The sequence below is a fragment of the Pseudorasbora parva genome, chromosome 18, assembly GCF_024679245.1.
Source record: "Pseudorasbora parva isolate DD20220531a chromosome 18, ASM2467924v1, whole genome shotgun sequence".
Classification (NCBI taxonomy): Eukaryota; Metazoa; Chordata; class Actinopteri; order Cypriniformes; family Gobionidae; genus Pseudorasbora; species Pseudorasbora parva.
Genome location: NC_090189.1, coordinates 5,743,494 through 5,847,513, shown reverse-complemented (window position 1 = coordinate 5,847,513; position 104,020 = coordinate 5,743,494). Strand labels below are relative to the sequence as shown.

The window sequence follows — 104,020 nt, the reverse complement described above, 5'->3', positions numbered from 1 at the left end:
ATTATTACAGTTTAAAATAACTTTTCTATGTGAATATATGGTAAATGTAATGTATCCCTTGAGTTTTCAACATCATTACTCCAGTCTTCAGTGTCACATGATCCTTCAGAAATCATTCTGATATGAGGATTTGCTGCTCAAACAATATTTCTGAGTATTATAAATGCTTAAAGGGGTGAAACACTCAGTTTCAGTCAATCTCATGTCAATCTTGAGTACCTATAGAGTAGTATTGCATCCTTCATATCTCCGAAAAGTCTTTAGTTTTATTATATTTATAAAAAAAATATGGGCTGTACCAAGTCTTTCCGGGAAAAACTGAGCGCCTGGAGGCGTATCGTGTGAGCGGAGCTAAAGAATGACGAGTGCACACAAAGCGGTGACGTCCTCAAGCGTGGAGAAGCCCATCGCTATCACAGCTAATACATGATCTAGAATCATCCGGAGGCTGAAATAAATTGAACAGGAGAAACAACAGCAGCGGGACGTCCGTCTCTGTGGTATGGACTGTATTTAGTGGCCTGTCAACATTTGTGTGTGTTTACTCGCAGTTTATGAGGACATGATTCGGTTTATGGACTATTGTATGCGACTAAACCTTAGCAGTAGCAAGCGAAACGGTTTTGCACGTCAGACTAGTGTAACGTTATACAGAGAACAACAATGGAGTAACGTTAGCGCATTTGAATGACGAAGCACGCGATCGTGTCGTTTACTGATGTTTACTCACGAGACGATAGCCGACAGCAGAGACATCTGAAGCAGTTTTACTCACCGGCTGCTTCCAAAGCAGGACCGAACCTTTATCGCTGGGACCGCTCCGTCAAAAACACACTTCTTTGGTATGATTTGATGAAGTCCTGTGACAGCAGTGACCGTGGAGATCCACTTTGAGACGCGACTGAAGCGATGTTATGAAGCTTCCCGTCATTTCTGCGTTCAAATCGGTTCAAATGCAGCGCTGCCTTCCCGGAATGCTGTGCTGAAGCGTTGAAGTCGCTCGACGTCACCCATAGGAATAAAGTGGAGCGCGGCGCGACAGAAGTGTTCACGGGCGACTGGATCTGCAGCTGAGCGAGTGTTTATGGGCGTGCATTTCCTCTCTCACTCTAGTCACGCGCGCGCACCCTACTGGGAGAAGAGCCCGTACGGCCCATACAAGGACCTTACGCTCTATTTAACGTCAAGCCGACCCATACTCGAAAAAAACTCTCCGAAACTTGTGAGAAACCGGAAGGAGTATTTTTGACACAGAAATACTCCATCAAACATCCAACATTAGTTTTTGAAACTTTGTCTATGTTTAGGATGGGAATCCAAGTCTTTAACAGTGTAAAAAGCTCAGCCCCCTAAAAAGCCCCCTTTAATATTTTTGTGGAAACTGTGGCACATTTTTTCAGGATTCTTTGATGAATAAAGTTAAATTAAGCAGCATTTATTTATAACATTATCAATATCTTTACAGTCTCTTTTGACTAATTTAGTGCATCATTGCTGAATAAAATTATGAATTTCTTATGTGCCTATATTTGATGAGACTGCCAAGTTACAAAATGTATACATTTTTAGTTGAATTTAAAGTGTGACGATAAATAGATGCCACTCATTATCATATATATATATAGTTTAATTAAAGCTAGGGTGGGTAATGTTTTGCCAAAACACTTTTTTGTTAAACTGATTGAAACTCTCTTCACATCCTTATAGCAATCAATAACAGCTCATTATCTAATCAACCAATCACATGGCAGTTGCTTCAATGCATTTAGGGGTGGGGTCCTGGTCAAGACAATAGCTGTGTCTCATTTCGTTAAATTTCGAAGGCTGCGTCCTCCAGAGGACACGTCCTGTGTAAGATGCAGTATACGGAGTGTCCTCAATCAGAATTAAACGAGACGTCCTTCGTGGGACACAGGCAGGAAGTATCGCGTTGCTATGCCAACACGTTCAACCTCGTTGCGCTCTCACGCCAGTTATATGAATGAAAATTATTTATAACTTGAAAATGACTTTGAAATGTTTCTTGTCTTGACATCGATGTACTGTTCTAAACGTTTAAAACACCACACCTACGCTTGCATGTATATCTGACGGTGGTGCCGTTTTTTCATTTAATATATAAAAAAATATGATGGTTGTTAACAGTGACGCAAAGAATTGTGGGTTATCTCCAGCCGTGAAGGCTACACCTCATGCACACTCCGAATGAAAAGAAGGACGCATTCGAAGGTCGCATTTGGAGAGTCCTACTCACATTTTTGAAATGAGACGGCCTTATGACGTATGAAGCCTTCAAATGTGACCTCCGGAGGACGTAGCCTTCTGAAATGAGACAGCTAATGTTCTGGGCTCGTATTTATCAAGCATCTTAGAATTACTCACAAGAACGCTGCTAAGAATTAAAAAGTAGAAAATAAGAGTAACTTAATAACTTAAGAGTAAAAAATTCTTGGCTCAAAGCTGCGCTTAAAAGTTAGTTATCAAGCATCTCAATCATACTTTAAGTAAAGAGTAGGACTAAATCTTAAGTGTCAGTCTCAGAGTTGATTTACGACACTTTGCTTTGCCACAAACGGGATTTTGGATGATGTCATAGGCATGAACCAATCACTGAATAGATGTCCTTATTTAAGAATATTCTCAGATAAATTCACATTGAATGGTGAAGTTCCTAAGAGGAGTTTACATCCAACACACATTTGACAATAAAGAGTTTTCAAGACAATACATTATAATATACGCATTTGAAATGAAAGATAAACATGTTTTCATCCATGTCTTAATTAAAAGTTTTAAACTGGTGTGCTGTTAACTGACCTATAGCCTAGATTTTTTTAAATATAATCAGCCAGCATGGATTCCAAAAGAAAACCGAACTGGCGGAGGAAGAAGCGATCGCTACTGCTTGATAAATTACTCGAACAGTGTTTTTTTATATATTTATTATAAAACCCAACATTAACCAGCGCTGAAAAAGATGATGCCTGCTCTGTCCAAACGAAAACTGTTTCTCTCGGACACGTTCAATACTAAGGACAGACGAGCCGATGAGCAGAGCCTCTTCATAAACACGATGCTCTTCTCGACTTTCCGGCTACCGCTGCGCTCCCACGGGTCTTCAGCGCGAGACACAGCTAGCCGTCTAAAACAGGTGAATTTAAACCATGGCTAAGTGGCTAAACACATCTCGTTGTCGTGTGAGGGACCTGTTCATGTTGGACATTTTAATTGCATTTTGTGTCTGTCAAGAGGCACAAAGACACCCGTTACGTGTATGCCCCCAAAGCTGCCGTTTTAGCTGAGGGGGGCTCTGGGCATTAACTGTAATAACTCCGTGTTGCAAGCACCAATCTGGTTCGTTTTTCTTTTCTTTAGACAGTACTCACAAAGATATAACGATCAAGATAAACTTAAAAATTCGCCGGAGTTGTCCTTTAACTGGCTTTGGCAATTACACACTTTACAGCATATGTTCGACAAGAGCGTTCGAAAGGCTGTAAACTAAAGGAAAGGTTGTGCGGAAAGCCCTTATATGGAGATGGTTTGGGCGTGTTTTATGCAAATGACTACGCTTGTGCACGCGGATGTTGATTTAGAATACTCCAAATTCACTAACATTAGAATTAGCTTAAAAACATATTCATGTGCGATTGTGCGCACACGTTGTAAATTAGACAGAGATTTTTCGTGAGAATTTCTCCTGTGCGTACAAATATGAAGCAATTCACAGTTGTTAGTGAATGAGACCCACTGTTTATCATGGACAACTGCGCAACAGGTAGGAATTGGTTTGCGGCACGTCTCATTCATGTCTATGGTATCCCCAAACAGTGACTGACTGTCACACAACTCTGAATGAAATTCAGTGACGCGGCTTTGGGGAGCGCTTTGAAGCTTGCTCTTCGGACTTGCCTACCCTATAGCTTTAACTGGCAACTAGGATATTTGAGTTCTCTTAACAAGTTCAATCCGGGGTTATAATTTGAATCTAACACTAGAATTTCAATTGAAATAACTAATTGCAAACATCTTTTTTATACTATAGAAATGGAAGGTTGAATGCATTGCCCTGTGGGATACAGTAATCTGTATAAATCTGTACACTGCATAATTTGGGAACAGTGTATCAGGTCATCTGGGTACTGCATGCATACACTAAATTTTCATACTCTGCACAGTATGCACTGCATTATGCAAAAACATCACGGATGGTGGTATGCTATTCCAAACATAGCCATGGGCTGCTTCAAAATTACCATGTTAAGTTTGTCCAGGTTGAGTGGGTCAGTCAACCCTTTTAACCTCTATACAGCACATGTATTTTTCACACAATACAGTAAGTATACAAGATCTGGCTATTATAACCAGGAAATGAACTATCCTGTTTCTATGACAATGTGTGTGAGTGTGTGTGTTAACGGAGGTTGGCTAATCAGCTGATGAGGTGTTTACAGACCCCCGTCGCCTGGAGGGCCCCCAGTGAGCATGAGACATGACTTACAGTAACACACACACATACACACTCAAGACATGCAAGCATGACACAGGACTCACACACACAAGATGCTGCGCTCTCATTACCCTGACAGTCATTTGCAACGCTGCATGCAGAATTAGGCCTCAGTATAGAGAAACCGCTGTATAATGGCTGCTGCCTGCCGGATGGGCCACAATGCAGATAAAAGCATTCTGGGTAAAACCCATACGGGTAAGATGAATTACTGATGCAACAAGTGTATCACATGACTTTAGAAAAGCCTGAGCCGAGGTTAGCATGTTATGTTATGCTATAAAAAGCACATTTACAGTATACACACACAGCACTAGTTGTGCAAAAGATGCTGTAAAATTGCATCATATCAACTGCTCGCGTGGTTTGTGTGATTATGTATATTAATGGTAGAGTTTGTTAGCACTAGTCTATTTCCAGTTGCAGTCAGACAGTTAGACAAAGAAACAGCTCTATAAATGGCTGGCGTTTCCCACCGAGGTCATCCGAGAGGTCGCGCAGGCCCCGATTCCCACACCGACATCAGAATGAGAGGATGGAAAAGAGAAAGCATGAGAGAGGAACAGCCACCGTGTGCCCAGCCAATATTATCAGCCAACTCTCTGAAGTCCGACTACCAGGAAGTCCCGATGAGTCACGGTGGCGATAACCTCAACTCCTGCCTATCCAGTGCAGTATCAATGATACACACACTCATGCACTCAATCGTACACACACACACACACTTGCTGGTTTAGTGCACAAGAGAAAATGGAAAACGTACTTGGCACAAAAAAATCTACAGATATAGATAGATATGGAGAATAGTATGCATGTGTTTGTGTGTGTATAACATTTAAAAAGTGTTAAAATTAAATAATTCAAATAAAAAATATTTGATATTTGTCTTAAATAATTTAATAATAATAATTGTTATATCATGTTTATTGTAATATATAATTAATAGAAATTAAATAATATATATATATGGCATGACTCATTTAGTTATGCTATACATTATAAGTAGGCTTCAAGGCATTTATATTACATATTAATATCTTGTATACATTATAGGCTTTCCTGTAACTCAACCAGTAGAGCGTGGCGCTAGCAACGCCAAGGTCATAGGTTCGATTCCCAAAAATCGAAAGCAAGAACTGATAATAATGTAAAATGTGCACTTTGAATGCAATGCAAGTCGCTTTGGATAAAAGCATCTGCCAAATGCATAAATGTAAATATACAATATCAATATATACGTTGTCTATCAATGACATGAGGATAAATAAATGAGAATACATTTTTTCATCCAACAATAATGGAAAAGTAAATAAACCACAGCATCTTTTCTAAATGTGTTTTAAATGACTCCACAGCTTCTTCATGTTCTCCTAATGCTGCTGTCTGAGTATAACCTCCTGATCAAATCAGGGAGAATTCATTTGTTGGTTCTTGTTTGCGTTTTTAAACATAACCCCATTACTGAGAAAACAATAATTACAGTATTTTTTAGAGTGAAATTCAAAGAAGTGAGGTGGCAAAGCATTTATTTATATTTATCTTTGCCTTGTATGTTGCATATGAGCAAAAGGAAACTGGTTGCAAAGGTCTCCATTTGAGACCACAAATTACAAGCCTGCCTCTCAAAGAAACCAGAGCTCAAAACAAAAACGCAGGACAGTGGTCTCCTTTGAACATTAAAACCTGTTAAAATAAAACTGGCCGCAGTGGTGGCTGCACAGAAGGCCTAAAAACCCATAGCGGTTAAAAAGAGGCACAGGAAACCCCCGGTGTGAGGTGATCCTCCTTAACACAGCCGTTCAGGGACAGGAAGCTATTTTAAAGATTCACACCAAATCTCATGTATTACATGTATAAAGGAGTGTATTTGTGGTTAGTGTCATTGCATTAACCAACAAAATGTGCTTATCTTCCAGGAACTGTAAAATAAACAAAATATGATGAAAATCTAACATCATTCAAAATGCATTCAAGCTTTAGACTGTCATCTTAAACCTCTGGGACATTGATGATTCGGTTTCCTGCAAGATTTTGTGGTTGTGCATTAAAACATCAGGACTGACTTACTTCTAAACCTTTAGCATGCATACCAGCTGCTACTGTTCAAAAAGTTCAGTGCCATCATGAATTAAGTACCTTCATTTCTATCAGCTTGAGAGTCTGAAGAAAGCATGACAATATTTATGGTTTTCAATGGTTCATACCTAGCCTGACGTGGTCATACTCAATTCTAGTCTGAATATGAGTCTGAAACTGCTCCATTGGGCTGTGATTATGGGGCGTGTTTCAACCGAACCAGGAAAGACATCAATTGGACAGACCTACAACCAATCAGAGCAACTAAGCGACGCATTACGTTAGTTGTCAAATGTCAACAGAGCTCAACTACACTGTTACCTAGTCCGCGTTTTTGATGACGTTTTTCACGCCCCTTTGATGACGTGATGATTACGTTACTGTTGATCATCTGTCCGTCATCGTCTAAAGCCCGCCCTGATGATTTCATTGGTCCGAACAGTTTCTGTTCAGGCATAATCACTCCTCTATGGAGCGAGGCAAGACCGAACCACCCGACCTAAAAATGTTGTGGGCGGGGCTGAGTTCAGCTGGCATCCAGGCTAGTTCATAATGTGACAATACATCTTTATTCCCCATACTAGATCTGTTGTTTCACCATTACAAACTCTGTGAGGTTGTAGAAGGCAAGTAGAGCTGATCCAAATACAAACAGTCCTTAAAGGTGCAGTATGTAATATTCAGCTAGTGGCTGAAATCGGTGCTGCGGTCCAAATTCAAAATATTGGAGATTGGAGTTGTTTTCCCTGCCTCCCTTCCTCAGACTCAACACTCACGTGGGTTGCCAGATTTAGGACACGCAACTTGAACGAGTGCAATTGACTGCAAGTAAATGAGTTGATTTATCTCTGTTTTAATAGCCCTCTGCCTGGTCACTGACCTATTTAGATGGATGACGGGAATTTTTATGTTGGGTAAAATCTGCCATCCTAGTTCATTTGAAAGTTTCAATGGCTGCAAAATGCTGCTTTGTTCACCAACTGGCAACCCGGGGTGTCAAAAGTCAATTAGGTAAATTGACCGTGGGTGAAACAAAAATAGACATTCTGACCCGGACCACACACATTTAAAAGTAGATTATACCGTGGTCTGTCTGAATACTCGATTCTGATTGGAGGGAAAGTGTGCAATTAAACCGCTTAAATGCGCAGATAGTTCCAAGTCAGTTTAATCACCGTTTTATATTAATGTGTTGTTTTCATTTAAGCATAGACATACTTTACTCGCACACCGAAACATTCAGGACCACAGAAACATGATATCAATGCTCCCCCGCAAATTTAAGTAATTAAATATAGCTTAAAGGAATCGCTACATTATGTTTCTCAGAAACGAAGAGTTACAAAGCTACTTAAAGCAATTAAGAAGCTTTGTTGTTACACTCTAAAAAATGCTGGGTTGTTTTAACCCAATGTTGGGTCAAATTTGGACTAACCCAGCAATTGGGTTGTTTTAACCCAGCGTTTGGGTTGTTTTAACCATGTGGTTGGGTTAAATATTTGCTTAAGACAACCCAATCGCTGGGCTGAAACAACCCAATTGCTGGATTAGTCCATATTTTTACCCAACATTGGGTTGTTTTTTACCTAGAATTATTTAGAGTGTAATAGAGAGAGGCGCTAAACAGAAGATTTTGTGTGCATGTACAAAAACACTCATTCTGTCTTGGTTCATCAGTTATTCCTTACATAATATGTACAGTCTTGCTCAAAATAATAGCAGTACAATGTGACTAACCAGAATAATCAAGGTTTTTAGTATATTTTTTATCGCTACGTGGCAAACAAGTTACCAGTAGGTTCAGTAGATTGTCAGAAAACAAACAAGACCCAGCATTCATGATATGCACGCTCTTAAGGCTGTGCAATTGGGCAATTAGTTGAAAGGGGTGTGTTCAAAAAAATAGCAGTGTCTACCTTTGACTGTACAAACTCAAAACTATTTTGTACAAACATTTTTTTTTCTGGGATTTAGCAATCCTGTGAATCACTAAACTAATATTTAGTTGTATGACCACAGTTTTTTAAAACTGCTTGACATCTGTGTGGCATGGAGTCAACCAACTTGTGGCACCTCTCAGCTGTTATTCCACTCCATGATTCTTTAACAACATTCCACAATTCATTCACATTTCTTGGTTTTGCTTCAGAAACAGCATTTTTGATATCACCCCACAAGTTCTCAATTGGATTAAGGTCTGGAGATTGGGCTGGCCACTCCATAACATTAATTTTGTTGGTTTGGAACCAAGACTTTGCCCGTTTACTAGTGTGTTTTGGGTCATTGTCTTGTTGAAACAACCGTTTCAAGGGCATGTCCTCTTCAGCATAGGGCAACATGACCTCTTCAAGTATTTTAACATATGCAAACTGATCCATGATCCCTGGTATGCGATAAATAGGCCCAACACCATAGTAGGAGAAACATGCCCATATCATGATGCTTGCACCTCCATGCTTCACTGTCTTCACTGTGTACTGTGGCTTGAATTCAGAGTTTGGGGGTCGTCTCACAAACTGCCTGTGGCCCTTGGACCCAAAAAGAACAATTTTACTCTCATCAGTCCACAAAATGTTCCTCCATTTCTCTTTAGGCCAGTTGATGTGTTCTTTGGCAAATTGTAACCTCTTCTGCACATGCCTTTTTTTTAACAGAGGGACTTTGCGGGGGATTCTTGAAAATAGATTAGCTTCACACAGACGTCTTCTAACTGTCACAGTACTTACAGGTAACTCCAGACTGTCTTTGATCATCCTGGAGGTGATCATTGGCTGAGCCTTTGCCATTCTGGTTATTCTTCTATCCATTTTGATGGTTGTCTTCCGTTTTCTTCCACGTCTCTCTGGTTTTGCTCTCCATTTTAAGGCATTGGAGATCATTTTAGCTGAACAGCCTATCATTTTTTGCACCTCTTTATAGGTTTTCCCCTCTCTAATCAACTTTTTAATCAAAGTACGCTGTTCTTCTGAACAATGTCTTGAACGACCCATTTTCCTCAGCTTTCAAATGCATGTTCAACAAGTGTTGGCTTCATCCTTAAATAGGGGCCACCTGATTCACACCTGTTTCTTCACAAAGTTGATGACCTCAGTGATTGAATGCCACACTGCTATTTTTTTGAACACACCCCTTTCAACTAATTCAACTAATTGCCCAATTGCATATCATGAATGCTGGGTCTCATTTGTTTTCTGAGAATCTACTGAACCTACTGGTAACTTGTTTGCCACGTAGCAATAAAAACATATACGAAAAACCTTGATTATTCTGGTTAGTCACATTGTACTGCTATTATTTTGAACAAGACTGTACATGTAGTGAACTCTGCAAAATATTTGACCTTTTTGGCATGTTTAAAATGTTTTGTATCTGTACTATTCTTATAGTGCATTAAGGAAAACATCAGTGAAAAACTGTAAGCCTTGTTGTAACTGTAAGTGTTTCCTGTTTGAGAGATGGGTAGGTGAGGAGAACTGACATTATTTACTCACATGAGAGAAATATTACAACAGTGCACTATTTCATGCTGGGATTTCCCACAGTAAGGTCCTTTGTGTTTCGGTTTGCATGTTCAGTCTTTGATCAGGGTCAACTGTGCGGCTTTCAGAGTTCACGGTTCACGGTTCTGCCCCTAAAACTCCCTCCAGACCTGATACAAGAAGAGCGGAGGGGGCGATGACCTCTTTAGATTATCTTAACATCCTGAATGCTTCTCACATGAGCTTGTTTCACAAAGTCCCAAAATGTACTGTCATTGCATAACACCATGACACTTTTCATATTGCAGTTAAGTATATCCTTTTTTCTTCTTTTTTTTTTTAAATCTCAGATTTAAATATTTAGGCTGTTTTTTTGTTTGTTTGTTTTTTAAAGCTTGTCTCAATCATAGTATTTTGTCAGTTTCTCCTTCCTGACTGCGGTAAAGCAATCTGAGACTATCATCTTCAGGCTTCGGCCAGGTCTGAAGAACGGTCCCATGTTCCTTTCACAGATACAATCTGACCTGGTTACCGTGCCGACAGTGATGTCTGCGCCAAACGGCCGGTGATGAAGGGTTAGATGTGACCCCCCCCGCGGGTCTCTTTAATGACAGTGTTGAGGCTCACGCGGGGTTGTGTTTTTACCGTCACTGTCGCTCGGTTCAAAACAAAGACTCGGACGACAACCTACATTCACTGCAGCTCGCCTTTCATCTCAAATGCTGTAGGAAATCATAAAATGTGTCACTTTTTGATTTGAAACACTATCATCTGGCAAACTATGAAAGCTTGAGATGTTAAACTTCAAGATCAGTTGGACAAAAGTGAACATGAAAGCTTTCTTAACATTAAATGTTCCAATTAGAATCAAAAAGGGGTTTTAAATCCCAAATAACTTTAGCTTTTAACTTCAAATGGGAAAAAAAAATCTATATAAAACTGCATTTGTCAGTGAACACTGCATTACTTCTATAGTCAATGTTTTGAAATATTTTGACCTAGACACACAGAACCTTTAAATTAAACCCTTATAAAAAGCTGAATATATCACTTTTAAATTAACAGAATTCAAATTCTGTTACCATTTACTTGGCTTCATGCCCTCCAAACCAACATGTGAAAGACAAATGATCATTTTTTAAATATGCGTCAGTGTTTTTATTGGGTCCAAAGTCAATAGGCTCCAGTGCTGTTTGGATTCCTTTGTGTTCTGCAGGTTTGAAATGACATGAGGGGAGTAAACTGTGACACAATGTCCATTTTTGGGTGAACTATCAAAATAAGAAATGGTTATAAAACCGTTTCTTCTCGCTCAATGAACAATATTTACAGCATTTAATTTTGAAGGAAGCTCAAGCATGAGAACCAATGAGGTTCATTCTCGTGTTACGCATCACGTTTGAGCTTCAGTAAGAACCAATGAGGTTCATTCTCGTGTTACGCATCACGTTTGAGCTTCAGTAAGAACCAATGAGGTTCATTCTCGTGTTACGCATCACGTTTGAGCTTCAGTAAGAACCAATGAGGTTCATTCTCGTGTTACGCAGCACGTTTGAGCTTCAGCAAGAACCAATGAGGTTCATTCTCGTGTTACGCATCACGTTTGAGCTTCAGCAAGAACCAATGAGGTTCATTCTCGTGTTACGCATCACGTTTGAGCTTCAGTAAGAACCAATGAGGTTCATTCTCGTGTTACGCAGCACGTTTGAGCTTCAGCAAGAACCAATGAGGTTCATTCTCGTGTTACGCATCACGTTTGAGCTTCAGCAAGAACCAATGAGGTTCATTCTCATGTTACGCAGCACGTTTGAGCTTTAGCAAGAACCAATGAGGTTCATTCTCGTGTTACGCAGCACGTTTGAGCTTCAGCAAGAACCAATGAGGTTCATTCTCGTGTTACGCAGCACGTTTTGAGCTTCAGTGAGAACCAATGAGGTTCATTCTCGTGTTACGCAGCACGTTTGAGCTTCAGTAAGAACCAATGAGGTTCATTCTCGTGTTACGCAGCACGTTTGAGCTTCAGTAAGAACCAATGAGGTTCAGTCTCGTGTTACGCAGCACGTTTGAGCTTCAGTAAGAACCAATGAGGTTCATTCTCGTGTTACGCAGCACGTTTTGAGCTTCAGCAAGAACCAATGAGGTTCATTCTCGTGTTACGCAGCACGTTTGAGCTTCTGTTAATGTATGCTGATTAATGTTTAAATATGCATTTGGAACAACATGAGTAGTTGATGATATAATCCTGAATTAACCCTTTATGAGTATCTGTCCAAGAAGTACTAATATACATAATCATTAGCAATCCCATTCATCCCAATTAAAATGTCAAGGCAGTGCCTGGAAATACCTGGCCTGGTTGAATATTTGCAAAAACAAATGCAGCGTGACTGCGCAATCTAGGACGAGCACAAATACTGATTAAGCGCACTGAAACAAACAGTTGCAAAAACATAACTATAATGTTTTTAGTGATTTGCTGTATATGTTGCGTGCGAAAATGTTTTTGTCAGAATGCATGGCTCCTTTTCAGTGGTTGTCAATGGAGAAAGATGCTTTTTGCCCCTCTAATGTAGTTTCAGCACACACCAGCAGGGCCTAACTGACCCATACTAACCACACTAACCATAACCCTGAAACCTCTAGGGTTTTAAAGAACCCAGAAACCAATAAAGAGATGCAATGAACAATAGCCAACTTATCCATTCATCTAGACAACTCAACATCTCTATAAAGAAAATCTCACTATATGAACAGATGAGTCATTCACAGGCACAGCCTTGTGAAAAACAAATGTGCTTATTTGTATCAAATGAGCACTTGTGTACTACAAATCCATTTAAAAAATCTGTATTCACAAACAATATTAATAAAATAAAAGGTCACTTAAAGGAACACTCCAATTTTTTTTGAAAATAGGCTCATTTTCCAAGTCCCTCAGAGTTAAACAGTTGAGTTTCACCGTTTTTGAATCCATTCAGCCGATCTCTGTATCTGGCGGTAGCACTTTTAGCATAGCTTAGCACACATCATTGAATCGGATTAGACCATTAGCATGGCTCTCAAAAATGACCAAAGACTTTATTTTTTCAAAGATAATATTTTTCCAATTTAAAACATTATCGTGTACTAAGACCATCGGAAAATTAAAAGATTAGATTTTTAGACCGATTATAGACTATTCTCTCATTCCTGCGTAATAATCAGGGAGCTTTGCTGCCATTCTATGGGTGCAGCGGCGCGATGATATTACGCAGAAAATAGTTCTTAGCTATATCAGTCTAAAAAAATAGTGTGTTTTTCATTTTCCGTTGGTCTTAGTACACGATGTAACTACAGAAGAGTCAAGTTTTAAATAGGAAAATATAGTGAGTCTTTGGTCATCATTTTTGAGAGCGATGCTAATGGTCTAATCCGATTCAATGATGTATGCTAAGCTATGCTAAAAGTGCTACCGCCAGATACAGAGATCGGCTGAATGAATTCAAAAATTGTGAAACTCAACTGTTTAACTTTAAGGGACTTGAAAAATGAGCCTTTTTTCAAAAAAAAAGTGGAGTGTTCTTTTAATGGTACTTGAAGAGAGTAAATGTTCATTTAAAATGTTAAGAAAAACCACATTTTCAGTCATTATGTTAATGCTAATATGTTTCAGTCATTCAGTCATTATGATAATCTTGCATTAAAGAAGTACACTTATCTTGATGTGTTGACTAACATTAGTGTTGTAGTACTCGAGATCGGTCTTGGTCTCGAGACCGGTCTCGAGACCACTTTTTAAAGGTCTTGGTCTCGTCTCGGTATCGACCGCATTTTTACTCGGTCTCGTCTCGGTCTCGGGCGAAGATGACTCGGGATTTTGTCTCAAGACCGGTCAAGACCACAGCTGAAGGCAAATAAAGAGCAGAGAACTCCACCCTGCGCGCACTCTCTATGTCTTCAAAATAAGCAGATAAGCCAGATAAGCTCTCTCTCATACTTCACATATTAAGCTAAATCAAAAGTTCAGAAAACCGAATCCATGTTGAACGTTGCGCGTTCGGACAACTGTTTTGAAGTACCGCTCGGTGTGAATTGCGCTCAAAAAAACGTTTGACCAGCTAAACAGCTGACATAAATCATACATTAAATAAACAGGATACAATTTCTATCCAGTTATGAAGTGTTTTCTGTGTGACAAACCTTCCGCGATGTTCTGACAGCCGTGATTCACACACAACGGGTCTGCTAATGTCCGATTCACGACCAAATGACTCATTTGAACCGAATCATTTTAACGACGGTAATAAGAACTGATCTGTTCAACAATGAACTGAACGAATCAGTTTAATCATTTACTCAGAACACCTCCGAAATGAGAACGCAAGTGTGCTTACCCAATTTAGCAAGAGTGGGGAGTAAGAATTATTAGTTTTAACTATCCACAGTATTTTAGCTTATGTATGCTGAATGTGTATTAAAATAAATAGTCTAAAATCATTTAGTTTAGACTGGAGTGAGGTGAAAACAGAACAAAGTTGTTTGTTAGCTAGCTGATAGGGCTGGGCGATATGACGAAATATATCGTCTGGACGATAGAAAATGTCAATCGTTTTATATAAGGCTCTATCGCTTACGCCACGATAAGGCGTTTATGGCAGAATTTTACGCCAAGATGCACCTCACGCCACGGCATACCCATGCAATACATAAACGCGCTCCCTCTGTCTCTCTCTCGCTCTCTCACTCACACACACACACGCGCTGCAGCCTCCCTTCCACTCACGTCACTTTTTTAAAATCCCCCACAGCGCGAAACACGAGTCCCGCAAACGCGCCGCAGAGGAGCTTGTTTGTAATCAGAGGACAAATGGCTCCTTAGTTTCGAAATGGTTGGGGTACAAGGTGATCGGGTTGAAAATAAAGGCGTTTGTCCAGCCTTAGAAGCTCATTTGAATCATTGCCGCGGCTCATTTAAGAAAATGACAGCTCCGAAGAGACGCCGCTTTAGTTTGAGGTAACGTTACTGCTAACAATAATAAAGAAAGTCGATCAACACCTTATGTGTTACCACTGAAATGAAGATGTAGTATATTTCCAAATGTAATCCCATCTTAAGCGAAATGCACGCTTCATACTGTCGTCTGCTCTGGCTCTAACCTCGAGTGTTTACTTTTTGCAAACCTTGTGAGCGCGCAAACCCAAACGCTGTGACCTCGCGCCAAATGTTTTTATTGGTTTATTAAAGTACAAACAGGCGAGTTATGAAAAATTGAGTGCGAGGGATATGTTCAATCACACAAAAAGATTTTGGAATGAGACGGCCAACTGTAGTAGCGTTTAGTCCACTGTCTATAATAGCCTAATTTAGAGATCACTTTTTTATTTATTTTAACCGACAACTTTGATCGGTTAACGTTGATACGGGCAGCCATCGGTCAAACGTTCATCGGTAAACATCCCTAGGCAGGTGTTAACTTTACTAACAGTCTTGCTTTAAAAAAAGGTTCTAAATAAAATAAAAATGTAGTCCATACTACCTTTATTTGTTTTGTATATCATTTCAAACTGCATTTCCACATTGCAATTTTGTATAGACTATTCATAAACTGAATTAATAGAAAGGTTGCTATATCGTTATGTATATCGTTATCGGGATATCAAATGAGCTATATCGGGATATGAAATTTTGGCCATATCGCCCAGCCCTACTAGCTGATCATTTTATTAAATTGTATATGGCAGAAAATGTGGCTATTTGTAAACTGTTAATGCTATTTCTAATATTGACATGATTATATACCAAAACAATTCAACCTGTTGGAACAAAAGAAACATCAAGATAAGAGATCATGATATGAGATATAAACATAAGATAATAAAAAATGATTGTTTCGTTGCATTTTTTTTTTTAAATGGTGCGTGTGCGTGTGTGTGCGTGTGTGTGTGTGTGTGTGTGTGTGTGTGTGTGTGTGTAGGTCTGTCAGCCACCACCAAATACCATTTTTGACCCAGGAAAAACCCTGCACGTGAGATATTTGTTAAATCAAACTGTAGTTAATCAAAAAATGCAAGTACAGGGGTTCTTTTCCTTGTTGTTGCACAATAAAGCTGCACAATAACATTTTCAATTTGTAAATGAAAAATATGTACATATATAAAATAATTAGCTTAAGCAGCATACTAATGCATATCTGTATGATACATATTCCACCTCCTGTTATTCACATTCATTTAAGACATAATGGACTGTGTCTGAGATTAATACCTCATCCAGATTAGCATTCTTAGGTAACTTTAAGTTTAAAAATGGGAGTGAGCACTTTTCACAAAACAAAACACAAAACTCTGTCAGTTGGGTGTTTGTGTCCACCATAGACTGTAAACAATATGGACACGTCGTCTTCAGTGCCTCCCATTGATGAAAAGTTAAGTGTTATTAGAAGAAAAAGATTAATTCCCACAAAGCTGCAATGCCTTTTGATTATTTGATCAAAACTTCTCTCATGGTACACTTACACACCCACACATACGAGAGAAGTGCCAATCATATGCATATTCCACATTTTATCATAAGTGTGGGGACATGCACTGGTCTCGGTCTTGACTCGGTCTCGGCCTGTCTTGGTCTTGGTCTTGACTCGGTCTCGGCCCTTCAAAGTCTTGGTCTTGTCTTGGTCTCGGCCCTTCAAAGTCTTGGTCTAGGTGGTCTTGACTACAACACTAACTAACATAGTAAAGCACATTTATCTAGTGCAGCCTTTCTCAAAGTGGGTGCCGCGGCACACTGAGGTGCCCCCTGACTGTGCCAGGGGTGCCGCCAAAAAATTACGTAGGCTAAAAAATAAATTTAAAAAAATCTGAAATTTCATATATAAAATATATTTGAATTTACATAAATACATTCTTCTTCTTTTTAACCATATGAGCAGATTAATAAAATTTTAAATTAATTTTAGATAAATATATATATAAAATTAACCATAAAAATACGTCTCACATCAGTAACTGTCATGACGTCCCCACCGGGGTCGCGTGACTGTGCAGTTGGCTACAATGTTTTATAATTTAACCGCGAAAATACATTTGATTTTACAAAGAGCAAATAACAAGCAACAGCAGCATGGATCGTTTTTAAAAAAGAAAAGCCCCACAAGAACCGGACAGTTTTTACTGTGAAATGGAGTATTATGCTCTGTTCATTACTGTCCTGTCTAAGTAAACAGGACATTTGCATTTAAATTTGGGTTATGCAGTGTTTTTAAATTATATTTTAAACTGGGGTGCCTTGAAATTGTATGCACTTTTGAAAGGTGCCCTGACTGAAAAAAGTTTGAGAAAGGCTGATCTAGTGTGTCATTCGATATTACATTTCAAGCAAATATCATTTAAATGTACTAAATTGAAACTTCTTCATTGCAAATGTGTAATGACCACTATATTTAATCACCTGACGTCCAAGTTTCTATGGAAATAACATTAAAGTGGTTAACCGTAAAGGCTTGTCGGCAATTTACTTTAAACATAATACAATATATATATATAAACGTACAAGTTCAACAATAATACATTTTTATTTAAAGGGGGGGGGGTGAAATGCTGTTTCATGCATACTGAGCTTTTTACACTGTTAAAGACTTGGATTCCCATCCTAAACATAGACAAAGTTTCAAAAACTAATGTTGAACGTTTGATGGAGTATTTCTGTGTTAAAAATACTCCTTCCGGTTTCTCACAATTTTCGGCGAGTTTTTTTCGAGTATGGGTCGGCTTGACGTTAAATAGAGCGGAAGGTCCTTCTATGGGCTGTACGGGCTCTTCCCCCGGAAGGGTGCGCGCGCGCGTCACTAGAGGGAGAGAGGAAATGCACGCTGTAAACAGTCTCTCAGCTGCAAATCCAGTCGTCCGTGAACACTTATGTGGCGCGCCGTGCTCCACTTTATTCCTTCGGGTGACGTCGAGCGACTTCAGCGCTTCAGCACAGCATTCTGGGAAGGCAGCGCTGCATTTGAACCGATTTGAACGCAGAAATGACGGGAAGCTTCAAGGCATCGCTTCAGTCGCGTCGCAAAGTGGATTTCCACGGTCACTGCTGTCACAGGACTTCACCAAATCATACCAAAGAAGTGTGTTTTTGACAGAGCGGTCCTGCTTTGGAAGATGCCGGTGAGTAAATCAACTTCAAATGTCTCTGCTATTGGCTACCGTCGCATGAGTAAACATCAGTAAACGATACGATCACGTGCTTCGTCATTCAAATGCGCTAACGGACTCCATTGTTGTTCTGTATAACGTTACACTAGTCTGACTCTGACGTGCAAAACCGTTTTGCTTGCTACCTCTAAGGTCTAGTCACATACAATAGTCCATAAACCGAATCATGTCCTCATAAACTGCACACAAAGGCCACTAAATACAGTACATACCACAGAGATGGACATCCTGATGTTGCCGTTTCTCCTGTTCAATTTATTTCAGCCTCAGATTTGATTGTGGATCATTATCTGTATTAGCTGAGATAGATGGGTTTCTCCACGCTTGAGGACGTCACCGCTTTGCGCGCTCATCATTCTTTAGCTCCGCCCACACGATACGCCTCCAGGCGCTCGGTTTTTTCCGGAAAGACTCGGTACAGCCCATATTTCTTTTATAAATATGATAAAACTAAAGACTTTTCGGAGATATGAAGGATGCAATACTACTCTATAGGTACTCAAGATTGACATGAGATTGACTGAAACTGAGTGTTTCACCCCCCCTTTAATTGCAAATAACATGCGATTACATTTCTTTGTGTGTTCTTTTTAAAGTATATTTTTTTCCGTAATTAAAAGTGCTTTTTTTAAGATTTCTGTAGTGTACTTCTTTTTCACGAGGGCAATAAGACCCGAAAAATGTATTAAGAAAGTAAATGGACTCGATTTTGATTTCATATTGACTTTAAGAGAAACCAGCACTAGTTTTATGATGACATGAGCGTAGTGTTATATTGGGTCATGGCTTGCGCGTTCCTCAGTGACTGTGGGTAAACAAGGTTGTGGCATTGGTCATTATTGGCTTCGAAACAACACAGATATAGACTGAGAGAGAGCCAGCCAGAGACAGAAAGAGAAATGAAATGATATTGGTGGTCCCAGAGCATAGACTTTGCCTTTGGGCAGAGCAGACATGCCCTCAAACCCGAGCTGATTAGAGACTGTCACCACAGCAGGACTCACTAAACACACCTCTCTCTTCATCACTTACTGGGACCGGTGACAACACACACGCCAGTATATACGAGAGGCATGATGAGCTGCCGTCGCCTACAGGGAGGCCTTAGACATCTCGCAATCATGCCAAGAAATACTGTGTAGGATTACACTTCTCTGAATTGTAAGAAATATACTGATGACCTGACTGATTCGAGACACGACGGGCCTTATTCATGAATGAATTTGTAAATCCAATCATATGCAGATTGCCTCATTGGATTAAATGCAACATTTATGCAAGACGTGTGTGTGCGCAATTCCTTTCATTCGTTTCATTTAAGTCTCAATTTTGTTTCTCCAATACAAACAGACACTACCGGTCATCCATTAAGTGCTTTTAAATAAATCATCAGATCATTTGATTACAAATGTTTGAGATCACATTGAGATCTCTTGACCTTTGATTGAAAATACTTACATGTGTGTCTTTATAATGCCACAGGTAATGCTACTGCTCGTCGCTTGCTCTTTTATTGCTCACAAGACATAATTGACTTCTCATTTACTTCTCAACATTCAATTAAGTTTCTGAATTACATTCATGATTTCATAAATTGAAAAATGCGCTACAACTATTTAACTAGTCAACTATTAGTATACCTATAAATGTACTTGTATTATAGTATAGTAAAACGTAGTTGTAAAATAGTTGTGTACTCAAAGTTACTAATGTTACACTTAAAGTATAGGGTGACGTATAGGGTGAATTCAGGTTGTTTGGTACACCTTTTGCCATTGAGATGACTGGGAAAAAGTGTTAATAAAATATAAAAGGAAAAGGAACAAAAATATGTTCTATACACTAAAAGGTGGGCCTAAGTATTACTGAAATAGTGCACTTACAAGTATACTACTTCTATTTTTTTATTTCATTGAAAGGTGCCCTAGAATGAAAAATTGAATTAGCCTTGCCATAGTGAAATAATAAGAGTTCAGTACATGGACATCACATACTGTAAGTCTCAAACATCATTACCTCCCACTTATGTAAATCTCATAAATCAAAAACTCAACAGAAAAAAAGTGCTTCTCAATGTAAACCCAACCATGACGTAAGCGTTTATATGCACACCCACAACATTTGCATCTGTCCAACAAGCCGAATCTACTGATGGTAAACAAGACACTCGAAGATAGCAAAAACGGCTCTCGTGACACATGGTTGAGGTTTATTATAATCACATATTGTAACCACAGAAAATTGTTTGTTTGTTCGGCCCATTTCAAGCAAGCTTCACTCAGCGTCTTAAACTGAAGAAAGAGGCAACTATATTCCTGCAAGCAGTAAGTAATAATAATAATAATAATAATAATAATGTGTTCGATTTATATAGCGCTTTTCAAGGTACTCAAAGCGCTTTACATTGAAGGGGGGGAGTCTCCTCAACCACCACCAAAGTAATTTATACACTTATTGACTAGCTGTTTAAACAATTTCTGATTAAATTGAAAGTTTCTTAGAGAGACAGCATTGTCTAGATAAGGCAAGATTCTTACAGTAACAATAGGATACTCAAAGTACCATACAAAACTAAATAGTGTGTCTAATGACAAAGGTTAATATTATTTTGTATAACAAAATACAGCCGTAGATACTTTGGTTACAGATCGTTTACGCGATCCTTCTAGCAAACGTCACCTTTTCCACCATATAAGTTAAAACGATAGTCAATGGAGATTGATAAAATGCATCTTACTTATTTATTGGTGTTTTCAGATCGTCCGCTCGGGTGCATATGGTTGCCAGATTGGACATGTTTAGTTAAAAAACGGAGAGTATACGGGTTTCTTTACACAGAAAAGCTCTGTTTGGGGGTTGAATTACTGAAATCTGGCAACCGCACAAACACGAGCTCTTTCTCTAGCGCGTATGATCTGAAAACACCAATAAACAAGTAGGCTGCATTTTATCAATCTCCTTTTGAGATGTTCTGCTTAAAGTTTCATTTAGTCGGTCTGTGTTGTGTCAGGATGGTCAGGACTCACGAGCCGCTTCACTGAACTGCTGTGAGCTGCTGAAATAAGCCAATCAGAGCAGAGCTCGACATTAATATTAATGACTCTTCCACATAAGGCAAAAACAGAGGATTACATCTTAGGGACAATTTATAGGGTTGTAAATGGACCTGTAAAACTGTATCTATATCTTAATTTTTGCCCTTAAATAAGCCACATACCCTCTATGTAGATATCAGAGAACAATTTAACATATTGGGCCCTATTTTAACGATCTGAAACGCAAGTGTCAAAGCGCAGAGCGCAAGTAACTTTGTGGGCGGGTCTCGGTGCTGTTGCTATTTTCCCGGTGGGATAAATGGCTCTTGTGCCCGGCGCAAATCTAAAATGAGTTGGTCTGAAGTAGCTTCATTATTCATAGGTGTGGTTTGGGCGTAACGTGAATAAACCAATCAGAGCGTCATCCAACATCCCCTTTAAAAGCAGCTGTGCAAGCTCCATTATGGATTGCTATTATTATGGCATATTTACCAGGCGCACGCCAGCGGTTCACAGCTGAGGAGACTGATGTTCTTGTAAGAGCAGCCCTTACGAAACAAAAATATATTGCAGTATATTGGAAAATTTCATGCAATACATTAGGCAATATATTCACATATATGGGAATTAATATTTAGATTTTTCAATATATTGCAATATATTGAAAGCGGCAATCATTTGTATATTTTGCAATATATTACATGAATATATACTATATTTTATAATACCATCAATATATTATTCCATATAGTTACAATATATTAAAATGTATTTCAAGTAATATATTGGTAAATATATTTTCCTTTCATAAGGGAGTGAAAGACAGAGAAGTTTTGTTGTATGGGGATGGGAGAAACCCACCCAAAAATAGCGTCGGATAAAAAAAAAATTCAGTCGATTTTTTTTCCTGGTTCTTGACGGACAAACCAATTTGTCAGATGTCCTTATATACAGATATGTCTTGCCACTATTGGGCAAACAGGTCTGATCCTTAATTACTACATTATGCCTGAATCATTTGTAAGCTAGATTTATGCCTATTTTTTCACATCTTCATGGCACACCACAATGTGTTAATAATTTTTTAGTGTAACAATTTATGATTTGCAAAAATAACTGTTGCATCTGTGTAGATTACATGAGCAAAGTGTATGCGCGTTGTACACGCTATACATTATGGTCAAGCATGCGCCCTTAAAATAGCAGAATGAACAACGCCCAACGCGCCACTGACTTTAGACTAGGTTTTTTCTGGTCAGTGGCGCAACTGTTTAATGGAACAGCAAAATAGCACCAGGGATTGTTTGCGCCGGAACACGCCTCCTTTTTTGCGCTGAACCGCCCAGGGAGCGCAAGTTCATTCACTAGTTTAGCGACGGAAAAGGAAAAGCGCGCTTTGCGCGGGTGCAAAATAGGAATGACACATGCGTCGGTGTACAAAGTCAATTGCGCTGGGTGCAAGATAGGGCCCATTGTTTCAAATCATTCTAGGGCACCTTTAACCTTTATTTATCCAGATAAACTGTTTGAGAACTACTTCTCATTTACAAACACAACCTAGTACACTGATATTAGTATGTTTACTGCATAAATCATACTTAAAAATATACTTACACTTTACTTTAGAATTACTTTAAATTCACAGAATTGTAAATACATTATATGAACATTGTAATAATAATATTGAACCATTATAGTATTTATATAATAAACTGCAAAATTAACATTTGATTAAGATTTGTATATATATATGAAATGTATTTGATTTCAAATTGTGCTCTGTGAGATCTGATTCTGAGGGTGTGTTTGTGCATGCCAGCTCAGTATCAGTGCATGAGCAGCTGTGTATTGAATGTACATGTATTAATTACAGCTGCTCCGTTTTATGGTTTATAGGCGTGCACATTATCTGCTCATTACTGACGGAAGACCATCAGGCATCTCACCTCCACCAGCTAATCAGAGAAAACCTCACGTCAATCCGCAAACCTCCTCCACAATCGATGTACAGCATATGTAGACGTGCAGCTCAATTCACATTATAATGAAGTTATAATGCAGAGATGTATGTAAATCATGGCCTTTATACACAGGGGTCAAAAAACATCCTACTCTTTACACACACACCAATTAGAGTATACACTTTTCTTGTTATACTTAACTATAGAAATGGAAGCAGAAATTGGGTTCACTAGTATAAATGTACACTAGTGATTAAAAGTTTGGTGTCTGGAGAAGTTAAAAAAAAAAAGTCTCTTCTGCACACAAAGGCTGCATTTATTTGACAAAAAAAACAATGTAGTAAAAACAGTAATATTGTGAAATATTATTACAATTTGAAATAACTTTATGGTAATATATATTAATGCTTTTATCAAAGCTGAATTTATGCTCATTACTCCAGTCTGCAGTGTCACATGATCCTTCAGAAATCATTTTAATTTGTGGATTTGCTGCTCAAGAAACATTATCAATGTTGACATTAGTTTAATATTTTTGTGGAAACCATCTTTGATTAACAAAAAGTTTAAAAGCACAGACTTAATTTGAAATAGAAATCGTATTGACTGTCACTTTGGATCAATTTAATGCATCATTTCTAAGTAAAAACATGAATTTCTATTTGTAAAAAAAAACTAAATTATGAATGATAGTGTAGTTATCTACTTTTTTAATATCTGATCTGTCAGAAATGTCATGGGTTACACTTTACACATTCGACTAACTTTAAGTAACTTTCCAATTCCACGTCAACAAACTCTCATTAGAGTAACAGTAGACTGTTAGGGTCGGGTTCAGGTTAGGAGAATAAGTTTAAGTTTCTTACAGTCAGTAGAAAGTCTAAAGTGGACTGTCAGTCATATTTCCCCGTGAGAAATGCAGAATTCCCAACAATACACAAGTTGGACATTTCTGACACACGTCCACAGAAGGTGGGAAGCAAACATGCAGTCGGTCTGGTGAAGGTTTAATTTCAGCACTGTACTGTACTTGAAATCATTACATGCTGGAAGAAGGAAAAAAACACTGGAACTACCTCCCAGCCAGAAAAGAGGAAAAGACAGTAAGAGAAAGATAATTAGATATAATTAATTTCAAATCAATATATAAAAGCTAAGAGCAAAAAGAAAGGGGGAGCGAGATGAGGGCATCTGTATGGCGCACACAGTGGGTGGACGTGGTGCTGGTCAACAGCCGTTAGCTATAACTCACCAACACTAATCTAATCAAAACCTCACTAATGTTCATTACAGCTCTATTAAAAACACTGAGCAACATCAGAAAACCCACAGCTCAGAGCAAGTGTGAAAACACTTCATCCAGCCAATATATCAACAGATGAATCCAAAGGTAACCCCAGACCGGCTTCCTTATGTGACCATCATCACAGCGCAAAAACAGATCCTTTCTCAACCAGAACATTACATACTAACATGATCAATGTCATTTCATAACAACTCCAACAACCTTCATTCTCTTAGTCATTTCACTCATTGCATAAATATCAATATTAAATACATTATACAATTTGATATAAATATTAAAATACATTTAATGTTATATATTTTTTATCTCGGCAATTTCACTGCTTTTTAGGAGAATAATTATTAAACATAATATAACAATACCAGTAAATATATTAAATATAATGTTTAATATTAAAATTGCAGTAAATAGACTTTGTGACTACTTCAGCAACCATCTTCAGTACTTTCACTGTCCTAAGAGAAACATTATATCTAATATAATTTATAATACATGTGTCACATGCCTGTCCTGTTTTGTGTGCACATGTGGGTTTTGTCATGTCTCCGGTCTACTGTCAACCCCGCCCTTCTTGTTATCTGATTATTGGTTAATTTGCCCCACCTGTTCCCTCTTGATTTCTTCCCCTTATAAGCTCCTTGTGTTTGTCAGTCTGTGTTGGATCCTTGTGTAATGTCTGCGTCTTCCGTCCTCCCCGTGATTCTGTTGGTTTTTTAAGTTTGTATTTATATTATTCTATTATGTGTTTTTCCCCCTCGTGGGTTTTGTTTTGAGTTTATGTTTTGTTTTTGTAAATAAATCATCTTTTTTCTGCACTTGAGTCCTCGCACCCTTTTCCCTTGTCTGTGACGTGACAGAAGGATCCAACCATACTATGAGGACTCAGCAGAGAAGTTCTCCCTCGGTGCCAGTTCCGGGGGTCCCGAGTCCGGGAATCCCGAGTCCAGACATGGCCTGGAGGGCCGTAATGGGAGGGTTTGTGGTGGCAGTCCTGCATGCTTGGGAAAAGCACAGGGTGTCATCCACCACTCCGGTGGTCCCAGTTCCGGTGGATCGTGCGCCGGTGGTCCCTGTGCCGGTGGATCATGTTCCGGTGGTCCCTGTGCCGGTGGATCGTGCTCCGGTGGTCCCTGTGCCGGTGGATCGTGCTCCGGTGGTCCCTGTGCCGGTGGATCGTGTTCCGGTGGTCCCTGTGCCGGTGGATCGTGTTCCGGTGGTCCCTGTGCCGGTGGATCGTGTTCCGGTGGTCCCTGTGCCGGTGGATCGTGTTCCGGTGGTCCCTGTGCCGGTGGATCGTGTTCCGGTGGTCCCTGTGCCGGTGGATCGTGTTCCGGTGGTCCCTGTGCCGGTGGACTCCGTTCCGGTGGTCCCGAGTCCGGAAACGGCCTGGAGGGCTGTGATGGGATGCTTTGTGGTGGCAGTCCTGCATGCGTGGAAGGAGCACAGGGCTTTATCCGAAGCCCCGGAGGCAGTTCCGGTGGTCCCAGTTCCGGTGGATCGTGTGCCGGTGGTCTCAGTTCCGGTGGATCGTGTTCCGGTGGTCCCTGTGCCGGTGGATCGTGTTCCGGTGGTCCCAGTTCCGGCAGATCATGTTCCGGTGGTCCCAATGCCAGCAGATCGTATTCCGGTGGTCCCAGTGCCGGTGGATACTGCTGGACTGGAGAAGTTTCCCCAACGCCCTGCCTGCGCCGCTGAGGCGCCCTGCTCTCCCTGCGCCCCTGAGGCGCCCTGCTCTCCCTGCGCCCCTGAGGCGCCCAGCTCTCCCTGCGCCCCTGAGCAGTCCTGCTCTCCGTGCGCCGCTGAGGCGTCCTGCTCTCCGTGCGCCGTTGAGGCGTCCTGCTCTCCGTGCGCCGCTGAGGCGTCCTGCTCTCCGTGCGCCGCTGAGGCGTCCTGCTCTCCGTGCGCCCCTGAGGCGTCCTGCTCTCCGTGCGCCGCTGAGGCGTCCTGCTCTCCGTTCGCCGCTGAGGCGTCCTGCTCTCCTTGCGCCCCTGAGGCGTCCTGCTCTCCGTGCGCCGCTGAGGCGTCCTGCTCTCCGTGCGCCGCTGAGGCGTCCTGCTCTCCGTGCGGCGCTGAGGCGTCCTGCTCTCCGTGCGCCGCTGAGGCGTCCTGCTCTCCGTGCGCCGCTGAGGCGTCCTGCTCTCCGTGCGCCGCTGAGGCGTCCTGCTCTCCGTGCGCCGCTGAGGCGTCCTGCTCTCCGTGCGCCGCTGAGGCGTCCTGCTCTCCGTGCGCCGCTGAGGCGTCCTGCTCTCCGTGCGCCGCTGAGGCGTCCTGCTCTCCGTGCGCCGCTGAGGCGTCCTGCTCTCCGTGCGCCGCTGAGGCGTCCTGCTCTCCGTGCGCCGCTGAGGCGTCCTGCTCTCCGTGCGACTCTGAGGCGTCCTGCTCTCACCGCACCTCCCTGGCGCTCCCTGCACTGACCGCACCACCCAGGAGTCCTGCTCTCACCGCGCCTCCCTGGCGCCCTGCTCTACCCATGCCGCCCTGGCCGCCTGAACTCTGCGGGCCGCCCCGGCCACCTGAACTCGGTGGGCCTCCCGACTTCGGCGGGCCGCCCTGGTCATTCGAACTTTGTGTGCCACCATGGCCTCCTGAACTTTTTGTTTTCCTTGTCCCTCCCTTGTTTGCCCCTCCCTTGTCTGTTCCTTCCTTGTCTGTTTCCCCTGTCCCTCCCGTCCCACCCTGGTCTGTCCCTCCCGTCCCGCCCTGGTCTGTCCCTCCCGTGCCCCCCTGGTCAGTCCCTCCCGTGCCCCGCTGGTCAGTCCCTCCCGTCCCGCCCTGGTCAGTCCCTCCCGTCCCGCCCTGGTCAGTCCCTCCCGTCCCGCCCTGGTCAGTCCCTCCCGTCCCGCCCGGGTCGGCCCTTCCCGTCCCGCCCTGGTCTGTTTCTCCCATCCCTGTCCCTAGTGGAGCGTCTGGTAGCCGCTCCTTAAGGAGGGGGTAATGTCACATGCCTGTCCTGTTTTGTGTGCACATGTGGGTTTTGTCATGTCTCCGGTCTACTGTCAACCCCGCCCTTCTTGTTATCTGATTATTGGTTAATTTGCCCCACCTGTTCCCTCTTGATTTCTTCCCCTTATAAGCTCCTTGTGTTTGTCAGTCTGTGTTGGATCCTTGTGTAATGTCTGCGTCTTCCGTCCTCCCCGTGATTCTGTTGGTTTGTTTAAGTTTGTATTTATATTATTCTATTATGTGTTTTTCCCCCTCGTGGGTTTTGTTTTGAGTTTATGTTTTGTTTTTGTAAATAAATCATCTTTTTTCTGCACTTGAGTCCTCGCACCCTTTTCCCTTGTCTGTGACGTGACAACATGCAATAACACTAATAATTATTTAATAATAATAATGCCATATTAAAATATATTAATGGTAAATACATGTAATGACAACCATCCCCATGTGGGATAAACAATAAAAATAAAATGTTTTATAATATAATAATATATACTATTCTATTATATAAATATTTGTATGAAATAAATCCCATATATATAATATTAAAGTAGATTTCATGACAAGTCTTCAGTAGCTCTCAGTAATTTCACTGCTTTCTAGGAGAAACAATATGAATTAAATAATATTATACACTGAATATGATTAAATGTTAACTATTATTATATTCACATGTCAAGTGATTGTTTCTTACAGGAGCTCCTCTACAGATAGACGGTGTGTACTGCAGGCCCATATAGTGCGAGCGTTACTCAGATCTGGCCGTGGGGCGGCTGGTGTGGGAGGGTCCAGTTGTGTGTGTTGTATATTTAGGTGAATTGTGCCCGTGGGTTGGCGTGTTGTGGGAGGGTCTGATGGAGAAGCCCATCTGCAGGGCTGAATTGTAGGTTGCGCCTGAGCGCGGGGACTCGAACTTAGATAAATAATGAGAGTGAAGCCGACTGAAATAGCCTCCCCCGTCGCCTCTGCGGTTCTGTCCTGCTCAGGGCCCGTCCAGGCCCGACTGCCTCTGCCTCTCTGGTTAGCATCCTGGCTAAATTTGCTCGCTGCGCTCCTGTAATTAAGCTTAAGTGTGTGTGTGCGCCAGAGTCTCTGATACACGCTGGCAGCTGGCTTCACTTCACTACTCATTTCTTCCCTCAGGAGATTCACATCTATCACGTCTGATCACTTGCAAGGTGCTGGTTTACATGCCTTCATGTGGGCGTGTGTGTGTTATTAGCCCACAAAATCATTTGTTTTACAGTTAACTTACTCTGGCATTCAGTCAGACACACAGATGTACAATACGTACAGTAACACAAAGATGTTTTTAAGGAACTTCATGGGGGGGGGATTACACCAACTGCAAAAAGTTATGCCTCCCGCAAAGAAACAAGCGTGGATGTCATTGACCAAAACTATCTTTTGAGGTACATTTGCTTGTGTTTTTAATGTATGAAATGTTTGTAAGATAATAAAGCTTATTTATTATTATATTATGCATATTACTTTCAAATCTTATGAAGTATAAAATAACAGCTAGTAGTAAAACATAAAATAAATTATACTTTTAAATACAGATCATAACAATTGATCCCCCCCCCCCCCCCCCCACACACACACACCTAAACCTACCCCTTAAAAAAAAAAAAAACATTCACTGTAGTGATTCATAATTAAAATACTTTTAAACCTGATGAGAACAAACAGGATGACTATGGCGTCTGGTGATTTGTTGATGTGCTGTGACACGTGACTGGAAACTATTTCAAAGAAATGTTTTTAAACAGAAAGCGCTTTATGGGATTTTATTGTTTTGGTGAATGTCTGTCTCAGATCATAAATTTTTTTAGCCTCCCTATGAAAATGATATGCCCCCAATTAAGCGGAATAATTACTTTTATTATTAAAAAGGCTCAGATGTTATTAAAGGTGCACTATGTAGTATTTTTGCAGTAAAATATCCAAAAACCACTAGGCCAGTGTTATATATTTTGTTCAATTGAGTACTTACAATATCCCAGATGTTTTCAACTATTTGTAAATTGTGAGAAAATTGCTATTTTAACTAAGGACAGGGACGTTGCAGCATTGCATTTGACGGAGTCACCTGTCAATCGCGTCATATCTGCGCTACCCTCGGTTTCGGCTTTTATTTGGCAGGAGCGCTTTACTCTTAGCAGTGTGAACAAGTGAACGCACGGAGTAAAGTCATAACATCATTTTAAACACACTTAAATGTATCTAATATGATAAACAGAGCTCCATTACCTCAAAATCATAACCGGAAGAGCGGATCCGTGCAGGCGCCCGGTGACTGTGTCCCGTCCCGTCATAATAAAAGTCCCGGTATTCGAGAGGCGGGTATTTGTTTAACAATCGCTCCAGCAGCCGTGCTCAGGTCCACAACACTCGGTCCTGCTCTGCTTTACACTACAGTAATGTTAATAACCGCATCCATGAACGTGATTTCTGCCCGAGCCCTGCGCTCAAACTTGGCGTCATCAAACTACACATTTGTTTTGAATAGGCGCCCTCTAGTGGACGGAAAGTTGCATAGTGCACCTTTAAATAAATATATGCGCTCCATGTTTCAGGAGCACTGTGTTAATTTACACACAAACAACTCATGAATCAATATTCTCATTGAGTGAGTGGTAAAGTGGGTGAAAGTAAATGGTAAATGGACTGCATGGCCATCCAAACAGACCCTATGGCCATCCAAAGCACTTTACATTTTGCCTCACATTCACCCATTCATACACCGACGGTGATTGTGAGAAAATTGCTATTTTAACTAAGGACCGGGACGTTTCAGCATAGCGTTTGAGGGAGTCGCCTGTCAATCGTGTCATATCTGCGCTACCCTCGGTTTTGGGTTTTATTTGGCAGGAACGCTTTACTCTTAGCAGCATGAACAAGTGAACACACGGAATAACGTCATATCATTTTCAACGTAAGACGTTGAAACGTTACATCATTTCCATGAAAGGCGCCATCCAGCTAGTCGGGAGCACGGTTAGGTGTCTTGCTCATGGACACTTCGACACTTGGTCAGGTGGATTGAACCACCAAACTTTTGGTTTGTAGACAACCTACATGAACCACTGAGCCACTGCCGCCCCAGTAAGTGAATGTGTGTGAGAGTGAGTGTGTATGTGTGTGTAATGAGCCCTGCACACTGCGATTTTTCAAAATTCACACACAAAAAGTGTGTGTGTGTGTGTGTGTGAATAAGCCATGTCACACTAAGATCTCAGTTGTCATTAATGTCAGACTGTACAATAGTGAAGGCGCGCTAAAAACGGACGCACGCAAGAAAACTCGTCCGGAGTTTTATATCATTAATGAATGACTCGTTCGGTGACGGTGAGCTGCATCACACGTAGGACTGAAATGGTGGCTACAAAGAAATCTCTAGCTCTCGTTTTTGTCATAGTTTGTCTTGAATAGCCGAGATATTTGACGGTCGTCGTAGGAGAAGTCACACTGCAGGATTGAGCGCCAAATCTTCTGACACTGCCAGAATTTCATCTGAGGTAAAATTTGATCGCAGCGCGTTAATTAATCGGCTGCCGGTGAACATGTCAAACTAACGACCAAAGACGTCAGATTTTAGCCTAGGATCAGAGGAATCTTTTAGGATTTGCAAAATTTGTCCCAGACGGCCAAATCGTGGGTAAAATCGCACGGTGTGTACCTGGTTTAAGTGAGTGAGTGTATGAGTGAGAGTAAGTGAATGTGTGTGTGTAAGCGAGCGTGGGTGTGTGTCAGAGAGTGAATGTGTGAGGAAGTGTGCGTGTGTGTGTAAATATGTGTGCGTGAATGAGTAATTGAGTGGAGTGAGTGAGAGAGAGAGAGAGTGATCACCACTCCCCTCCGTCCGCCCAGGAGAGGGGCAAATCATAGCAACCACCCAAACTCCAGCGGCCTGCTCACACTTCTGATTCATGCATTACATAAGGTAAAAACACACACGCACCCACCCATGACACACAGATCAGATGTGCATTTTCAGACCTCCTCTCTAACGTTCCTCCTCATCTGAAAAATCACAGAGGAGGACGGTCTGTCACCTATTTGAGCTTCAGATGACAGAAATCTCTCACTCTTGAATATAAAGAACTTCAATAGTTCTTGGGCTACGCAGAAAAAGCTCTTAGAGGAGTGAAGCCCTTTTGAGGAATTGCAAAATATCCCATTAAATGGTGTGAAAAATTAAATTTTCATCCTGTGTTGATGCATTTCCTTTTCAAACAGCAAGTTAATTTTTGAATAGCCAGAAAGCCTTAGTTTGATGGTTATAAAGAGATAATTCACCTAAAAATTCACATTTCGTCATCATTTACTCACCCTTATGTAGTTCCAAACTCATGGCTTTCAGTTTTTCTTTTTCTTCTGTGAAACAAAAAAGAAGATAAATAACCTTTTATTACCATTAGAGATTCATTGCTACCAGACATGGACTAAATTTCACCAAATAAACCTACATTTTGACTTAATAGGGCCCTTGAAAGGGGTAAACGAAAATTACTAAAACACATCAGCATACTTCCCCAGTTAACTGATAACATTAAAAATTGCAAACATCTCAGTATTACTATTTTTTTTAAATGTTATGTTTAAATATGCATATAAAATACATTTAATCATCTGTATAACACATATATGTAAATACATTTTTAACAAAATATTCACAATACACATTGCATGGATGGTATTTATAATTGCTTTGATAGTAGCAGACAACAATACGCTCTGTAAATCTGGATAAAGATGTGGGTTATGAACATGCAATTTCCCTCTGGAGTCTAGACACACACACACACACACACACACACACACACACACACACACACACGGGTCTCCCATCTCTGACCCGATCTTCTGCAGGACGGCGGTCGGTTAAACGAGTGTTGCCAACGCAGCCGTGCCCTAGTGTCCAGCGAGCAGCCACACTGAAACAGGCTATTTTAACATCTCCCCACCAAAGACGGCCTTACCCATAATCCCTCAGCAACCAGCCACACCCTCCCGCCCCGCCAGGGTTCTGATAGCTAGCCGGAGTGATTACTAGTTTAACTTCCAGTGAACAGCATGTGGTCACCCGTGGACTAGTCTGAGTCTCAGACGGCACACGCCCACAGTCCGCTCGCTCACTGACCGTCTGACACAAAACTGGACAGAACCTGTGAAAGTCACAAACTCCAATCGGATCGACCCTCAGGAGTCACATTCACAGGTTAATCAGCTGGGAAACACTAAAGCAGGAGACACCCTAGGTGAATAGGGTAAAAACACGAACGGATCTCACCATCCTTTCCCCACATGATTAACCACAGCACACTAAGACATTTGTTTTGTATTACACGTTTGCTTAAAGGAACTGTATATAAAAATAAAAAAATATATTTTAATTAATCATAAAATGACTCTGATATGTCACTAGACATTAAGAAATCATGTTAATTTCAAATATCACAACAGTAGTCCGGCCAGGATTGTCATTTAACATATTGTAACATATTGGACATATTGTGTTGTGGCCTGAAGCTCCGCCCTCCACCTATCGACCAATCATGAAGTCAGTAGTGTTTGAGCATCCGGGTTGCCAGATCTGCTCTAGTTACCACAGCTGCAGCTGCAAACGTTCCTACTGATCCTGCAGCATATCTGGCAACCTCGAGTCAGGGGGAAGGGATACACCTGCAGTACCAGTTTTGGCCACAATCTCACATACACTTCCTTTAAATGTTATGTTAAAATATGCAAATGAGGCATTGTCTATTTAAGTAAGCACTCATTTACATAGTACCGGACAAAAGTGAAGTCCAGCCCAGGAAAATTGACATCTTTACTCTTTATTCATATATTATCATCATCATATTACATAGCTGTGCTTGGAGTCGATTGTTTTATTTGATTATAATGCACTGAAACATGATGAATTGTATGACAATTTTTGACCAGGCTGTCATAAAGAAATTATGAACTAAGAGAGAACCAATGGAAAATTAATAACTGATTATGTTGTGATTAATGCCTGGTTTTTCCTGTCAGCCTTTTGTTTTTATGCTTTTTTTTTTTTTTGCCAAATAATTTTGTCAGATACCAAGTTTAGTGTTTTGTTCTTCCCTCTTATTTAAAATATAAAGATATATTTCCCTCATATTTTGGTGGTCTAGACTCTAACCAAACTTTTAGGGTCACTGATAACAAAAATCCCCTCCGGACGTCACTCTTGCCTACTAATGTACATTTGCCTACTAATGAACATTTGCCTACTAATGAACATTTGCCTACTAATGAACATTTGCCTACTAATGAACATTTGCCTACTAATGAACATTTGCCTACTAATGTACATTTTCAGAGCAGAAACACTAGATTCAAAATGCTTTTGTTTTGTTTTGTTGACAAGATTTTTACAGAAGGGATTTTGAATCTCTTTTTTAATCACTACATAAACTGAAAATACATGTTCACATTATTTGTAAGAATAAATATAATCAGTCAAACAAACCCTTCAGAAAACAGATATAAACTGTAAAGTTTGGTGTATATAAAGTGGAGATTTCTGACTCACAGCATTTTAAGATATGGATTTTGATTGAAACCTACAGACAAGTATAGAAAGTCTAATACAATAAACACTTAAACGTGTATTGTGGGTGTTTTCTGTCCGCTAGTCTGAAAGAAGAAAAGCTGTTGAAGCGAAATAGCCCAAAATCTCAAATCTGACTAGTACCCAAAACCTTGATTCTTGCCTTATAAGATCAGAATGACTCTATGAGCAGTTTTGTGATATTTGTTTTCATAATAATTATGTAAATAAATCTTCACCTCATTACATTCGTGTTTTATCATCCTTATATCAATTATCATTAGTTTTGGTCAAAGCTGCTCATCTGAATGTGGAGAGGAGGATGTTATGGATGAACTCCAGAGTCAGTCTGGCTACAAAACTTCAGACTTCATGCTGTACACACCACATCAAGAGGATGAGAAAAAAAAAAGTATAAAGAAGTCGATAACCTTTATAAAACTACATCACACTTCCTGTCGTATAAATAACAGAAACTCAGATGTTTCTTGAAATGACAGGAGGAAATGATAATGTTCACACTGTAAGAATTAAAATGCTTTGCATTCAAGTGTGTGTGGATTTGACTGTAGCAAGTGGTCCAAAATTAACAAAATATGACTACAAAATTAGGTTTGAGTAGTACGGTCTACTTGATGATCTTTCCTTAATGAAAAATCTCTCATTTCTTTTTTTTTCTCATTTCTTTTCAAAATGGCCTTTTCTTAACAGTTTGCTACAAATGTTTGATAAAAGTTTGGCGCTCTTCTTTAAAGATGGTGAATTTGCTGCAATGATAATGAACCTAAAGTTGACAGGAAACGTGGGCTGACAACAATCACATTTCATTATTCATCGCAATGTCAGTTGTGAATGAAAAACAAAACATTTTTAAAAATCCAAGTTAAAGCAACAAAAACAAGAAACCTTTACATCTTCTGGAATACCCGTCACATTATTCATTTATATGCAATAACACTGACTCCAGCAATTTGCAAAATCACAATCACATGTTGAAGCTTTTGTGAACAGGTGCAGTGATGTGGCTGGACATTGATCTTATACACTATAAGATAAAGACTATCCCAATACATGATTTATGCGCATTTTTCTTGCACATCTGATTTGCAAGAAGAACATTTTTTGGTTTGCACCAAAATCTGATGAAGTAAAATATAAATTGTAGGGCTTGTGAGCTTTACTTTTGCCCAGTAAATCCCACCCCCATTGGCAGGTGTGGCAAAAATTTCATTTTTGTACTGCGTCTGTGGGAACACGTACCCAAACACTCGAATAAGAACACTAGCAACTCCAGCAGGCAGGTTTAGACATGAGAGAGTATGAGTTCACAGTGAGGGGTATAACTCGGCACAGCTCAACTAGACTAGACCCACCCACCCCGAGAGAGAGAGAGACAGAGAGAGAGAGAGAGAGAGAGAGAGAGAGAGAGAGAGAGAGAGAGAGAGAGAGAGAGAGAGAGAGAGAGAGAGAGAGAGAGAGAGAGAGAGAGAGAGAGAACGAGAGAACGAGAGAACGAGAGAACGAGAGAACGAGAGAACGAGAGAGAGAGAGAACGCGGGTAGAATGGAGAGGAGAGGGCCGTGTGTGTGTTTGTGTGTGTGTGAAAGTGTGTAGGAGAGGCTAAGAAAAACATTCCGACCTGGCAGCAATATCACGGGAGAGGGCGAGAAAGAGAGGGAGAGAGAGAGAGAGGGAGGGAGAAAGGACTGGAGGAGGGTGAGGTAATATATGAGTGTGTGGTTGGATTACATTCCTTGCCTTGTCCTCTCATGCAGTGGGTTGTGGGACCAGAGTGAGAGAGAGAGACAGAAGAGAGAAAGAGGGAGGGAGAGACAGAGGGATGGCTGCTGTGAACCAGTCGGACCACTCTAGGGGTGTAGTCGACACCGACAACCACTAAATACAGTATATTCCACTAGTACGTTTCTCAGAATTTATAGTACAACTACATACACACATATTTATCATTATAAATCATTATATTTTAATAATATACATTTTATAAATCATATTACATTTGTATTTATATTTATATAATCTATAGCAGAAATACATATGCATGAGTGTAAATCCTTTTAAACAAGATTGTAGAGACGCATAGAGAGTCGCTGTCGGGTGGAAACCTCGTATCTGCATATCTCCTCAAATCTCAATATTTCGTCTTCATTTATTTTGGTCAACCTTTACATCTGTCTATGGATTTTGCAAATATCTAACCAATGAAAAGCATTAAAGAGAGCTTGTCACTAAACCTCGTAACACCATTGGACGCTCAAACTGTCAAACCTCATAACTCCGCCCTCCTCCACTATGCCACAATACTCCATATAGTATTGAACCGTTCGGTACGGCATTCACGGTTCAATACGCGCTGGTGAATTGAGTTTTTTTCGGTTTTGCATTTAATTAATAAATTCTATTTCTCTCTGTTTGAAATATTTCTCTCAGTTTATTTCGGCTCTGTTTGAGTGTGCCTGTGAGTCTACGCGCTGATATGAGCAAATATCCAATCATATGCACTACAGTTAGGGGTGTATACCCGCGTTTTAAAGCCTTACCGGTTAAACATTTCATTTGCCAGCTATGCACTGTTTTGCATTGAGCGCGCGCACTAAACGTCTGTCAAACACGTGATTACTGGACAGTCTTACTGCGCTAATACTGTCGAATACACACAAGGTTAACATATAAACACAGTCGGTTATGTCTAAAGTGAAAGTAAAGTCGTGTGCGTCTGTATATGAGATGTGAGCAGGTCTTTGATTGACAGCAGCAGCCTAGTGAACGCTTGTCCTTAAAGGGACAGTTCACCTCTAAAATTATGTTAATAAAAAAACACCTTTAATACAGCAGCTTTTAATCAATGTTGTATATTGAAAACATTTATTCATTCGATTTCATACTTAAATGCTACTGTACATCTCTGAGCTGCCCCTGTAAATCTTTATATATTTTTATTTTATATTATACAATACACTGGGAATGTGTACAGGGTTTTTTTAGGTAAAGTTTTAAGTATAAGTAAGGGTTTATGTCTTTTAAGTGAAATAAAGAAAGAGTATTGCAATAAAAACATTTTCTCCTTAACCTTTTTCTGTTCCTGTCGCCTAAGAATAGAATAGCAAAAAAAAAAAAACCGAAAAACTGTGGTTAAAAATGTATTGAATCGTGGACTAACTGTATTGTTGCATCCCCCATATATATATATATATATATATATATATATATATATATATATATATATATATATATATATAATTGAGTTTGAAAATTTCAGAGAAAAGCATGCTTGAGATGGATTTTTATTGTGAATGCATTCCAGTCACCTATAGCCATGTCATGTTGTGCAAATAAAATGGAAAATGCTAATTTGTAATACTTGATACTATGAAATTATTGATAGAAAGGCAATTTATAATATGTACATTTTAAAAATATAAACAAATGTAATTTCCACCACAGATTAAACTCAATACAACATTCAGGATGTGGATTTAGATTAGTTTCGAAAGTTTTACGGGTTTGTAAAATTTAGATTAGTTTCATAAAAACAACAAAAAAAATTTATTTGAAATAAGTCCACACGGTCAAAAGGCCCCAGAGTTGAAGAAACTCCCCTGTATGTGTCACGAGGAGGGAGACATTTGCTACCCATGTACTGCTGAGGGAAACACACACACACACACACACACACACACACACACACACACACACACACACACACACACAGCACGAAAGGAAGTGGTTGATTTTTTGCAGTTTCAGCTGAAAAAGTGAGTCCTCATTTATAGGTCTGTTCTATTTCAAACAAATCAGTGATCATAAAACAGAAAGAGAAAGAGGCAGAAGAAAAACTAAACCATGTCATTCATGTTTCTGAAACACAATAAATCAATGAAAGAGATTTAAAGTGTAGCTTAAATACATCTTACAGCTAATGACATTAATATTTGTCAAATGTTTAAAATGAGATGAAGACTCTTGTCATGTTGGTGGTCCAGAAAAATGCTCATGAATTGATGATTTCTACAATGGCTTAATGTTTCCGTGTGATGCTGCATCCACACCGATATGTGTCAGTATTCAGAGATTAAGCCCACCGTTCATCTGCCAACGACACAAACAAATGCGACTGCTACGTTACTGAAAATCCAATAGGCGTTGTTGACATGTGAATGTGGGTAGTTATGCATTAACATACTCATCTGTCTGATGACGGGTTGCGGAAGTTCAGAACGAGTCATTTTAGTATCTTTGTTTCAATTATTCTTTTAACCTGAGGAAGAAGTTTGAGTTCTGAAAGTTACAGTATATTTTCATAGTCAAACTTCAAACTCTTTCATCTCAGAAGATCAAGGGAGATTACAATCCTCATGACGAGTCCTTTAAGAGAAATTTGTGTCTAATTTTGTCAATCGTGGGATGTTCAATGACCCTAGCACATACTCATCAGCTCATGCACTCTTAAGGCCTGTTCACACCAAGGACGATAAATATAACGATAAAGATAATAGTTTTAAAAATCCTTCTAAATGTAAAAGAATAGTAGCGTCCACACCACAACCATAACGATAACGGCACAGAGGAACAATGTCGTCGGAATCACTTTCACAACGATTTTTTTCCCAGATGAAGAACAATAAAAATATTGAGAGCCAATCAGAATCCATCCTGCTTTAAAGAAGCTTGAGCATTTAAAGCGACAGACGACAAACCTGAAGCCTGCTTATAACAAACAGAAAGATATAATGGATGCTAATTAGGGCCGGGCGATATGGCCCAAAAAAATGATCCCGATATCATTTTCCATATCAGTCGATATCGATAAATATCACGATAAATGTAAAATCTTTATTTCTTTAAAGTTAAACGGAATATTTTAGCTCCTGAGTGAAAGATGCAGAAAACAGACAGTTAACTGTGGTTTAAACTATCCTTTATGGTCAAAACATGACAAACACTTCCCAAACAGGCGAACAATTAAACTAAGGTAGACTTATTTATTAAAATCTTGATTGTGGTCAGCATTTTTTTTTTGAAAGTAGGAAAACACTAAAAATGCAAACGGCAAAAAAAAAAAAAAATTGGTCCACTGTGCATCTCTCTCTCTCTCTCTCTCTCTCTCTCTCTCTCACACACACACACACACACACACACACACACACACACACACACACACACACACACACACACACACACACACACACACACACACACACACACACACACACACACACACACACACACACACACACACAGGGCTGGTCACGAGGAGGGAGAGAGCAAAGTTCAGTATTTGTGGATCTCCAGTAAGGGCTGTCCAGTCTATTTTATTCATTTTAAACATCGGATGAAATTATTTATCTTTTGATACATGAGATGCTGAGTCATTAATACAAGTCTTATGTTTTAGTGATTATACTTTGGTAGCGTTAGCTTGTTGTAAGTCACCCACTGCAACTAACAAGGTAATAAGCCTGTGTGTGAATGTAGTTAATGTAGATTTACCGCTGTGCTGGGCTCAATGTTATATGGAAGAACTTTGAAGAAGCACGATAATTTAATAATTTAATTCCGTGTGGTGAACGTGAACCTATGGTATTGATAAGCATGCAGTCCACATACGTCGCTGTTTTATGTCTGATGGGATCACCAAAATATCTCAAAAGTTGAGCGAACTAACTTGTCAACGATATCCGTGTCCTCCGAGCTGGTCGTGAGCTCTGAGTTCTTCACTAGTGCTCATTTTTACCTCTCCACTTCACTCCGATCCTCCAAGCCTGTCAGTCACTGACTGTAAACAACAGCGCGTGCAACACTCAGAAGCCTGGTCTGCAATACGCACACGCAGCATTACGCATAACGCATACGCATTATATCGAGAATTTATCGAACGGTTGTCATCGTTGTATCGAGGAAAATTATATCGTGATAATTATCGTTATCATTTTATCGCCCAGCCGTAATGCTTAATGTAGTTATCAGTTATAGGTGTGAACGGGCTTTTCGGTTCATGGATTCAGGCACTCACAACTCTCAAGACCCCTATATAAGAAGAAATTTCTTTAAAGGTTTACTTCACCGCTTTTTCATTTTAAACTATGTTATTCCCTTAACTAAAACGAGTTGATACATCCCTCTCTCGTCTCAGTGCGTGCTCTTAATCTCTCTGACACGCGGTAATGATCTGATAGCATTTAGCTTAGCTCCCTAAGCCCAGTTCATTCACTATGGTACCAAACAGAGATCAATTTAGAAGTACCAAACACCTCCACGTTTCCCCTATTTAAATACAGTTACACGAGTAGTTGAACGATCAAGTATGGTGACAAAATAAAACGTGGTACTTCTCTAATCGGATTAAAAAGGAGAACTATGATTCATGGCGGATTAGCACTTCTGAGAGTACTTCGGCTCGGCGCAGTAAAAAGTCCCGGCCGAAACATCTTTCCTCACACCTCCCCCTCACTCTCTCATTTCTGTCAATAGGGGAGATGTGAGGTAAGATGTTTCAGCCGGGACTTTTTACTGCGCCGAGCCGAAGTACTCTCAGAAGGGCTATTCCGCCATTCATTATAGTTCTCCTTTTTAATCCGATTAGAAACGCGCCACGTTTTATTTTGTCACCATACTTGATCGTTCAACTACTCGTGTAACTGTATTTAAATAGGGGAAACGTGGAGGTGTTTGGTACTTCTAAATTGATCTCTGTTTGGTTCCATAGTGAATGAACTGGGCTTAGTGGGCTAAGCTAAATGCTATCAGATCATCACCGCGCGTCAGAGAGATTAAGAGCACGCACTGAGACGAGAGAGGGATGTATCAACTCGTTTAAGTTAAGGGAATAACATAGTTTAATATGAAAAGTCAGTGAAGTATCAATACCTTCAAGTTTAACTGGTTATTTCATTTTTTTGTTGTTGTGAAAAAGTATGTTTAATTCATAAAATTGTATCAAAATAAAAATTAAACTAAAATTAAATCCATAAAATGATCCAATGATGGAAACTCCTGACAGGTTCTAAATATGAAGCAGCTGTCGGAACCCTTTAAGGTTCCATTCAGTTCCTTTTCTTCAGTGACATCACTTGATGAACGATGCGCCACTAAATTCAAATCCACCTCCAGGTGTCAAAGTGCTTGAGAGTGATTTGAGCCGGGTAAACATGTATTAATCTTGATCTTTAAAAGATGCCGTTTGTGCAGCGTGAATGACACAGTAATGCATTTAGCGCTGTACACTTGATGCATTGTGTAATTATCTGCGCGGTGCACACCTGCATTCACAAACGCCTTACTCATGAGCCTCCGAAACAGGCCCGCTCCCTTCTTTAGGTGGGTATTAATGGAGCGGCCCACATATATCCAGCCCCTCCCTGAGTTTAATACGATAACAGCGCAGACACTGAATGCTGGGAACGCAGCCATGAGGAAAGCCAACACATATTTACACCTCACACCCATATACACGTCTTCTACGGGGGCTGCGATCAATGTATACAATAAATATGCTATATGAGTATTCACTTAGAAAAGAAGCATTATGGGATTATTCTTCACCTGGGACAACCATGAAAATAACAGTATATATGAATGATAATCACATATTACCATGGTATATTAGTAAAACTGCATACATATTGGATAAGTATTAATAAAATAATCAATAAATATTATTCAAGTAAAAATTGTGCATATTTATTAATCCAGTAAATTATAAATAAATAGATAAAATTCAATATTGTTTGTATGTATACTGATAATAATAATTAATATATTAATAATTAATGACCTGTCACAAGGCAAGGGAATTAATATCAGAATCAGAAAAAAATGATATAATATATCAATATTAAAATTCACTATATATAGGCTAACAAAAACTCCCCCACATATGTTTCTCTGACTTGTTTAATTCGTGTCATTAACATAAAATGTGTGTATTTGTTCAGAATGTGCAGTGTAAAATGTGGTTGTCAGGCAACTAACAATTAACATCTAAATTTACTGGTTATATTGCACTCATACTTTTTTTATATGACTAAATAATTTCATTGGATTTCACCAACAAAAGTCATTTCTAAGGGTCAGATCAAGTAGAACGAGCTCTCCAAGTTAACTTTTACTTATATACTTTATCAAAATAGCATCTGCTACCATCATTTGGCCACTTATTTATGTAGGTGCTAATAAATTAACTGAACAAAACATTTCTCATTAATTAAACATAAAATATGGTCATCTGACTTATATATAAAATATGGTCCAGGAAAATACAATACATTGATACATTAAAAAAAATACATAATATTTGTGTGTGTGTGCGCGCGTGCGTTTATGAGATTATCAGAATGTAAACATGTCGATGAGCATGTCGGTATTAGTGCAAAGCACACTATCAGTGTCTGCAGGTACGCTGGGAGGGTTTGTGCGCGGGGTTGTGTGTGTGTGTGTGTGTGCGTGTGAGGTGCATGTCAGGTGGACACGTGCGGCCGGTTGCCAACATACTTTTGGTTTGGAGGGAGGGCTGGGTGGGTGTGAACTTTTGTTTAGTATCTCCCTCTCTCTCCGTCTCTCTTTCTCTCTCCCTGATTCACGACACACCTTCTGTGCAAAACGCAACTCCTCTGCTTATCGCTCTCCCCCTGTCGCTCTCTCTCTCTCTCTCTCTCTCTCGTCTGTGTTCACTTTCACATGTTTGAATCGGAGGATAGCAGTCTGTTTCCTGACACGCAGCGACTTCTCTCCAAGAAGCAACTCCACCAGCAACACCTAAAGGTCAGCAAACACTACTGTCTGTCTCTCTATCTTTCGCTCGAAGTTTGTTTCTGTCAGTGCCTGTGTAACTGCTCCATCACTGTCTGTGGTGAAATGTAAGGGCTTTGTGATGGCATTTGTTCTTGTGCATCTGTCATGTAAAGTGCATTAGTTTCTGCGGGACCCCCCCACCCCCTCGTTCTCACTGTCTGTTTAATTAGAAAGTCTAATACAGTAAAATGAGATGACAGGTCAGGGACGGGGGACTGATGCTATCTCAGCATCACTCAGTGTATCACTCCTGCAAGAGAACAAATCCGGCTGAGAAGAACATTAGCGATTACGCCACTTAAATGCAACTTAAATGCATGAGAACAAAATTAAAATAGGGGGAAAGTTTACATAATAAGTCAGAAAATATCTGCATCATTGAATAATTCTTAAAAAAGAAAAAAACATTTGATTATATTTTAGACTTTCGTTATATGTCACTTGAATAGCATAATATTACAACAACAAAAAAGTTTTTTTGTAAGCGTTTCATTCTTCAAGTTGGTAATGTAACGTCAATAAAAGTAAAAAAATAAAAGAAAAAGAAAATCTTTAAAGAAAATCATGGCTGTTTTGTGAGGGATATATTTTGTATATTTATAGGGAACAATATAATATGGTATATCGTACATCAATTATTATTAACTTTCATATTAGTTTTAGAATGAATTTCAACATTTGTAACAAACTGTAACAATGTAACTGCTTGACCTGCGAGAGATTGGGATGTCAACGTCTTCCACTATTTCAAATTTCTTTCATTTTATTCTTTAAATGATTAAAAAAACTCCAATAATTCAAATTTACATGAACACTCTAAAGAAAAAATCTTTAAATTTGAGATTATATTTTATATATATTTTTAAAAAAATTATATATATATATATATATATATATATATATATATATATATATATATATATATATATATATATATATATATATATATATATATATATATATATATATATATATATATATATATATATATATATATATATGATCAGCATGTTTCCAGTATGTGCTATGAAACTTTACTTCACATATAATGAAACCGTGAGCAGCACTGGCCATGTCTGAGACAGAATACAGGAAACATCATTCATCTGCTCTCTTTGTGAACATAAGCCGAGACTATCATGAATCTGGGGGCTTAAATGCTGAAGTATTCAAACATGTACATTCAGTGCACTCGGGTAAACTGTGTGAATACAGTCTCCACACACACACACACACACACACACACACAGAGAGAGAGAGAGAGAGAGAGAGAGAGAGAGGGGGAGCTTTGTTCGGTGTGGTCAGGGACACCGTATATCAGGTGAATGGGCAGATGACCGCCAGTCTCAATTATTCATTCATTTTAATTGTGGCGGTGACGGGTACCAGATTTCCTTTCAATGCCAAGCAGCTGCTTTCAGATCCATCACGGCGTGTTCGAGCAGCCCTGATTAACCCGACATTAACAGGCCGTGATTACATAAAAACTCCTGCGGTGGGAGTCCAAACCTCACCGTCACTCTCAACAGAGCGAGAGAAGAAACGCAGAGCAGCGCGAGGGAGTGGGGTTATGCCGGGATACGCACCACGCCTTTGTCTGCCGAGTCACTAGGACAAGGTTTATCAAAGTTGAACCTGATCCGAAGCAGTCTTTTGTTACACGGCAGATACTTTTACACTGGCGTGTTCTCAAACATTCGAGAGTGTGGTGCGCTCCACGCGGGAGGGTGTGGGAACGAGGTAACCAGAACAATGATCGGGATCTCAGCGCGGTTCTAGATCACTGCTGGGAACGCCGCTGTATGCCCTACACACACACACACACACACACAGCTCAGAGCAACACTGAGGCTTTGGAACATCAGTGTTGTGAAAGAAGCTGTTACCTTAACTACTTCACCTATTCTACCTATATATACTGTTATAGAAGTCAAAATAGTGTGAAGGATGTATATACACTAACATTTTAAAGTTTGGCGCCATAAAAACAGTAATATGAATTATTACCATTCAAAATGACTGTTTTCTAGGTGATTCTATAGTAAAGTGTAATGTATTCCTGTGCTCAAAGCTGAATGTTCAGCATCATTACTCCAGTCTTCAGTGATCCTTCAGAAATCATTCTGATATGAGGATTTGCTGCTCAAGAAACATTTATGATTATTATCAATTTTGAAAACAGTTGAGCTGTGGAATATTTATGTCGACACTGTTTGTTTCAGGATTCTTTGATGAATAGAACAGCATTTATTTGAAGTTTGTAAAATTATTCATGTATTTACTGTCACTTTTGGTCAGTTAATTAATCGTTTTTTACCACCATTTTCCATCAACTTTATGGTAATCAGTCAGTACGGCCAAACAATGGCTTGTTTATATAATTAATAATATTGAAGATGAATGTGGTCTGACTGGCTGTCTGGAATAGAGACCGCATCTGAACATAAATACTGATGAGGGATTGTGATGCGAGCAGAAATACATAATAATTTACATATAGTGCTGCTATTGGCTGGGACACATGCATTGCTACTTTCTGGGTCCAAATGATTTTTGTTTAATAATAAAGAAATAAGAGTATTTTTTACTAGTATATAAAATACTTTTATCTACACTGTGTAACTTTTTTAGTTTATTCTTAGCTAAAAACACTTCTTTTTAAAAATATATGTGCTCATTAATGTAATTTACTTCTTTCAAGTAATAAAGTATTCTCGTAAGTTTATAATATGCCATTGAAAATACATACGGGTGAGGGGTTCGAATGCCGGTCGCCATGTTGCCCCTCCATCTTGAAAGTACATTAGCCAAAGAGGGACATACCCGTAAATTCAAGCTTCGCCTTTCATGTTTTAACACTCGATGGCACCGTGTCGAATGTGAAGAGGGGGATTGCCATGTTAATCTTGGACTAAATCGGCCACCGTAGGAGTTAAAACGAAATCAGAATTGAGAGGAACAGAAACTAATATTCACTGGATGGTCATATACCTTTACACCGCTAGATGGGGGAAAATATCACACAGTGTAGCTTTAAAATTTGGATTTGACGAAGAAGTGAAAAATCATTAAAAATTACAGATGAGCAAGGTGGGATTTTAGAATAAAGATTATCTGCGAAATATGGCCTGAAATTTTACTTGTGCTTTTGCATTCTTTACATAACATTTAATTGTGTTACACAGCTCTCTGGAATACTTGATTCTGATTGGTCACACGTGACAATATGCGGTGTGTGACGCTAAATGTAATAATTTGCCATTGTCCCAGGCAACCAATGTCCTACATATATGTGATAGTTTCATTATTGCAAAAGAAATGAGTGAAATTATTTAGTCAGATCTATTCACAAAATCTATCGGTGTTAGTTTCATTATCACAAAATAAACTCCCTCAGCGCGAGACAAACCCCTCACATCGTCCTCTCAGGGGTCATTTTGTGATAATTACCAGCTAATTATTTCTTTTCATTTTGTTTGACTTCATTTTGTGGCTTGTTTTAACTTAATAAAGACCCCAGCCTCGTCTATGAATGCGAAGCTATCTAATAAAGCGTGAGTTTGCCCATTTCATAACCCAAAGAGAAAGTTAGGGGATTCACATCCTCAGTGTTTCTGATGACACTGCCGCCCAACAGCACACTCAAACTGAGAGTCAAATAGTGCCTTTCTATATGCCATTTTCTTTCCTCTCTCTTCATCTTCAAAAGAGCACTTGTGGTGATTTAGGTAACGCTTATCTGTCAAACTGTGAGGACTGCCCTGACCTTACCTTTACACACAGAGAGAAAGAGACAGTTAAACTCCCTGACGTGACAAATTTGTTTTCTGCTGCATAAAACGGTTCCAGTCAATGTGTTTTCTGAGTTCTGCTCTGATAAACCAGCTATTCAATGCCTTGCTCAGATTAATTCAATAGTTAAAATGGTTAATACAAGTAGCTAATGCCGATATCATAGCATGTTTATTTTAATAGCAATTCACCAGGTCACATGGTCATGTAATTTCACTATCACTATGGTCACGGTGAGCTGATATTAATAAACTCTGAGCACTGCAATGGCTGAGATTATATTATATTTCTAGAAGAATTCAACAAGTGTTTTTCTTTAGAAGCTCCTACACATCAAAGGGTCACGTGACTACTGACTAATCACCCATAACAAACAGGAAATTAACCACAAATTTAGGTCAAAGTCTCCAGAAAGGTAAAACAAATGATATGCCTATACAGCTAATCTGTTTAACCATCTGTGACGGTTCATGTGTCGGTCAAAAATAACAGATTTTCTTTATTTCAATTAAACGATTGTACCATATTTTAGTTTGATAATATTTTTTATTTAATATTTTGTATTGTATAAGTATTTTATGGTTCTAAACTATATTTATAAAGTAACTATAGTCCATTTTTGTTTATTTTTTGAGCATCAAAACTTAAACTTAAACCGTCCTAAATCTTGAATGCTTTGGAGCACAGACTGAAGTTTGGTAGTCCTCTTTTTAAAGACGACACTTGGCAGATTATTGTTGAAGTAAAAAAAGAGAACTTGGATATTATTTTAACATTCATTGTTATTAAAAAAAGCACAAATATAGCATTTATTATTATTATTATTTTCCAAAACACGTTTTACTTTAAAACTGAGAAATCTAAGCAAGTTGTGCTCCAAATTTTAAGTTGATATCTCAAAAAATGAGCTTCCAGTAAAAATGTGTTTGTGTGCAGTACCAAACGCTTCCACTCATTTCCAATGTGCTCATTTTTGATGGTGAACAATACAAGTGTTACTGGGGGGTTTTCAGGACCATTTAACTGTTTCAAATCATGTCCATTATTTATTTATTTTTTTGAAAGTGCCAAAACCTTTACCAAGTTTCCTAGTATTCCGATTAAGTAAAAAAAAAAAATATATTAAAATAAATTATTATTATCAAAAGTTATTTTTTTCAGTCAAAAAACAACCAAACAGCACCAGAGGGTTAATATAAACTAAACTGATTAACCCAAACACGATCAGCCTTATAGAATCAAAATATGATTTAGATAGACACTTTACTGTTCTATAACTAGACTTTACAATAATATAATCAGACTTTATTAAACTTATAATAACATTTTACTGTTCCATCACTATACCATATTATAAATATATTTTACTCTAACCGTACCAAAACTGATCATACATTACTATACAATAATCTGTTCTATTTATAATCTATAACTGGACGATACTGTAACAAACTATTATTGAATGGGCTATAACTAAACTTCACACTATACTATAACCAAACCTGATCAGACTATACTTATAATCTGTTTAATATCTAATCAAAAATATAGACTATACTATAACACACTTTTATTAGACTTACTAAACTTTACTATTCTATCACTATCACTAGACTAGCTATACTTTTCATAAACCAAACCAGATTAGACTATACTATACTATAATCTATCAGTTCTATATCCAGACTTACAAAAACAAAAATTCATGCACTGGGGCATGAATAATTAATACGGTTGATTTTACGGTTTTCCAGCTGTATAATTTGTATCACTTGCTTTTGTTGTTAGGCTTAGTAACAGACAATTGGAGTTCATTTTCTACTCGAAATGACACATTCATACTCAAAAACGATCCTTTGACTGTTACCGTCAGTGTATTGTGTACCAAGTATTGAGGTCTCTGTGTTCACTTCTGTGGATATGGTTTCTAAACAACATCACTGTATTTTCTTAGATGTTTCTAAGTAAAGCATACACTTTAGCGTGGTTTAACTCCGTGTTATATTGTTTGAGTAAAAAGTATTGCAAACTTCAACCAATTAGAAATTACTCAACCTTTTACTGGCCAAGCTAAAGTTACTTATTTTCTTTGATTGTTTTACTTTACATTACTTAGTTAAGTAGAGTTTACTTAATTCCATACATGAAATTGACTTTAAAAAATATGTGCAAAAACTTGCAAAAGAAAAATGAAGTACATTTTACTTATTGTTTTTTTTTTGTGTGTGTTTGTGTACTTCAGCTATACTTCTTCTTGTACTGTAACAGTTTAATTTCTCTCAGATGACATCTTTCTTCTGGTTTAAGGCCGATCTGTTGAGATTCAGTTTTGGGCTGTGTGTTTTTGACTGATTTCCTCCAGTCTTCTATGAAAAGTGAGTGTGATGTGAGAGCAGCTGATTGGGGAACATCTAAACTCCTGTAGGTGTTTCCTGTGTGAGAAGAGTCACTGTAACCAGTGGCAACTCCCAGACTCTCTCCTCTCTCTGTTGCTCTGGGTAAATTACAGAAGCCCAAACACACACACACACACACACACACAACACACACTATTATTGAGGGCAACGCACCACAACACTAATTTACATAGAGAGACCGAGCTCAGTTAACCACACACACACTGAGGGAAAGCGGGACGTTTTGTAATGTTGCTGTAAGATTTTGGTTTTGAAACTGGGTCCACCCACTGGTGTGAGAAAAGAGGAGAGGCACAGAGGAGGGGTGTACAGAGAGAAAGACAGCGATAGAAATGAGTGTGTGGGCTATCACTCACTCACTCAGTTTAAAATAAGGACACATTGATCCACCCACCCCACATAACACACACACAGACTGGAGCAGATACCTCAGCAGAAGAGTTTAGGCATCACAGCGGGCCGCTTTCGTGCCTGATGGGCTGACAGTCAGGCTGTAATGTGTGACTGCAGGAAGTACACATGATTGAGGAATTATCTCAGCATTTGGTAGCTGATGGTTATAGGAGTGTCTGGATATTGTTTATGATAAATGTCTTAAACAGATTTCCAGTGGCCGATAGGATCTTCAAAGCAGTGCGGCCATTATACTTTTAATATGCAGTCAAAAACAACATTTTACATAAGCTGAATTCCAAAATATAGGGAAATGTTTACCATGTATTGCCTAAAATAGAGTCTTGGCCTGCACATGATGGGTGACCCAAATTGCCGGTAATTCAGGCTTGGGTCATTTCCTGATCACATTCATTTCAGTCACTATTAATCAAATTATAAATGTATTAATACATTTATAAACTATAAAATATACAAAATATTAAATTAATGTTTATTATTAATAGCATAAATTAAATACAAACATTTTAAATAAAAAATATTTAATATATAAACATAAATGTAAATAAAACATTGAATATATATTTCATACGTTACAGGACTTTACGGGATTCAGGAATGCCCAATAGATATATTTATATACTTTTTATTTATTAAAAAAAAATTATACGTTAATTTTGGAACACACTTTGAGGGGAAATCTATGACCCAAATAATTAATATGTAAAAAATATTATTTTTCCTGATAATGGTCTTGTTGTCCAGCCAATCAAATGCTAAAATTATAATAAAAATATATATAATATAGCATACATTAAATAAATATATAATATAAATAAAATAATAAAAAAAATGTATTATCTATATATATATATATATATATATATATATATATATATATATATATATATATATATTTTTTTTTTTTTTTTTTTTTTTTTTTTTTCCATGTTTTTTATAATATTAATAATTAATAATAATAATACATTTTAATGTATGTGGATTTTGGAACACACTTATAACCAAATTAATTAATATGTGAAATTAAGCACAATTATTTGTCGGGTTAATTGTCCTGTTAAATATGTCAATTGTTCTGTTAATGGTTTATAAAATAAATAAATAAATGTTTTACTTTTTTATTTCGGCTCATCACTACATATAACATGTTTTTTGAGGCAGAAAGCTCAATCAGACTGCTGAACATCCAGTGCCGTTATATATATATATAGATTTCAATGAACTGTGTGCGTGAGAACATGCGTGTGATATGCACTTGCATTTTTTAGCATGAAGCGACATATGTGCATACAGTTTGTGACTGATCACTATAAAAGCTTGCATCTTGTGTGTGTCTGTGTGTGGCTAAGTGTGTGTGTGTGTGAGTGAGCTTTGACAGACATCTGTCTCCTGTGCCCTGCAGCCTGGTTGGTTTTAATTAGGTAGAGCCAGAGGGCCTGAGGGCAGACAGGGGCTAGTCATAATCACTCACACACACACACACACACACACACACACGGGCCAGCCTCCTCCTCACAATCCTCCACAAAAATGTCCTTTCAGAAGGAGCATCTCAAAAAACACAGAAAACACACACCCTCACACACTCCATCTGTCGCAAACACGTGTGAGATCTGTGTTTTACATGCATGATTAGTTTGATTAACAGCATATTACGGGACGTACATTTTGGTTCATTTGAGCTTGAGCGCTCGGGTATCTGCCTTCAAGTTTGTCGCAATGACCGGATTCACATATGAACACCAGCACAATGCCAACAGGATACTCTGGTTTCCTTTAAGCTACAACTTTCTGGGTTGAAGACGTGTCAATTACAGAACAATTGCTGAAGTTAATTGGTTTCAATCATGATCATGTGTCATTCCCATAGCTTAAACAGCAGAGCGTGAGCATGGTGTTAGCAATGCCTATGAATGCATCAACTAATAAAAACTATACCTTCAATACAATAGCAAAACACGTCTGCCAAAAGCAGAAATGTCAAAGTTTAAATGTACAATTTAGCTTGTATGCATTTCGATAGGCTTGCACAATGAAGCTATATTTCCCATCATGCTTTGGAAACAATACACTGATGAAGCAATTAAAACTTAAATCATTATCGATATGTGATTCACACCAACGCACACAGACTCACAAGTCTGACCAAGACAAAAACACAGATAAAAACTCTTATCAGCAGTATTTCCAAAAATGATCACGGTTTCTCTGTTGTCTGCATATGTGTGTGTGTGTGTGTGTGTGTGTGTGTGTGTGTGTGTGTGTGTGTGTGAGATCCCAGATAAGGCAGATGAAGCCGACCAAAAGACACAACACGTCCAGTAAAAACAGGAGCTGATGTGTGGAGGGGTTCACAGATGACCTTGTTGCATATTTTGAGCTCTCTGTATGTGTGTGTGAGTGTGTGTGTCGTCCTTGGACAACTGTTTCCCACCCTAGTTGGTGGGTTTGTCTGTAAGTGGGCAGTGATGACAAATTTTTCCCACAAGGCCACACCCTTGAGCGCCAAAGCCCCCACTCCCACAATACATCTGTGCACGGCGTCCCAAATTGTAAATCCAAAGGCTTAGGATATAAAACTGATGAATTTATGCATTAGACACATGCGCAACAGAAATGCTTGACTAGCAAACTAGAAGGAAAGAAAAGAAAGACCTTACCTGAAATGAGGCATCACAGGGTCACTGAACACAAAGGTTTGTATGAGACGGATGTCAGCCGCGCTTCTGAATGTGTCTCCGTCTGACTGCTGCTGTAAACACAGTAACACATTAGATCTCAGTGCACTCACTGATGCTCAACAGGGTGATTATAGTCAAAACTGAAACCATTTGTCACTTGAAATAAAAGTTAACTGAAGCAAAAAATACTTATAGTCTAACATTATATGGTCAAAAAAAATAATAATTACAACTATTGTAATATGTGAATGTACAGAATGTCACATAATAATCCCCAAAGAACCTTTCAGTCATCAGTTCTTAAAATAACTTTTTTTTCTTATTTTATATTTAAAAAAAGGTTATTTTTTGCAACGTAAAAGTTCCGTAGATGTCTTTTATGGAAATAAAAAAAACAAGTGTTAGGAATCCAATTTCCATTTAATGCGTCATTGTGTTATGATTTTCAAAATGTGTCAAGCACAATTCATAAAACACCACAAGACACCTGTTGCATTCTTAGTGTTGTCACAAAATGCTTTTCAGGATAAAAAAAGGAACTTTTATTTTGTAGTTCTTAACAAAACCACCAATGATATTGTACCAAAACCCTTCATCATGCGTAACATATATTTATACACATACATACATACATACATATACATATATACATATACATATACATATATATATATATATATATATATATATATATATATATATATATATATATATATATATATATATATATATATATATATATATATAATTTTTATTTTTTATTTTAGCTAGATGCCAAAAAAAGCTTCTCATTTTCATTTAGTGTAACATGATGTACTACAATAAGGAACATTTAAACAATAAAAAGGAATAAAAACTATAAACAAAAGTGTCTAAAACTTTAAAATAAAAATAGAAAACATAACTAATTCAATAATAATAACCTATAATAATCTCAATTACACAAAAATTACACTAATGCAAAAGCCTTTTCAAGAGGGTGGCAGAACACAACAAGAAAACAAAGTGTTACCAATGTGTCATTGCGTTATGATTTTTAAGATGTGTCGATCACAATTAATAACCCAACACAAGCACCTGTTGCATTCTCAGTGTTGTCACAAATTGAAAGAAAAACTTTTATTTTGAAGTTCTTTAGAAAACCACCAATGTGCAAAAGAACTTAGAATGACTTTAGAAGTGAATGTAACACTGAGAATACAACAGGTGCTCGTGTTGTGTTATGAATTGTGCTTGACACATTTTGAAAAATCGTAACAAAAACTAAAGTACTTTTTCTGCGAGTATAAAACACTGTCTAATAACAGGAATCTGTTTTAAGAGACGTATAGAATCACCTGTCTGAGGTTTCTATGACAACTAACTGAGAAAACCTTCAAATAATGTTGTGTGAGTGTGTGTTATAACGAAATGCTAGACACACATCTCCATAATTCATTTGTCCATCTCTTAAATGATCACATCTCGCATTCGTCGTGTTCTCAGCAGTATAAAGTCCATCTAAATATCATTCTTTACACTGGCTTAAACTGTGGTATAAACTGTGCATGTTAAAAAGCAGGTCATGATGAATCTGTCATAAATTACATAACTAGGTGGATTCTTGATGTCATTTAGGAAATCCTGTCCGTGTTAAAAGCGTCAAGTCATGATTTAAAGAGACAGACACGGCTGGAAAATGTCACGGTGCCAAAAAACACAAACTAGAGTGTCTGTAATAGTTTATGGCTTTTGAAACAATAGATGTGAAGGAAACACACACACACACACTCTCTCTCTCTCTATCTCTCTCTCTATACACAAAGACATGCTCTATTTCTGAAAACGTAACTGTGTGTGTCTGTATCACATATTGTACATATCAGAAGGCGAATTTCACATTGAGTTTAGCTTGAGTTCTATTTTTACTATTATCTTTGACAAGAGAGATCATATGTTATCAAATAAATGAGATCTCATTGACATCACATTAAAATACCAATATAAACTAAATGAAACATTGACCGAGTGTAAATCAGCTGTGAGTGTATTATCTGAGATTGGTCTTCTCATTATCCAGCTGTAAAAACAGATAATAAAGATAATAAACTCATCAGACAGGTAAATGCAGGATATATACAAACGTCTACATACCCAGAGGTACGTCTAATAATCTAAAGCATTCAGAAGCACAGAATCAGTTTTGTGACACAAAGTACTGCACTTCTGCACTTTTCCCTTTAATTACATCCGTCTTGTTCTTTTTAAGAATATACAAATATTTAGTTTTACCTAGACAAAATGACTATAAATGGGCTTTAATTAAGAGCTTTTATGAAATATAAATGCTATTTCACACATTTAACTATACTACTACTAATAAAATATGATTAATACAATTATTAATATATTATCAATTATGGAAACAATACAATTCATAGAAATCAAAAAAGCAAACCTACAGTGTGTGTGTGCGCGTGTGTATATTATATATTTGCAATATAAATTATATAAAGAATATGTATATTAAAAATATTGTTTAAAAAAATTTAAGAAAATATACATTATTAATATATATATATATATATATATATATATATATATATATATATATATATATATATATATATATATATAAAAAATTATAATAAGTATTTATAAAGATATTATATATACGTATATAATTAAAATTTTATCAAGTATTTATACTACACACACGCACACACACACATATACATACATACATACATACATACATACATACATACATACATACATACATACATACATACATACATACATACATACATACATATATATATATAATTTGTATATATCTACTCTGTAGAGAGAGAGACTACAGATAAATATGTAGAAAACCACTAAACAGTATTTTTTTGCCCTTTACCACATTACAGTAAAAGTGCTGTTTGGATGAATTAATGTATTCTTCACACAGCTGTGAGTATAAGTTTACACGTTAACTAACTGATTAGCCGTCTACCTCTGGTTTCAGTTTCAGTGAAGGGAAATTGAACAGCCCTGTTGAGGAACACACAGTCTGAGGTGCAATATGGGTCAAAACGCACACATAAACGCATAAAACAACCAACTTCTAATTAACTAGAGTCGTAATGTCTCAATTCTGCCATTATATTAAGTGTCATTTAATTAAACTCACACACATGCAAAATATGAGCAGCAAATCTGACCCGTGCACCACATAGGAAACAATGGCAAACCTTGCAGAAACAGGAGACTAGCTCTTCTTTTGCTGCATTAAATGCCTGTTATGATTGTGCACAGCAGTATCGCAGTTATATTTAAGGCTTTTTTTGTATTTTTCATTGATTAGGTTTAGTTTTTAACAATGTATACAGTTTTAGATTTTAGTTGAAGTTTATTTAGTTGTAGGTATTTTAGTTCTTAACTTAAACTAAAATAAGAAATGTTGCATTGGCAATTAGCTTTTTGCAAATATTTTATTCAGAAATAAATAAATGGTTATATGGTTTTAGTTCATGACAATAGGTGCACAGTTAGTAATTTTTCCTGCATGTGTACAATATTTGCCAAAATGTGCAGTATACATAGAGTATCTGAACAATTGAGCTCTGGTTGTATACTATATCCCACAATGCATTGCGCTCTGTGTGTATACTACATTTCGACACATGTAACATGAAACATTAATTACAATCTCTTTCGTGTCTCATTATTACTCAAGTTGATTGCCAAATGATTTAGTAAAATACAATTTATCTAAAATTTTATCTAAGACTACACTTGGACACCACTAGCCGAATCAAATCCATTTAGGTCATGTGACAAATGTAAACAAATAAAAAATAAAAGACCATTTACAATGCATGTTGTCCAGTATTTACGGAGTAGTAAGCAAGAAGTTTGCTATTGTGAACTTCAGGATGTCTACCTTCGTCTAATTCATCTTCTGAAGTCAGCGCACATGCATATATAGAACTGGTACTTTTCTCTCTCTCTTCCTTCATTTGTGCCCAAGTTTGAGTTGCAAATCCTTCACGAATAAAACTAAAAATTCATTTTGTCTGACCCCAAATCAGAGGGTTTGTGCACCATGGGCTTTATTACATACTGAGCTTAAACTGTGTTGTGGAGGAGGATGGGTATTATTATCCTGAGCTTCCCACCCAGCTATAAAAACTACATCGCCGCTCTAGAGTAGATCCACCTCCTCTCTCTCTCTCTCTCTCTCTCTCTCTCTCTCTCTCCCTCTCTCCCTCTCTCCTCCTTCCTGTCAGCGTCCACACAAACCTCTCAGTCTGTCCGCGTGTGCCGTTGTTTTGGGCTTGTAGTGTGATGCTCGTCTGTGCTTTTTTGTGAATGGAGAGGAGACGCTCGAGCAGACAGGATGGACAGACGTCTTTGCGTCCCTCAGAGACGGAGATGAGACCGGCTCGGATCTGAGACGACACTTAGCCCTGGAATAAAATCACACATAGACTTAGACACACCTGAGGATCTGCACGGGTGAGTGCGCTACTGCTAACCTGATTTCAAGAGTTGAGCATGTGGGAAAGTCTGTCCCAGTGTGTGTTTGAGTCAGAATTCACACAATATTTGACAAGTGCGTTCGTACAAGCTGTTTATGTTTGTTTGCATGTGTCCTTCGGGTATGTTTGTGTGCATCTCAGGTATAGAACAGCATGTCTGTGGGCAGTCATTTGATGACTCACGTAATTGTTTGGGCCATTCTTTAGATGTCGTCTCCAGAAAATGAGCGTTGTGGAGTTTTGGCCGCGCTGTAAACGCAAACTAACACAAACAAGTAATGACACAGCAAATCGACAATTACACCAGACACCGCTGACTCTGATGTGTGTGACAGCAGCATGGCAAAGTCCTCAGTGATCGCAACAGGTTAAAATGACTACGTCTTTTACTTTGTTCACACTTTAAGACAACGAGCACTCATTTCTCATGATCTTTTAAATGTGGCCCACTGATCAACCCACGTTATTCATGTTCATCGTTACAAACTATTTTCATATCATCATTAAATATGCAGTTCTGGAAAAAGTTTAAGAAGGTTTTAATGTTTATGAAAGTAGTCTCTTAAATCTCACCAAGGCTGATAAAAAAATACAGTAAACATATTAATACTGTGAAATACCATTACAATTTAAATTTAAAAAATATAATGTATTCCTGTGATCAAAGCTGAGTTTTCAGCATCATTACTCCAGTCTTCAGTGTCACATGATCTTTCAGAAATCATTCTGATATGAGGATTTGCTGCTCAAGAAACATTTATGATTATTTTCCATGTTTAAAATAGTTAAAATAGTATTTTTATGAAAATTATTGATTTTTTCTTTGATTAATAGAAAGTTCAAAAATGTGCTATTACTGAATAAATGTATTTTTTTTTTCTTTTTTACTTAACCCAAACTTTTGAATGGCAATGTATCATGATTTCCACACCAACAAAAAAAGAACAAAAAAAATAATCATGTGACACTGAAGACTGGCGTAATGATGATGAAAATTTAGCTTTGATCACAGGAATAAATTACATTTTAAAATATATTAAAATATAAAACTGTTATTTTAAAATGTTAATAATATTTCACAATATTACAGTTTTTATTGTATTTAACTAAACAAATAAATGCTGCTTTGGTGAGCAGAGGAGACTTCTTTCAAAAACTTTAATGTTTCCAAACTTTTGACCAGCACTGTTTCATCACATTTTATATGAAATTATAAATTTTTGGCATAAATAAATAAATATGAAGCAAAACATTTTAACTGTGACTTGCTTAAAATCTGTAAATAAAAAATAAATTAAATGTATATTTTATATATATATATATATATATATATATATATATATATATATATATATATATATATATATATATATATATATATATATATATATATAAAATAAAAAATACATTTAAATAAATGTATATATTAATATATATTATATAATATATAACCGGCGGTGTATGAATGGGTAAATGTGAGGCAATATGTAAAGTGCTTTGGATGGTAGGGTCTGTTAAAAGCGTTATATAAATGCAGTCCATTTACCATTTACTATATACACACACACACACACGTCATTCATATAATGCAATTTATAAATTATACTTTCTGCAAAGGCAAAATCAAATATGAAACATTTGGAGTTGGAAGTAAAAAAAAAGAAAAGAAAAAAAGAAAGAAAAAAAATGACGTCACAATGCAACAATCAGATGTGTATCAGATTTGTTTCCACATAAAAGTTGCCCAGATCAGATTCGAAAATGTCAGACTGGAAATCGATTTGTTTTTTACCATTATCATCCAATAAAGGAAATCTAAGCTTTATATACTTTATACACAAAATGTCATTAGAATTACTAAAGTTTGGACAATCATTTGAATATCCTTGTTTTGAAGGTATTGAAAGGGTGTCATGAAGATGACGCGTGCGTGTGTGTGTGTGTGTGTGTGTGTGTGTGTGTGTGTGTGTGATTGAAGAGGGCTGAACACAGATTAAAAGCAGAGTAAATTACTGTTTGTAGCAGGTGAAGTGTGTGATGCAGGTGTCTGTATGGTCTTGCTTCATATATTTAGCAAACAGACGAATTACAGCAGACATTACACAATCACTGTGCGTAATCTTAAATCTCTTAAAGTGTCATTTATGTGTGTTCTCATCTGTCGGCTGGTGAAATCAGTCTATGGGTGAAAAGCAGTTCGTACATTTACAGCAGAATGTTACACAAACTCAGAGAGGGCCAAAAAACACGAGGCCAAACCTACACACCACACTTTATTGTTTTCTTGAACTTTGTTGAACAAGGTCTCGGCTTAAGTCTGTGGTCTGTCGCCAATTTGTATTAGGGTGGGAAAAAAAGTTCTATGAGATGTATGTGATTTTATATTATTTATTTATATATATATATATATATATATATATATATATATATATACACACACACATATATACATGTATGTAAATTACATATAAAACAATTAGTTGATTTTAAATCATTTAATAAATTGAGGCATGTAAAGAAATCAGAAATAGTTTTTTATATTGATTTTTACAGTATTTTTTTATTATTTTAAATAAATGCCATGATGAGAGATGTTTTGAAAGACATGGGTTTTTTTCCGTTTTTGTGTGTGTGTTTTTGTGACATATCAGGACTAAAATGTGTATAATGACATGTGTATGACATATGTATTACAGAAAAGGGTGAAATATGAGGACATTACCCCATGTCCCCACTTTTAAAAATGCTTATAAATCATACAGGATGAATTTTTTTGAAAAAGTAAAAATGCAGAATGTTTCCTGTCATGGGTAGGTTTAGGGGCAGGGGCAGTGTGTGTGTGTGTGTGTGTGTGTGTGTGTGTGTAATGGGTAGGTTTAGGGGCAGGGGTAGTGTAGGGGGATAGACAATACAGTTTGTACAGTATAAAAACCATTACGCCTATGGAATGTCCCCACAATTCACAAAAACAAACGTGTGTGTGTGTGTGTGTGTGTGTGTGTGTGTGTGTGTGTGTGTGTGTGTGTGTGTGTGTGTGTGTGTGTGTGTGTGTGTGTAAATAAATACAGACATTTCACATGATCACATGATGAAGCTGCTTTTAAATGATCTGTATCTGTAATTGCAATATAAATAAAGGTCACATGATTTAATATGTCAATGGGCATGTATAAAAAAAATACAAAGAATCAGAAAAAATGAAATTGTTTTTTTGCCTGACAACTTCTTGATGTCACTTCAGCTACCAATTAACGAAACTAATGCCAGCATTTCTCAGCGGCTCGAACTCAAAACTTCTGTTACTATTTAATGCAAATGTCAAAATTGAATTCCAAAACCACAAAAAGTAATTATTCAAGACTGTCAAAACATGCAAATGTCTGAAACGGAAATCAGGGTCACAGCAACCAAACCACCATTAAACCGTTTGCTGTGTATTATATGCAAATCACTCCAGCCGAGAGGAAGCGTATTCAAATCCACAGCCTTCTATTGGGCGATTGTCGTGCCGTTGCGAGAGCACACAGGAGGGAGGGAGGCAGTTCAGTCTGTAAACAGGGCCGTGAGTCTCAGCCAAGCGCTAATAGACTAAAACCTACAGGTGCCCCTGCAGGTGAGGCCCCTAAATGATCTCCCTCAGGACCCACGAACCCACGGCTGGATTTAGCCAATTTACCAGCAGTCTGAGTGTCCGTGAGTCTGAGCACCATGACACGCGCTCGCTCCTGTCTTAGACTCCAGCCCTGCCTCCCTAAAGAGGCCATGATGAAATATCTCTCACAAATGTGAACTGTTTTAACTTTTGGAGGAGATGTTGTAACTTTACCATATCAAGAGTTGGTCATCTTTGCATCACAAAGTGAGACGAGGCATCCGTCGTGCACCCAATGCATGCATTTAACCCCAAAAAACTTTTATCGACGAATAATCACAATATTAATTTTGAAGACAGAGTCTTTGTCCCAGTTAAGACAATCATCAAAGCTCGTGCTCGCCTGCATGTGCTTATGCATTTAGTTCAAACATCAAACATAGGTGTGTGTTATTTTGAACGATCAAAGGACTGAGGGGGTAGTTTGGGTTTTTACTCACAGTGTCATTTATGTTTTGAGATATGACACATTGTGATTGATGTTGAACTCAGAACTAGTAATGCATGAACATGCAAAGGTGAAAATAGGAAATATCTGCAAACAAGGTTATTATTGATTATACACTGCATGCATTTATTTCTACACCGGTTTTACTGACATTATAAATGACAATTTTTAGACCAATCAGACTAAAATCTGCTCAATTCACACCACTTCATTAATAGGTTTAAGCGATTCATTAAACCGGATGATTTTGTGAATCGAGAAGCACTGAAGCGCGCTCATTGCATTTTGATTTCCGCAAGTTAACAACAAGGACTACGACGCAATAATCAAAGAAACACATCTAGATTTTTTTGGTTTTTTTTGCAATGCTGCTCCTGAATAGCGGTGCAGGAAACACTGGTCCACACGCATGCATCTTTTTCTGTGCTGAAATGAGTGTGTGGTATTTTATCAGGCACTGTGAGGGTATTTTATGAGACGTTCATCTCTTTCCACAAACGGTGTAGATTGAGATAGACACCAGAACAAATGCTGAACATTTCAGATCCCTCACATGATCTCTGAACATCCTTTAACTTCACGCAGGGCATTCAATACAGCATGCAACTAATAAGGAAATGTATTTATTTTATATATAGTAATAATTACATTATTTAAAATTATTAAGAGGCCTCAGAAATTCTTCAAAGAAAGTTACTACTTTAAATATTTAAAAAAAATATATCACCAAATAAGCTATATGCTAATTTTAGTTTTTTAAACAACTGAATACGTTTTCTTAGGTTACACTATTCTGCACTTCTAATATTAGCAGTCAAACAAATGTAATTTACTGAAATGATAATATAATTCATTGTCAGCAGCATGAGAACATTACGATAGCTGGGAAAATGACGTCTTCTTTCCTTATCATTAGAAACATCACAAGCAAACCACAATGGCTACGTCTACAGAATAATCCTACTACACTCCAACCGAGTACAAATGATCAAATAATTTGACAAGAAAAAGTGCAAATGTGGATGTTCTGTCTGTCTGTCTGGTGCGGTCCGGTCGCAGATATCAATCTAAAGCATGCTCTTTCCTAGCAGTGCCCCATCAACAGTTTCGAAAGGATTTCAGATAGCATCTATCGCTGAGGTGTGTGTGTGTGTGGGTCAGCCAACACGGTGGGAACCAACAAGGACAACGGCTTAATAAACGTACTCAATGTGCAAAGATAAAAGCGCAAAAGATTGTCAGTGTTGAAAACAACAGAAAAGTTGCAGACAAAATTTCCCAAGAAGTGAGACCAAAAAGACCAAATGATTAAAAAAGGTACACTTAAGAAATTTTTGTTTTTCACTACTCATAGGATTGTAGAAAAAATATATACGTTTGTATTAAACATTTATGGAGCGACAGATTTTGTGTGAAAATAAATCATGTTTGAGGTGGCAAGGGGGGCAGCATTGGGCAAAAGGCACACAATTATTTATACAAATTCTTTAGCTTAAATAATACGTTTAATAATGTCTAAGTTAATACTTGTTCGAAACAATCACGTTAGCAAATGATTTATTATAAACTGTATGTCATATAGGCCTAACGGAGAAAAAAGACACTTCTCTAAAAATGTAAAACAATGAAATTCCATTTAATTTAAAACAAACATTATTACTTTAATGTTTTTTCTATTAAATCAACAGCAAAAAGGCTTTGATTTCTCACACAGAGTAAGTGCAGTTACTCAGCAAACACAATTGATAGATAAATAAAAAAACATTTTGTTCAATAAATATACTGTCATTAAAATGTTTATTATATATATATATATATATATATATATATATATATATATATATATATAAAAATAACAGAAACAAATGTGTAATGAGAATGAGATCCCATAATAATTTAATATAGCTTTAAAGTAGTAACAATAAATATGATCAATGGAAAATCTATAAGACCACCTTTGTCTCAAAATATTTTCAATAATTTTAGCGCTTCTCATCTGCTACTTAAATCTACAAAATAAAAAAAAAACATCAAATATTAGATCAGAATCAACTTTACGCATTAAGGATCAGCCAAATTTCCACGTGCATCTTGAAAAGCAAGGAAACTAAAATGAAATGTGCCTTTTACCCTGGTGCACCTTTAACCCTTTTAACCTGCTCAAAGTTTACAAAAATATATATAATGAGTGAGTACATCATGAATCCCTTTTCCAAACCGTGTTTTTGTCTTATCCTGAACTTTTGTCTTATCCTGAACTTAACCACTATGGTACACTTATAATAAGTGTTTATATTGGGACTATTTTAGTCCGGTTCAGGTCAGCACCGCAGCGGAGGAACGCAGAAACTGCATGCCTCGCCATAGACATAAACAGAGAGAAGTAGCTCCGGCTACAATGTTCTTCTGCAAGACGTGTGCAGTTCTGTTTGTTAACCGCTAGAGCGCCAAAAGTTAGTCTGTAGTATCTGTAGTATTACTAGTTCGCTTTATACGCAACCAGCAGAAGTCTCTGGTGTGTCTGCATGTAGCTAGTCGTACGCGTTCACTGTCAACACACACGTAGGAGTAAATTGCCACGGTTTGAAGGAGTTAGTCAGTGTTAAGCATGTGTGGAGGGGCCAGTCGGCCCTCAAACACGCACACTATAATTATGGGAGCGAGTGAGGAGGTGTGGAGGGCCGGACTGAGAAAAGAGGAGACGAGAAACGCATGTGCTCCCAGGGTGGGTGGGAGACCTCACTGTGTCTCTCGTCCTTCTTTTTTTCACTGTTGTTTTTAGCTCTGAACGCCTATTTAACTTGGCTGGATTTTCCAGGGTGGGGCACCGTTTTTTTTTTTCTTTTCTTAAGTTTTGCCCAACCTGTCAGGGAACTTCTGGGGACATGAGATCTCATCCTTCCCTCTTCCTCCGTCTCTCTTTTTTATCTTTATTTCTGCAATTAAACATATTAAAGTGTTAATTATTCACATGTGGTTTAAGGGATAGTTCACATTTGTGTCATCACTTACTCACCCTCAAGTTGTTCCAACATTTGGGTGAATGTCGGTAACCACACAGTTGACGGCACCCATCGACTTCCATAGTAGGAAAAAAAACAATGGAAGTCGATGGGTGCCGTCAACTGTGTGGTTACCGACATTCACCCAAATGTTGGAATAACTTGAGGGTGAGTAAGTGATGACAAACTGCTGAGTTAACTAACCCTTTAACATCATCAAAAGAATAAAATGTTATTTGTACTCAATTAGCAAAACCAATCAATTATAAACCATTTCAAAGCATATTATATAGGGATGCCACAATACTCAATATAATATTGAACCGTTCAGTACAGCATTCACGGTTCAAAACGCGCTGGTGAATTGAGTTTTTTTTAGGTTTTGCATTTAATTAATAATTTCCATTTCTCTCTGTTTGAAATATTTCTCTCAGTTTATTTCGGCTCTGTTTGAGTGTGCCTGTGAGTCTACGCGCTGATATGAGCAAATATCCAATCATATGCACTAAAGTTAAGGGCTGTATACCCGCGTTTTAAAGCCTTGCCGGTTAAACATTTCATGCATGCGAATTAAATGTTTAACCGGTAAGGCACGGACTGTTCAAAGCATGCACTTTTGCATTGAGTGCGCGCACTAAACATCTTTCTCAAACACGTGATTACTGGACAGTCTTACTGCGCTAATACTGTTGAATACACACACGGTTAACATATAAACACAGTCGGTTATGTCTAAAGTGAAAGTAAAATCGTGTGCGTCTGTATATGAGATGTGAGCAGGTCTTTGATTGACAGCGGCAGCCTAGTGAACACGCTGTCCTTAAAGTGATGTTAATAAAAAACACCTTAAATAAATGTTGTATATTGAAGACTACACTCTTAGAATAAAAGGTTCTATAATAGAACCTTAAAAGGTTCTATCGGCGCTACGTAGTTGGAACCCCTAAAAGGTTCACTGCAAAAAATGCTTTTCTTACTTAGTATTTTTCTTGCTTCTAGTCCGAACATCTAAACATTCTTAAAACAAGAAGTATTTACTAGACAAGCAAAAGTAATTGTCTTATTTTGGGGAAAAATAACTCAAAATTAAGATAAAAAATTATAATTTTTTTGCAGTGTTCTATATAGAGCCCTTTTTAAGTGCCAAAAGGGTTCTTTCTTGTCATTATAAAATATATATATATAACCTTTTAAGGTTTCCAAATACGTAGCGCCAATAGAACCTTTTCTTCTGAGAATGTATGTAGTTTTAATTTTAGCCTACATTTATTCATTGGATTTCATACTTAAATGCTACTGTACATCTCTGAGCTGCCACTGTAAATCTTTATATATATTTATTTTATATTATAGAATACACTGAGAATGTGTACGAGGGTTTTTTAGGTAAAGTTTTAAGTTTAAGTAAGGGGTTTCAATCCTTTTAAGTAAAAGAAAGAAAGAGTATTGCAATAAAAACATTTTCTCTATAACCTTTTTCTGTTCCTGTCGCCGAATAGAATAACAAAAAAAAAAACGAACCGAAAAACCGTAGTTAAAAACCGAGGTATGTATTGAACCGTGGACTAACTGTATTGTTGCATCCCTAATATATATATATATATATATATATATATATATATATATATATATATATATGTGATATTCTTCAAGATCTAGTTGCTCATATTTGCTTCTCCAATTTCATGTTGGTTCATTCACTCCAGTGCTGCATCTATATGTATATTTACCTGAAGGGTCACGTTGTTTAGAACACAAGGTTCTCAATTTAAAAGATACATTCCGTGACTATATGTTCAAACAGTAATTATAGCATCTGTCTCCTAGCAACAGCAAAAGGGACATTAAAATCCTGATTGGTAAGTGCTGGGCTCAATATTACAGAGAATAAAGACAGACAATGAACAAGAAAAAAAAAATCCCGAAAACACTAGTAGCTCATTTACTTTGGCTTAGAGGCCGTTTTTGGCCCACTGAACGCCAGTCGACAGCTTTCGGTTGTGGCGGGCCGTATGAAAGCCTCCATCCACATGCCTGCAGTGACCACGGGGACGAGACACACTGAGATTAAACTCTATTCATAGCCATGAATGAAGGACAATGCTGCCAAAACGCCTCTTAAAAAGTCACTGTAAACATTTCAGGGAATCCGCAGGTACAAGTCGGGCTCCATTCATGTAGGCCTGTAGTTTAAGAGCATCTGAACGGAGATCCGCTGTCCGAAAAATACAGCTTTGCAAATCCTTTATTATTGCTGGACGCTGTACAGTAAAAGTGCACGTCTAAACTAGACTTGACTGAGAATGTGAATAAAATGATGTATCATTGCATGCCTAATAATTAATTAAATCACACCATTATCAGACCTCTCATGCGACGCAAGTAAAACTGGAGGCGGTGGGTTACGTTTACTCATGCCCTGACACTTTTGTTTCTTCTTTTTCCCGTGGAAAGCAGAAACTAGAGCCTGACCCCTTTTGCCTTCCTGTTCTGTCTTCTTTTCTTTCCGAACATGATAAAGATAAGTGTCAGCTTTTCTCACAATGCAAACAATCTGATTTATTTCGCTATCTGTCGAGGCCTACACAACAAAATGGCCACTGCTATCAATATATGTCATGAAAAGCAGAAGCTGGTGGAGATGCTGTCTGATCGCAATCAGACAGAAACAGAAACAGAGATTTGCTCCTTGCATGCTCAACGGGAGCTAATTAATTATCTGATTGTGTGACGCATCCTCTTTAACCGCAAAGTTCAAGCACACACAAGTTACACAATTTTACAAAAACAAGCAGCTTTAGCTCAAATCTCATTCAATATCAGTAATATTGGTCTAGGCGATACGGCCAAATATATTTTTCCCCATATCATTTCATACCAATATTCATCATTGTATACCATTAACATGGAAGCAAATGCATTGAACCCGTTTAATGTGTTACGAGTAAACCATCCAATGATTTAGAAAGAAATCTGTCACTTTTTTTCCACAAATTATGTTTTACATTTTATTTTGGTCTGGATTCTTTTATGATTTAATACAAATTAAATTAATTCATTTTTTAAAATATAATCAAATGAAAATATAATTAATTTACAGCTTTTATTTTTTGTCAAATAAGTTGCAACACAACAGAACTTATACTATGTATTGTGTGCATATATATATAAGTTTGTCCCTAAATCATAATATTTATAATAACCAAAATAATAATAATAATAATAATAATAATAATAATAATAATAAAAGAACAGATTTTTCAAACTTTATTTGATTACTGAGAAAAGATTATTGGGAGTGTTTTACAAGAAAATACTACTTCCGTCTTTCTACTTCAGATTTCACTGTCACTTGCCTAATTTATTTATTTCTGGTAATTATTTGTGAAATTCACTAACAATGTCAGGGTGAAAATTGTTTCAGAATAAAACCTACACCATTTTTTTGGTGTACATTCAGTGTCAACTATTATTTTGGCGGTTTGTATTTAAAGAGTATTATTACCATTTGAACCACTTTTTATTTTTTGGTCTTAGTCCTGTGTCAAACGTGCTTTTTAGTCATCATCATATTGGGTCAAACTTGTTTTTCTTTAGTCAAGTTTTAGTCAGCTAAATGCCTGAGCATTTTAGTCTAGTTTTCTTCAATTAAAACTTTGTCATGCATGCACTGATAATCCTGATTATTTTGCTCAAAATTATAAATCAAAATGATTGTTGTCATTTATATATACATAAATGTATTTTTATATTGTTGCACTTTTACCTATATAAGCACAAATCAAGAAAATGTCGACCAATACGCAGGGTTTGTTTAACCTCATCTAGTTTAAAGCTACACTGTGTAACTTTTTTAGTTTATTCTTAGCTAAAATCACTTAGTTCTTTAAAAAATATATGTGCTCATTAATGTATATTTACTTCTTTCAAGTAATAAAGTCTTCTCGTAATTTTATAATGTACCATTGAAAATACATACGGGTGAGGGGTTCGAATGCCGGTCCCCATGTTGCCCCTCCATCTTGAAAGTACATTAGCCAAAGAGGGACATACCCGTAAATTCAAGCTTCGCTTTTCTCGTATTTAACACTTGATGGCACCCATTGACGAGGTCGAACTGGAAGCCATGTTAATCTTGGACTAAATCGGCCACCGTAGGAGTTTAAACAAAATCAGAATTGAGAGGAACAGAAACTATTATTCACTGGATTGTCATATACCTTTACACCGCTAGATGGGGGGAAATATCACACAGTGTAGCTTTAATGATTTATTATTTATCATATAGGCCTAATGGAGAAATAAACTTCTCTAAAAATTTAGAACTGTGAAATTCCACATTACTTTAATGTTTTTTTTCTAATAAAACAACACCAAAAAAGACTTTGTATTGTCACACAGGTCCGTAAGTGCAGATATTCAGCAAAAACAACAGACAATCGTCGAGAGATCAATGCTTGGATTTATTACAGTTCATCACTGAGAAGGTTTGATAGCAGATTTAGCCGCACAAACAACACAAGCGGCTAGTGACAGAACACAGACCGACTGAATGACAGTTTCATTTAAGCAGAAAATCTACTTGTTTATTGGTGTTTTTAGATCACCCGCATGCGCAAGACAGAGCTTGCGTGCACATGGTTGCCAGATTGCAAAGTTTAAGCAGAACATCAGATAGTGTGATTTGACAGAAAAGCTCTGATTGGGGGATTTTAAATGATTGAAACCACAAGGAGCCGAATGCTCCTCTTTTGTGTAGCACTTTGTGCTCCGGGCGTCCCAAGTTCGAAGACCTCTCTCTGTCAAACTTCGTTTCCTGTCAACTAACTGTCCTGTCATAATGTGCAATTCTAAAAATAAAATATATATATATTAATATAGATTTGCATCCAGCCCTGTTTTAATACACGACAGGATAACAAACTTCTGCTCTGACCAATTTCACTTTTTTATCTGTACACAGATTCCCCGGAGAAGATGGCACACACAGACGAGGACCTGATTGGAATCCCCTTCCCGAACCACAGCAACGACGTCCTGTGCAGTCTTAACGAGCAGCGGCGGGACGGCCTGCTTTGTGACGTCATCCTAGTCGTCAGGGACCAGGAGTACCGCACCCATCGCTCCGTCCTGGCTGCCTGCAGCCAGTACTTCAAAAAACTCTTCACGGTCGCCACCGACTCCAGTCGGGACCCCAACGCGCACGCCATATACGAGCTGGACTTCGTGGCGCCGGAATCGCTGACGGCCATTCTGGAGTTTGCGTACACGTCGACGCTGACGGTGACCGCATCCAATGTCAAGGAGATCCTGAGTGCCGCCAGGCTCCTGGAAATTCCCTGCATCATAAACGTGTGTCTGGAAATCATGGACACGGGGGGAGGGGGAGAAGGAGAAGGAGGGGGACCCGCAGAAGGAGAGGAGTTTGAGGGGGATGATGAGGAAGACGAGGACGAAGAGGAGGAAATGGAGGAGGAGGCTGACTCCAAAGATGGAGAATTTGAGGACGACAACAGTGAGAAGTCTGCACAAGGCGCCGTGGCCGAAAACCAAGAGGGACGGAAAGTTTGGGAGGACAGGCAATCGGACAGCCCACCCTGCAGCTCGCAACAAGAGGCGCCAAACCCGGAACAGGACAGCCAAGAATCCCAAAGACGCCCAATGGACGCTCCGGATGGCCCACAACCTGAGAAACCCAGAGGGCCGGAGGGACTAGAGGGCCGGGCGCTGAAGGACTTCTCCATTGAGTCCTTACTTCAAGAGGGACTGTATCCGAAAGTGCCAGGCCTGGAAAGAGGAGCTGGATTCTCACCCCTTCTCCCAGGCTTCTATCCTCCAATGTGGGCTGCAGAATTCCCAGGATACCCTCAGATTCTGAAGCCCCGACACCCTTTCCCCACGGCTTCACTGGAAAACAGCCCTTTGGACCTAGCGGTCAAGAAAGAAGTCATCAAAGAAGAGTTAAAGGATGAACCCACAAACCATATGCTTCACAGAGACTTCCTCAAAGACTTCATGAGTCCAGGTTTGGGTATGACCTCTGACCCCGCTCTCGGCCCGATTAAAGAGGGAGCGGACTTGCGGTCCTACCTGAGTTTTCTCTCCGCCTCCCATCTCGGGACACTGTTTCCTCCGTGGCAGCTGGAGGAGGAGAGGAAGATGAAACCCAAAGCGTCACAGCAGTGCCCGATCTGCAACAAGGTGATCCAAGGAGCGGGAAAGCTGCCGCGGCACATGCGGACACACACGGGAGAGAAGCCCTACATGTGCACCATCTGCGAGGTCCGCTTCACCAGGTGAGTCGGGTTTAGGTGACACCAAGGCGAGTGCCGCAAACTTGAGTAAAGAGAGTAAATGTGAGAAGATAAAGGAAGTGATACCGGTATACTTTCCTGTAGAAGTATAAAAATACTAGTATTTCTCAGGACACTTATTCATTTTATTAAGTATAATTTTGTTTAATAAAGTAGTGAAAGTTGGTTATGATGGTTATTTTTTTATTTTACAACACCCTTCTAATTATTACAATTATTGCTTAACATTTAATTGTATTATTTATGATTGTATTTAATTTAATTTATAATTAAGTTACTATTTAAAAAATACTTTTGACAACTTTATAGTGATAGTTGATGGGAATGATGGTGGTGTTTTATATACACTTCTAAATATTACAATTATTTACCATTTCATTTGATTATTTACCATTTTAAAAATATTATTATTTTATTTTATTTTAATTATTATTAAACTACAATTTAAAACACTATTTTTTTTCTATACTTCAACTATTATAATTATTATTTAGAATTTCCATTTGATTATTTTTTTAATTAAAATTATTGTTAAATTACTATTTCAAAAAAAAAATATTTTGCCACCATTATTGATGGAAATGATAGGGAAAAATGGAGACAATGGGATAAAGTACCACAATCCGGACTGTTAATGCGCAACAACACCATTAAAGTGAAAGTTTACCTATAAAATTAACTAAAAACGTGTTATTGACTCACTCTCAAGTCGTTCCAAACCACTTTAACTTGTATCCGGTATAAACTTCATCTGAAAACTGTTTTTCTCCATACCATGAAAGTCCAAAACCACAGCATGAAAAAGTTGGGTGAATTTCAGGACTGTTTTTAACATTGTTCAATCAGATGCAGTGCAAGAATAACACTTTTAAAGTGTACATTTACTTAAACAAAAGAACAGACAAATTGAAGAAGGCAAAGAATGTTTTACAATGACGGATTTACGAGAAATAATTCTGACTTGCTGTCATGTAACGGTTTCCCTCAAACAAATTACATTCTTGACTGTCTATAAGAATAAATAGCCTCTTTGAAGCTGAACTGCTAAGCTTCAGTATTACAACAATGAAACGGCACATGCAAACTAGAGCAGCATCATAAGGACAAACCTGCTGTGAAACACTTTATGCATCACTGCGGTCGAAGCCCGCACGAGGTTTCCACACTGTAATAAAAGCCAAAGCGTGGTGATGTTAATATAAGACCTACATTTCACTTTTGGGCTCAAACGCTCTGTAGAGGAATGAAATTTCTATGAGCGAGATCTAGAGTGAGAAATAGATCAAACGAAGGCTTCTCAGCTTCTGGATAACTCATCTGGATACCACATAACAGGAACACTAAATCCTGAGTGTTTCGGTTTTCGTGTTTTTTAGGTTCTTCTGTGGCTGTTACTGTTGAGCAACTTGCAGCTGTATGCTTTTCAAGTATGAAGGCGTACACCTGTTTGTGTGTTTTTCTGCATGCAGAAAGACGTGTGAGAAAGAGTCACTCACATTTGCAACTAAAAATATTGATAAAACTCCCCACGGGTCCTTAAAAAGGCAAAAAAAAATCAGATGTGTGAAAGGTAACGTTAAAAAACATCTTAAATGGAATAATAAACATCCTAATTTTTTTGAAGGTCAAAGTGCAAACCTTAGGCCTGGGACACACTGCAAGCATGCTGTGAGCGTCTCGGCTGCGTGGCGTGTCAGTTTTTATTTCAGCTTCCATGTTAACCGGTTAGAACTTGCACACTGCCTGCGTGACACGCGGCTCACGAAGAAAGGAGACGCCTATTTTTTCACGCGACACGCGAGCGCGTTGGAAGCGTTTCAAGGCAAAATAGAATAGGAAAAGATGTTTATATGTCATTTTGACACGAATACATATTAATAAATGACATTTTCATGTTTGAAAGTCTGTAGTAGGGATGCACCGAAATGAAATTCTTGGCCGAAGCCGAAACCGAATAATAATGAAATGCTTGGCCGAAGACCGAAGGCCGAATACCGAACGCGTTGTTTCGCATTTTTTCCATTTATTTGGCAATTTTTTTTTACCATTACAATAATTAAATAGTAAAAATTTGCTTTTTACTATTTTGTGTTGCTTTTCAGAGAAATAAATCAAATAACAAAAATACAATTTCAAAATATTTATTTAACACTGAATTTTTTTAACATTCCAGCAGATATTATACAAACTAAGCACAACATAACTTAAAATAAATAATTAGTAAAATAAAAAATATATTTTTATTTGGCCATCTTAGAAGCCCCCCTTCTTGAATAGCCTATGTTAGGCCTATAACTGACTGCTGAAAGAATGTAACTCTGTATGTCTACAACAACTAATGTGCATTGAATAGTGCAAAAAATGTGGATGAACCCACAACAAATAAATAACTGTCTTAGACATAAGCCTACTTAGCCTACTTCTTCAGGAAAATTTGCAGGTTCTTCTTTATGAAAAGTAGCTTCTCTGCTTTCTCACATGAAAGTCGGTTCCTCTTCTCATCGATGACATGAGCACTAAATTTCAGCACTAAACAGTGCTTCCACACTGCTGACATGTTTGCTGCATAAAGCACGCATCTCTTACTCTACGTGGGTTACTTTTTGATCGCGTAATTAAAAACGTCATTGTTCGGCCAAAATTATTCGGCCTTTTTACTTATTCGGCCGAATGCCGAAAGTGCTTTTTTTGGCTATTTTCGGCCGAATAATTTCGGTTGCCGAATATTCGGTGCATCCCTAGTCTGTAGGTTAACATAAATGCAGATATAGGCCTAATTGTAATAATAAAAACAACAATTATCAATTTTGAAATATTAAACCTGTCAATACAGAACGAAATATTCTGTAGCCCATTTTGCCGTCAATACCATAGATATGCATGGCCAATAGGCTACTGCCGACGTTGTCTTTGCTGTATATACTCAATTTATAATATATACAATGCTTGATACTCATTCCTACGAGTCTACACTCCACCAGAAGCCTTCGCTCAGCTAATGAAATCCCTCTCCAGAACTTTTTCTTTCATTGTTCCTGGTTGGTGGAACGATCTTCCGTCCTCCATACGCACGACAGAATCACTCGCTTCATTCTAAAGACAGATAAAAACTCATCTCTTCCATTAGCACTTAATCTTATCATTTAAAAAAAAAAATCTTCCTCCTCTATTTCTCTTCTTCCCTTTTTCTGTTTTTTGCTACTCTGACTAGTATACAAATTCTTGGTATTTAGGGCACTTTTTGCGTTTCTTTGCCTCTTCTTGACGGATCACTTCCTGTACTCCTGAGTTGTAAGTCAAAGCGTCTGCTAAATGCATAAATGTAAATGTAAATCAATAGGCAATATATGTAAGGGATAATGTACACCCAGCCGGTTGTTATTGCAGAATAAACCCCGACAGTGATCAGGTCTTGCATCACTCTGAAGGGGTTTATTCTGCGATAACAACCGGCTGGGTGTACACTATCCCAGTTATTACACGGCTACTAGTCTCAAATAAATTAGACACAAAATATTGTCTTGAGATTAAATATTTTATTAGCTCTTACGCGAAGCTTCCGCAAATCTTTATCTTTAGCCTTTATCTATTGCTGAAGATTTGCCATATGCTTAATGTTGAAAATGAATGCTGAAAGGGTTAGTTCACCCAAAAATGAAACCAAGCCTATGATTTACTCACCCTCAAGTTCTTCTTTCAGACAAATACAATCAGAGTTATATTTAAAAAGTCCAGGCTAACGTTAATCCAAGCAGTAGTTGTAGCTGTTTTTGAAGTCCATAAAAAAAATGCAGCTGTCTGTCAAATAACGTGCTCCACACGACTCCGATGGGTTAATAGAGCCTTCTGATTCGAATCGATGCGTTTGTGTAAGAAAAATATCTATATTTAAAATCTTATAAAGGAAACCTGCCTTGAAGTCTTCCATTGTAACCCACGGCTGTTTAAGCCACAAGATGGCGCCAGCGTTAAACATAGAAGTAGTACCGGTCAAGATAACTCGTAGTACCTGGATGAGCGGGTGTTATCTGGAAATAACATACCGCTGGAATGCGCGATTGACCAATCAGAATCAAGTATTTCACAAAGCCGTGTAATAATTATATTTAACATGAAGTATAGGGCTTCCCTGTACATCAATAGCTGCAGCAGCACCGCGTCAGACACGCTTCTGGTGTGCAAAGACAGAGAAAACGCCAGGCAGCCGCCCCGCGGATGACACGCAACAAAAACGCCACGCTCACACCATGCTTGCAGTGTGTCTTCGGCCTTGGTAAATCACCTTGCATGATTTATCTAAATACTATCCTCCCATAAATACTGCGTCTGAAAGGGAAACTCCTACAAATGCACATGCAAGAAGATCAGCTGCAAAAACAACTCTGTCCACACCTCTTCAGCGCTAGTTTTTCACTGCGTAAATTCTTACTGTGTTTTTTAACGGCAAAAGAGGATGTTAGTAGCTGTTAGTAAATCTGGTCTCTAGTAAGGTTTGCACAATTAATCCAATTTCTAATCATGATTACAGTTATGGATTCCACATTTACATGATCGTTCAAAGGCACAATTACAAACAAAAAATGTCCAGTAGCATTACTCCGTGTGCGTTTTCCCTTTCTACAGGTTAAGGTTTTTTTCATTGTTTTAATTTTAGTATAACATTATAATACCAAGCATATTTTTACTTCTTTTTTATTTATTTAAAAAAGAAATCAAGCCGATGTATTTTTTACATTTGAGCTTAATAAGCAATAAAAGGTTGAGGAATAATGTTTTCATCTTATTTTCATATAAAACTATAGCATGCAGCTGCTTCAAAAAATAATATAAACATATTCAAAACATTTCAATGTAAATTGTGATAATCATAATTAATAATTGCAATTACAATTTCAAGGGAATAATCGATAATTCAGATGTTTGTCAATCGTGCAGCCCAAGAGCGCTTTTTGTGTTCTAATAACTTACATATTATAAAAATATATAATTTTGCTTGTAAATGTCACCTATCCATTTATTAAGGAAAAACACATTATTAGATACATTGTCATTGCACCCCTAAACAATTTTTTTTGTTGCATTTGCTCCTTGGGGGAAAAGTAAGCATCAAGACCTGCACCGTAAAAAGGTGCCAGGAAGAACCAAAAATGGACTTTCACAGTGATGCCATAGAAGAACCATTTTTGTTCCTCAAAGAACCGTTTTGTGAAAGAGCCATTTTATAGTCTAAAGAACCCTTTTGTGCAATGGAAAGGTTCTTTGGATATTACTGGTTCTTTATGGAACCATACACCCTGCCAAAGAACCATTTAAGAACCTTTATTTTTAAGAGTGTGTTTCATCTTGCAAGACTTCTCTCAAGAATACAAAATAACCTCAAACTTAACTCTTTTTCAGGCAAGACAAGCTGAAGATTCACATGCGCAAGCACACCGGAGAGAGGCCCTACATCTGCCTGCACTGCAACTCCAAGTTTGTTCACAACTACGACCTGAAGAACCATTTGCGCATCCACACGGGCGTGCGGCCGTACCAGTGCGAGCACTGCTACAAGAGCTTCACGCGCTCCGACCATCTGCACCGGCACATCAAGAGGCAAAGCTGCCGCGTCTCGCGCCCGCGACGGGGCCGAAAGCCCTCCGCCTGGCGGGCCACCAACTTCCTCTTCCCCCAGGATCCCAACGCCCTCCAAGCGGACAGGAACATGCGCGCCGGCGTTCCCACGGCCGGCGGCGCCCCCTTGCTGGCTCAGCTGGCTGAGAAACAGCAGCCTCCGGGAGGGAAAACGATGGAGGACGTAAATGGCAGGGGTGAGACGGACAGGAAGCTCATCTCAGAGGAGGTGAATAGGAAGCGAGGTGTGTTTGCTTTCGCCGTGGCGGCGGAAGACGTTCTGCCCCACCCGCCCTTTTATTCGGCACCCTCTGACCCCTGGGCCATGAGACTGGAACGAGCCCCGCCCATCACGGAGGCCGCAAAGTGACTTTTCCGTTAATTGCTGAGCTCTGATTGGCTCACCTTGAAACAGCTGCTCGCTTCGGACGCCACAAGGGAGAAGTCTCGGGTTCAGACTCTGTAATATTAAAAAATAAAAGAATTACTTTTTTTCATTTGTTTATTCGTTTCATAAGTCAGCTTCCAATGGGATGACAGGGATTTTAAATACTTTTTAAATGACTAGATTTGGATGTGCATTTGTTTAAGCTGTTTTTGATGCTTCGGCGTTTGCTAACAATGGTGATATGCTCATAGACTGTTCAGTGCAATGGAGCATGTGAAAATTGAATGCAAAAAAATTTGACAATCAGGTATGCTGAAAGAAAAAAGAAGTCCTGCTGAAATAAGCTAGAAGCTTTGATGTCTGCATTGCATTATTTGACAATGGTTTTCGAATGAAATGATCTAAATCCTGAACACAGGGAAATTACAAACCTACACATTACATTGTACATCCACTATGCAAAATAAAAAAAGTTCAATTTTTAGAATGACCACAGAAACCACAAAGACATATTAATGAGAAAACGTCTCAGGAATTGGAAAACACGCACACACACAAAAAACTTTTTACAGCCAAAATAAGATGTCAAACCCATCTGCAGTAACTTGCGAAAAATGCAAGCTGTTTTTCCTCATAATTACTTTCAGGATTGATCTTATATTGTGCATCTCAGATTGACCCCTAATTAAAATCAACGCTCTTGTCTGCAACATTTAAAATAATCTTTTGTATAGATGGCTTTCAGGTTCTGTGGTGGAATTGTTCATTATCGTAGTTATTTCTATACTGAACTTTGTAAAACATCCAAAGATGTGTTGTTAGAGAACAAACTTGAAATCCAATGTCTTTTTTCACAGATGAAGTGTCTTGGAGGTGCTTATCGTGTACAGGAAACTAAAACGGGGCAGGGGGAATGTCCACACCTTTCATATCTGAATAGAGTAATTCAGCATCATTTAAACGGAAACAATATTTTCATGCTATTTATGCATATTTAAATAAGCCTTGACTATATTTTACTAAGAGGTTTTATAAGACACTAACACGTTTGTGTTCTGGTTTATCTGAGAGGGGGCGTGTTTTTCAAGAGAGAATGTGTGTCGATGCAGGAAACGCTCAAACCCTCAAAACAATACTGACATAAAACGCTTTTAACAGATACAAACTCACACACTGATTTCCCCCTTCAAGACTTTCTTCTAAAGACACCCACGAAACAAAACACCAGTCTAACAACCCTAGAGCCGCTGTACAAGTACTCCGAATGAGAATCGACGTGAAAATTTAATATCTCTGCACTTGTCAAGGCATTTAAAATGTGTGGAAAATGCAAAGATGTTTCAATGGCCATGTACAATGAAGGTGCTTAAAGATTTGTGTATATATATATGAAGCCCTTCTGTGGCTACTGGTGGGAACTTACTTGCACTATTTGTTTGATGATGTTTTAATATTGGTTACGATATATTGCTATTTCTTAAAGATTTAAAAAATAATAAATACAAAAAAAGTATCACAGAACATGTCTGAGATATGCACTTTACTCCTGTTTAACCCCGTAATAAGGAGCCCCTAAAGGGACATGATGGAAGGGGAAAATATATTTCAATGCTTTTGCGTCCGCTCGCAAAACTTTTGTGTCCTTTGAGAGTTTCTGAGGGAATATATTTTTTCCGCCACCATGTCCCTTTAGGGGACCATTTCAGTGAAAGTCATTTTTATAAATGTGTGTGGTATTTGTATATTGCATTACTCCCTGGTTAACGGAATCAAATTAATTCAAGAACTGGAATACAATTAAAAAAATGCTTTTTTCAAGAACATTCAGTGTGTTTTTGTGCTAATTTCTTTCTTGGAAATCTGACAAAGGCCTACGCTGAACTACAGAACTGGGTCATTTAGAGAGGCTTTTATCTGGAGCGATGAGGTCAAGTGCATTAACTGGCTCTTTAGAGTATTTTAATGTTAAGTGCCATACTCAAGACCACGATTTGTTCTCCCTCCTAAACGTCCAGCTTTCAGGATGAGGCACCAGCTCTTTAACGGCTAACTTACCTCAGCCTAAAATTACTCTGAAATCATAGCATGTGGTAGTTTGTTATGACACAAGGCGGTGAGGATCCGACAGACAGCCCTCTCTGGCACAATTAACCATCTCTGTGAGTAATCTAAACCCACACGCTCTCGCTGCGCTTCAGTATGAGCCAGCTTCCCAAACACATACTAATGCTGTCGTGCATTATGAAGGAATTTAAAGTAGGATCGCCATTTTCCATTTTAATCCACCGTTTTAATCTCTCTGAGCATCCAAGTTTATTCTCACCATTATACCTATGACTGAACTTACTTGCGTTGTGCGTTTGCTGCTAGTTTTGGATCAACTTCTCACACAGACACTTAATTTAAATTGAATGTCTGCACCATTAAAAAAATCATTTGTCTATTACTTTTAGATTTTTTTTATTAAAGTAAGGTTACCATTTTTAATTAGATTAGTTTAATCTTAATTTGTGACAGTGGCTCAGTGTTTAAATTGAAAATGGGAATTACACCTAAAATCATAACCAATTACTTTTATAGGTCAGCCCTGTTGATTTAAATAAAAAGAATGCATTTTATATACTTTTATATAGGTGTACACCTTTCACAGCTATCTAGCACCCTCTAATGGAAATGAGGATACAATACACGTCCAGTGTTGCCAATTTAGCAATTTTGTTGCTAGATTTAGCAACTTTTCAGACTACCCTAGCAACCTTCTTTTTCTTTTCTTTTTTCTTCCAAAAAGCACCTAGCAACAAATTTAGCCATTTTTAAAATTGATTTGGCAACTTTCAGCAACTTTTGAAAAATGCCTCAAACAATAAAAGGGCACATATTTCATCTAAATAACACAAAAAGAGGAACTCTTAGAACAGATAGCCAGCCCATCAGCACAACGGCCTGAAGAGAGCTAGAGAAAGATGCCTAGCAAATACTAACAATACACATATCAAACATGAATTAAGTTGCTAGTAGCCATTGTTCAATAATAACTGTTCATTTATCACACAGCATGTTATTAGCTTGTTACAATAATTGTTGTTCGGTTACGTACACTGTAAGAAAAAATTACAGAAAAATGAAAAAGGGACATTTTCTGCCAGCACATTATTTAACCCTGAAACACAAAATGCAACACATAATTTTAATTATGATTTGAAATCTCATTGTGTATTCTAGGGCTAGGCAATAATGCACTTTTTGCGTCATGGTTACGCAATTACTTGATCATTCAATGATATTACCAACAAATCGATGTGTTTTTAGCAACTTCCCCTGACAATTAGTGGTTCTCACTTCACAGTTTTACTTGTAAACGCTTAACATGTCGTCCTTGTTTGGCTTGTTTCAGGTAAACAACCGTATATAAATCAGTCCTATATTACTGGTTAATTGAGCCCTTAATGGTTGTAGCAATTAATGTATTCTGGCAGCGTGTTGCATGCATGTTCTTTGATTGATTACCTGAGCAGTATTTTATGTCATTGTTCATTAACTTACCTGTCGTAGGTGAAATTGAGTTAGGCACATCCAGAACTGCCATCTCCATGGCTACATCTATAACGCGGCTGAATTTATAATGCAATTTTTTTATTTCTTGCCTTTCAACCTGCACGTGCTAACTTTTTTCCCGCGAGGTCAAGTGAATCAAATCCCCAAATTGAATCGTTATTTAGAACCGGATCTTCCGGGCGAACTGATTCACATTTAAAACTCGTTTTCAAAACAAGAAATTTAAAGTAAAACTGTGATGTGCCTGTTGTACAACGCAATATGTGATTTGACTTAAAACACAAACACATAGTATTTCCACATGTCTATAACAAATAACGCTATGTGAATAAATACTAAAATACGTAGCACAACAAAAAATACTCACCCTCGTGTTTGTTTAGTTCTTCAACTTCAGATTAAATTTGGTTTGTCAAATATAAACATTGATCAAATAGTGAGTATTAGCAATAATTCAATAAAGAGGTCAATGAACGTTATTCAGTCAGCAAAACTAAATGACCGTTCATTTTTAAATTTCGCAAGTGCGCCGCTTATTGTGAAATAGACCGAGGCGCGCAAAGTTAAAAAAAAACATGTAACTGTTATGATTTGCGCTTAAACTTGACTTAATATTTTTATCTATAAAATTGTATTTATCTGAAAATAATGAGTTTTCAGCATAGACTGTAAAAGGTATTCCAATCTAATCCAGGTTTTAATAGCGGTATCTGCTAAATATACTGTTAATGAAAAATAAAACATTTCAGCATAACATGGTTATAAAAAATAAACACCTAAAAGGAACCTACAGAGAACATCATAATTTGGTTACCATACAGTGTGTTTACTATGTAACGACAAGTTAGTAGTCTGGTTTAAACTCGTTTTTTTTCTCCAGATAGGATACCAGATAGTCATTTTAGGTAATTAAGAAAACATTTTAAACAAGTAGTTTATGCATATAGTTTAGCTCTAATTATTCTAATCGATGCAAAATTATAACTTTGTCCATCACTCTAAAAATGGTCAAGTGGTTTGCACTGTGGGCTAAAATACAAGTTTGGCAACATAATGCAGATTTAGCTAATATAGTAGGCTAGGGAACTATTCTATTCATACAATTAGCATTGTATACAATGCAGTAATTATAAGGCTGGTATGGAAGCACAAGTCCAAATCTGACTGAGAATCAAATCAGGGATAGAAAACCAGAAGAAGTTTCCTTTAAGACTTTTGCTTTATCCATCTTAACCTGAATGTGCAGGGCTTTTGATATGGGCCATCTCATTATTTTAGCCACATAAAAGTTATGCTGCAAATTGGTGGTATTTGTTACACCATGTTATATAACCACAATCAAACATTGGTTTGGCACGCTTTTCTCAGCAACATCCCTATTGCAGTCTGAATCAGTATTGCAGTCACAAGAAACCTGTTTGAAAATTAAGTTGATAGTTTAACAGCAAGTTGCCATGCATGCAAAATATTAACATTAAGTAAAAAAAAAAAAATTAAGTGTTTAATTGTCAGAGTAAGTCATTAAAACATTAACGTTATCCAGTAAACAAGAACACTTCCAAAAACTTACAAGTCATTTATTTCTACCAAAAACACTATAGGAGAATCCTAAATGACAAACTTAAGCAATATAACTGAGAAGGCAAGTCAAACAGTTTAAAATCAAAGCTAACAAAAAGTGGAAACTTCCAGTCACTATTAGATATTACCCAAAAACGCTGACATTCACTAGACTCTGGTTTTTAAAAGACTCTCTCCTATGCAATGCAACAACAGGATAAGCATAGTAAGCATCTGGAAACATTGAGAAAAATTTACTCAAAATTGTTTTATTTCAAAAGCTCTGGCAGCTCCCGAACCTCATGTGGCAAATCCAGTAGACATGTAAAATACAACCATACAATACATTATTCAAAAAAGGTACCAAAAAGTACAGTAAAAATAACACTTCCATCTCTGGAAATGTGGACAAAAGGAAAATAAAATTAAAATAAAAATGTGGAAGTGTGACATTGCTTCCCCTATTCATCGGTTCTGTACAAATGGGTCATGATCTTGTCCGGTAAAAGGAAAGAGTCCGCATGTGTGTGAACTGTTGTCGGCTTCACTGTCAGACTCCTGGTTTTTGGGAATACGTCAGTCCTGTGGAGACAGAGTAATAACATACAGGTTAGAAAAGACAAATGCAAAGCAGCTCAAGTAGAAGCCAGGTAGAATACCTGCTCAAATTGAACATTTAACCGAATCAAATGCATTCACTACCTGTTCTGTATGTGATCAGTATGGCTTGTAGCTACTCTGGTGACCACGTCTCGGTGTCTTTCCGTAGCTCGCACTGCCCTGGCCTGAGGAAAACAAGAGTGAGTGAACACGGAAGGGACACCAGGACAATCAAAAGTGTTTGGATGATGCAAACTTACTGTAGTCATAACCACCACCATATCCATAGTATGGAGAGGAATAGTCATAGTTTCCATAGCCGCCGTAACCACCATATCCCTGCTGGCCACCGTAGCCATAGCCTTGGTTCCCATAGCCCTGGTTCCAGTAGCTGTTATATCCCTGGTTCCAGTTCTGGCTTTGGCCTGAGGAAACGACATTGCCAGCTCAGATTGGTTTTGATAATGCTGCTGTTACTTCAGCTCATAAAAGCACGCCTCTTACCCCCACGACCCCTGCCGCGACCTCCGAAGCCTCCACGGGCGCCGTACTGCTGCTGCTGATAGATTTCCTTGGGCTGGGCAATCTTAATCTCACACTGAAATCCAAGGCACAAAACAGATGAGCACAAAGCCAGACTTTAACAGGCTGAATAAAATGTTTAAGCACCAATTAAAAGCCATAGTGATCAAGCATCTGTGCACACCCACAAATCAATTTATTTTACCCACCATAACTATGCATCTATTGCAAAAGTATGAGAGAATAAAAATATACATACAAGGTCTTCCTCTCCATTCGTTACCTTGCTTCCACTAACGTTATGGTATTTCTTCTCAACTATCTTTTTGACAGCAGATTCTTCCTTGAAAGTAATGAAAACAAAGCCCCTCCTTTTGTTTGTCTTTGGATCCGTTGGAAGTTCAATATTTTCCATCTACAAGCATAATCAAATAAGCATTAAATAAAGAAAAATACAATTTGGTTTTTTTTTATGCTCAGTGAAAACTCACCTCTCCAAAGGCCCCAAAGTATTCACGGATCTTCTCTTCTGCAGTTTCAGGGTTAAGGCCACCGACAAATATTTTCTTGACCGGCTCTTTTTTCATGGCCATGGCTTTCTTGGGATCGATCTGTCGGCCATCTAGTCTGTGTTCCTTTTGCTGTAGCACCTTTTAAAAGAGAAAGATGTTGCAAACACCTCCAACCAATAAGCATTTGCAACAGTTAAGTGAAAGCATCATACCTTCTCCACGCTTTCAGCTTCTTTGAACAAGATGAAGCCAAACCCTCGTGACCGGCCGGTGTTTGAATCCATCTTTATGGTGCAGTCTGTCACCTCCCCGAACTTTGAGAAGTAATCCTTAAGATCTTTCTTACTGGTGTCCCAGCTGAGTCCTCCAACAAACATTTTACTGCATAAAGAGAAATCGTCTGATGAGTTGAATGTGTATTAAACCAGACAAAAAAGGCAAACTCATAGCATTGTACCATTAAATCAGCAGTCAGGCTCAGGATGTAACCAACATTCCAGATGGAAAACTACATTACCCATGATTCCAAAGAGAAACATCAATTTACGGACTATATGCAGATTAATCCCCCCCCCCCCCCCCAAAAAAAGTCTCCTATGCAAATTTTCAAATCCATTTTAGTAAGACTGAATTTACATTTCTCTTGTATCTCGTTAATTCATTTCATGACTTGCAACTTAAAAACAGAGTTTAAAAGTGAAAATCCCATTGGGATAAGAACTTCAGGAACCAAGGTGCTTAAAGTGGGCGGGGAATAATGCACTCGATAATTCCGATTCTAAAGTCTGATTGGACAAGCCAGTGTCTCCAGGCAACCATATACACTTTGACCAAAGTGTATGCAGATGAAGGGGGTTAGGGTTAAATATAAGAAATAAGCCACGTGATTTTAGCGCGGTAAAGTAGTTAGTAAGATATAACGACAGCTGCCACCCGCCAGCGTGTGATTCACACCAAACAACCCTCACCAACAATGAGCACAATACATGACAGAAAACCACCCCACCCCCCTCTATTAACAAAAGACACATGGCGCCAAAGACAGACGACTTTAAACAAGAGATCTAAATTAAGCACAAAATTATCATTACGCTTTCTATAGTCTTACCCGGCATCTTCCTCGCCCTTGCTGGCGTCGATCTGTCCTCCATCTCCGTTCTCGTCCTCCGCCGCGGCCTCCTCCGCGAGCTCCGCTCCGTTCAAACTCTCCTCGTTCCCGTTCTCGGAGGTTTCCATGAACTGTTGCTCTGCGTCGGCCATTTTAGTTGCTTTTGATCACCTTTGGATTAGAAACGATTAAAGTTTAGCTCGCACTGTGAAATAAGAGGAACAGTGCTAGAATAATAAAGTAGCAACACGGTTAACGTTACGCCGTTAGATTCAGTGCACAAGAGCCCGATTTCAGGTCTTAGCTTGTTAAATTCACACGCAAACAAGTGAAAAAAGGCGCGAAAACGTGTTAGAACCGTATTAAATCTCACAAGTCTTATGAAAACAAACAAACAAAAGATTCATTGAGGCCGATTATGGACAGCTAAAGCAGCATGCAAAGCTAAACTAGCTACACGATCGCATATAATCGTTTTTAAGCACACCAAGTGTATAAAACACGCTTATTCGTCTAATATATCACCTTACATGTACTCTCATAAATCATAGTTTAGCGCAACACGAGAATCAGGCGAAATTAAATTAACCGGCTTACTGTAAAATATTGGCGCTGAAAAAGCCGCTTTCCAAGATGGACACTCGCGTACTGTACCAACTCGTGGCCACTTTTATACCACCGGATGAACCCGTTGGAATAAAACAAGCTGTGATTGGATTACTGGGGGTGACCAAGCAATGATAGAGTTCTTTGATTGGCCAGTGGCGGTAAGAGCCCCGCCCCATTATGGTTTCCTCCTGCGCAGTTCTTTTCTCTGCTGCTCAGACGCTTTAGCACGAGATGTTCCAGAGCGCGTGCACCATAAAACACGACTGCGAGAGCGTTGTGCAATCAAACATAAAGAATACAAGCGTGTGTAAAACTATATAATATATTAGTAATGTTTTTATACACTTATTAACCTTCCCAATCGATTTAAATCATTTCTCCCCCATTGTCGATGAACTGCGCTCAAAAAGAGGAATTTCACAACAAATTATGTTCACTTTAGATTTTTTTTCATGACTCTGAAACTATTTTCATAAACCTTTATGTCTGAGAAACTCGCAGTTTAAAATTCCCAGCTTTTTCTTGACTATGGGAACTCGTTTCCATATAAGAGTTAAAAAGACTTTTTGTTTTTAAGTTTTATTTTGTTGTGCCACTGCTTTATATCATTAAGTTTGTCACCACTAATACGCCATTATAACACCACCCAGAACTTTCGTATTCAATCTCTCTACTTATGTGTATTTTACAATGAAAATAATGCACAATTTGCTTTTGATTATAAATAATTTTTCTAATACAATGGCCTGGTTTCACAGACAGGGCTTATACTGAGCCAGGATTACACCTTTGTACAAATAGCTTTTATTAACATGCCTTAGAAAAAAAACATTATTGTTGTACATCTTGAGACAAAACAACAGCACTGACAGATTAAGATATTTCAGTGCAAGTTGCTTTGAATTAAAACAGCTTAAATACACATTTTAGTCTGGGGCTAGTCCGTGAAACCAGGGTAATGTGTTTTAACCCTTTTAATGGCTCAGCACTCACTACTTAACTTCAGACATTTCAAATGGCCTTAAGGGCATATTGACATTTTCCACAGACACATCCTTTACATGATAAACACAGAACTAAGGGGTGGGCCCATAAAGACTATGTAAATCTGTCATGTTAATATTATGGATTATCAATATATATTTGTGGGGGCACCCCTCAGCGAGGGGCCCGTTCCACTATTTACCCGTCCAACGCCTCTGTATAAATGCATCTCTTTTACAAGTTTCCCAGAGGGTTGAGTAGCATTGAGTATTAGGAAATATGGGCTTTAAAAACTTTAAACTGATGTTTCTTCCCAGGTGAAAATGAAAAAAGAGGATGAAAGAGGTCTTATTTTTTCAAGTTTAAGCGTGACATGGTGATTCTATAAATCTTAATTTGTCAAAGCTTTGCTCATTAATACATAAAGATACATAGATGCTAAAGTATTCACAGAATCAAGCCTTTCCTCTTTTACAATCCTAAACTGATGCATAAAGAGCACTCGATATGGCATTAAATCTCAATAAATATTGTGCTTTTTTTTTTTTTTTTTACAACTAAGAGATCAGCTCAAGTGCACTGATTTGGAGAGAAAAAGAGAAAAACAACAAGGACCCTTTCATCATTCTTTTATTTTATTAAATTTTTCCACGTGTTGCATTCCGTTCTTGGAATCTACATCTTTATCGGGTTCCGACGGTCACCTGCCAAACTCTGATCAGGTTGTCTGTGTATCCAGCAAAGAGAGTCTAAGGGGGAAAAATAGTCAAAATTAATACATTTTTGTTTTTCCATTGATTTTTATTGAAGATTATCCACTGCACTCATACACGAGATCCACCATCCAAACTGATGCTGATTATCTGCATTATCTGACCTCGTCACACATCACACACACACAATAAAGGGCCTTTCACACAGAGTGCAATTAAACGACAGTTAAATGGCGCAAATGTACATTGCGATGACTCTCTTCAACCGAAACAATAGATCCCTATTGAGCCGTTCACACGGGCCGCAACCAACTGCTGCATTATAAAGGAAGATTTTTTCCCCCCCAGACAAGTGTGTGAATTTCCCCCACCGTGGAACAAGCCGTCCAATTAGATTTGAGCTCATCCGAGGCGCTGCTTTTGCACAAGTGAGAGTGGTGGCGCTGTTTTAAAAACACTATTAAAAATCAAAGAAAAGCATTCCAGAGAGAAGAGAATTAACCCTTAAAGACCGAGACAGCCGCCCGCGGCTAAAAATAACTATCGCTCTAAAATGTTTAATAACTTTTAAACCGCAAATCCAACTGCATGCTGTACTGCACCATAAAGAGGAGAATCTCCGCTTTCCATAGGTATAACATGTTTCGCGATTGATCATTCAGAGGCTCCGTAGTCAGCATCGATGCGTCATCAAAATATGCAGCATTGACTAAAAATAACTATTGTTCTAAAATGTTTAATAACTTTTTAACCGCTAATCCAATCTGTATGCTGTAAACTGCACCATAAAGATGAGAATCTCCGCTTTCCATAGGTATATTATGTCTCACGATTGATCATTCAGAGGCTCCGTAGTCAGCGTGGATGCGTCATCAAAATATGCAGCAATGATTTGTCCAGGAAACACACGTGGGTTGTTCCCCTGAGCCAAACAGAAATAATTTTTTTTTTATTAGTCCCATCCCCTGTGTCCAGATTCATTGAAACTTTCATCAACTCAACCAATAAACACAGTGTTTGGTCTTTTGAACCACGAATCACGTTTCTCTGAAAAATGAACGTGGGTGTGAATTTGCATGCATCATGCAACCAAACAGAAATAAACGCGTGCAAAGCGCTCTCTCAGAGCACAGCCAGTATATTTCTCTATTTGTATGTAGTTTGTGTTTTACACAATTTTCACTATTATATTTTCCTCAATTTGTGTTTAAGAAGATTATGTGCAGAGAAGTTGAAATGTCCGTTTATGAATATAGCCGCCCACATGTAAAAGTAGCCTCAGTATATTTTATTTCACGGTTTGTTGTCACAACTTGATGTATTGTTTGCGTTTGTTTTTCATGCTCAAATTATAATATATTTCTCTGAAGAAAAATGTTTGTTTCAGTGTTGTTATAATATAACAATCTTTCTATTTACTTTATTACTTGAACTTTTTAGGACACATTATCAGTAAATAAAATACACCTGTTTTCACTCAAAAACCTAGAAACGCCTAGAATAATGTTATAATAAATGGCTATAACTTGCAGAGGGATTGTTACATGTAGACAAAATTTAATCTGGAAGTGTAAAACAACCAAGTCTAACTTTCTAAAGGAAAAAAATCCAAACTTCAAGAAGTTCTGTTCGAGTTCACAGTAAAAACATCACATTTTTGCTGCCATTTTTCTTGAAATTATATTAATTTAATCCATTCTCAGAATAAATAAATGTAAAATTGGGACATCAAATGAGCTAGATGGAAACTTCAGGTTCTCCTGTTTAAAATGATATATAGCACTTGATACTAACTGCTAGAATGGGGGAGAAAAACAAAGAAAAGTAGAGGCACATCAGGCGCCTCAAAAATGTTCTAGGTCTTTAAGGGTTAATGTGTTCATTTAATCATTGGTTTCTGAGACAGATTTATTGTTTATGTTCTTCATACACAATTGTCCACTGAATTATGCGATCTGACGCCTGTTTCACACACACTCCGTCTGCAATGTGCGTTACGGTGTGTACGCGATGCGGGTGCTTTCACATATGCCGTGTTTGCAGTGCGCAACTGATCATTGGTTGTATACCACAACACACAACAGTTATTTTTTATTTCAAATCCATAATTTTTTTGCTACTAAACATGGCTTGTCAGCATTACAATATACTCTTTCATAGGCAAAACGTTTAAACATAAAACTTTATTTTTATAACTGTATTTCCTTTCATTTTTAAATCTTTTAACAAGAAATCCTGTAGGTTATAAAGAACTTTTTTTCCACCTCGAAGAAAAGATGAGTGCCCTCCATTATTTCTCTTTGTTTACCTAAATGCCGTTTTCCTTGCTTTACCTGAAGCAAAAAAAAGCCATGTGTTGACTTTGAAACAGAGTAGACTTTACATTATATGCATCTGTGGTGAAATTACTAGATTTTCACATTAATACATGTTTATTTTAATGCGAACAATGCTCTGTCACTTTAACTCAGCGCGTGCAGCACATCAAAAAATAGAATCGGTGCAGAAACGCTGCTCCTAGAACGGATCTGCGAAAGCTTTTAACAGTTAACATGGGTACGGAAAAAAAAACGCACCGCAAATGGAGTATGTGAAACGGGCGTTAAGAGCTTGAAACGTCACACAGGGCGTTGTTTTCTTCCGTGCATGTCTGTTATGAGTCAAAGGGCTCATTGGCTCTAGAGCTGTCAGTCATATTGTGTGATCATAACTCCTGCCCTTATGAATGACTTAGTGTTGATTTCCTCGTTCAGCACGCTATCGCACAAAATAACAGAGGGAAAAGTTTCTACAGATGAACCATGAAGCCAAATAAATATATGATGACGATTAGGGCTGGACAAAAAAAATAAAATAAAGATTTTCAAAATCGGATCTTTTTTCCGCCAACATTGAACGTAAGATTATTGGAAATCTACGGTGGCCGAGACAGCTCAACACGCAGCAAATAAAGAAAACATCTTCATCTGTTTGACAACACGCGCGCTGCAAATGTTCACAACGCACGCAAATACAAAAACTGACCTGATCGGTTTTTTGTTTTGTTTACTTTTATATCATGATGGTATAATTGCCTAGTCGTTTGAATATTGTTGGCCAAAATATATTGTTACACTGTATAAAAAAAGACCATGCGATCATACGTTCAGGGTGTTTAAATAAACAAAACAAAAAAACTCACCTTTCAGGTCAGTGACAACAACACTGGCGACAGGCGAGTAAACAATAAGCAGGTCCCAGTAGGGGTTCATCACTCAAAGGAGTCCCCTTAAAACATTTCCGTTGTGGTCTGTGTTATTTGCAGCGCGTTTTTGTATTTGCGTGCGTTGTGAACATTTGCAGCGCGCGTGTTGTCAAACTGATGAAGCTGTTTTCTTTATTTGCTGGTGCTTTCTTCATTTGCTGCGTGTTGAGCTGTCTCGGCCACCGTAGAAATCTAATACCTAGTCTTCTCCACTAGATGTCACCCCGTGATCTTGCAAAGGAGCAAGAGGCACACACCATTTATCCATTCAGTGTTTAAATGGCAGCTTCCGGTGCATTGTTGCCTTTTTTAATGCTGAAGTGAAATGCTGTAGTGATACTAAAAATCTGCGGAACCATTTGATGTGACAACACACACACAGCCACAAAAATATATCACATACACGCAAATGCTTGCCTTGCATTAGGATTAAACTTGAGCAGTCATTTAACCCTTTAGGCGCCAGAGGTTTTTTCCTAAAACGTTCGATTTTGACATCTTAATTTCAAAAGGCTATATCTTAAAAGTGATAAAAGATAGAAACTTTCTGTAAATTAGAGAAATATTAAGGAGGACCATAAGTTTATGTAGAGATTACATTTTCCCATCTAATTAGCATATGACGTCATAACGTGGGGGCAATCTTGGATGAAAAGCCAAATGTTTAAATAATAAATGCAGCACTTCTTTCCCCCCAAAATGTCCCTCACCTTATGTGTGCTATATTGCACAATACTGATTGTTTAGGTAAATAGTAAATAGTAAACAAACTGTAAATCATTACTAATAAATGGTAGAAACAAACCGAATGCATGTAGCGGTTTGCCTTTTGCTGTAGAGATTTTCCATTTACTACATACAGTAAGCACTCTGATTCCATATATAGGGCACATATATATTATATATTATATATTATGCATAATAGCCCCCTGCCCCGTGTCACAGCGCGTCTACTCGCGTCCAGATCTGCCTCACGCGCCGCAGAGTCTGCACAGCGTCTGGACCACTGTTATTGTCATTTTGACTCCCCACCCTGCCTCCACGTTGCCCTCGAACTTGCTTATGAATACTTCGGCCTCTTCTAATATACCCAGTGGCGTTAGATAAAGTCTCCCCCACAATACTGTCGCCGCGATCGCGGAGATGCGCGCGGTGAGAAGACGCGCGCTTCATGGTGAGCGCAGCAAAAATCTCCCGCGGCCGCCGCGTTCTCAACACTAACACACCTGCTAACTTCGCGATGAACACTGGGACCCCGGGAAACATTGTTCCCACCACTGACATTGGGCAAAGGACCATCTACATTGGGCAAATGATTCATCATTTGTGCTTAGTGTAACGTTAGGTTTAGTTTCACTTTCAGAATCACCGTCATCTTATATTTACCTTCAGAATCAGGGTCCGCGAATAGAAGACCCAACACTTCATTGTGGGTAAGCTTTATTGATGCCATTAGAAAATAATTATAGTAATAAAAATCTAATGCAAATACTCGCTGACGTTGACAATGCTCTGAAAAAACAGCTCACTCGCATGTCAGCTCCGCTTTTGTTTACACTGATTCAATGCGCTCTTCCTCGTATATTTTGTATAGAATCATGATGTTTGTATGAGTCAGGGATGAAGTACGACATGTCTACCATCTAGTGGAGGGGAGGTTGAATGAAATGTGACACCCTATTTGACAAAATCGGCCGTTTTATTCAGTGACGCATCTTGTCGAGTAAACTCGACCGTGGCGCCAAGAGGGTTAAGCACGTACGTTAGCCATTATAGACATATTCAAATTAGTCCATATACAGCACAGGATCAATAATTCAAATCCTATTAGCTTATATTATAAACAGATTTCCTCAAAAAAAATTAATCCACAGTCAACTTAGGTCAGCACGTTAAGGTATTGTCCGTTAACACGGCAACGTGTCCAGGAATTAATCATAGACTATAAAAAAAAAAATAAACGCGTTTCTCGTGTTTGAAAAGTAAATGCACACATGACAAGCGCAAGAAAAGCTTGTCGTGTACTGAAAATTGCGGAAAAAAATAATTTAATATCCATTGTTTTAGAATAAATTGATCAAAACATCCATAAAATACTTCAGATAATTTTTTTTAGAGTTGCATCAAAATTGTATTTAACAATTGTATGGATTTGAAATATAAGGTTCTGTTTTAATGTGCCCACGTGTACCTAAAATAAGAAGTTTAATATACAGGTTTGTGGCTCTTCATTTCTTTTTAATTACCCACATATGTTCACTGTTCTTTTTTTATAAATACCTATAGTTTTTGTATTAAATCTATATTAATTTGAGGGCTTGTGAATCGAAATCGAATCGATTTGAGGGCTTGTGAAACGAAATCGAATCGATTTGAGGGCTTGTGAATCGAAATCGAATTGGAACATCTAAATCGACACCCAGCCCTAATGACGATATATGTTCTATATGTATTTTTCATGCGACTGGGTTTTTTATAACAATGAAGAATGAGAAATGTTTACATGAGAAATGCTAAACAGGTGTAACGTTCAGTTTATTATAAAATACTACAAATGGGCGTCTGCACAATAGTTAATCACTTTAGATCACAGTCGGAAGCTATTACCATGTTGTGCAGCGGACGAGGTTAAAGCCACACTGCAGCTATCTTTCCTGTAGCTCAACCAGTAGAGTGAAGCGCTAGCAACGATTCCCAGGGAAAGCAAGAACTGACAATAATGTAAAACTGTGTACAGTGAATGCAATGTAAGTCGCTTTGGATAAAAGTGTCTGCCAAATGCATACATTTAAATGTAAAGCCGAATGGGAAAACCTAAGAGGAAAAATGCACGTTTGGTCAGTGCTACCTATCGTGCAGCGTGAATTAGCTGGAGGAGATCAATTGGTTCACATTCAGCGTGAAAGCTCTGTTGGTCGCGATTTGCTTCACTTTATTGTGTTGCAGTGTGAAAGGGCCTTTACTCCGGCCTGCGGGAAAGCTCTTACCTGTCCATCAGCAGACCAGGCCAGACACGTGCACTGGGGCGGCTCAGCCTTGCTGTTAGTGGTGATGACTTCCTGTCTAAGCTCATCAACAATGATCTTTCCCTCCAGATCCTGTGGGGAGAGAGAAGTAATGTGAGAAGAGTGACTAGGGTGCAAATGAACACCAACTGAAACCATCCGAAAGCCAAATATTATTCTTCATATTCATTCAAGTAGATTCAAAATGTTTACTTCCAAGTAAAACGAATTCAAAATTATTATTTTTTAACCAAATAAAAGTTAGCATGACGTGCATGTGCATGATATTTAATCATTTTAATTAAAATAAAAGCATTTTAATATAAGATTAATAATAATTAGATAAAGATTAATGATAAAAAGATTAATCATATTTTTATTAAAGATTAATAATAATAATAATAAAATAATAATAATATTTTAATAATAATAATAATTGTAAAAAATAAAGTAAAAAACCCTCTTTATTTTGTAAAATATCAATAAGTTCATCGATCAGTTAATTATTGTGATTTATATCGAATCGTGACAAGCTATTCAACACATCATTCAATGTAAATTGTGATAATCGTATTTAATAAATCGCAATTACAATTTCAAGGGAATACTCGACAATTATGATTAATAATCGTGCAGCCCTACAACACACACATTCTTAAATATTTTTTTTGAAATGGATTTTGAACCTAATAAACTAAATTAATTAAATGTGCCAAATTTATTCAATTTTTGTCCATTTTAAATATAACGTATCGTAATTACTTTCAACGTTGATTAAATCGAAATCACCAGCCAAAATCAACACTTAAGTCCTTCATTTTTTACAATGGACAATTCACAAAATTGAATTTAGTGCCATACTAATGCCATCGTTGTCAATTTTAAAATAAACACACTGCAATGATTTTCATTGCTGAATTGTTGATGAAATCATCAGTCTAAATATACAAGTTGAACAAGTTGAGTTGCCAAATGAATGATGCCACAATAATGCAAATATAAAAGTGAGTTTTTGGCAAAGTTAAAAAACCACATGCACACTTGAAACAGAGTTATGATATATTAGGACAAATAAATGAAACTACAATAAAATAGAGCATGACCAAACTGACACCAGCCTGCAAAGAACATGTTTTGGTGTGAAAACAAGTCATAAATCACACAGCTCATCATACCCAGATCTTGATGCTCGGCCCAGTGGCGGCACACAGCCAGTATCTGTTGGGACTGAAGCAGAGAGCATTGATCACGTCACCGCCGTCCAGCGTGTAAAGATGCTTGCCTTCGTTCAGATCCCAAAGCATGGCCTGTCCATCCTGAAGACAGACACAGGGAAGGTCAATGCTCCATATCATTTATAAAGTCATCCAGCATAACGAGGGAACAGAACTGCATTACTTAATGCATAAAAGTGAACATCAATCATTAGCCTTAAAGGTTAAGTTTAAATGGTAGTTGGCAGAGCGGTGTCTTTTATCCCCATAACTGAAGATGATCCTCCCGTTTAACAAAGCAGCTATAAAGTTTCAAAAACAAAGACCCAATTTATACTATAATAAATTAATAGAAAAATAATTGGATAATATTTAGTTTTGTTATATTACACTAAATTTTTTATTCCTTTAAATATATTTACTTCAATCCATTTATTTAAAGCTTTTTTTATATATATATATAAAAATACAATAAAGAGAGAAAATATTTGGTTTCTGTTACGCTAGATTATTATGCATTTTATTAACTAAAATATTTTTTCATCATTTATGTATTTGTCAATTTTGACACCGTTGTTCTCTAAAGTCCCTTACTGGCTGAAAAGCCCTTGTCTAGGCGATCAGATAAAGTTCAACAGGTCCTTGCATTCAGATTTGGATCATGAAGAGAGAAACTGACCTTTCCTCCAGACGCACAGAGCGAGCCATCAGGGGACACGGTGACTGTGTTCAGGAATCCGGTGTGTCCGATGTGGTTGGTCTTCAGCTTGCAGTTGGCCAGATTCCACACCTGAAAGAAATGAGTGAAAGATTTGACACACTTATATGAAGCCCCTTTCGGACTCGCTCGCAAAGAACTCAAAGAGTCGCAAACGAATGCAAAGTTTCTCTCTGGGAACGCAGTCTTTCGATTTCTCCAATCATTTAGATTCATCATGATTTTAAATGAAGTTAAATCACTCAACAAAAAAATATGGATCTCAGAATCATAGTGTCACTGCTGGAGAGGGTTCAAATACGCAAAAGATGCTGGAAAACTGAAGAGTTTGAGGATTTTCCTAAAGAACATTGGTCAGTTTAACTGCTCAGGACAAACAAGATACTCATGAACAACCATCACAAAACACGCACACACACACCCGTGTATCATCAGGGAATGACACATAGTATTGAGAATCGATGGTTCAAAAAAGCATTTTAATAAATTCAGCTTTTTTGTCTTATGGATTATTCAGTGAGGAAAATAAGTATTTAAACACCCTGCTATTTTGCAAGTTCTCCCTCTTAGAAATCATGGAGGGGTCTGAAATTGTCATCGTAGGTGAATGTCCACTGTGAGAGACATAATAAAAAAAAACAAGAATTCATTGTATGATTTTTTAACTATTTATTTGTATGATACAGCTGGTAATAAGTATTTGAACACCTGAGAAAATCAATGTTAATATTTGGTTCAGTAGCCTTTGTTTGCAATTACAGAGGTCAAACGTTTCCTGTAGTTTTTCACCAGGTTTGCACACACTGCAGGAGGGATTATGACCCATTCCTCCACACAGATCTTCTCTAGATCAGTCAGGTTTCTGGCCTGTCGCTGAGAAACACGGCGTTTGAGCTCCCTCCAAAGATTCTCTATTGGGTTTAGGTCTGGAGACTGGCTAGGCCACGCCAGAACCCTGATATGCTTCTTACAGAGCCACTCCTTGGTTATCTTGGCTGTGTGCTTCGGGTCATTGTCATGTTGGAAGACCCAGCCTCGACCCATCTTCAATGCTCTAACTGAGGGAAGGAGGTTGTTCCCCAAATTCTCGCAATACATGGCCCCGGTCGTCCTCTCCTTAATACAGTGCAGTCGCCCTGTCCCATGTGCAGATAAACACCCCCAAAGCATGATGCTACCACCCTAGAGCCCTGCACGGGCCTCAAATCTAGGCCCTAGCCCGGCCCTGGCCCAAGACGCTGAGGCCCTAGCCCGGCCCGTGTCCGACAGCTTATCAAAATTCTCGGCCCGAGTCCGACTGGAGCCCATGTTTTTTTTTTTACATTGTTGCAGCCATTAAAATAGTTCAGTTTTGTTTTTAATGTCAAAGTAGTTATATTTTGTTTCGTTTCTTTATTAAGTTAATTTAGAAAAATGTTTAGATCATTTTTTTGTTTGTTAAATAAAGTTTTAATTTTTTTAAGTGACGACCAATGTTTAATCGATTTAGTCTCTCAAATCAACTCTTGATTTGTCTTGCCTGTAATAAAAGCCACAGATCTAAAACACTTCAAGCATCACAATGTTAGTTAATTTCGCCAACTATTACCACCAGTAGCCTAAAAGGCATTTTTGACGAGCTGAGGCAGGCTGATTCTGCTCGCGGCTCTCGCAAACGGAGCTAAACAATCAAAAAACAAATAAAACAAAACAAAACATGCAGGTTGTCTTATAGCCTACCTTACACCTACGCAAAAAAAATATAAATCCGATCTTCAATTCCCGGGGTATATGCTCATTTAACGGAGTTTACAGCAACGAAAGCAAAAGATTCAAGATGCATTTTATTCAGCAGCTTATTTCAAATTCAAAGACCACAATAAAAGAGAGTGACCTAAGCGCACTGGTAAGATCATTTAGTCTCATTCATTTTTATTGAAGATGATTGGGTTTTTGAGCATCTAAGACTTATTTTAAGTTTCACTTACGGCCATTTGCGTTGGCTTGCTTTACTCATTTGCGGCGATGCATGTTGCAGCACCATCATATCTATCTGACTACAACATATAGCCCATATCACGCTCTCACACGTTTATTTTTTAACCGTTTGCCAGGAGTAAAATTTATACATGTGGTTTAAATAACCAGATAGGCTACATTTACATTTGTCCGGTTTCGTCTGAAATGCTTTCATTTCGCAATCAGATAAATACCTGGTCAGAGAAAACAAATGAAGGAACCAGTTGTAAAAAGGCCATAACGCCGGGGACACACTGCAAGCGTATCGTGAGCGTCTTGGCTGCGTGGCGTGTCCGTTTTTATTTCGGCTCCCATGTTAACCGGTTAGAGCTTGCATAGCCTACGACCTGCGTCACAAGCGCGGTCCGAGCTGTGCGGAAAACGCGTGCATGCTTCAAATAGAAGAGACACCTATTTTTCACGCGTCACGCGAGCGTGTTGGAAGCGTTTCCAGGCAAAATATAATAGGAAAAGATGTTTATATGCCGTTTTGACACGAATACATATTAATAAAAAATGACATTTTCATGTTTGAAAGTCTGTAGGTTAACATAAATGCAGATATAGGCCTAATTGTAATAATAAAAAACAACATAGGCTATTTATCGATTTTGAAACATTAAACCTGTCAATACAGAACGAAATTTTCCGTAGCCTATTTTGCCGTCAATACCATAGATATGTATGGCCAATAGGCTACTGCCGACGTAGTCTTTGCTGTATTAATAGGCAATATATTTGTATTTAACATGAAGTAGGGCTTCCCTGTACATTAATAGCAGCAGCAGCGCTGCAATCTTACTGATTATATGAGGTGGACAGGTGTCTTTATGCAGCGAACGACCTCAAACAGGAGCATCTAATTTAGGATAATAAATGGAGTGGAGGTGGACATTTTAAAGGCAGACTAACAGGTCTTTGAGGGTCAGAATTCTAGCTGATAGACAGGTGTTCAAATACTTATTTGCAGCTCTATCATACAAATAAATAGTTTAAAAAAAATTATATATTGTGATTTCTGGATTTTTTTTAAAGATTACGTCTCTCACAGTGGACATGCACCTACGATGACAATTTCAGACCCCTGGGAGAACTTGCAAAATAGCAGGGTGTTCAAATACTTATTTTCAAATATGTATATATTTTTTTATTTACATAAAATTAGAGATGAACTGTCCCTTTAAGGACAAGTGTTCACAATCACTGCTGCTAAGACCTGCTCCCATCTCATATAGAAACACTTTTCACTTTAGACATTGTTCATATATATTAACCTTGTGTGTATTTGACAGTATTAGTGCAGTAAGACTACTTAGTCCAGTAATCACGCGTGTTTGACAGGCATGTAAAATGTGAATTAAATGTTTAACCGGCAATATGGCAATATTATATAATATGGCAATTGTATGTGCTAAATTGGTTTAGTTTTCAGATATTTATGTATACAATTTCAGTAATAAAGCGTAATTTTTCTGAAAAAGGAAACAAATTAGTTGTTAATTTTTAAATACCCATCTTATTTTCTGTTGTATTGTATTGCTCTTTAATAAAGAAAAAGTATTTATCTGATTACTCAATTAATCAATGGAATAATCGGTAGAATATCTGATTACTGAAATAATCGATAGCTGCAGGCCTAATAAGTTTTGAAGTAGATGTGGTTTGCAACTGATGAAGTCAGTAGTGAATGTGAAGAGCTGATCCTGCAGCCACACTCTTAAAAAGCAAGTAGAAAGGTCAGAGATCATACACTGGTGCTGATACCCTATATAATGTTACATCCAACACAAGGATTTTCCAGTCTCATAAACTGATGAGTGTCGCATGAAGTACATGAACACAACAGGGTTGCACATTATGCACAAATGAACATTATTGTAAGTCATTCTGCTATTGAAACTGCTAAATGAAAACCTGCCAATGATTTTCTGTAAAGCTGCTTTGAAATAGGGCTGGGCGATAAAACGATAACGATAATTATCACGATATAATTTTCCTCGATAAAACGATAACAACAGGTCGATAAATTCTCGATATAATGCTTACGCGCTATGCGTAATGCTGCGCATGCGTATTGCAGACCGGGCGTCTGCGTGCTGCACGTGGTAATGTTTACAGTCTGTGGCTGACAGGCTTGGAGGATAAGTGGAGCGATAAAAATGAGCAATAGTGAAGAAAATGCAGCGCTCACGGCCAGCTCGGAGGACACAGATATCGTTGACAAGTTAGTTCGCTCAACTTCAGTGGTTTGGAGATATTTTAGCGATCCCATCCGACATAAAACAGAGCGACGTGCGTGGACTGCTTATCATAGGTTCACGTTCACCACGCGGAATTTAATTATTAAATTATCGTGTTTCTTCAAAGTCCTTCCATATAACATGCAGCCCAACACAGCGGTGAATCTACATTAACTACATTCACACACCGGCTTATTACCTTGTTAGCTGTAGTGGGTGACTTATGTACAACAGGCTAACGTTACCAAACTATAATCACTAAAACATCGGACTTGTACATCGCTATCATAATTGTTTGTCTTTGGTGATGTATTAATGACTCCGCATCGCCTGTATCAAAAGAGAAATAATGTCATCTGGTGTTTAGAATTAATAAAATAGACTAGACAGCCCTTACTGGAGATCCACAAATACTGAACTTTTCTCTCTCCCGACCAGCCCACTGTCGGTGAGGTGTGTGTGTGTGTGAGTGTGTGTGTGTGTGTCGGTGAGATGCACGGTGGACCAATCCACTGTGAGGCAAGAGAAGGGGCCTCAAAATGTTTCTTAAAACGCTTTTTTTGACCATTTGCGTTTTTAGTGTTTTACTTACACAATTAAATATATATGATGCAATATTGAGCGTTTTTTTTTCTATTTAAGCTGCGAAAATCGTTCACAGCAGAACCGCAACGCGTCTCACAGCAACGTGGGTAAATGAACGATTCAGTGTTTGAATGAATCGTTTGAATGAACGACTCAATGACTCGCTCATTAAGACGGCCACCTGCTGCCACCTACTGGTGGTTTAATTTGATCTTTAAACATACTTTCTAACATGTCTTATTTGTCTATTGAAAAATACAAATCTCAAAACATTATTTAATGCTGTTGTAATTTTTCAGTGTAAATTATTTAATTTGATTGGTAACAGCCCTTATAGTGTTTTATTTTAATTAAATGTATTGATCAAAATTACAAATATAAAATGAAACATGAAGCTTAGCCTATATTTAATAAGATTAAGGGAAAATGCCCTTTATAAAAGGTGAAAATATCACAAATTTCAAATTATGCAGATTTAAATATGTCAAAGCTGAGTGAACACTGGTGAGAATATTGCTTCAGAATAAATTATATTTACAACGCACAAACACAAACACACACACACACTTTTCCAGACAAGCTAATTTTTTACTTGGACAAGCTTGAACGATGTACTTGTTTGAAGGATAAGCACATGAACATGCTTAATGTCAAGCCCTGTATAATGATATATTATTGATATATAGTGTTGAGTAAAAAAATGCTGGCCACAGTTAAGATTTTAATAAATAAATCTACCTCAGTTTAAATAAATTGTTCACTTGTTTGTGAAGTGTTTGTCATGTTTTGACAATAAAGGATAGTTTAAAAACCACAGCTAACTGTTTGTTTTCTACATATTTCACTCAGGAGCAAAAATATGCCTTTAAACTTTAAAGAAATAAACATTTCACATTTATCGTGATATTTATCGATATCGACTGATATGCTAAATTATATCGTGATAATTTTTTTGGGCCATATCGCCCAGCCCTACTTTGAAACAATATGCATTAAGAAAAGCTTTATATAAATTAAACTAAATGAGTTAGTTCTCACCTTGACCATCTTGTCCCAGCCGCAGGAGACGATGATGGGGTTGCTGCTGTTTGGAGAGAAACGGACACAGGAAACCCATTCGGTGTGACTCTCGTCCTGAGGAACAACAAAAACATCAGCTCTGCTAACAGCTTTAAAGGGTTAGTTCACCCAAAAATTAAATTGATGTCATTAATGACTCCCCCTAATGTCGTTCCACAACCGCAAGACTATGACTTTATTCAGCATCGTCTTCTCCTCCACGTTTGTTTTCAAACCTCAAATAAAGATTCAATCGGTCATGAATCAGCGGATTGATTAATGATTCGGATCACCAAACTGTCAAACTGCAGAAATCACGTGACATTGGCGATCCGAATCATTAATCGATTCACTGATTCATGGCCGTTTGAATCTTTATTTGAGGATTGAAAACAAACGCGGAAGAGAAGACAATGCTGAATAAAGTCGTAGTTTTTGTTATTTCTGGACCAAAGTGTATTTTCGACGCTTCAAGAGATTCTGATTAACTAACTGATGTCTCATATGGACTACTGTGATGATGTTTTTATTCCCTTTCTGGACATGGACAGTATAGTGTGCATACACTTAGATACGCTCTCGGACTAAATATAAAATATCTTAAACTGTGATCTGAAGATGAACGGAGGTCTTACGGGTGTGGAACGACATTAGAGTCGTTCTTTGTTTACAAGCAGAGGAAGGGAAGGGGTGTCGTATCTGAGCTGTTGAATTCTACACTGATCGTGATTTTAAAAAAAAAACAACCTTTAAACAAATTTCCTCGCTTCTGGGTCATGTGTCCGAACAGCGGATCAGCGTCATTCTCGCGCATGCGTCATGGTGCGTCGTGAGTTCATGTCCGAGGCATACGGGGAAGACAACAACTTGGTGGATAAAGTCGTTATTTTTATTTATTTTTTGCGCACAAAAACTATTCTCGTCGCTTCGTAAAATTACTGTAGAGCCGCTGTAGTGAGATGGACTTTGTAATGACGTCTTTAGTGCCTTTATGGGTCTTGAGAGTATAAATGTACTGAATGTCAATGGAGGCCTCTCTGAAGCCTTTCTCAGCCATCAGCTTTCAACTAAAATATCTTCATTTGTGTTCTGAAAATGAACGAAGGTGTTACGGGTGTCGAACGACATGAGGATGAGTAATTAATATATTAATCATTTTTGAGTGAACTAACCCTTTAAGAAACTTTTAGTTATAATTAAATTTATTTAAGGACAGACAATTTTATCAGTAAACCACAGTTTAACAAAAAATAAATAAAAAGCAGTTTTGTAAAACTGCTGTAAACTAACCGTAACTTCAAAATCGAGGTAGGTACACTGACAAACCCAAGGTTCATCTCACCTGAATGGTGTACTTGCAGACGCCCAGGGTGTTCCACAGCTTGATGGTCTTGTCCCGGGAGCCGGACACAATCTGACGGTTATCAGCGGAGAATGCCACGCTCAGCACGTCTTTGGTGTGGCCCACAAAGCGACGGGTTGTGGTTCCACTGAAAAAGAACATTTCAAGAGCAAAAGGTCACAAACATGAGGGCTCTTCACACTGCGCTCACACTGAACCCCAGGTAAAGGACCGTTTTACACTTAGAAGCGGGGTTTAGTGTCGCTTTTACCCCGGGTTATGAAACCCTGACCCAGGGTTTAGGACATTAACCCAGTGTTTACGACAGACGTTAACCCAGTGTTTAGGACGTTTACCCAGGGTTTAAGACATTTACCCAGCATTAGGCTGTTAATCTTGGGTGTAAGGACATTAACCCAGCGTTTAGGACGGACATTAACCCAGGGTTTAAGATGTTAACCAAGCATTTAGGACATTAACCCAGGGTTTAGGACGTTAACACAGGGTTTTGGACCAATGTTAACCCCGCGTTTAGGACCAATGACAACCCAGAGTTTAGGATGTTTACCCAGCATTTAGGACGGATGTTAACCCAGGGTTTAGGATGTTAATTTAGCATTAGGACGTTAACCCAGGGATTAGGACGTTAATTTAGCGTTAGGACGTTAACCCAGGGTTCAGGACGTTAATCCAGCGTTAAGAAGTTAACCCAGCGTTAAGATGTTAACCCAGAGTTTAGGATGTTAACCAAGCATTAGGATGTTAACCCAATGTTAGGAAGTTAACCCAGCGTTGGGATGTTAACCCAGGGTTTAGGATATAACCCATTGTCTAGAAATCTATGGTGTGAAACAGCAGCTTATGAATACCCAGGATTAGGTGTTAACCCCGGGATAATTATTAGTATAAAACATTAAGCAATATTGCCCAGGATTCTGTTTTACCCAAGGGTTCAGAATGACCCATGATTAAATAGTTAAGGTCCCTATACAGACACCCTCATACTCACGTGGTGAGGTCCCACAGACGCAGAGTGCTGTCCCACGAGCCGGACAGAGCAAACTGACCATCTGATGAGATGACCACATCGCTCACGAAGTGAGAGTGTCCGCGCAGGGCTCGCTGAGGAATACCGTAGTTGGTCTCATCACGGGTGAGTTTCCACATGATGACGGTCTTATCTAGAGAAACGAGAGCAGATATTACAGCAAGTGCCATCGAGACACTACAAGAAACAACTAGTTAAAAGACAAATGTTTGGCTTTATCCAGTATTTCTGTTGCCTCCAAAATCAAAATGCATCATGCAAGTGAAAGCAACAACTGACTAGTTTAATGGTTAATGCACTTATTTAGGGCAGAACTGATATTTCATGTAAACATTTTTAATTGTACACACAGTAAATTATGCATAACTACAAGCAACTAACTCACACTTAAACTTGTGTATGTTTTTAATTAATATTTCTCAATACTTGAACTTGTGTTTGTGTTAAACTTTAACACCTTGAAACAGTTATTTTCACCCACAATAAAAAAAAATAAAGTACCATTGTGAACCATGTAAATACCATGGTATACACAAAAGCAACACAAGTTTGCTATAAAACAGCATCACTGTAAGTTAGCATAGTACAACCACAGTACTTATTTGTAAGGAAGGCGTTAACTTTGCCGCTTTCAAGTACCATGGCGTTACAAGTAATACCATGTTTTTGGGCATACTTCAGTTTAACTAGCTTTGACTAGTATGGTAAATGAACACTGTAATCATTGAGCACTATGGTAGCACCAAAGGACTTGTTAATCGCTAACGGCAGTCAGACAGCTGTAGTTGAGCGGTATAAACAGATCGCATCTGTCACCTCGGGACGCGGACAGAATCATGTCTGGAAACTGCGGGGTCGTGGCGATCTGGGTCACCCAGCCGTTGTGGCCCTTCAGGGTCCCTCTTACGGTCATCTGCTCGGTCATCTTGGCGCTCGGTACTGGTCGATGGCTGTAGATTGAGTTGGCCGGACTGAAAAGCCGCTTCACTCAAGTTTACAGCACAGGAAAAGGACCGGCTCCACGCCGGAAGTACATATTCACGCCTGAGAGGATGGCGCAGGGCATTGTGGGAGTTGTAGTGCGAATGAAGTAAACTGACGTCCATTTTTTTAAAAGATATAAATTAATATTTCTAAGTAGACATTGATATTCTGAAACACAGTTGTATAAATAAACATATTATTGATGTTATAAGAGGTGGAAGAGATACTCATAAAAGCTTATTGTGGACCAGTGTAATTAGAAATATAAAGCTTGAATTTGTGAAGTATAGCTAGGCT

At 38.1% G+C, this 104,020-nt stretch overlaps 3 protein-coding genes across 5 annotated transcripts; 1 reads left to right on the top strand and 2 right to left on the bottom strand.

The window, feature by feature from the left end:
* The first annotated feature begins 42,714 nt into the window (after window positions 1-42,714).
* LOC137046476 (zinc finger and BTB domain-containing protein 7C) lies at window positions 42,715-77,907 on the top strand. Of its 2 annotated transcripts, none has more exons than XM_067423721.1 (3): window positions 42,715-42,861; window positions 68,772-70,104; window positions 75,520-77,907. In XM_067423721.1, exons 2-3 carry the CDS (start codon window positions 68,786-68,788, stop codon window positions 76,103-76,105), a joined length of 1,905 nt encoding a protein of 634 aa, XP_067279822.1. In that variant the 5' UTR covers window positions 42,715-42,861; window positions 68,772-68,785; the 3' UTR covers window positions 76,106-77,907. The 2 variants fall into 2 exon arrangements, with proteins under 2 accessions (XP_067279822.1, XP_067279821.1); XM_067423720.1 differs by lacking the exon at window positions 42,715-42,861 and adding an exon at window positions 56,544-56,683 and having other exon boundaries at window positions 75,520-77,845.
* A 3,579-nt stretch (window positions 77,908-81,486) lies between these two features.
* Window positions 81,487-84,677, bottom strand: hnrnpabb (heterogeneous nuclear ribonucleoprotein A/Bb). 2 transcript variants are annotated; one of them, XM_067423754.1, is made up of 9 exons: window positions 84,578-84,677; window positions 83,981-84,151; window positions 83,085-83,253; window positions 82,852-83,010; window positions 82,620-82,775; window positions 82,343-82,436; window positions 82,099-82,263; window positions 81,941-82,023; window positions 81,487-81,820 (listed from the first exon to the last, which is right to left on the bottom strand). In XM_067423754.1, the coding sequence occupies exons 2-8, from the start codon at window positions 84,130-84,132 to the stop codon at window positions 81,956-81,958; spliced, it is 963 nt and encodes a 320-aa protein (XP_067279855.1). In that variant the 5' UTR covers window positions 84,133-84,151; window positions 84,578-84,677; the 3' UTR covers window positions 81,487-81,820; window positions 81,941-81,955. The 2 variants fall into 2 exon arrangements, with proteins under 2 accessions (XP_067279855.1, XP_067279856.1); XM_067423755.1 differs by having other exon boundaries at window positions 82,644-82,775.
* Window positions 84,678-86,187: 1,510 nt separating this feature from the next.
* Window positions 86,188-103,766, bottom strand: LOC137046501 (small ribosomal subunit protein RACK1-like). The gene is made up of 8 exons (XM_067423759.1): window positions 103,556-103,766; window positions 102,701-102,872; window positions 101,692-101,839; window positions 100,329-100,424; window positions 94,429-94,539; window positions 93,711-93,851; window positions 92,518-92,628; window positions 86,188-86,322 (listed from the first exon to the last, which is right to left on the bottom strand). The coding sequence occupies exons 1-8, from the start codon at window positions 103,662-103,664 to the stop codon at window positions 86,257-86,259; spliced, it is 954 nt and encodes a 317-aa protein (XP_067279860.1). The 5' UTR covers window positions 103,665-103,766; the 3' UTR covers window positions 86,188-86,256.
* Window positions 103,767-104,020: the final 254 nt, after the last annotated feature.

Excerpts from the sequence above, each read along its gene's own strand:
- LOC137046501 (XM_067423759.1), bottom strand. The coding sequence starts at position 103,664 with ATGACCGAGCAGATGACCGTAAGAGGGACCCTGAAGGGCCACAACGGC. Across the intron at positions 100,425-101,691 it reads TCTGCAAGTACACCATTCAG|GACGAGAGTCACACCGAATG; the intron begins GTGAGATGAACC and ends GTTGTTCCTCAG. Across the intron at positions 94,540-100,328 it reads GCTGGGACAAGATGGTCAAG|GTGTGGAATCTGGCCAACTG; the intron begins GTGAGAACTAAC and ends CATTTCTTTCAG.
- hnrnpabb (XM_067423754.1), bottom strand. The coding sequence starts at position 84,132 with ATGGCCGACGCAGAGCAACAGTTCATGGAAACCTCCGAGAACGGGAAC. Across the intron at positions 83,254-83,980 it reads AAGGGCGAGGAAGATGCCGG|TAAAATGTTTGTTGGAGGAC; the intron begins GTAAGACTATAG and ends CTCTTTATGCAG. Across the intron at positions 82,264-82,342 it reads TCGCGGCAGGGGTCGTGGGG|GCCAAAGCCAGAACTGGAAC; the intron begins GTAAGAGGCGTG and ends TCGTTTCCTCAG.
- LOC137046476 (XM_067423721.1), top strand. The coding sequence starts at position 68,786 with ATGGCACACACAGACGAGGACCTGATTGGAATCCCCTTCCCGAACCAC. Across the intron at positions 70,105-75,519 it reads TGCGAGGTCCGCTTCACCAG|GCAAGACAAGCTGAAGATTC; the intron begins GTGAGTCGGGTT and ends ACTCTTTTTCAG.